Source organism: Camelus ferus, chromosome 5, assembly GCF_009834535.1.
Source record: "Camelus ferus isolate YT-003-E chromosome 5, BCGSAC_Cfer_1.0, whole genome shotgun sequence".
NCBI lineage: Eukaryota > Metazoa > Chordata > Mammalia > Artiodactyla > Camelidae > Camelus > Camelus ferus.
In genome coordinates this window covers 8,803,768-8,925,663 of record NC_045700.1, presented here as the reverse complement: position 1 = coordinate 8,925,663, position 121,896 = coordinate 8,803,768, and the positions used below count along the sequence as shown (strand labels likewise).

General features: G+C 52.3%; 1 protein-coding gene and 1 non-coding gene across 3 annotated transcripts; both read left to right on the top strand.

The window, feature by feature from the left end:
- The first annotated feature begins 20,068 nt into the window (after window positions 1-20,068).
- On the top strand, window positions 20,069-70,995 carry TFCP2L1 (transcription factor CP2 like 1). 2 transcript variants are annotated; one of them, XM_032479285.1, is made up of 15 exons: window positions 20,069-20,205; window positions 23,485-23,636; window positions 47,529-47,605; window positions 48,069-48,174; window positions 48,824-48,930; window positions 49,992-50,144; window positions 51,428-51,538; window positions 53,820-53,911; window positions 55,528-55,576; window positions 55,655-55,748; window positions 57,603-57,693; window positions 58,098-58,201; window positions 59,645-59,787; window positions 63,135-63,186; window positions 63,950-70,995. In XM_032479285.1, the coding sequence occupies exons 1-15, from the start codon at window positions 20,144-20,146 to the stop codon at window positions 63,994-63,996; spliced, it is 1,440 nt and encodes a 479-aa protein (XP_032335176.1). In that variant the 5' UTR covers window positions 20,069-20,143; the 3' UTR covers window positions 63,997-70,995. The 2 variants fall into 2 exon arrangements, with proteins under 2 accessions (XP_032335176.1, XP_032335175.1); XM_032479284.1 differs by having other exon boundaries at window positions 59,621-59,787.
- Window positions 70,996-108,985: 37,990 nt separating this feature from the next.
- On the top strand, window positions 108,986-109,057 carry TRNAV-GAC. Its single transcript has one exon. It is a non-coding gene; the product is annotated as a tRNA-Val (tRNA).
- Window positions 109,058-121,896: the final 12,839 nt, after the last annotated feature.

Genomic DNA, 121,896 nt, shown 5'->3' with positions numbered 1-121,896 from the left:
CCATGAATAAGTGTTTGGGTCACAAACCATTTGAACGTTTGGAACTGCTGCTCTTGCAGTCTTTCGCTGAGCTCCATCGTCTGACACAGGTTGTACAGGTTGGCACACAGTGTGTGCTTTATGTAGTTGTTTACGTTTATTCAACCATTCACCATTCACTTATTCGACCATGTTAATTGACATGCGCCTGACTGTTGAACAGATGACCCCATCTGAGTCCCACCTGATCCCCTGTGGTCCAGCTAGTGCAAAGACTGGTGCCCACCCCACCAAGGCAGTCTGGGGATACTGGAGACAAGGAGAAAGAAGCAAAGGACAATTAGGTAGGGGGACAGCTCTGGATCCCGGGTTGACAGAGAGGGTGACAAGCTATAAATGGGGTACAGAGAAAGGGCAGGCCCTGGGCCACTACCAAGCAGGTCTGGGGTCTGGGACTCCTTATGAGAGGGGTTTTGTACCTGGCAAATGGACAGCTAGCCTGCTACGAAGCAGGATGTGGAGGGGCCGCATGGGAAGCCCCTTGGGACACATAAGCCCCAACAAAAAACTTCAGCTGGAAAGTTATCAGGGATAAAGAAGGGCATCCCATAATCTTAAAGTTAAGACATAACTGTACTTATACGGTGTGTGCACCTAACCAAGAGCATCAAACTGTGCGGCAAAACCTAAGAGAAGTGCAAAGAGAAATAGTAAATTCACTGTCATAGCGGGAGACTGTAACACTCCTCTGTCAGAAGCGGGCAGATCCAGCAGCCAGAGAATCAGTAAGGACATCACTGAATTCGGCGGTACCGTCCATCACCTGGACACAGTTGACCTCTGTACACGGCTTCATTTAAAGACAGAAGAACACACATTCCTCTCAAGCGCTCGTGGAGCAATCACCAGGAGAGACCACATTCTGGGGCATAACACACACCTTAACAAATTAAAAAAAAATAGAAATCACACTCTGTCTGTTCTCTGACCACGATGGAATTAGACCAGAAATCAATAACAGAAAGATAAATGAAAAATATAAAATTACACGAAGGTTAAACAACACACTTCTAAATAACATATAGGTCCAAAAAAAAAAAAAAAAAGAAATTGCAAGAGAAATTTAAAAATATTTGCACCTAAATGAAGATGAAAACACAACTTATCAACACTTATGAGATGCAGCAAAAACAATGCTTAGAGGGAAATTTGCAGTATTGAATGCACATATTAGAACAGAAGAAAGGCTGAAGATAAGTGATCTGTATCCCCCTCAAGACACTAGATAAAGAAGAGCAAATTAAATCCAAAGAAAGAGGAAGAAAAGAGATAATAAGAATTAGAATGGAATAGAATAGAAACAAAGGAACAAAGGCAATATGGCAGAACAAGGTAGTCTTTTCAACAAATGGTGCTGGAACAACTGGTCACCCACTTGCAAAAGGGTGACTCTAGTCACAGACCTTATGCCCTTCACAAAAAGTAACTCAGAATGGATCACAGACTGAAACAGAAAATGCAAACCTAGAAAACACCTACACGATAACACAGAAGAAAACCTAGATGACCTTGCATATGGTAATGACTTTTTAAATACAACACCAAAGGCACAATCGATTAGCAAGCTAGACTCCATTAACATTTAAAACTCTGCCCTGGGAAAGACGATGTCAGGAGGGTGAGAAGACAAGCCACAGACCGGAGGAAATATTTTGCAAAAGACACATCTGGTAAAGGACCATTATCCAAAATGCACAAAGAACTCTTAAAACTTGACAATATGAAAGCAAACAAAAAATGGGCCAAAGGCTTTAACAGACATCTTGTCAAAGAGGATATACAGATGACAAATAAGCGTACCAAAAATGCTCCACACGTAGGTCATCAAAGAAATAAAAATTAACACAAGAAAGCACTACCCACCTGTCAGAATGGCCAAAATCCAGAACAGTGACAACACCAAATGCTGGTGAGTGTGTGGAGGTACAGGACCTCTCTCACTGCTGGTGGGAATGCAAAATGGTGCGGCCACCTTGGAAGACAGTTGGTGGTTTCAGACCTAGTGAGTTATTTGCTTGTGGTAATGCCCTGTAGCTTTATTGAAAATGTTGGTGCATTGTAAGTGTGGGATGAAAGTTCCCCGGTGAAACATATGTTTATGAATCTGTGATGCAATAAAAATACGTGGGGGGGAGGGTATAGCTCAGTGGTAGGGTGCGTGCTTCGCATGCATAAGGTCCTGGTGTTGCCGGTGGATCCAACCGGTGTTCCAGGTTCTTGTCCCGTCCCGGAAAGAATTCAGAGACAAGACGTAGAGGTTAAGAAAGTAAAGTGAGGATTTATTAAAGGATGGAAAGTACACTGTCAGGGGGAGAGGGGGCAGGTTCAGGTGAGCAGCTGCCCTGAGTTTCTTTGGCAAGTTAGTCACATAGGGTGTAAAAATGAATGGGCGGAATGTTCATTGGGGAGGGAAGGGCTTGGGGTTGTATTTCCTGATTATCATCCCAACTCCACCTTCCCCCAGGGGGGAGGGATTTTTGTCCTTATTTAGTCTGGATCAGAAGTGTCATGGCGTCGGTGCATGATGGGTGCTTCTGACCTACAAGGCTAATTTTATTGAAAGGAAGGCAAAAAGAACAGAAGGTTGCATTCTGACACTGGAAATTTCTGCCTTTTCTGACCTTTCTTTGTTGGTCTCCAGGCCAAAAGGTGTGGCCCTTTATCAGCCCAAAGATTCCTGCTTTTCTTTCTCTGCCCAGGGGCCGGCCCCTGGTGCTTATGTATGTTTCCTGCTTTTGGCCTGTGCCCCTCCTTTCTGCCCAATGTCTGCCATTTGCTCTGTGTCCCCCTTTCTCTGCTCATATCTAGCCATCTGCCTGCTCTAACACTGGATTCAATCCCCAGTACCGCTGCTAAAAAAAAAAATAAATAAACCTAATTACCTCCTCCCCCAGAATAATAATAAAATAAAATAAATCTATAATATATATATATGCATATATATCATATATATGTGTGCATATATATATATCATATATATGTATATGTATGTGTGTATGTGTGTGTATATATATATGTCAGGTCTTTTCTCCCAGTTCCAGGCACAGGGTTCAAAACACCTTGGAATTTCCTGAGTGATGGGAGTGTCTTTTGTTATTGATGTCAAGCCCCTTTTGACCACACCTAAGAGGTGTGCTCCCCCCCTGACCTGTCCCCATTTGGATCTGTTTCTACCAGGCTCCTGGCCTCTGATTCCAGGTAGCAGCTCCCTGCTGCTCTTTGGACGCAGTATCTGTGTTTGTTCTATGAGGGACTGGGGTTTGGTAGCATCAGAGAGCTGTGTGGCTGGAGTCTGCCTCCCAGGTGGGCAGCTCTGGCTGCTCCCTGGCCACATCATCGCCCCGCCAGGGCCCACCCCCGCCTCTGCCTCCATGGCTCCATCTTCAGCTGGCCCCTGAGCACTGAGCGGTGCTGGCCACCGGGCAGGCACCAGGTGTGAGACAGGTTGAAGCCCCCATCCCCGGAGGAGATGAGCGTGGACGTATCTGTGTCACGTGGCGCAGCACTAGGAGGGCAAGGCCAGGGGCTGTGGGACCTGCAGAGGGAACGCCTTCCAGCCTGGGGTGGGGCAGGGTAGGGAGGCAAGGATGGAAGTTTCCTCAGAAGTATGACTTGAACTGAATTTTGAGTATCTGCAGACCGTTTAAGGCAGAGGGAACAGCATGTGCTAAGGCCCAGTGGCGTGGGTGAGGAAGAAAGTTCCAGACGTTGGTGGAAGGTGGGTGTATGAAGTGGAGTGAGGCGTGATGACCTCCGTTCCTTCCCTCACATCTGACCCCAACGTGGACACCTGGCCTTTGACCCCAGATCTTATTCTGATTCTCACACCCAAAAGGCTTTTTACACAATGACGTGACCCAAACTTTATTCCTGAGGGATCTGAGCTCTTAGCCATCTTGTTTGTGCTGGGTTACTTTGTTATCCATTACTTTTACCTTTGGACGTAGCCGTACCTGGAAAACTTCCTAAGATTTCCCGCCCCATTGTGTAGCGGTAACTATATCTCCTCTTAAACATTAAGGTCCATCTCACTAGTCAACACTTTAACTCTCTTTTTCTTGCTTGTTCAGTAACATGAGGGTCCCCAGATGGCCAGGTGAGGGTTTCATCTTCTAACTAAATTTAGTTTAAATTAATTCTTCTAGTGGAAACATTCGTGACTTGAGTTACCACGACTACTAAAGTCACAGAGCCCAAAGTTGGGGGGCTGTAAAGACGAACAGCTTGCGAGTTAGTCATTAGAGGTATCATGAGAGAGGTGATCAGCTCCTCAGCTCCGGGACCCATGGATTCTGACTAAGGGGAGGAAACACGGCCCTGTATTGATATTGGATTCAGGACGTTGAAGAGAAACCAGTCTGCGAGGCGTTGTTTCTTACTTGCGCTGTAATGGCATCTTTAACCGGCCACTCTGTTCTGCCAGCTCCTTCGGAGTGACCAGGTACCCGGTAAAACCCACGAATCCCAGGGGTTTTATTAGCTCATAGTCTTTCTTTATGTTGTGAAATAAGATTTTACTTGATTGGTAGCAATGGTGAGTGACTGAGGCTGCTGGTAAGCCCAGCAGATACGAGGCAGACAGGGAAGGAAGTCCACTTGCAGAATTGTCTACCCACTGAGGAGGAGTCGCTGCCACCCCATGGTGGAAGGTGCCCAGTGCAGCCAACCTCCACCGGGTGGCAGACTGGTCCCCCATGCGTGGCGCCATACTGAGGGCACTTGGTCCGTTGCAGCCAAATGCCATGCTGGTGAGCCAGTACACAACCTCCATCCCTACCGCTGTGTCAGTAAGTGCCGGTCGGGGAATGAGGGGGGTGATGACAAACCTCCTCTGCGCTGGGTGGCCTTGCGGGGAGCGTTCGCACAGACACGGATATCCTCACACTCTTTCTCTAACCTGCTCATTACCTCTTTCAGTCCAGTTACTTCCAACTTCCCGAGCACTGACCCCGCTACCTCCCACAAATCGGGAGAGCCTCTCTTCGCATCACCCAGAGGGTCACAGGATGACGCACTGCTGGAGCTCTGTGCTTTGGCAGATTTCCCCTTTCCACGTCCTGTAGCGCAGCACCGAGTAGGGCAGCTGACCCGCCGGCTACGGTGTCTTGGTCAGAGAGCGGGCTCAGTGCATTCCTCCTCAGTCAGCTGGTCTTCGGGGAGGGCTGAGGGTGGATGTACTGGGGGAGTAAGCGTGCTGGTGGGCGAGCCCCCCGCTCCTGGACCTTACCTGTGCCTCCAGGGCTTGCATGAGCACAACCCCATCTGTTTGATGGTGCAGTGATCGGACAACCTCCGTTTCCTGCTGGGCAGCTCAGTTTCATGTCATGGTCATCTGGTACCCCACAGATACTCACTCTCAACCAGAGCAAAATTTGCCTCTTAAGGGAGTAGATGCTCACAGAAGACACTATGGCTTATTGAAAATCAAGTGACTGAGTGTGAGTCAAAGCAGGGATGCAGTTATATCTGGTCTATTTGTGATCTTGTACCTGTACCTCGCTGACCTGGTCACTAAAGCACACGGAGAGTCCTGAGGTCAGGGAGCGTAAAGTCTGTCTGCTGTGTTTGTCCTTCTCCAGACTGCTTTAGATACGCTGGATCCTTGAGAATCGCTGTGTCCGTTTCCAGAAAATAAAAATGAGATTATGACTGAGCCTACATTGGCTCAGTAGGCACTTGAACAATATTGAGTCTCTCCGTAAGGAAACTGATGTCTCTCCACTGGGCCGGGTCTTGCACACTTTTGGTTAAGCTTACTCCTAAGGATTGTGTACCTTTTGATGACATACTTGGAGTTTATTTTAATTCAAGTTTACAACTGTTGGCACACTGACACGTGTGATCTTGCTAAATTGACTTTCAAATTCTTGTAACTGTTTTGCAGAGTTCTAGGTAAGGATTTTCTGCGTAAACGCAATCATGTCACTTGAGAATAGAGACGGTTTTGATGCTTCCTTTCCAGTCTGTGTGCCTTTTCTTTCTTTCACTTGCCTTGTTGCCCTGGCTAATGCCTCCAGTACAAAGTTTAATACAAGTAGTGACAGTGGGCAGCCTTGCCTAGTTCCTGATACTAAGGGGAAAACAAGGTATTTACGCCAAGATAAACTAGATGCTGAACGTGAAAACAAATCTCAACAAATTTTTACAGAGGACTGAAATCAAGCAGCGCATGTCCTCTGACCACATTGGAAACAGATATCAGTAATATTACACCACTTCAAGTAAATTGCAGGAACCTTGAAACTATATAGATACATTTACAGGCGTACTTGGAATATAATGTGGGTTTGGTTCCAGACCTCTGCAATAAAGCAAATGTTGCAGTAAAGTGAGTCACAGGAATTTTTTGATTTCCTAGTACATATAAAAGTTATATTTACACTATATTGTCGTCTGTTTTGTGCAATAGCATTATGTCCAAAAAGCAATGTACATAATTTAAAAAATTGCTAAAAAATATTAACCATCATCTGAGCCTTCAGCAAGTCGTAATCTTTTTGTAAGAGTAACATCAAGCTCACTGATCACAGATCATCATAACAAATATAATAGTAACGAAAGAGTCTGAACCATCGCCAGAGTTGCCAAAATGAGACAAAGACACACGAAGTGAGCAAATGCTGTTGGGAAATGGCACAGATTCTTGCTTGACACAGGGTTGCCACAAACTTTCAATCTGTGAAAAAGGCAGCATCTGAGGAGCACAATATAGCGGAGCGCCGTAAAATGAGGTCTGCCTGAACTTTGCCCGTCCTCCGTGTCTGGTTTCATGTGTTACACCTACGTATGTTATAAACCCCAAAGAAACAATGCTATGATTTAAACAATCAAAAGCTCTTTAAAGACACTGAGCGAAACATTCTGTTATATTTAGCCACATTTAAATTTTTTTCCTGGTGTCCTTCATTCCTTCCTGAATATTCTATCTGGTATTATTTCCCTTCATCCTGAAGACCGTCTTTCCATTTCTAGTAGCGCAGGTCTGCTAGCAATGCTTTGTCTTCGTTTTCATTTATATGAAACTATTTTTGTTTTTCCATCATTGCTGAATAATATTTTCACCAAATAAAAAATTCTGGATATTTTTCCAGCACTTTAAACTTTTTCCTTCCACTGTGTTTGGCTCCCCTCTTTACTGATGAGGGAGTAACCTCACTTTTTGTCACTGATTTTCTGAATCGAATGCATCCTTTTTCTAAGGCTGCTCTCAAAGCTTTTGCTTTATCTTTGGCTATTTTTAAATCACATATAACATTATAAACTTCTCCAAACCAATCAAACAAACGAACAAAACCAAAATGCCTAACAGATTTTTCTCCAAAAAAATGAATGAATTACCTGGCGATCCATATGGGTGGTGGACTGCAGTTGTTCCAGACTAGCTCGCCTCTCTTTGGGTATTTTGGGGAAATGACAGCATAATAGTTAGCTCTTTACTATGTTACCTAAGCATCTGTGAATTCATTCCTCCTCGTACACATGACTGCCAGTCTTCCAAGTCCACGTTAGAATAAGAAAGATAATAACAGTAACAAAGCTGGTTATCAGTTAAAAGTCATTCCACTTTGAGTTGTTTGAGGAAAATATTAGTAGGTGGGACAGAAATTGTTGATTTTGTTTTCATTTTAAACTCTTGTATAACATTTCTTGGCTATGTGTTAAGTGTTTATATAACTATAATTTCTATGATTTAGTATACTTTGTATTTCCTTTCTTTTTGGGGGTGGGGAGGTAATTAGACTTATTTATTTTAATGGAGGTACAAGACCTTGTGCATGCTAAGCAGGCACTCTACGACTGAGCTCTACCCTCCCCCCTGTATTTCCTTTCTTGCATAGATTTTCTACCAACTCATCTTTAATTTTTTAAAAATATCTTTTTTCTTGCAGTGCTTTAATACACCCTTAAGTTATTTTTAAAACCTCCGAAAACTGTTTCTAACATACAGAATCTTCAGAACAAAGTTACTTGAGGAGCAAACTGATTTTTTGCATGTTAATTCCATATTTGGCAACTTTGCTGAGTTTGTTAGTTCTAGCAGGTCTTCGGCAGAATCTCTAGGATTCTTTACATATAAGGTCATGTCATCTGTGAACAGAGATAATTTTACTTATTCCTTTCCAGTTCAAATGCCTTTTACTTCTTTTCATTGCCCACTGGCTGTGGCTAGGACCTCCAGTGCTTCGTGGAGCAGAAGTGGTGAAAGCAGTCACCTTTGTCTTGTTCTGAATCTCGGGGAAAGTTTTCAGCCTTCTAGCATTGAGTATGAAGTTCGCTGTGGGTTTTCACATGTTGAGGTAGTTTCCTCTGTTCCTAGTTTGTTGAGTATTTTTTATCACGAAAGGGTGTTGAATTTTGTCAAAAGCATTTTCTGGGTCAACTGAGATGACTGTGCAGTTTTTATCCTTCATTCTGTTAATGGGGTTTATAACAACGATTGAGTTTCATGTGTTAAGCCATCCTTGCACTCCAGGAAGACATCCCACTTGGTCATGGTGAATAATCTCTTTAATACTCTTTTGAGTTTGGTTTGCCAATATGTTGTTGGAGATTTTTGCATCAATATTCCCAAGGCATATTGGTCTGCTTTTTCTTATAATGTCTTTGGCTTTGGCATCATGGTAATGCTGGCCTCATAGAGTGAGTTAGGAACTGTTCCCTCCTCTTTAGTTTTTTGGAAGAGTATGAGAAGGGTTAGTGTTAGTTCTTTTCTAAGTGTTTGGTAGTATCCAGCAGTGAAGCCATCTACTTCTGGGCTTTTCTTTGTTGGGAGGTGTTTGATTGCTGATTCAATCTTCTCACAAGTTATAGGTCTGTTCAGATTTTCTCCTTCTTCATGATTCAGCCTTGGTAAGTTGTGTGTTTCTAGGAATTTGTCCATTTCCTCTAGGTCATTTCAATTTTGGAGGACACACAATTGTTCATAGTAATGTAATCTCTTGTAATCCTTTTAATTTCTGTAAAGCTGGTAATAATGTCTCCTCTTTTCTGAGTTTAGTTATTTAGTCTTTCAAAACTGAGGCTTGTTTTATGGCCTAGGATGTGCTCCACCCTGGAGAATGTTTCATGTGTGCTTGTGAGAATGTGTATTCTGCTGTTGTTGGGTGCGGTGTTTGATAGATGTCTTGTTGGTCTACTTGATTTATAGTGTTGCTAGAATCTTCCATCCACCTAGTTCTATCCATTATTGCAAAAGGAGTTGAAGTTTCCAACTATTGTCATTGAATTAGCTATTTCTTACCTCCTCGATTCACCATAAAATTCTTCAATTTTTCAACCTTTTCTTGCAACCATCATTAGCATTTGGCTTCTGATTAGTCAGCTCGGGCTATAATAACAAAATACCATAAGCAAAATGGCTTAAAGCACAGAAATTTATTTTCGCACAGTTCTGGAGATTGAAAAGCCTAAATTCAAGGATCTGGCAGAGTTCAGTTCATAGTGAGAGTGCTCTTCCTGGCTGGTAGATGGCTGCTTTGTTCTTACATGGCCTTTCCTCTAAGTGTGTGCAGGAAAGAGGGGTTTCTTGTGTCTCTTCCTATAAGACACTAATCTCATAAGATCAAGGCCCAATTCCTGTGACCTCATTTAACCTTAATTACTTTCTTGTTCCAAATAGAGCCATGCTGGAAGTTAGGACTTCAAAGTGGACATTTTGAGGCAGCACAAACAGTTAGTGAGTAACAGTTCCTATCCTCAGGGGTGCCTCATGATCACAAGATATGTGCTGCTATGCCAGCATTCATGTCTATGATCCAGGCAACAGAAAGCAGCCAAAGACGAGAGAAGAAGGCAATTGCCAGCTGAATCAGATTTCTTTTTAAGAATCTTTCCCTCGAGTGCCACTTAAATTTCACTAATTTCATGGGCCAAAACCTTGCCACACGGTTAACCCATTTGTTTGGAAGCCTGCTAAATGAAATTTTTGTTGTTGAAATAAAGTGCATTGTTTCCACAATAAAATTAGTGTTTGTTGAATAAGGAAGAAAGAGATGTTCATATGGGCGGGCAACTAGCATCCCCACTCCAGTCTTCTCCTTGGCCACCTACTGCCCACCTCATGGCCTTCCCATCCATAGAACACATTTAGTGCTTCCTGTCTCAGCCAGTAATTGTATCCAGAGCACAGTCCAGGCCCCCTGCATAGAGCAGAGTCTTTTCCATGGCAGGCAGACGGAGCTTGTCAGGGACCTAAAAACTGAAAAGCAAGAACTCTGTCTCAAACACACCTAACATACGATGGTGGAGGGAAAATGGGGTATTCAGAAAAGACACAGCGGGAACACACTGCAATCGCTGACCCAGAACGTGACCAGACCCTGAAGTCGTGCTGCCGGCGCGGTGCAGCAAGCGCAAGTCCAGCGCGTCAGGCCATCCTGGTTCCGTCCTCCACCAGGCTCTTCGGGAGCCATCGTCCTCCAGCTGGGGTGGGTGTTGAGGGCGTGCCCCAGCCAGAAGCCGTAAGTCGGGCTTAGCAGCCTGCTTCCTGCTGGCATGAGCTCAGGGTCACGGCCCCGTGTCTAGCCTTTCATCCTAGTAGCGCAGTAACTTAGCTTCCTTGTGGGGCATATTTGAACAAAGGACTGTTCAAAACTATGTGCGAGTTATCACAGCCTGACAACTTACCTCCCACTGGCTTTTGCTTTGCTTTTATTATGACATATATCATACATAAAAGGGTGCATGTACCATATATGGACATTTAAAACTAAAACAAACCTCCTTTTCCCCCACTGGCCCTTACAATCCTAATTTTTCTACATAGTCAGGTGTCTCTTGACAATGTATGGCTTCGTTTGCCCGTTTTTGCACTTTCTATAAATAGAAAAAAATTCTTTGGCAACTTGACTTTTTCCTGTCAACATCCTGTTTCTGAGATTTAACCACGTTGATGCAGGTGACTGTTTTGATTTCATTTTCACTGCTTTGTGTATTTCTGTGTTACATTTTCTCACAAAAAATTGGTAATCCCAGGGGAAGGGTATAGCTCAGTGATAGAATGTGTGCCTAGGATGTGCGAGGTCCTGGGTTCAATCCCCAGTACCTCCATTATAAACAAACAACAAACAAATAAATAAAACTAATTACCTCCCCCTCCTCAAAACATAAAGAAAAAAATTGGTTAATCCAGTTTACAGTCTGCTCCAATTTTTTATGAGCACGGTTGCTCTGAAGATTTTTTTTGCAAGTGACCCTCAGAACACAAGTTCAAGAATTTCTCCCAGGAATATACTCAGGGGAATGGGGTGTGCACCTCTTTAACCCTTTCCTGCTAGACTATTTTCTCCAGGGTTTGTAAGCTTACACCACCCTCAGTGCTGTTGCAAAGTGCCCAACACTTGGTGTTTCTGACTGTAAAATTTTGGCCAGGCTGTGAAATTTCCTCTCATGGCCTAAATGTGTATTTCCCTGACTACTAATTAGGTTGAGCAATGTTTTATATGTTTATGGGCTATTTGTGTTTTCTCTTCTGAGCAATGCCTCTTCAGTGACTTGCCCATCATTCGACTGAATGGTTTGTCTTGTTCTCACTAATTTATGGGAGATCTTAATATAGTCTGGACACTAATCCCATGACAATTACACTTACTGGGATGAATTTTTTTTTTTTAGCTGGAACATTTTGGGTTTTGTAACTGTTGACCTCTATACTCCCTCTGGCATTCCCCCTCTGCCTACCCACCTCGGCCCACCCCCACCCCCCTCCTCTGTCATTGCCTTGAGGTCATTTGAAACAATAGGTTCAGACGGGGAAGGCAACACCCGGAATCACACCCTCAATCCATCTTCCTGGTGGCTTTGCCCCTTCCTCTGGCAGAAAACTCCCTGGAGGGAGACAAAAGGCTGGAAGAATGTTTTTTATTCCCAGCGAAGACTGCTTCTTGCCAGTGGTTACACAGCATGGGGAACACGGGGCATGGAGCGGCGGAATTCTTCAACTCCGCAAGGCTCCAGACAGGACCCTGCGTCTGTGTTAGGGTTCAAGGTGTGGGCAGCCTGGCCAGCTGGCTCTCCTCTGCACCTGTGTGTCCTCCCACAGGTGCCATGACAGTTCCAAGGAGGCTGACCATAAAAGGTCAAAAGGTGAGTGATGGCCCAGCTCCTGGGAAACCCCGCCCCTTCCCCCAAATAGTTGGAGTAATACTCCCACTTGTTAGCATGAGAAGTTACTGAGCTCATAAAACTAACCATCCCCACACCCCGTGGCCGCTCTCCCTTAGGAGTGAGACAGACTACACACTGTCTAAGGAGGGCGCATCTCTCGGAATAAATCTACTTTTACTTGACTGTGACTCTCTCTTGAATTCTTTCCTGCGCAAAGCCAAAGACCCTCACTGGTGGGGGGCATCCCAGGGACTAACCCAAGACCTGGGACACGGCCATCCTCCCGCCCCGTTTTCCTGTACCAGGTTCACTGCTATGTAACCCAGGGTAACAGCGTTCCAGCCTGTCCCAGCTTTATCTTTACAGCTGCAAACCCCACCCTCTCCATTCAGCCAGTTCAAAAACTTCGGATTCTGTAGCTTGCAGCCCCAGTACCAAATCAGCACCGATGAGTATCAGTTAAGATCTGATGGGCAACTCAGGGCTGAAACGATGTCTTCATGATGTCTCCAGGGATTCAGACTCCGTTGGTACTTTTGCCCAGGCAACGTCGTGACAGCATTGAGCCTCCCCAAGACGGCTGCTTCTGTCAAGGGTGCAGACGCGGTCTCCGCAGCTTGGAAGAAAGTGCTGGAGCAAACAGTGCTCGTCCCCACGTGCAGGATGCAGAAACCACAGCAGACAATCCTGAGTTAAAAGGCATTCGGAAGGGCTGACCCTGAAACAGAGAACTTCTGGAAGTAACTTAATTGATCTACTTTGCTGATCTTTTCCTCTTGTCTATGTGCACAGGAGAGATGGGAGCCTCGAAAAATGAAACGAGGTCTTTCAGTAAGAACAAATGCAAATTCTAAGTGACAAGAAATCATGGTGTCACAGTTTGATTGCCAGTTCTTTCCTCTTACTGGTCCACGAAATAACGGGGTGTCTCACCATGGACGGCATCCTAGCTTCACTGAGCTGGAGAGGGCAGCGAGGAGGCCACCCGGCGGAGCGGGGAGGGGCGGGTCGCCGGGGAGCCCTGCACCGGTGGGCGGTGTGCCCGGCCCCACGGGGACCCCAGGTCACACTGGGTGGGCGGGGAGCTGCTCAGGGGGCGGATCTGACTCCGGGGTCCCTGAGGGCCAGGATCAGCGACGCTCCTGCTGCGTCGGTCCTGCGCGTGGGGAGAGGGGGGCGGGCGGTGACCGGTGGGTGCAGGGTCCGCTCTTCCCTGGGGACCCGCGGGCTGTGCGGACTGCGTATGTGCCCGCACGTCTCTCTCCCCGTATCAAGCCCCCAGCTCTGCGGGGACGGGACCGTCTGTGTGGCCTGTAGGCCCCAGCATGTAGCCCAAGGCATGTGGCCGGAGCCGCAGCAGGTGTTCCCGGGCCGCACCGCCAACCTCCCGCGGAGCCGCCCGGCACCTCCCCTCCACCTTCCTCCCCGCTTCGGGCAGGCAGGTCTGCGCCGCCCTCCGCTGGCTCTCCCGGGCTCCCCATTCCCCACGCAGAGGCAGGTCCCTAATCAAACACTTAACGGGTAGCTCCACCTCACATCTGCTGCTTGGAAGACCTGCCAAACACCCTCAGCGCCCCCTCCCTGGGGCACAGCTCCCCTGATGTGCCCTGTGGGTGGAGAAGGAAGGCAAGGGGATGAAGCTTTAGCTGCTCTTCGTAGATTTCAACCGCAGCTCCTCACCACCCGTTCCCCTGGGATGGCGCCCAGACTCCCAGCCTCTGGGGGAGTCTGACACATAAGCAGGCTGCTCCGTGGTCTTGTCCATCCATCCCCAGCTGAGCTTCTCTGGCTGCAAAGCCTTCCACCCTCACCTGTCTGCTTTCCGTATTCCAAACCTTCGTCCTGAAAAAAGGAATCTGCTCGTCCACCGTGGTGAGCTTCAGGAAGAGGCAACGGTGCACGAGCGACAAGTGAACTCCAGACTTTATATGAATGTGCAGGCGCACCTTTGAGAACTCTCCTGTCTTGAGAAAGCGAAGTTCCTGACAGAGAAACTGGCATCGCAGGGACGGAGACCACAGTACCAGTAATTGGCAGGCGGGAATCAAGGGACAAAATGTAATTTAGCCGAGCTTGCAGGCAGCTGGTGTGAGCAGGAGACAACTGGAAGTCAGGGCCTCAGTTCATCCTGGAATCTGTCATTTTCTGTGTCTTGTCAGGGCCCCTCACCCACAGACCTCTGTTTTTTCCTCTGTAAAATGAGAAAAATGTTTCATGCCTGGCAAGGTAAGACAGATACTAGTCTAACCCTCAGATTCATTCTCCCATCTACCTCAGTAAGAAACCTTGACTGTTAGCTGGGCATGTGCCACACCATTAGGAACTATATTTCCCAGTTTCCCATATGGCAAAGTGAGGCCAGGTGACTCGTTCCTAACCACTGGTGAGTAAGCAGAAGTGGTGGGTACCTCTTCCTTGAAGATGTGCTCCCATTCTGCACTTCCTCTTTGTGGCTGGAGGGAGTGCTGTCAGAATGGCTGGAGCTCTAGCAGCCATTTTAGACTATGTTGTCTCCTTGCAAATGGAAGGTTCACATGGCAAAGAAACAAGGTATAAGAAGGCTGGGTTCCTGACATTGTAGAATGCCAGGCACGGATTACCTCTATTCTAGAGTTTCTCAACCTGAGCCCTACTGACATTTTGTGCCAGAAAATTCTCTGTTGTAGGGGTGCTCTGGGTACTGTAGGATGTTTAGCAGAGTTCTTGGCCTCTCCCCACTAGACGCATGCCACCCCCTGAGCTGTGACAGCCAGAAATGTGTCTGAAGTCTGCCATGTGTCCTCTGGTGGGGCAGAGCCATCTTGGGTTGAGAGCCACTGACCAGTCTGTCCAATGGGAGTGTAGTGCAGGCCACTTAAATTTATTTAAATATGTATTTAAATTTAAAATTTCTGCTAGTAGTCACATTACAAAATGTGAAAATAAATAGGTGAGATTAACTTTGATAGCGTCATGTATTTAACTCGGTACAGTCATCTCTCAGTATCTGAAGGACTTGGTTCCAGGATCCCTGCAGATACCAAAATCTATGGATGCTTAAGTCCCTTAGTGAAGAGCCCCATCCCCGTATCCCAGGTTCCGGATCTGCAGACAAGAAGGGCCGAGTGTATATTCAAAATATTACCATTTACCATGTGATCAGTATAAAAATTATAGCCAGGCTACAAACATTCTTTTGTTCATGTGAAATCTTTGAAATTGGTGTGTACTTTGCACTTCTAATACATTACATCTTGTTGTGACCAGCCACATTTCGAGTGCTCAGGGCCCATGTGTTGTTCTTGCATACTGTATTGGATGATGTCCGCTCTAGACTTTTAAAATTTGATGGAGAAATAAACCTCTATCTCCTGTAAGCTGGTTCTATTTGGGGTTTCTGTTGCCTGCACCCTAATGTAACGTGCACAGTTTTGAACATTTGAGAAGTTGCTGTCAGACCTGTGACACTGAGCTGAGAAGCCCGGAGTGCTAGGGGAACCGGGAAAGGGTGGTCCCCACGCTCCTGCATCGTGTCTCTTCATTCTCCCAGTGGTTCCAGGAGGCAGGTGTCCTCTTCATTCCACAATGAAGGCTCAGCTCGGAGAATGTGGCGATGTGCCATCATATCCAGCCAAGGCGTCCCCTCCCAGTCCGAGGTACTCTGAGAATAGCACCATGGGGTCCCGCTGCAGGACTGGCCCCCCCCCTCCCCAGTTACTTTGCCCAAGTCACCTCCCCTCCCACCCCCTAGGGGGGGCAGCCTGTGTCTGGCCATGACCGGTTAGGGTGAGTATAAAAGCCCTGACCTCCTTGCCCAAATTCGAGACGATTTTGAGGATCATTCTAGTTCCAGTGCACCCCTATAGGGCCCACGGAAGTCTCAGCTTTCCTGGCCCCTCTGCCTGCTTCTTCCCTCCCTCCCGCCCCACAGCTGCTGATCCCAAGAGCACACTGCAACCAAGAGGTTAAGTAACTTGCCCAGGGTGACACAGCCAGTCCACCCCCCAGAAGTCAGAGGTCACTGGCCCCTTCTCACTCCAGGGGTGCCCTGTGGCCCATCTTTACTGTCACCCTTGTGCTTGTGGGTACCACACAACTTGGGAAGAGCCCCTGGGAGTTGGATGGGGGGAAGTGGCCCTTTTGAGTTTTGTGTGTAATTCTGGTTCTCTGAGAAGACTAGTTTAAATCGAGTGATCGACTTTTCTAGTGATTTTCATATTTGAAGGGTCCCCCACAGTATGTCATGTTCGTTCATGTCAGTCAGATTACACGAGCAGCTCATAGGTAGCTTCTTGGTGACGACCCCGGGTGCGGGGACGCATTTCAGAGCAGGATGTAGCCCTTGCCTTGGAGATTGCAGGGCCTGGTGGGGGCACAGACTCACTGAAGACACTGCCTTCCCATAGGGCTGTCAGCTCCCAAGGGCCTCGGAGACCCCTCCTTACCCCAGCCGTCTGGTGCAGATTGCAGGTAGGACCAGGATGGGGGCAGAACACAGCAGCCCCTCCCATGCCCTGGCTAAGGCTGGGGGTCAAGGGGCTGAACAGAACAGGGAACTGAGTATAGGGCCCAGGGTCAGGGGGCCTGGGTTCAAATCTCGACTCCCAGGTGCCTCACCTGGGGCAGGTCACTTGGCGTTTGGAGCTTTGGTTTCCCCCCAGGGTCATCGCACTAAACCTTGCAGGACTGGGGTGACTGTATGCATTCTTTCAAGGGTAGAGCCAGTGTTCAGCAGGTGGGGGCTTCCTCCCCATCCCCTGCCTGGGCGCCTGTCCCCAGAGGGACTCAGGGTCCAGGGTGCTGCAAAGAGGCCCCACAGGCCGGAGACCAGACCTAGCAGGGCTCCCTCCTGCCACAGGGTCCCACCCTGTTTTCCTGCCTGGGCAGGTGCACAGCTGCGAGCGCCAGCCTGGCCTCCAGCTTGAGAACGCTGCACCCGCCGTCTCCCCAGCCGGTGGCTGTAACAGGGCCATGGGAGAGGCTTGCCCCAGGAGAACATCCCTGCCCATGAGCTTGGTGGGGCCCTGGGCTGCTCCTTGGGAGCCGACACACATCTAATCACAACACATTTGCCCAGCCTCCTGTGAAGGAACAGGACAGGAGTTGACTGTAGCCAAAGCACACGGGCCCCTAAGGCTTGGATCTGGCATCAAAACCCAGCTGCAGCATCCAGCTTCCTGAGCCTCAGTTTCCTCATCTGTTAAATGGGGCGACACCTACTTCTCAGCATTGGCCAATTCCAGGGTTATGACACTAGGCCTGGCACAGAGTAAATGTCAATATTCCACCGCAAAAGAGTTGTGGTCATTTAGAAAACAAGAGGAGGGACTGGGAGGCCGTCAGCTGAAGGTGCGTCTTCCCCTCACTGGACTGGAAGCCCTGGGGTCCAGGCGGCGCCTGACTGTGCCCTGCGACACGGAGGCATCACAGGCAGAGTGCACGGAGTGACTCAGATGCAGTCTCCGTGGGCACGGCCAGTCCTCCCCTCAAGAGAGCCACATCTAGGAAAGGAGTGAAGTACGCAGCTGTCCAAAAGGTACAGAGAGAGCTGGTTATTCCCGAGAGGTGACACTCACTGACCCTAAGTTGTATCACAGTCTTGAAATGGGGCCTTATTGCTCCTGCTCATCAGTGGCAAGACTGAGGCTCAGAGGGCCTGGTGCCTCATTTCTCCGTTGCTATGAGACAGATCACGCCACCTCTTCCTGGCTTAAAGCTGCATCCTTGTATTTGCTCCCAGGGCTACGTTTTGGACAGGGCTCGGGGGCAGTTCAGTTCTGGTCCATGTGGTGCCTGCTGGAGCAGGTTCACAGGCCCATCCAAAATATCCTTTGCTGATGGCCAGAGTGGCCGGCGCCTAGGCGGGCCCCGCTCTCCGATGGGCAATTAGATTCTCCACTCGGTGTTCAGAGCTCCAGGAGCTGCTTGGCCTCGTAGGGCTGGCTGGACCTGGGACACCATCATTTCCACTGTTTACGGTCAAAGAGAGTCACGGGACTGTTTGATATGAGAAGCAACATGCGGTGGTCAACTTACCCCACCCAGGGTCACACATCCTGACAGCCGGGTGGGAAACTCAGCTCTGAGCCATGGTGCGCTCTTTCCCACATGAGCTGCCCCTCCTCCAGGTGTCTGCACAAGCCTTGTGCTCAGCCAGAGACCCTCCTCCAGCCCCCACTTCGCAGCCTGGCCCTACGTCCGCGCACCCATCCACCAGGAGATACCACGTTACCTGGGAGACCTTCCAGAGCTCCAAAGTCCTCCCCGATATTCACAGGGCAGCAGCTACTTCCTTGACCACACTGCTCTGTAATCCTCTCCCGTCAGAAAGCAAGCTTGCACCCAGCCCCCAGGGCCACCACGTGTCAGGTGCCCTCGGAGTATTCGTTCAGCAGAGAAATGGGCAAGCTCTTTCCACACCCCCAGAGCACCTCCCATTTAAATGCTGGGCTTGTTGTGGGCCCTCAGACAGAGCTTAGTGTTCAGGATGCTTATTTGGAAGTTCCCTTGAGATTAACACCTGTGTGAGGGATGGGACGAGGCAGGAGTGGACTGAGGAGGCCTGGGTAAGCTCTGACTGGCCCCACGGAGAATCCTGAGGCTAGAATATCCCATCAGCATCGATGGCCAGACTTTGACACTTGTGTGTGGGTAGTCGTTGGGGCCACCCCCTCAGGGGTGTGACCTTGAGCAAGGCTGCTCTCAGCCGAGGGCTGCCTGCTTGTAGTGGGTGCCACAAATCCTTCCTTGAAGGGAGATCCAAGTGGCAGAAGAGCAGCGGGAGGTGGTTGTGCCTGACAGCTGCTGGGAGGAAGTGGCTGGCCAGCTGTGGCCTGTGGCTGGAGGGAGGGGGCTGAGAGAACAGTGACAGGGATTTACCGACCCCCATGCTGGGGGAAGCAGGGAGTTCTGGGCCCTGGTCTCCGTGGGACTTCATTTGACTGGATTAACACTCAGGGATGAGGGGTGTAGCTCTTTTGGCCCGGCGCTGTGCCAGGCAGGGGGTGCGGGTATCACCTGGGCGGGGGTCCTTGCTCTTGGACCTCCGTTCCCTCCTAACTGCCCCACCCCCACGACGCACAGTCCACACCCCTTCCAGACTGATCTTTTCAAAAGGCAAATCAGATAGGCAACTCCTCTGCTTAAAACACACTTAGAATAAAACCCTAGCTCCTTTACCAGGGCCTGCCACGCCCTCTTTGATCTGCCCCACCTACCTCTCCCACCTCACCTCCTGGCCGTGCCAAAGCAGGTCAGCCTCAGGGCCTTGGCAATAACTGTTGCCCTTTCCTGGCACCACTTTCCTTCCAGTGTTCACAGAGCTGCTTCTTCTGAACCTATAACATTGAGCCTCAGTTCAATGTCACTCCTCCAGGAAGCCTTCTCTGATTACTCATTTGATGCATTCCTTTTTCCATATTTGCTCAGCAAATACTTACCGAGCATTCACTCTGTCCCAAGCACTTTTCTAGGCAGTCGGGACAGCACGGTGAGTTTATATTCTATTGGGAAAGACAAGCAATACACACAAGTATAAATTCAGGAGAAAACAGAACAAGATTTCTCAGAGTGTAAAGTACTGTGAAAAAGCAAGAGTAAGGCAAGGGGGCAGAGCGTGCCTGGGCTGGGCTCCTAGACATCCACGCTCACAGCGGCGTCTCCCCAACCACTGTGCCGCTCTGGGGATCTCGCCCGGGCACAGAACCGAGAGCCCCGCGAAGGGAGGCGCGGAGGCAGTGGGGCTGCGGGGACGGAGACCAGAGCTCCACCCTCGGGGCCGGGGAAGAGGACGGCCCCCTGCCCCAGCCCGCGGCCGCGCGGCTCGCTCCCGGGAAGGGCGCGCCCCTGCGGGTCAGCCAGGTGAGGCACCTCCCCCCGCGGCCTGGGGGCGGGTCCGGCCGAGGCCCCGCCCCTGGGGCCCATAAATGCGCCGGGCGGGCGGGCATCGCGGTCGCGAGCGCTGCCTACAGGTGACCGTGCGAGGCCTTCGCGCCTGGGTCGGCCGGGCTCGGAGCCAGCCATGCTGTTCTGGCACACGCAGCCCGAGCACTACAACCAGCACAGCTCCGGCAGCTACCTGCGGTAAGGGCGCGCCGCCCGGCTCGACGGGCAGCCCCGGGGCTCAGGCCGGGGTCGTCGGACGTCCGGGGCCGGGAGGCCGCCGCCGGCCGCGGTCTGCGCTTGGGGACCGAGGGGAGATCCGTCCAGAGTCCCCCCGGGGGACCTGGCGCGGAGTTGAGGGCCCGCCCAGGAGGCAGGTTGTGGAGCCCGGTGCCCATGAGGGCCACGCCGCTGGGGACCCCCGGCGGGCGCCGCGCGCTCATCTGCCGGCCGCAGCCCCCCCATGTCCGTCCCCTCCCGGTCTCTCCGCGATCGCGTCGGAGAGGAGGAAGCTTCCTGCCGTCGGTCTGGAGCGCGTCCCGGGGAAGTCTGGTCCCCTGCTCTTTGCCCCTCTCCGCCCGGGTCCCGGCCGAGCCTCGCGCCCTCTCCGGTGTCCTTGGTTCGGCCGCGGCCGAGTGAGTGGCGCGCGCGGACCTGAGCTCAGCCGCGCGGGCCGGCGGCGGCGGGCAGGGGCTCGGGAGGGACCGGTCGCCCCCTCCCCGCGGGTGGTCTTGCGTATATTGGCCGAGGCCCGCGCTTTTATGGCCCTTGATGGAAATCTTTCTTCTTCTGCAGGGATTTGGCTAGTGCCCTTCCAAGGCAAAAGTAAGTCCTGCCTGTTTTCGAAGTTCTCTCTGCTGTCCCCTCGGAGGGGGCGGCACCCCGTTGGCTTCAGCTCCCGGAGGGTTGTTTTCTCCGGGCTGCAGCCGGCCGGTTTCTAATGGGCAGTCAGTTCACTTTACGAACTCGCCTGAACCAGCTTTAACCTGTCTTTATTTCCATCCTAGTCGCAGTTTATGAAATGTGCCCAATTTAACCCAAAGGGCATTTGGTATGAGCTCAGAGGAAGTGAACTGTGGGTCCGAGGGGGTCGCTGGCACTCCGCCCCCACCTTTTGGCCCCAAGAAGTTCCCGGCTCAGATTTAGCGGTACCGGCTATTTGAAAATCCTGGCTTTTGATAGGTATTTGTCCAATAGTCCTCCCTGAAGACATCCCTGTTCCAGAAGGCAAAGGAGTGACCGAGTTTAACTGATGTGTCTGCTGTTTTTTATTCATGGGCCAGAGTAGTAGCAGATGGCTTAAGTCCAGGGTCTTAATTAAGGACTGATGGGCTCCCTGCAGACCAAGGTGAAGTCACCAGAGGGAAGCTGCCTTGGGGGGTATCAGAAGCCCCCTGGGCAGATGTTAATCCTGGGCAGAAAAGTGTGTCCATTCACTTAGCTGAAGTGCTACAGTGAAATACATTTTTATTGTACTATATGATGTGGTTTTAGTTGTAATTTTGCCTCAATTTTAGTTCCTGGCCCTTAAGTCTGTTGACATACCTTAAAAATGAGTTTGAAGGTGACCCTGAGTGGAGGGTGTGTGTATTTAAAACTTCCTGGATACAGAAAATGTCATCCCTTTAGGGAATAATTCTCCTTTTGCATGGAGGTGGCCCTGCTGCTGAGATGAGAACTTGTCTGTGGAGTACCTCAGATCCCTTTTAGGATTTTAGTATTGCATTAAGTGGGGTGAGGTGGGGTGGGAGTTGGGGTGCAAGGTGCTATAAAGCCCTGCTGGTTTCTGGGGTCATTTTGGGACCGTGGGATAAAGAAGCCTTTGGTCCACACTTTTTTTTTCTTTAATTTCACTTCTTGAAAGCTGGGGTTTTCACCCTTGTAGAGGTTGACCTCGGTGAAGGCCAAGGTGGGAGGTCAGTGAACATGGCCCTTGTCCCCCCGGCTCTTGGGTGAAGGTCTTGTCGTTTTCTTTGGTTTTGCGTTTTATTTTCCGTCCTCTTCTCAAGTGAAGAGCCCTGAAGCTGGCTGACCTCACGGGGTAGTAGCCTTTACTTCCTGCTTCTCTCCTTCTGTTTGATGTTCTCGTGACTTTTATTCCTCAGTAAATAAGGATGCCAAGGCTAAAACAAGTTACTGTTGAGTGATGGTTCTTACCACCCCCTCCCATCCCCCCTCCTTTTTTATGTAAAGGCGGCAGCCTGCCGGTTATTAACTTAGCATGGTCTGGGTAAACACGAAGTTGTGCAGTCCCCAGGTGCGGCGCAGACCTGCCTGCTTCTCTGTCGGTCCTCGATGACCCTTTGGAGTGTGCCCCAGCCAGGTAAAAGGAAGGCGTGGTGCAGGGGGGTGGCCAAGGCAGCACTGTCCTCTCATTGTTGGGCAGCAGGTGGTGGCCCCCACACGGGACGTTTTCCAGGAGTGCCCCAAGCCAGCCTAGTCCTTCTGAGAACTGACCACTCCTGCGTGGGCTTGTGCCTGGTGTGTGTTTTAGAGATGCTTGGTTATTGTGTTGTCTGAGGAATGGGTTGTACCAGTGACTCTGCTGTTGGAGGAGTGAATAGGGTCAGCGGTTTGATTTGATCCTCCACCCGGGACGCACAGAGGGAGGCAGGTTATTGGAGAGGGCGCCAGCTTCCGTGCTGTTTCTGATCCTGAGCTTGACCGAGTGTCTCCTGCTCGCCGGTCATTCATGTTCTCAAGGGCTTCCCTTGTGAGGGCATCCAACACGTCATCTGGAAACAAGGTCTCCAGTCATAAGATGATGTGAGGCTCATTCTTGAGATGTGATGGGACTTTTGTCTAGAGGTGGAGGAAAAGAATCTTTGAGCATCTCAGGATTTTCCGTTTGGAAAAGAAAACTGAACCGAAACCAGGGTCCTTCGTTCTAGTTTTGCATTTAGGAGACATTAGTATGACCTTTAAAATAGAGGTCATGGGCCAACTGTCCTGTTTTTTGTTTTTTGTTTTTTTTTTGTCCTGTTTTTAGAAGATTGGAGGGATGTGTAAAGCAGTATCTGCCTTTGCAGAGTTTACAGAGCCCAGAGGACAGAGTCGTATTGGTCTAAGCAGTGACCAATAACTAACCAGAACAGTCTATTTAGAAAATTAAAAACTGTGTTCAGGTTCTTATTCTAAAAGCAAGATTTTTATACTGAGCAGTTTCTTGTGGATGGAAACCAGGTGGCATCTAAAGTTCATGGTATTACGGCTTGTCCCTTTGTCCCAGAGAAGATTTCTGTAATCTGGAGATATTTTTTTCTCACCTTAATGCATTTTTACCTCCCTGATTATTGGACTGATTGAAATCTCTCGAAGGTCATGGATGAAAGCAGACTCATCTGGGACTGGTTCACTCTGTTTGAGAGCGTTGCAGAGTCTCTGAGGAGGCGTGGGAGGCTGACCTTCGCCATGACCCCAAGGCCGGCCGCGGGCTCCGGGGCTGTGCTCCTGATCTTCGCCCCTCCCTGTGTGTTGCAGTGATGTGCTCGCTCTGCCCATCTTCAAGCAGGAGGAGCCCCAGCTGTCCCCTGAGAATGAGGCCCGCCTGCCGCCCCTGCAGTACGTGCTGTGTGCCGCCACGTCCCCTGCCGTGAAGCTGCACGAGGAGACCCTGACCTACCTCAACCAAGGTAGTGGCCGCAGCTCTGGGCCGGGGCGGGGGTTGGGTGGCCACCAGGAGGAGTGAGTGCGAGAGGTGGGGTGGGCTCTGGTGTCAGATAGATTCTCTTACTAGCTGTGAGAGACTTCCTGGGCCTTGGTATCTTCATCTGAAAAGTGGGCACATCAGCTGTTTCACTCAGGCCACGGGTGGGTGACGTGTGCCACGTTCCTTGTGTGGGCCGTCCAGGGAGCAGTTACTGCATCCTGTGCCACGGCTGATGTCCTTTCCTGGATGCAGGTTGAGCACCTGGGGGATGCGAGGTCAGCTGCCCTCTGTGGAGCTGCACCTGGCGGTGATGGTAGGCCAGTCCTGTCGCAGCCTGAGGGCTGGGTCCACACGCATGCGGCGGGAGCCCTCGGTGGCGATGGGGACACACTTGCACTCCGTGTCCTAGGAGACCGGCGTGGGCTTTGGACTTTGGACCCCTCCTCTAGCTCTGGGACTTGGAGCTGCTTTTTCTGTTTCTCTGAGCCTCAGTGTTCTCACGTGTGAAATGAAGAGTATAGTTGTGTGACGTTTAAAGGAATGAAGGTGTGTGAAGGGCCTGATTGGTTTCCGCTTTCCTCTATCAGAACGTGGATCAGTGTCCTACCCGACGGCACTTTTGTGGTTTCTGTAACATTATGTGTCTGTGTCTCATGTCCTCCCTGGGTAACTTCGGACATCCCGACATCCAGTGCATTGGTCCCCCTTCCGCCATTTTTTTAATTGTTCTTTTTTTTTTTAAATTGGAGTATAGTCAGTTTACAGTGTTACGTCAGTTTCTGGTGCACATCATACTGGAGGAATGGAGGGCAGGGACATGGGGTTCTGGAGGGTTGCACCGAATGCTGGGGGTTGGGGGAGCAGCAGTGTGGTCAGTATGTCCTGCATGGGGCTGGGGGGGGGGTGGCCTCCTCATGGAGAACCTCGACTCCGAGATTTGGGGACCCGACGGGGGTCCTCGACCTAATTGGCAGGCCTTCCAGCTCTGGGCCAGGACTGATCAGAATTAGCAGGTGGCTCTGTGTCGCCTGTGGATGGAAATCCCCCTCCCGTGGCTGACATGGCCCAGGGCAAGGGCAGGCTTGTCCCCGCGGGTGACTCTGGGCCTCAGTGGGTCCCCGGGCCAACCTCAGCCAGCTCCTGGCCCAGGCCTTGAGGTCTGTGCTCCGTCTGTTGAGCTGGTGCCGCTGATGGCTGACACCTGCCGTGTGCGAGAATGTCTCTGTGTCTGCGCTTTTTCCTGGGCGGCTTTGTCACGGAAGGTCAGAAGCTACCAACCTGTGTACCTTCCAGCAGTGGCTGTCCCCCTGGGCCTCTGCCTTCCTGAGTGCAGCACGAGGGAACGGGTGATGTTCACAGAGCACTGAGTTTGGGCTGGTTCTTGTTGCTGGACCAGGACACTGCCCGCTCCCCGCCTCTTCTGTGAGGCCTCTGCCCGCCCCAGCTTCCCTCCCCCTGCCCTTAATCAGTCAACTTTGCACAGTGTTTTCGCAGTTCACAGACTAGGTCTTTTTAAGAGTTTTCCTTTGCTCTGTGTCTGTATGTTAAAAGACGGAAAAGGGGTGCCCCAGGGTCTTAGCATCCTGGACTTAATTCGGTTTGTTTACTTTAGATATCTTTAAAGTTACATTTACCTGATTGTTGCCTGATGGCTATCATACCTGTTCATTAGAGAAAACTTGGGTGATTTAGAAAAGTTAGAAGAAAGAAAATTAAAAATAAAATTAAAATCTCTAATTTCATCTGAGAACCATAGCTAATCTTATTTCTACACGTTTGTATATTTACCTTTTAAAATTATGATCATGCTGCAGATAAATACTCAGTTTTCTGCATTTACTACATTTGTGAACTTTTCTCATGTCATTGAAAGTGCTCTGAAAATTCACATTTCCTAATGGCTGCGTAGTTCTCTTCACTCTGACCAGTCATCTCATAATATGGACACTTAGTATTCAGCTGTTGTCTTTGTGTGAAATGTTGGTAACTTCTTTAGATAAATAAATTAGAAGTAGAATTACTGGATTAAAGGGTTTGAATAAAGCTTTCAATAGATCTGACCAAACTGCTGGCTCCTCAGAATGTACCAGTTCACCTGGTAGCCAGCAGCGTGCATTATATTTCTTTCTCAATATTGGACGTTGTCATGTTTTTATCTGATTAGCGCAACATAGGATTTAGTCTTAAACTAGCATTTCTATCATTGCTAATGCAGTTGAATATTTAAAAATTTATTGATTGATCTTTTTAATTTTTCCGCCAGATATGGTCATGTTCTTTGAACATTTTTTTTTAAATTGAAGTATAGTCAGTTACAATGGGTCAATTTCTGGTGTACAGCGTAATGTTTCAGTCATACATATACGTACATATATTTGTTTTCATTTTCTTTTTCATGAAAGTGTTTGCACATTTTTTATTGGGATGGTTCTATCTTACTGATTTTAAGAACAGATACCAGAGGAAGAAAATCAACCTTTTTGCTGCCTCTCGTGGCGAACATTTTCCCCTGGTCATTTAACCATATTTATTGTGTGGTAACTATATTTACGGTGTGAGATAAATGTCACAACTTTTTTTCAGTGTAGTTATTTAGTTTAAATGTCTATTGTCAAATCTTTCAGGCTTCTGAAATGGTTTTTCTTTTATGTTTAGAATACTTGCATACCCCCAAATCAGTTTAGTAGTTTCCTAAATTTCATGTAAGTTTCTAAATTTTAACATTGCAGTGCATTTGGAATTTTTTTGAAAGGTAGATATTAGGTATTTAATGATATTTTTCAGTGTTACTAAAATATGTATTTCTTTTCCCCCCAGCTTTACCAGTGAGATTTATACTTTCATACGTTGCATTTGGAGTTTGTGACGGAAAGTCTAGGCTTACTTATTTTTCTAAATAATTGACCTAGTTTATTGTAGTCAATGCCTAGTTTATTGCTTACTCTCACTGGTTTAAATTCCTCTTTTGAAATATTTGAAAAACCATCTTCTAAGGTATTAGTTTAGAAACAGACCTTTGTATAGGTATTTGTCCTGTACACCTGATATTCATTGATTCATGCCCTATTTCTTTTTTTAAAATTTTGTCTTTTTATTTATTTATTTATTGTTGTTGGGGGAGGGTAATTAGATTTATTTATTTATTTCTTAATGGCGGTCCTGGGGATTGAACCCAGGGCCTCATGCATGCTAAGCACGCACCCTGCCACTGAGCTATACCCCCCACCCCCTGATTCTTGCGCTATTTCTAATTGAACTAATTGTAGCTCGGAACTAGGTTTCCCCCTTTGAGGAGTAGAAGTTCCTTTTATCATCCGTCATAGGCAATCTCAATCACTAATTCTTACAGATGAATTTTACAACCATTGAATTTTCCTTCTGTACTTTTTCTAAAAAAATTGATGAGATCATACACTTTATAAAATTGTTTCTCGCTTTTATTAAATACTAGTCTTTCAATATTTTCTATTATAATTAAAGCCTCTTAGACATTTGAAATGTCTGCATGTTATTTCACTATTTTCTCTTATTAGGACAGATTATTGTCATAACTGCTGGAGGAAAATACACAGTGTAATTATTTTAGTGTCCCATCTCCCATAATAAAATGGCAGTTGTGCAGGGCAGAGCTGTGGTTTTAACATTGTAACACCAGCATTAAGCTTGGTGGCGTGATAGCAGGTGCTCTGTGAGTATTCAGAAAATTTAAAAGTAGGCAGGATTTATTTTATTTTTGTTTTGTTTTTCTCTCTCTCCTACTTTCATTTTTTTTGTTTTTGTTTTTGTTGCTATTATCAGTAATGCTGTACTGGACATCTTTTCCAGTGTGCCTTGAAGTAGCTTATACGTCTGTGTCATAAGACAAATAGGCATCAGTTTAAAAAAAAAGTTTTTTGGCATATCAGCCAGCAATCAAAACCTTTTCGGTAAATTGAAGCTTGCTGTTAAGTGTTTAGTGTTTACTGCATTGGCGCTGTGACGTTTGTGGCACTGTTTCTTGGAGGCTGTCCCGTGACTTCTTTCTTGTAATGACATGTTTAAGCTTCTCTGGAAACATGGAAGGGATGCTGGGTCTGTAAACTAAAAAGCCATTTAAGCCACTGGATGTTCATGTCTCCGTGCAGTCAGACCACTGCCCTCACAGCATGGCTTGGGGACGGTGTGTTACTTATGGCGGTCCTGTCACCAAGCCCGATGGCTACTTTTGTACACAGTGAACATGGTTTGAGAAGCAGTCTGTCCTCTTCCTCAGAAATGGAGTCCTTAGGAAAAGAGGGGTCTACAAACTCCCAGGTCAACCCCTTTGTCAGCGGCCAAAGGTCAGTGTGGAGACAGATCTTTCCTGAAGGCTGGAGCCTGAGGGGAGGGATGAAGAGGGTGGTGGGGTGGAGACTGGGAGATCAGAAGAAAGAGAACCCCAGGCAATCTGTGTAGGGAATTCTGCCTTTGAGATAAGAGCAACTTTGCAAGAATGGCTTGTTATGGAGAAAGCCTTGGTATTTCCTATCAGAGCAACTCTTGAATCTTAAATATCAGGGTGGATTTTTATAGTAGTGTTACGTTCATTCATTCATGGAATAAATTCCCTGTCATTGGAGGGAGAGGATGGTTCAGTGAGAAGGGAGAAAAGCCTTGTGCACAAGCCAGACTGGGTGGGACAGGGGTGAAGTTAAGCACAGTGTTTACGAAGACTCCTAAGTGGTTCCATATGACTAGGGTTTGGAACACAGGAAGAGTGGGAATGATGTATGCCTGGAGGTAGACCAGATGGCCAAGGTCTCCAGCTGCCTTGCAGAGGCTGAGCTGTTGGGCAGCTCCCTGGGCAAATCATTTAACCTCTCAGTGCCTCCAGTTCCTCATCTGTAAAATGGAAAAAGTAAAATCCCTGCCAAGTAGGTGCTACTATGTAGATGCAATGCGTTAATGCCCGTAGAGTGCTGAAAACAGCATGAGCACTCACATGTTAGCCATTATTACTGGCAAGGTGGGTACACGTTTCCCCTGGTCGTATTTGGAAGTTAACATGGTCATCAAATTAGGACTTTGAATTAAAAAAATTTTTAAACTATTTTCATCCCCCTACCTCATTCAAAGATTAACACGGGGTTTGTTCTAGAACTAAGCATTGTACCTCTTAGACTTGACAGATGGTAACTCTTGGAGAGATAAGAGGCAGGAGGCCTTCTGGACTTTTCTGTTTGTTCCTCACTCACTGTGCAACCAGGTAGTAGGCGTAACGCACAGCCGACATTCCTCTGCAGGGCGTTAAAACTGTCATTACGGAAGCACTGGACCCTACTTGGTGTGGGCTGCTGGGTTCAGGATTACTTGAAGTGGGAGGTGGGGACCCTAGGCGTTAGTGTGACAGCTGGCTTAGTGCTTTAGAATTCACCAAGCACATTCTGCTGTTCCCTTTTGAGTAATTCTCCCCTAGTGGAGTAGTCCTGTTTTTAGAAGGCAGGCTGACAGAGGTGAAGTGGGGCAGGCCTGGGGAGTGGTGGAGCGCTGATGTGACCGTGGAGGGGGCTCTGGGAGGGGAGGCACCCTCTTTTCCAGGACCTGCTACAGGCAGGGTTCTAGGCTAGGCACCTCCAGGGGCCTTGCCTGCCACCTGGAACTCTTGATGCAGCTCTGAGGGAGGGCGGGGGAGAAAATGCCTCCTTGAACAACAACAAAAAAACCCATAATGGGTTTCTCCCACCCCACCCCCAGCCTCACGCTCTCCACCCACAGTGACCCGAGGGAATGGCCGGGGAGATAAGAACTCCCAGCGGGAAGTCCTGTCTTCCCGGATCCTAGAACCAAGTAGGATGGCAGCTTCTGCTCTAGGGAACTCCCAGAATCTCTAAGACCCTGGGTTTCCTCTTCTGTGGAGCTGAGCTGGTTTCATTTTGTGTTGCCTTGAGAATTAAGGGAATAATAAATGTCTGGCAAATAGTAAGCACACAGTTATATTATTTTCCCTTCTCCCCAATTATATCAGCGACTTTGAATTTAAGGAATGAGGCAAAGGATTAGTTCCTTTGTTTGTTATCCTTCCTCCGGAGGAGCTGAAGTTTTCTTTCCAGATTAATTTTTAGCCTGAAGTTTGGGAGTATAAACTGAGAAAACCAAATGACCCTTAGATACATTACTTTTCTTTTCTTTTTTTTTGTTTTCTCCCTTAATCTTTGCTGAGTGTAAAAATAGCCCACACTTACAAAACAGAGCAGCCGACAGTACAGAAATTTGCACTCTAGAAAGCTTCCCATGATCCACTTTCCAGGTTTTTCTTAGTCACACGTTATCCTATATGTGTCTACTTGTAGAGTGATGCACGAACCGCGAAGTGTCTGTAACTGTAGGCACGCATGCATGTGTATCTGTAGGAATGTGTGTGTCTCTTTTAAGAGAAATGAGATTGTATTATGTATAGTGTTTTAGCAACTTTTATTCTACCTCCCACCCCTACAACAATGTCTCTTCAAAGTCTTTCTGCTTGAGTACCGGAAAAAAAAAAAGAAGCAAAAGCTGGTCTTTACTGGTTACATTATGACCCATTGTATGCATGTTGCATAATTTGTTCTCTTGAGGAACGTTAGGCTTGTTTCCATTTTTTTTCATAATCGCACCTGGCACCCCAGTGAACATCCATGTCACATACCTTTGTGCTTAAGCAGGAGTGAGAACATCTGTAGAAGAAATATCTAGAAATGGGATTGGAGGCACAACATTTTGATAGATGCTGCCATATTGCTGTGGAGTGAAGTCAGTGACGTTGTACCAATCTGTCCTTGTATGAACGATAACTATCTGAATAATTGTGTATTCCTCCCTTATCCTCCCTCCATCTTTACCAGCTGGGACATAGACTCCCTGAGGGTGGAGACCTTGGGTATCTTGCTCACTGCTGGTCCTAGAACAGTGCCTGGCACACAGAGCTTCTTTGAATGAGTGAAGAATGTCTATTTTTCTATATTTTTGCCAACACTTTTTAACCTTTGATAATTAGTGGGAAAAGCAGAAGGTATTCTTGTTTTAATGTTCACTTCTTTAATGATGACTGTTTTTCCATATTTTATTTGATTGTTTCTTTTTCCTTTCATCTGATTTACCTGCTTTTCAAGTGGGACTTTTCATCCTTTTGTTATTTAATTGTAAGGGCTCTTTGCATATGTGGGATAGTGTGTTAGAAATATTTTCCGGAGTTTTCATTGATTTTATTCATTTTTCTTTCATTTGTCTGCTTGTTCTTTATTTTACATAATAAAATTTTAAATACATTTTTATGGGGTCGGATTTATTAGATTTTAATGTTTCATGTCCTGTTTGGGAAAGGCCTTCTCCACTTTAAATTTTTGATCATATTCATCTGTTTTTTAAAGTTTTTTTCCGTGTCTTTCATAATTTGGAACTTACTTTGGTATGTAAGGAATGAGGGAGGAATTCTGTATCTCACAGTAACCTACTGAATAGTGGAATACTACACAGCCAGGAAAAATGAGAGGTAAATCCTTACATATATCCGTGAATGCTACCCAGCATCTGCTGTTAAAAAAAAAACAAAACAAACCAGCTTTCTCCCTGTTGGTAATACCAGTTGGGTGGCACTATTAATTATCCTTTCTTAGAAACTTGGTGGCAGATTGAAAGCCAAGAAGTTGGGTACATCCATGTTCCAATTCAAGTTCTTTGTTCTTTCCCAGGTTCCCAAAGATGTCAACCGTGTTTTCTGTAAAACAGACGTAACACCCACTTCAGTGTTGTTTGAGAATTAACTGAGATACTGGTTTGTTTTGTTTTTGCTGTGTAAGGACACTTTATTTAGCCTCCATAAAATTTAGAAATGTTTACTCAGCCAAGAATTTTATAAACCACTTAACAAAGGTTAAAAAGAAAACCCAACAAAATAAGAACAGCTCCTCCATAATTAATCTATGAATTAATAAACTAATAAAAATATGAATAAGCTAGCTAGGGGTATGACTACTGCTAACTGGGTTTTTAATTTGTTTTTAAAACTTATCAACATTTATTGAAGTAAATATAAGATTCCTTGTCCAGATTGTTTTTCATAGCTCAGCATATAGAAATGATTTTTAATGCTTCAGAGGTCTCCTCCTGGCATGTCAAACATTATGCTTTAGGTAATAGTGGACCAGTTAATTGAGTTAATCTGTAATACTTACATCCTCTAATTCCAGAGGGTTCAATGAGCTAGGAATGGTATACTCTTTTTTTGGTGGGGGAAGTAATTAGGTTTATTTATTCATTAATGTTAATTAAAGTACTGGGGATTGAACCCAGGACCTTGTACACGCTAAGCACATGCTCTACCACTAAGCTATACCCTCCTCCCCAAGAATTCTTAAGAATTATGGTAAAGACCATCCAAAATCTGGAAACACTATATTAGAAATTATAATTATTAAAACTTCGATGAGAACATCAATTAGGCAGCATCAATTAGGTAACACATTAAATGAAAGAAGCCTCAATCAGAATTAATTTAAAGAAAGAAGACACATCATCTGTCCTGCCAGGCTGCAGATCTGAATCCAACCTGCTGTTCACCCTGCATCATGGAGCCCTCACAGCTCACCCTCCTGCTCCCCGGGGACCTGCTGACGCAGGGGTGTCTGATCCGTTTGGATTTTTCAGGGATCGTGAGGCCAGCAGATAAGGAGACCATTTGAGTTTGTTACTCACATTTCCCAACAGGAAGGGTGCAGGTCACACCAGGCGAGGCCAGATGAAGAAGCCAGGGAGTCACTCAGGAGGCGGGAAGGAGTGAGTGAGAAATGCGGGCAAGACCCTTTCTTGTGGTTTCTAGGGTACAGAGTCGGGGGGGGGGCAGAGTTGGCAGGTTTAGGGTTGGCTCTGGGGCAGAAGGGCTGTGCCTGGTGGTCTGGTGCCCCTTTCTGGGGTGATTAGGGCCGGGAACTGTGGCCGGGGCGAGGTTCTGGGAAAGCCTGATGGATCAAAGAGGGTGTGGGGCTTTGGACTTGGATTGGTTGGTCTGCATGAGAAAGGCCAGCCCGCTCATTCATTCTCCCGAAGAGTTGACTGGTCCTGGGAGGGGCAGCCCACATAGGGTTCACCAGCATCGGAAACACGCGGTGACTGTAAAATCCCCTGACCTTGGGCGCTGCCCTGGGCGGCAGCTGTAACGCACACAAAGGGGCCACTTGGGAAAAGCTGGGTTTCACGTCCTAATTCAGCCGTTTTTACTTTCTGTGGGCACTGCCCATGTAAGACGGTGAGCTTTCTCAGCCCCTGCCACCACCCACACTTTCTTGCGCTGTCTTCTCAGGGGAGCGCAGCCACCTGTGACTTCCCTGGGTCTTCGGCTGTCTTCCTGTAGGAGTCAAGGTTTTGATGTGTGGTAAGCCTGATGTTTTTGCTCACTTTGAGAAGCTTCTATTTCTAAGCAGCAAATTCCCTCCTCCACTGGTTTTCTGCAGAGTCGCATTTCAGGATTTTGGTGTAATTCGGACAGTGCTGAGTTTGAGCTGGAGAGTTTGATTCTCACTGTCCACCTGTGCATTTTCACCCTGTGGCGGTGCTGACTCTGGTTGGAGACTTTTGATTTGAACTGCATCTGATTTTCTTCACATAACTTTGAAAACACTCTGCTTTTCTCTCTCAAGATTTTTTAAGGAAATAGTAAATTGACAGCATCATTGAATGTCTTCAAAATGACCTCTGAATGATCACCCTGGTCTGTATTTTCTTTCTTTTTCTTAAAGGGGGGGCAAATTACTATTTTAGAATTTGATTACAATTGATTTTGTTGGTATTAAATCTTTAGATTTGAATGGCTATAAACCCCAAACCGGACATTAAATTCAGTAAAGAGGGGAATAAGAGTTTTCCAATAATTACGGATTAGAATGCAGAAATTAAAGAAACATAGACAAACCCCCCTGTTTACTATGATTATGCCACAGATTTAAACTTCAGTAGTGCATTAGTAAACAGTTCGCATATTAAATCTTTACCTTGTGATCAGACAGCTGTTGTTTAACAAAAATTTTTTTTTATGGGGAGTAGGTAATTCGGTTTATATATTACTTATTTAAGGGAGAGTACTGGGGATTGAATCCAGGACCTCCTGCATGCTAAGCATGCGCTCTATATCTCTGAGCTATAGCCTACCCTCTTGACAGCTGTTTCTTGGAAAAGAAATCTCTCAGTACCTTGTGCAAATAGGTCGGTCTTACACATGCCTTAGCACACTGTGTATATTCCAAACACCTGCCATTTGGGCAGGGCAAAATACATACTTTCAAAACAAAACTGTGATGTGCCTCTCAAGTATGGACCATATATACATAATACATGGTGTTCGGTAATTACAAAATATAAAATACAATACAAGCTGTTTGTAATTTTTATAGCTCACCTTCTGCACTTGTATGTTGCAACTAGGCAGCTTTCCATTTCGGTACCACTTTTCTTTTCCAAGAGTCCAGGGATTTGGGGAAAACTGTGTCTTACATACATCCTGAAATCTGAAATCTAAGTTTGCACTTTTAGGCGAGTTTGTCTGTAGTTTCTGACTGGCTCTTTCTGGTTGAGGTCAAGTTGCTGACATTCGTGTCAAGTCCAAGGAGAGCTGGTGAGCTGGTCCTCTCTGGAGAGTCTGGCTGGCTCTGTTTCTCACTGCCCACCTGCCCCCTTTGTGTGCCGAGGTTTTCCAGCACTTTCCTGTGTTCCATCCACTCCCCACCCTTCCCGTTCCTGGGTCAACATCTTGGCTGATCGTTGTCTCCATCTGATGTCCTATAGTCTCCTGAGACGTCTTGAAGATGTTTTGGGCCCCAGTCACTTGGAACTAGGACTTTTGACACCTCTGTGAGTGACTGTGCCTGGCCTTCCAGGTGCCATCCTCTCTCTGTGAAATGAAATTTTGGGGGACCTGCTTTTCTGTTCTCAGTCAAGGTGGTCCACTGTATCCCTCAGCGCAAAGGTGGACCTGTTCGCATCTTTACTAAGAGCTGTCTCGTGCCAGTGAGCATCCGTCAGAAGCTTCCACCCAGGTGATTAGGGGAACCTGTGAGTCCCGAATGGGAAGGAGAGACCACATGACCTCTGGGAATTCCTAGGTGGATGAAGGTAGATTCCTGAAGTATTCAGGCGGGAGGGAGCGTGAGATGCCACCTCTGACGTCTCTCTACTAAAAATGTCTGCGGACCAGCCTCCCCTGAAAGCTGGTTAGAAATGGAGAATCTGGGGTCTGCTGCAGGAGAGCCGAGTCAGAACCTGCACTGTCCTGAAGGTGACCAGGTGGTTCATGAAGCACTGATGGGGCCTGTCCACCCCGAATCCCACCCGCCGTGTTACAGGTGGTCAGTGGGGCCCAGGAGGCTGTGTGACCTGCTCCTGGAGACAGTGGCACTGGGGTCTACTCTCTGTCTCTTTTTTAAAGTTTCATTAGGATGTAGTTCACATTCCATACACACTCACATACCCATTTAAAGTGTCCAATTCATAGATTTTTTTAGTCCAGTCAGTTAAACATAGGAAGCCATCACTACAACTAATTTTAGAGCATTTTTTTTCCTCCTAAAACAAACTCTGCGCCTGTTAGCAGTTAGTCTTCATTCTCCTCCCCTGCCCCACTCCCCAAGCCCTCGGCGACCACTGATCTGCTTTCTGTACACACTTCATATAAATGATATACAAATGGGTGGTCTGTGTGACTGACGTTCCTCCACGTGATGTTCTCAAGGGCTGTCGACGATGCCGCGTGTATGAGAACGTCATTCCCTTTTGCTGTTGAATAATTCCATTGTGTGGATGTCCCTCATTTTACTTATTCTTGAGGTGATGGACGTCTGGGTTGTGTCCACTTCGTGGCTGTTAGAGGAGTGTGCTGCTGTGAGAACTCGTGTGGGTTTGTGTGTGTGTACCTAGGAGTGGAATGTCTGGGTCACGTGGTAGCTCTGTTTCACTCTGAGGCGCTGCGGGCTCTTTTCCAAAGCAGCTGCGCTAATTACATTGCACCAGTGAGAGTGGAGGGTTCCAGTGTCACACTTCCTGTTTTCGACCGTTCTGATGGAGTCAGGACGGGTGATGGAGGCCTCTGTGGCGCCGACATCACACCAAGCAGGTGGTCAGGCAGGGCCGCCGCTGGGTCTCAGGAGCCCCCTGCAGCCAGGGGCTCAGGCACCGTGAAGATGCTCCAACTCCCTCTGTTCTTCTCTGAGGGGCTGTGCCCACCAGCCTCCCTGCCTCTATGGCCGGAGGGCTGTCACAGTGAAGCCACCAGATGCTCCTGAGATTGCAGGTCCTCAGCCCAGCCACCCAGAGGGGCTGCCACTCTCCTTCTCTGCCTCCAGGAGGGCAGGTCGTGGGAGCCGGCCTCCCCTCCCCCGGCAGAGGCTGAGGGCGCATGGTTCCCAGGATGGCCTCCAGGGGCCTGCTCTCCTTGGAGACCTTGGGGCGAGGCTTTGGTTGCCTCAGGGAGGATCTAACACCCCCGTGTGCCCCAGAAAGTCCTGCAGGGACGGGAGGACAGACCGAGAACGAGGCTGCCTGGAGCCAGGCGGTGGTGGTGAGAGTGTGAGTGACCAGGAAGCCTGGCTCCCACCTTTGAGAACTTGGTGCTCACCTGTGTGAACAGGGGTAGCTCCCAGCCTGGGACCCTGTTCCTGTGGGCAGAGCTGGGCGGGAGGTGCCCCGGTGAGTGAGTCACAGTGCGGCCTTATCTTCGGGATTTGGGTTTCACCTTTTTTCTGTCCTTTGACCTACTGACTTGCCTGTTAGCATGTGACATGTGACCTGGGATGATTGTGCTCCCCTGACGGCTCATCCACTGCTGTCCTCTTCTGTCCGGGGTCCTCTCCAGGACCCCATTCGGCCTTTCCTTGCATGTCCTCAGTCCCCTCGGATCTGTGACCATCCCCCAGTCTTTCCTTTTCCTGCGTAACCTGCAGACTTAGAGTGCTTGCTGCCTGGTGACTTTGTAGAACGTGGGCCCATCTGCCCTTTTTAATGATGGCGTTGAGGTTGCAGTGACAGCACGCCCTGGGGGCCCGAGACACTGATGCTGCCGGGTCTTGTGTCCACCCTGATGGTTTAGTGCTGTCTGCAAAGTTACAAGTTTCCCCTTGGTAATTAATAAATACCTTGGGGTGGAGGAGATATTTCTTTCCACATTTAGTAATCGGAACGCTATGTAAGAGAGAGCTCTGTCATTAATGTTTTTATCCACTTATTTATTATGTCAGTATAGACTGGCGGACATTTACTTTGTTCTCTGCGTTACGTTCAGCTCTGTTGTCTGTTTCGTTTTTAAGTGGTTCCAGCTGTGGCTATTGAGAGCGCCTGCACATGGGGTCCCGGGGTGCTCTGACGCGCCTCCATCCTTTTTTGAGCATTTCCTCACTTTTGGCATCACAGGATGCTTTATTTTTTTCCTTTTTTGGGGGGGAGGGGTAATTAGGTTTATTTACTTATTATAATTAGGTTTATATTACTTATCCTTCAGTGGAGGCACCAGGGATTGAACCCAGGACCCTGAGCATGGTGAGCCCACGTTCTCCTGACCCTCCCCCACACTTCAGGATGCTTAATGCCCGCAGAGCGTCTTCTGTTCTCCCTACTCCGTCCGGGAAACCATCCCTTCCCTAAGGTGTCTCCAGGATGCGACTTACTCTGCTTTTTCTCACACACACACACACACACACACACACACACTCACACTCACTCACTCACTCACTCACTCACTCACTCACTCACTGTCTTCCAGGTGCTTGTTGAGGACCCACTGTGTGTGGGCTGGGAGCTGGGTCCCTGGCACTCAATGGCCGCGAGGAGGTGCTGTGCGGTGCTCAAGGTCACGGAGGTGATGGGCCATCAATGGGGACCGGGTCTAGAGGGCCCGAAGCTGCCACTGAGCGTGCCCTGCGTGCGAGCCCTGTGTCGTCGCCACACTTGCCCGAGCAGGGACCAGACAGACCGCACATGCTGGACGCGCTCTGCGCCGTTGTGCTTTCTCCGCTGTGGCTGCGGGACCTCTGGTGTGCAGCCCTACTTTCTGGGGTGACCACGGCCTCCGTCATGTTTTATGTGGCATGAATTACACAGAGCAGTGACTGCTGGGGAGTAAACAACCTGTAACTCTTGGCTGGCCCGGGCAATTGCCTCCTGCTCCCGGGAACACGGTGATCCGGGCAGGAGGCCCTGCACTGGCTCCACTCAGAGCCGCCCTGCAGGGCGCAGGGTGTGCCTGCGGGGGAGAGTGAGGTAGCCCGGGGCCTGTTCCAGCTGCCTCGGGCTGGGTGACCTTGAACGGCCTTGGGCGGCCAGGTGACTGCGGAGCTGTGGCAGGGCTGGAGGAAGTTCCTCTGCGGCGCGCACGGGTGGGGGTCGGTACACAGGCAGCATTCAAGGCTGTTGGTTGGAAGTGGTGGTCGAGATGGCACCGGTCAAGGGCTTAGCACACGCTGGGCTGAAAGTGTGCAAGGGTGTTATCTCATTTCTGAAGGACTTCTGCAGATGCAGAGGTTCAAGAACCCGCCCCGGGGCGTGGGAGGGTCTGACTCAACCCGAGGGTATCCACTGATCCCTTTGCCCCTCCCCTCTCCTCCTAGGCCCGGCCACTGGGCACACTTGGGTAGCTCCCTGGGTCCCAGTGTCCCTACCTCCCAGGTGGGCACCTGCTCAGCAGGTTCTCAGGGTGGTCGCGCTGAGACCCTGGGCTGGGAGGACCTCCAGTGTCTGACCTCGTCTGCTTGTGTCTGGTGTTCTGTTTGTCGGACAGGATCTCTTCCCCAAGTGCCCACCTGTCTGATTGGCTTTTGGGTACCAGCCTGACACTGGTAGAAGGACATGCCAACCATTGTCACCGTGGGTACCTAGTACGTGCCTGGGACAGTAGGAGACATTACCCACCTCTTTGTATTGTTTTCAAATTCACCTGTAATAGATTCCTGGTTTTTAAAAATGTGAATGTTGGAGATGTGTATAGTCTAAGAGGGAAGGGTCTGTCTCTAAGCACTGTTACTTGCATCTGTTAAAGGTACACGTTTCACATTTAAAAATAAAAGTACAATCACATTGTGCACGTATTGTTCAGCAGTTAGTTTTTCCCACTCGTGTGTGTGTGTGTGTGTGTGTGTGTGTGTGAGTGAGTGTGTGGCGGATTTTTTTTCTATTGTAAATCTAGATCTCCTTATTTTTTTAAAATCGTGTCTTTTGGTTCCCATTGTCTTGTTTTAGAAGTTGACGTGCGGTATTACATAAGGCACAGGTGTACGATATAGCAATTCACAATTTTAAAAGGTTATAGTCCATTTATAGTTATTATAAAATGTTGGCTATATTTTCTGCATTGTACAATATATCCTTGTAGCTTATTTTATACATCTTTAATCTTAATTAAAAATTTTTTTTGAATTTAATTTTTCATAAAGGTACTGGGAATTCATCTCTGGTTTCAGATTTTTTTTTTTGTTGGGGAGGAAGGTAATTAGGTTTAGCTTTTTATGTATTTTATTTACTTCTGATTAACGGAGGCACTGGGGATTGAACCCAGGACCTCGTGCATGCTAAGCATTTGCTCTACCACTGAGCTATACCCCCACCCTCTAAAATTGTTTTTTAACTTTCAGTTCAAAGTAATGTTAAATTTTGGACTGGAAGGGTAGAAAGGTTAGTGTGATGAGCTCCTGTGCAGCCTTCACTAGACTGGTCAGTTTTTCACATTTTCATCTCTGTTATATACGTTTTCCTCCCTGAATCATTTGAGAGCTAGTTGGAGACGTCAGACTACTTTAGCGGGTGTTTCCTTAAAGCAAGGACATTCCCCTGCACCACCGTATTTCCAGGATCCAATTCAGGAAATGCGTCGCCCTCCGCCCAGCCCTCTGTGCCGCGGCCCGTGTCCCGGGCTGTCCTCTGCTGCAGTTTTTGCCCTGATCCCAGGTCCTGTCCAAACGATGAACTGCGTTTCCTTGTCTCTCTCTTTCCCCTCCATTAATCTGCACTGCCCTCAGCCCTGCCTTGTCTCCAGGCCAAGTGACTGTCAGGGTTTCTCAGTTTGGCTTTGCCTGATGCTTCCTGCCGGTCAGACCCAGGCTGGGTCCCGTGAGCTCATCAGCTCCTCTGAGGCACCGGCGCTCCGACCACCTGGTTCAGGTGTGCGCCTCGTTCTCCGTAACCGCATGCTGTTCCATTGCTTGGTCATTAACAGCGCTGTTGACAATTTGGCTTATTTTGTTTGTAGCTGGAACAGCCCGGCTACCCTGAGTAGCCTCCTGCTGATAGTTCACACTGAATGTTTGCCGGCAGTTCTGTAGAGGGGGGTCCTGGTGGTGCTGCGTCACAGGCTGTGTGCGTTTTCATATTGATGGGTGTTGTCGGAATGCCCAGGAGGCACCTCCAGCCCGTGTGAGTGCTCACTTCCCCACCTTTTGTCCTTGAGGGATGTCAGCGAGCTCTGAACCTTCTGCTGATCTGATCGATGAGCCTGGCATTACGTTGTTTTCATTTGGTGTGTCTTTGACCGCTAGCGAGGTTGGACGTCTTTTCACACTCTTGGTTTGGCTGGCTAGTTCCAGCTCTGTGAGTTGCTTTAGGGAATTTAATGGCAAGTTCTGCCACCATTAGTTAGAAACCTGAACGTGCCAGTGCTGTGCAAGGGGCTGGTGTGTGCGTGTGTGCATGCATGTGTGTTCAGGTGAGCTGGTCGCTGGCCTCTGAGAGCTGTGACAGCCAAGGGCAAGGTTGCAAAGTGCCAAAAGAATTTAGGAGGAAGAGGCCAGCAGGAAGAGGGAAAATGATGTGAAAATCCCAGTTTCACTTTGATTGGCGCACCCTGGTCTTACTCATTCATGTGTTGTCCGTGGCTGCTTCCTGGTCACAAAGGCAGGGCCTGGTGGTGGTGACAGATCTTGGGGCTCACTTGGCCGCGCATAGTGACCGCTTGGCCCTTTCTGGAAAGGGTTTGCTGCTACCTTGGCTGAAGGACCCTGGGTATTGTGGGTGACACCAGGGACGGGAGGACGCTCAGGTTTGCTGAGCACCTGCTGGGTGGGGCCCGGCATGGACTACGGTGCGTGTGTGTTTGGTTCCCCGGAAAAGCTTTCTCTATTCCCGCTGCTCCTTGTCCTCCTTCTCCCATTGCTGCTACTCCCTGTGTGGGGCGTAGGCCGGAAAGGCAAAGGGACGGAGGCTGGGCTGCAGAGACGCTTTCCTTCCCTTCTGAGTGGCTGCAGGGCCCTGGGACGAAGTCTGAGCCACTCTTCCGGATGATGCCCCAGGCTCTTCCCTGAGCCTCGGTCCAGCCGAGGTGCCCCACCCTCCCCGAAGGCCGAAGCCCTGATGTGGGTGGGGGTCACGGAGCCCCACCAGCCCTGCCGGTGGGGGTGGAGCCTGTGACCTCCCCTCCTCCGGCCCCTGCCACTCCCTGTCACCTGGGTTCTCTTGGGCTGGGCTGGCGGCCACCTGCTGGCCCTGGGGCTCCTTCCCTGCTGGCCTTTAAAAGGCTTTAACAGCTCCAGAGTAGAGGGTGGGGCAGGGTCCGTGGAGGAAATGGCCTTGAAGCCCTGGGCAAGGCTGCTGCAGAAAGGCCACCACCAGCAGGAGGGGCCCCTCCCCCGAGTTCTCCTCAGTGATGTCACTGCAGGGGAGCTTTTGAGCCACTCTGTGCTGGCTGTGCCTTCAGTCCTGCAACGGCCAGTGCCATTCACACTTTGGAGATGTGGAAACTCAGCCTTGTAAAAGGGGTCATTTAACCACTAGTAAGTGGCGAGCCCGGAGGTGAGTTTGGGCGCCAAATCTGGGTGCTGGCCAGGTCCCCAAGGCAGTTGTGGGGGCGTGCGGAGAACCCCTGGCAGCTGCACGCTGTGATGTTCACAACTGCGGTTTGTTTATTGACTGTATCTGATGACTTTCTATATGGAGGCATGGTACACTTCACCCTGCAGGTGGTTTTTATTTGTATTAAAAAATTTTTAACATCATTGTTGTGATACGATTCCTGTACAGCAAACTGCATATATTTCAAATGTACAATTGGATGAATTTTGGTAGGTGTAAGCAGGTGGTTTTTAATTTCAGGGGCAGAGTCCGGGTGGTGTGTGAGCGAGTGTGCGTAACTGCTGCCCTTGCCGGTGTCTGGGACCCCCTGCACCCAGCATGTCGCTGGCACCAAGGGGCTGGCGCTGGGGGTGCGTGACAGTTGCTGAGCAGTGGGCCCAAGGCCCTTGGTCTCCGGGAGGGCTGTGGGTCAGGACACACAGCTGTAGCACTGCAGATGGGCCCCCGGCCCAGGAGATCCTCCTCCACTCGGTTATTTTGTGTGTGAGAGAAATACCAGTTGACCCTTGAGAGGCACAGGTTTGAACTGCGCGGCTCCACTTACACTTGGGTTTTTTTCCACAGGAAGGCCTGCAGCGCTACACAGTCCGAGGATGCAGAGGACCTCGGACACGGAGGGCGGGCTGTGGGTCCCACTTGGTTCTCAGCTGCCCTGAGGGTCTTTAATTTCAGGTGGGCTGACTGCTCCAGAGAAGAAGAGAACAAATGCTCGTGTGCCCAACACACTTGTTTCAGCTTTGCCAAACTGGCTTCTGGTTTTACTTTGTGATCCATGGCTTCTCCTCCCAGAATCGAAACCACTCTTGTGAAATCAGTGTTGGTTGTCCCTTCGTGCATTTAAAATTTTTTTACTCCTTGCACATTTCAGCCATAAAAACGAACAGCATGGGTTTTGCATGTCTTTAGGCTTTGTAAGTAGTTTCACATGCATTGTGTGCACTTTTTTTGGATAAAATAATGTTTCTGAGGTTTCTCCATGTTGATGTGTGTCTCTGGAGGGCTCTTTTTTTTTTTAATTTTACTTTTTATTGAAGTGTAGTTGATTCACAATGTTAGTTTCAGGTGTACAGCAAGGTGACTCAGTTATACACATACATACATGTATGTTTTCTTTTCAGATTCTTTCCCATTATATGTTATTACCAGATACTGAACGTAGTTCCACGTTACATGTTGTAACGTGTGTCTGTTCGTCCCACTCAGGAGTCTGGAGGCTCATTTAAGCGCTGTGTGCTACTCCGTTCGGTCACATCATAGAATTCGCGTCTGTCTTCCTGCGGCTGGATGTGGGCGGCTGGCAGTTTCTCGCGGCAGCCAGCTGCGCCGCAGTGAGGGCCTCTCGCCTGAGCCCGGTGCTCGTCCAGCGCTTGTCCCGGACACGCCTCTCGACTTGGACGTGCTGGGCAGAGGCCTCGTGCGTCCTCGGCCTCACCCTTGTTCTCACGCTTCTCCCAGGGGTTTTGTCAGCAGAGCGCTTCCATCAGCAGTGCCCCCGCGGCCAGTCTCACGCTCGGACCAGCTCGTGATTCTGTCAGGCTGCAGTTTGCTCCTCCGACAGGTGTAAGATGGTGTCGTAGTTTACTCGGCACTGTCCTGTTTCCTTGTGCCGTCCGGCATCTTTCCGTGTGTTAGTTGACCTTGTCCTGTTTCCACAGGGTGACCATAAGCCCCAGCTTGCCAGGTCGTTCCCCACTCCTAGGGCTGTGGAAAGATTAACAGCACCCCTCGCATTTTGAAGAGTGTCTGGACAAATTTTAACACAGTTTTTCCCGTAGTATATGGAGGACATAATTTTTCCTTTGTGTTTTTGTTTCTAGTCTAGGAGTCTCTTTCCCACCCCAGTGGTCATAAAGTAGTGTCATAAAGCCTTAGAAATGTTAAGGCTTTGCTTTTATTTTGTGGCTTCCATTCACCTAGAATTAATTAGTTATGTAAGGTGTGAAATAGGGGTTTATTTTCCCATATGGATAACCAGCTAACCTACATCCGTGGAAAGTCTTTTTTTCTCACTGTGACAGATCAGGTTTCCAAGTACCTGAAAGTCTCCTTCTTGGCCCTTTATTCTTTCCCATTGTTCTCCTTGTCCTCATACCAAAAATGTCATGAATTTAGCCGCCGTCACCTTCTAATATGGTCAGGGCACGTTGAAATGGGGTAGGAACGTGTGTCTCAGGGAGACTAGATTTTCGTGAGGAAATCTGCCGCAGAATGGTTACAGTGTCCACCAGGCTCTACGTCCCAGGCTGGTTCAGAGAACTGAGGTCCTGGCCTTAGGGATTTGAGCCTTACAAGAAGGGGAGGGTTTAGGTGGATGGAAGAGGGTCTTGAAATAAAAAGAGTGTCAGGAAATTCAGAGGACAGCTGAAGGACGGGTATCTATTATCCTGTTCCCTGGATTCTTGAGTCCAACTTTTTCTCATTTTCCACATTTCACAGTTCTAAAATTAGGCTTCATTGCCATCTTCTGCAGTGATTTGTTTTTCCTTCTGGATCACAGCTGAGAATGTAGGAAACAGCATTTTTCAGCCGAGGAAACGGAGTCAATGTGCTTTATCCAGGGTCCCGAATGAGGCAAGTCAGCCGAGTCCCATGTACTGCCCGTCCTGAAGGGGGAAGGAAAGAGCGAGAAAGTGAGTGTCCTAACCTGGGGCGGGGACGGGGGCTTAGGCAGGCTCTCCCAGCGTGCAGCCTGGCCCCAGATGCCTTCCAGAAAGGTGAAGCAGAGAGAGGACCAGGTAGAATGCAGAGCCCGCCCAGCAAACACCCCCAGGGTGCACGTGGCAGCGTTCCTGCTCCTGGCTCTGCCATGGAGTTGCTGTGCAAGCTTGCTCGGGTCCAGACACCTCTCTGAGCCACTGCCTCCTCTGTCGGGTGGGGCTAAACTTTGCTGCTGATTCAGGTCAGTTAATACCTGGGTAGACTTTGCTGCTGGGTGAGCGCCCAGGAGGCTGTTAGGTTGTCCCCCAAAGGCATGCCTGGCCTGTCCCTCCTCCTCCTCCTCGCTGCAGTTCTGCTGGTGATCACTTTCGTATCCACGCCTCGCCTCCTGCCCACTCATCAGAGTCCATGCAGATGTTACCTCCTTGTTCAGACACCCGCCCCCCATTCTAAATGAGTGTCCCCACCCCAGACCTCTGTCGTTTCTTAGGAGGATTTTTTTTCCAGTTCTGCCTGATATTAGTGCTTTTCCGGTGCTGTTTGAGGTACCCCAGAAGGTTGCCAACCCTTTGAGGGCGGGAGTGTCTCACTTTTGCAAACCCTGTAGTCTAGCATGGACCAGCATTGCAAAGAACACTGCTGAGACCCTCCTGCCCTGATGAATAGGACAGACCCAGAGCCCCCTTCCAAGGCCCCCACCCACGCCCTGAAGTGAGCCGGCCAAGGAGCAATGCCTGTGTGCCCCCTGGTCAGTTCAGCTGTCCTGCCCTCGCTCACCAGTGCATGTGTGACTGGGGGAGAGCAGGGCTGGGGGCCGCCCCCTGTATTGGGGTGGAGGCAGAGGGCTGGGGAGGGAGGCCGGAGCCCGGGACGTGCGGGGTGGCCGGAGTGTGTGTGTGTAAGAGCACGGAGGGAGCTGCGGTGGGGGAGCTGTGGGTAGGTCCCTGCTGCCGGTGAGGGAGGCAGGCCCGTGACCTGGGCCTACAGCCCACCCAGTAACTCTGGTCTCTGAGTCGCTGCCGTTGTGTTCAGGCTCCGGAACTGCTCTGTGGGACGGGAGATCCGCCTGGGCCTGAGCTGAGGTTGCCCTGCAGAGCCTGGGGTCAGTGTTCATTGGGCCCTGGGGCGCCCTGAACCAGTGGTAATGACCACTGGGGCCTTGGGCCTCCTGCCAGAGTGGCTGCATTCTCCGCGGGGGAGGCGGAGGACACTGGAAAAACCAGTTCGGGTAGGAGGCTCCCTTTCATGCTGTCCAGGGAGTGTTTGCTTAGGAGCCCAGAAATAAATGTGTGTTCGAAACCTGGCTTTTTCAGGAAGGTAGCTGTGTCGCTCAGATCAGCGAGACCCTTCCCTGAGCCGCATTTTCTGAGCTAGCAAGTGGGCGGGACCAGGGTCTGGGGTGGGAGCCTCTTCCTTCCCACGGGATGTGCCCGGCACGGAGGTTTTCACTGGTCCTGGAGGAAGGCTGGTGACGGCCGGGTGGAGGAGGGTCCACCTTCCTGAGCAAGGGTCTCGGGCTGGCATTTCTGAGCTCAGCCAGCGTCGTCTGCAGGCCCCACGGAGCGAGGGTGACAGGCTCTGTGTCCCCAGGGTCTGCTCCGTGTTGGCCCACGGCCGTTACTGCTCAGCCAGCACTTGCATGAAGGAGTGAATTTCATCTTCTGGGTGGGAATATGTTAGTTTCCTGTGGCTACTTTGGCAAATTACTACAAGGCACGTTGGCTTCAAACAGCATAAGTTTATTCTCTGACAGTCCTGGAGGCTAGAAATTGGAAATCTGGGCTCCCTTTGGGGGCTTTAGGGGAGAATCTGATCTCGGCCTCTTCCAGCGCTGGGTGGCCTCAGCACTCCTTGGCTTGATGGCCGCCTCAGTCCCATCTCTGCTCCCGTGGTCACATTGCCGCCTCTTTTCCCTGTGTCCTCTGTGTGTCTCTCCTAAGGACACTTGTAGGGACCTCCAGGGCCAACCAGGATGACCTCCTCATCTTGAGATACTTAACCACACCTGCAAAAACTTTTTTTCCAAATAAAAGGTAACTCTCAAAGGTTCTGGAGATGAGAGCATGGGGGCTACAACGGAGCCCCCTCCAGAGAGTCTTACTGTTTCTCTAATCATTGCTTTTGAGATACATCAAGACTGTTGAGCACTGGGTTTGTGCAGTTCTGGTTTGCTGCGTACATTTATATAGATACCTTTCTTGATCTCTCTCTACATTAGATTTCCCTTCCCCCACTGATCCTAGGTTCAGAAAGTCCTTCCCTATAGTGTCGGAGAAGTAGCCATTCATGTTAAAATAAAACCTTGGGAAATGAACTTCTCAATGCAATGGTAACTTGAATGGATTAGCCTGCAGAACCCAGGGAAATCCACCTAAGTCTGGAGGTTAGTCAAGTGTACTGAGCCCTGGTGCACTTCAGTAACGTACCCTAGCTACATCAGATGCCAACGTGGGGGGAGACTGGAGGGTGGGTACTCAGGACCTTTCTGTACTATTTTTGTAATTTCCTGTGAGTCTGTCATTATTTAAAAAATTTTTTTAATGAATTCTAATCAGATGTACCAATGCTGGTTATTACATACTTTCTTATTTGTAGGACATCCTTTATTAAGCTGTGATGTGCGCTAGGGGGTTTGAGAGCTGCGGCTGAGCCTCTTTGGTTAAGAAGTTGGATCATTTGCCATGTGGTCTTTCCAAGGAGGGGATGTGGCACATCCTGCTTACTCAAGCTATGTTGTGTCTTTGAATAAACGTATCTAGTTTTCTTCAGGTTATTCGTAGACACTTCTGAGTTGGGGGTTGTTATGGATTTTCCCCCCCATTTACATTCTTTAACCGGCTTGTGCTGGTTTTGTCACCAAATAGAACCCTACACACACCCTTGCGAATACATGAAATTCTTTTAACTGAAGAAAATGCTTTTCATTCTGCAATTAGAGACAATGTTTAACAGGCTTTCATTTGTTCCTGTAAACCTGCTCCCAGTAAGGTATGGTTGGTTACTTCACATGGATTTAAGCATCTTGTGTTCCCCAGCCAAGTGCATGGGGGCTGTGGGGTGTGTTCTTTACCAAGAAATAGGAAGCTGTGTCCGTAAGTTTGATGCAAACTGTATTGTTTTGGATTCCGTTTCTCTGAAGATGGTAGAGGTGCTGTCTCTCTGTCTCTCTCTCTCTCTCTCTCTCTGTGTCATGTGGAGCATTACCTGGGGAGCCCCAGGCCCCACCAGGCCAGATGGGCAAACCAGGGTGTCCAGTCCAGAGCACGACTGAGCCGTCCTGGGACTTCTTTGCGTTGCTCCCCGGGGCCGGGAGGCCTGGGTCGGCATGGAGAATGTTGAGATGGTCTTTAGCTGGTGAGCCCCGAATCTGAAAACAGAATTCAAAAATGTACTGTTGACCCCCCTCCAGGTCAATCTTATGAAATCCGACTGCTGGAGAACAGGAAGCTGGGAGACTTTCAAGATCTGAACACAAAATATGTGAAGGTGAGGCTGGAGGCTGCCCTTGACCCCACCCTGGGCACCGAGCGGCTGGGGCTTGGTCCTGAGAGGTCTGGAGGGGAGCTCTGGGTAGAGGGGTGGGTTCCTGGCCCCGGGGGCGGGGTGTGGTCAGAGGGGCTCGGGCAGCCGGCTGCTGGAGCGGCGCTGGGCACACAGACCCGGCTGCAGCCTGGCTCTGCCCCGTGCTGACCTTCAGTCTGCTCATCTGCACGGAGGGTTGCTAAGTTACCCTGGATGTAGAGGACTTGGTAACCTCGGGGAAGGGCCGTCCTTCGTCCTGTCCTCGGTGTGGCTGGGGCTCTGAGGACAGAGTACCTGTGGAACTGAGAGCAGGGGAGGTGGCGCCAGGAGGGGGCTTCAAGGGCGGGACTTTCTGGCTCAGGGAGGGCGGAAGGTGGGTTCCTCTTGGGTCCATGCTCAGCTGTTCCCTACCGGCCTCCCTCCCCAGAGCACCATCCGCGTGGTCTTCCACGACCGCCGGCTGCAGTACACGGAGCACCAGCAGCTGGAAGGCTGGCGGTGGAGCCGGCCGGGGGACCGGATCCTGGACATCGGTGAGTCTCCGGGCACGTGGGGGTTCTTCCTGGTCGCCATCTGGACCCACGCCTGTCCAGGGCATCTTAGCATCATAGCATACTCCTGTCTTGTGTAAAACTGTGGGGGAGCTGGGAGAGGCGACTGTGCCAGCAGGCCTGGCCTGGGGAGTTCCCCTTTCGGGGGTGGGGGGGGCATGTGGAATTCAGGGACCCTCATGAAGGGAGCTTGCCTTCGAGCATTGTGACCAGTGGCGAAGGGAAGGGTGGGCATTGCCGAGAGGGCAGCGGGATTGGAATGGGGGCCCAGGCAGTGGTCCACCGTCTTTATTTACAACCCTTGGGGCCAGGTGGGGTTTGGAATCCAGAAGCTGGAATGATAGTAGGGTGTGTAGACCTGCAGCGCTGGGTAACCCGCCAACAGGCAACCCAGCACAGTAATATTTCTGTGGCAGGACAGAATGGCCGTTCACACAAAATAGGATGAAGTCTAATAGCCTTGTGGCAGTTCAAGTCAGGCGTTCTGCCAACTGAGTTATGCAGAACATAGTTTTCAGAACTTCTGGCATTTCCGATTGTGTAAAGAATTTGGACCTGTAATGAGAGCCCATCCCTGAGTATTTGGGAGTGGCTGACAATTGCACTTTTGTGTGTGTGTATGTATGTGCAGATATTCCACTGTCTGTTGGTATCTTGGACCCCAGGGCCAGCCCGACCCAGCTGAACGCAGTCGAGTTTTTGTGGGACCCTTCCAAGAGAGCCTCTGCGTTCATTCAGGTGAGCGGGAGGGAGAGAGAAGCCAGACCTCCGGGGTCCTCTGTCTAGTTCCTCAGAACCATCCGTCCTCAGGGCCCTGCTGCCGGGAAGGAGACTAGAAGGGTGAGGACGTGTGAGTGTGGCTCAGAGTCACAGAGCTACCTGGTCCCTGGGGCTGGAAAAGGACTTGAAATGCTCTAGAATCCTGTGTGCGTCTTGCTTATCGGTACACAAGCTTTTTACAAAATAAAAATATCCTAGCATACATAGTTTGAAGTAAAATTTTTTGGTAATTGTTTCTAAATTACTCAATTATCAAGTGCCATTGTTGACCCAGCCTTGTGTGGACGTCGTGGAAGGTCGAGCTGCCTGGGGGGACGGCAGGGCACCGAGATTCTGGGCTGGCCTCTGGTTCTCACCCACTGTGTCCCCATTTGAGCCTCTTGGTTTTCCCACCTGTCTTATACATTAGACATTGAACATAAAGCCATCACTGCAACGCTCGGCCACAGTAACTGCTCAGTAAAAGTTAGCCATCTTTTTTCCTTTCATAATTACAATATTTTCATTCTATTTTAAAGATATAATGTTACTGCTCATTATTACAACACTATATATTGTATTGCTATAATATTATTACAGCACCCTAACAAATATACACGAAGTGCCTTCTGGGTAGCAGGTACTTAGCAGAAATAGAGCGATGGTCCAGCTTCTGGCCCGGCCTGAGTAACCTGGACACTAGGCGTCAGGGACTGAGCTGTGGTCCCTGCTCTGCAAGTGGGACTTGCCAAGGGAGAGGGGCGAGGGTGAGGGTCAGTGAGCTGGAGCGATGGCTGGCAAGGACATGGCTGGTCAGGCAGGGCCTCCCAGGGCAAGGGACCAGGGCCAGAGCGGGTGGTGTCCTGTGTGTGGAGGGGAGAGGGAGGGCAGGGAGGGGGAGGCAGGTCTGCACCTGTCCACGCGGGACAGAGCCCTCCATCTGCCCATGCGGGATGGAGCCCTCCACCTGGGGGGACCCTGTGGGGTCCCGAGCCCGCCCTCAGCCCACCCCTCACCACCAGCCCTGGGTTCCCGTCCAGGTGCACTGCATCAGCACGGAGTTCACCCCGCGGAAGCACGGGGGTGAGAAGGGGGTGCCTTTCCGTGTGCAGATCGACACCTTTAAGCAGAACGAGAATGGGGAGTACACGGAGCACCTGCACTCGGCCAGCTGCCAGATCAAGGTGTTCAAGGTAGGACACCCGCTGACCCCCGAGCCCAGGCTTCTGCTGGACTCCGGACTGCCCGCCTGCCCCTCACCACCGGGCCCGTGCTCCTCTGGCTTCCCTCACTGATGGGATTTGCACGTCTTTAGACTGTTTTCCTCCCAGCACTTTGGCCTAGACTGCAGTTGTGCGTTAGATTCTCTGTCGAAGTCAGGTCAGGAGACCCCCTGTAAGACTCGCTGGGCCTGAGTGCACCCACATGCAGTCTTGCAGGGTCCGGCAGTAACACTGCCCTGCCCTGAGGCTTCTGGGCCGAGACTGGAGGGCGGAGGTGGAGCAGGGAGACCAGATGATGGGTGTGGCTGCCACTTGTTTGGCTCTTCCCCTGGACACTGGGCCTGTCACTTGTGTCCCCAGAGGACCCCCTATAACTTCCCTCCTTGGGCATCACCCCATGAGCCATTTCCTAAACCCCCCAGCTGGGAGCCTGTGGCCCGAGGAAGGCACCCAGGATGAGCTGTCCAGCTTGAGAACAGATCCTCTTCCCTGACTGCCCACGAGTGGTCAGTGTGCACAGAGAAGACACTGAGATCCGAACCCGCCAGCCAGGCCCTGAACGGGGTGGGTGGTGACGGTCCCAGTGAAGTCAAGACTGTCCCCATCAGCCCGGCCTGCTGGGTCAGGGTCAGGGCCAGGCCCCCCCTGCCCGGCACCAGGATCTTACCTGGTGGGCACGTGGTCCCTCTGCGTCTCGGTGAATCGCTGGAGGCCCGGTTTCCTCGTCTGTCCAGGAGGGGAGGAGCAGCACCTGTGAGGCCTGGGCACCTGGAGGTCCCTCAGGTCTGTGGGCGCCCAGGACAGGCCATGTCAGGACGGGTGTGGCCCCATATTTGAGTGTAAGCTGGGAGTCGGGGGCAAGGAGGCCCCCACAACATGTGTAGGATTTCATGGCCTGCGAGTGTAGACTGAGTCCCAACCCGCAGCCCCGGCCCTGCACTCACTGTCACTCTCCCGGGGTGGCCCAAGGAAGGCTCCTGGGGGTCCTTTCGGTCAGCAGGGGCCTTGGTAAAGGTCTTGTCTGAGCTCTTCTGTGTGGCCCCGGTGCAGGCTCTGAGTGCCCGCAGGGCAGGAGGACCAGGTGTTTGATGCCAGCGAGGTCAGAGGGTGCTTTCAGGTCCCTGAGCTCCTGCTTGGGTCCTGGGTCCGGGAGAGGCGGGAACAGACAGCCCCCCCCCTGCTCAGCCCGGAACCCCCGAGGGCCGCCTCCGCTGGCTCTGAACTAACCGGACCCCCATGCTCTGCATGTACAGCCCAAGGGCGCCGACCGGAAACAGAAGACCGACCGGGAGAAGATGGAGAAACGAACGGCCCAGGAGAAGGAAAAGTACCAGCCGTCCTACGAGACCACCATCCTCGCGGAGGTGAGGGCGCCGTGGCTCAGCCTCTTGGAAGGGGCCCACTTTGGGTGAATGTCCCTTACGCCGTGGTGCACTCCCGTGTCCGGAGGGGCCTTCAGCTGACATCGCCTGTTGTCCATCCAGGGTGTTTCCAAGTAACTTCTAACTCTGTTGCCATTTGCACGTTTCAGAATTAGATTATTTTTATTTTTTTGAATAGATGTTATATCATGTGGTCCAAATTCAAGAGATATAACAGCATCTGTGTCAGAAAGTCTCCCTCCAACACTGTCCGGCCTTGAGGTTTCTTTCCCAGGGCGGCCGGCATCTCTGGCTCCTTTTTTCTCTGGCTCGATGTTCTCTGCGGGAGAAACCGTTTTATTCATGGCCCGACGCCTGCTTTTGTCACTTAACCGCACGTGCGTGCACACACCAGAGCACACGCACAGTCCTGCGATTTGCTGTCTTTATTTCATGGCACGTCTTGGAGTCTGTTTCCTGTCTGTTTGTAAGGGCTTTCTGGTTCTTTGTCCAGCTGTGTAGCCTTCGTTGTGTGGACGCCGGGCTGTTCCAGGCTCTCACCATCTCAGACAGGCGCTGGGCACGCTTGTGCAGGTGAAGTTCTGCATGTGGGGAGTGACTCTGTCCTCGGCGTGGACGGCTGGGTCAGAGGGAGCGGCGCCACGTGTCACTGCTGGGTGGACGTGCGGCCGTGCTCCCTCCTGACCTCACTTGGCTGGAGCCCGCGCCAGCGCCCCTCCGTCCAGGCTGCTCCTCAGACGCCCCTGTTCCTCCCGAGGGGCCACTGCTGCGGCCGCCTTTTACTGGGCTCTGCTCTTGTTTTCATTTTTCACTTTCTTAACAGCTCTTCGCCACTGTGTTACGCAGTCAGGGCAGCGGTGAGGTGTTGGGGTTTGTTCAATGAACCCTTTGACTTTCTCAGAAGGTCCTCGGTGGGTGCCGACGGGCAAGCTGCCCCGGTGGGGTCAGGCTGTGGGAAGGGTGAGGCCCTGGCACGGGTGCTGGGAGGACAGTGGCCCAGTTCTGGGTGTGTGTGTGTGTGTGTGTGTGTGTGTGTGTGTGTGTGTGATAAGCTGTGTGCAAACAGTACTTGGAACGAGACAGTATGAAGCTAATTTTCTGGTGCAGACAGGTGTCTCCTGGCCTTTCCTCTGAGTGGGGCCACCGTGACCTTTGACCCCTGGTGCAGGAAGAGCCCTGCCCCCCTCACAGGCGCAGAGCCGGCCCGCACTGGACAGGGGAGCACTCCCGGGCCTGGTCCCGTCTTGGGCTGGTGATGTGGTCGCCCTGATCACCCTCCTGCACCCACTGTTCTCTGCCTGAGAACCCCCCTCCTTCCCGTCCCACCTCGGCTCTGCTCTGGATGCCCCTGCTGGAGGGGAGGGCCTGCTGTGCCCCAGGCGTTGTCCGTCCAGGTCCCTGTCACTGGCCAGGTGTTGAAATCCCCACCAGGCTGGTGACCCTGTGAACTGCCGGCTCCCTTGTGTCAGCTCATTGGCTTCCTCCCCAGGCTCTAGGATTTAGCACCAGCAAATTCCAGCCCACACTCAGAACAGAGTTAAATATTTACCCACCCTGTGGTCTGTCAGTCGTCAGGAATGCTTCAGGCTGGTCCTCTCCAAAGAGGTGTCATCGCGGGAAGGGAAGAAGTGAATTCTTGTCCCCTGGCCTCCCCTGAACAGACAAAAGCTTTTGCTTCTCTGGGAGAGTCTCTTGTGTTCATTTTGGCTTCTGCACAAGAAGTTCCTTGTGTTCAGGGACCACGTCTTTCGTGTTTCTGTGTCTCCCTGGCTCTGAGAGGATTCCTGAGGAATGCCTCCGGTTGGCCGAGGCCCGTCCGCAGACTCTGACACTGAACCTTACTGATGATCGTCTGTTGGATGTGGCCTCTGGCCCAGGGCCCCGATTTCATGCACTTAACGTCCACTGTCTGCACCGGGAAGACCTGGTGGGCAACTGGCCTCTTTAGTTCCCGGGGATCACGTGACTGGTGTGGTTTCCGCCTTTGGTTTGATTCCTCAGAAGCTCAGAGACACGTGTCATGCTTTGCTCGCTTTGGGGATGACGTGCTGACCATTAGGTCTCTTCTCTGCCCTCTTTGATTTCTTTGGTGTGGCCCCGGCAACCCGCACGTCCCTGGCTGGCGTGGATAACTGGGTACCTGCGGTTGGGTGTGGGAGGACTGGAGATTCACAGTGGGCCCCAGTGGACGCCGGCGTGGGGCTCAGCGTCGCTGCTGGCCCAGCTCCTCCGGTACCACTGCCGCCCTCTGCTCTCCCTGCAGTGCTCCCCGTGGCCCGACGTGGCCTACCAGGTGACCAGCGCCTCCCCGCCAAGCTACAGCGGCTCTCCAAGCAGCTTCGGCCTTGGCGAAGGGTACGTGTGGTCTCCCTCCCTCCCGTGTCCCCGAGGTGATGTGGGTGGCCCCTCCTGCATCCTCCTTTGTAGCAGGGCATCCATTTGGGCTTCAGAGGGGCCACGGGTGTTGCGTGCACAACCGTTTTACGTGTGTGCAGATGTGTGTGGGCGCCTTCCAGAAAGCCTGTCTGCTGGGGCAGCAGCCCAGCAACCACTGCCCCCTCCCTCCCCAGGTTAAGTGGGCTGGCCTGCGGGGGCGTCGGGTCAGCCTCCTGAGGTGCCTGCGGACGACCCCCTACCCGGGCCGAGCCCACCTCTTAGTCCCTGCGGGCCTCTGGAGGTGTGCGTTTGGATTCCCTCAAGGCTGGAAGGCCCTTCTCAGCTCTTTGGCAGGCCCTGTGCGTGTGGGGGTCAGCTCAGGGTCCTCCCTGCCCCAGGCGTCAGGGCTTGCCACACAGAAGTGGCTTCACTGCTGGTCACCCAGCTCTGCAAAGGCATGCCACTCCAAGGTGCCAGGGTGCAGGGGCCACAGCATCACTGTGGTGGCTCTGTCCGTCCTGGTCCTGGGGCAGGGGTGAGGCAGGAGGAATGCCAGGCGGGTTTAACAGGTGAGTGCAGAGCACACGGTTCCTGGGAGCCCGTGCTTGGCAGACAGAACTTTCCTAATGGGCAAGCAAGACATGAACTTGAGTATAACTGAATCACTGTGCTTACACCAGAAATTAACACAACGTTGTAAACTGACTATACTTCAATTAAAAAAAAAATGAAGGAAAAGACATGAACTTCATTTGCAAAGTGAGGGGAGGCCTCCCTCCCTGAGAGGGGCAGGTGGGACAGCCGTGACACTCAGGCTCGGCACGCCTAGTCCTCAACCTGCACCTTTGGGGATAAGTCCCTCGAGCCCCGCAGCCTCCATGTCCCCAGCACCCAGGGAGTGTGGGTTCCACGCAGGGTTGGGGGACGGGAGTGAAGTACCCAGCACCCCGTGGTCACTGATGGCGGGTCTAAAGGTCACTGCTGCAAGGGTCTTATTTCCCCTCATTGTGGTAAAATATACATGATGTAAACCTTACCGCTTTTAAGAAGGTAGTTCAATGACGTGAGGGACTTTCACAACGTGCCGTCACCACCGTCCATCTGGGAAGTCTGGCTAAACATAATGCTCTCGACTTAAAAACCCAGGTGTTCCGGTCTGTGCCCCCCAGCGGGGAAACATGAGCATGGTTTCCTCGTGGACAGTGCCAGGCTGGGGGCTCACTGCAGAGTAGCTCCCTGGGGGGTTCCGCTGCCCTCTGCTGTGTTCAGGTGGCCCTTTGCCATCCAGGCCCTGAGTCCCTGTGGGGCGCGGGCCCAGTCTTCTCCGTCAGCCTTTGTTTAGCCCAGCTCCCGGAGGGGACTCAGGATGGGAGGAAATTCTGGCCAAAGCCACCCCAGAGCCTGGGGGCTGAGGAAGGGGCAGCGTAGCTAATCAGAACCCTCATCCACACCAAGGGCTTTGTGAGGGTTCTCGGGGTGAAGCAGGACTCCTGCCTGCATTTTGTCCCACACGAGCCCTGGAGCCCAGGCCGGCGGGGAGTGCTTCCGGCGGGGACCAGAGCATCCTGGCCGCTCACGCCCCTCTTCCCTTGCAGCAACAGCTCTCCGACTCACCCCGTGGAGGCCCCGCCCGTGGGCAGTGATGTAAGTGTCTGCGGCGGGGCCCCGGGCGCCTGTCACCCCGCAGGCCGGGCGCCCCTCACGGCCTCCCTCTGCCCGCAGCACCTGCTCCCCTCGGCCTCCACGCAGGACGCCCAGCAGTGGCTCCACCGCAACAGGTTCTCCCAGTTCTGCCGGCTCTTTGCCAGCTTCTCGGGTGAGTGTCTCCCCACGTGTCTGGGGCCGCAGGGATCAAACGGTCCCTCGGCAAGCAGGTCCCTCCCAGGATGTGTCCTGGGGACCCAGAGGCATGTGGCTACTCGTGGGTGCTGACCTGTGGTGAGGGCTGGGTGGGCGGCCCTGCCCCTGGGGTTTCCAGTGCGGCTTGGAGGGAGGGCCGCCCGGGGGCCTTTTTGGGATGCCCGTTGCTGGCTGGGCGGGCCCCGGTCCGCCCGGAAGGGCCCTTGGCCAAGCCGGTCTCCCTGGTCCCAGTGCTGCTTCACGCAGTCCCCAGAGCCGTGACCCGGGAGATGCGGTGAAGCCGCAGGCGGGCAGGGAAAGCTGGCCCTTTCTCCTTGAAAGGATTTTCAAGCACTTGCTGATGGCCCGTTGGACAGAAGCCCTGAGTGGGAGTGGTGGGGTCCAGGCCCTGGGCCGTGAGCCCTGCTCCCCAGCAGGCAGAGTGATGGGGAGTAAAGCTGGCTCAAACCAGAGGAGTGGCCCCAGGACATCTGTGGCCATGGAAGCAGAACAGCACCCATCTGCCCTCTTTGAGCTCCGCTGTTCTGAGAACAACTGTTGTGTTTAGAAGGGCGGGTACCAGGGGGTCGGACAGGTACCTTGCAGCTTTGAGGCAGCGTGGGGTGTAAATCACCTGTTTCAACACACTGTGGCCCTTGTGTGAGGGGCATGCCCTGAGGTGGGACCGGAGGGACCTGCCCCTGCTCGGGCCTGGAGGAGGTACCCGCCACCTTAGAGTGGGGAGGCCTTCCTGGGAAGGTGTCCCAGAGCAAAGCCTTGAAGGAGGGAGCGAGCCAAGTGCGTCCGGGGGCACGAGCTTTCCTGGCAGACGGCAAGTGCAGAGGCCGCAAGGTGGGGGCCTGCCTGGTGTAGATGGAGCAGGGGGCCCAGGTGAGGCCAGAGAGACACCAGGGCCCTGGTGGGACAGCACGTGGACTCCGGCCTTTACTCCCTGCGGAGGGAGTGCCACGGTGCCTGCAGAATTGTAACCAAAACTGTATCTCAACAGTGCGGGATTAGGGTGGACACTGGCCGGAGGCCACCTGGCTATGGGCAGGTTTTCGGCAGAAAGCTGATCATCTTTGTACCTTGGAGAGTCCACGTGGGCGGAAGGCTCCAGGGGTCTCCTTGGGCTTTGAGGAGGGGGCCCCACGTGCTAGGATGTTCACAAGACGCTTAACAGCCCCAGACGGCGAGCACCCTGGACACCCCTCAGCAGAGCAGGGGGCGCAGGAATCGTGCTTTCCTCACGCAGAGTGTAGTACTCGCTGACGGGCACGCATGGTTTTGACCTACACACAACACGGATGAGCCCCTTTACAGAACTTGGGGGGAGGGAGCCAGACTCAGAGAGGTGCATGCTGTGCAGCTGCATTTACATAAGTTCCAAAAGCGAGCCGAGCTCCCCTGCGTGGTGGAGGTCAGGACAGTGGTTCCCTGGGGCAGAGGAGGGGCTGACACGAGGGGCTGTGGGTGCTGGGTGCTCTCCACACCACAGCATCATGAGCTGTGAGCTCCCACCTGCAGACAGTGCCATGTGCTGGGAAGATCTGCGCAGGCATCACGGTGTGGGGAGGGCCGGGCGGGGAGGGCCCTGGCTTCTGTAAGTGCCTTCGATTCTGCCGGGTTTGTGAGCACCACTGTTCAGCGCCTGACGTCTCCTGGGCTGTGATGTTCTGATGCTGTTTAGCTCTTGCTGTTTCTGTCTGTGGTTCGTCTGGTGCTCCTAGTGGGTGAGGCTGGCTCTCCCCTGCCCCGGGGCTGTAGGTGTTTGTGGGTGCAGCCTTTTTCTCATGCCCCTGGTCACAGGTGGCCCCATTTACTTGCCCAGGTGCCGACCTGCTGAAGATGTCTCGCGAGGATTTGGTGCAGATCTGTGGCCCTGCGGACGGAATCCGGCTTTTCAATGCCATCAAAGGCAGGTGGGTGTCAGTTTCCGCTGGAGGCAGGTGGCCTGCATCTCGGCCTCTTGGACACCCTACGGGCTGGCCGGTGGGGACAGGGCTCCTGGGGGCAAGTGCAGGAGGGGGCAGGCTTATTCCCACTCTGAGAAATGCCTCCTTCCCTGAGCGGGTGCCCTGAGCTGAGCCCACACTGGGCGGGTTGTGGGGCTCGGAAGTCGTGCATCTCTGCCTTCAGCTAGCCCTCACGAGGCCGTAGAGGTCGGCCTGGATGGGGCTTTTCCCCCTGTGAGAGGCGGTCTGTGTCCCTGCGGCCTCTTTTCTTTCCCCTTGAGGCCCTGCTGCTGTTTCCACCCTGTGCTACGAGACATTGCAGACCCCTGGAGCTCTGTCCCCACACCTGCTGTCTGTTTCCTCCCCACCAGGAGCGTGAGGCCGAAGATGACCCTTTACGTCTGCCAGGAGCTGGAGCAGAGCCGGGCGTCCCTGCAGCAGAAGCGGGACGGCAGTGGGGACCCCAGTCTGTGTGGTGGGTGGCGGGGACTCCTCCCCACCAGGGCCTCCTGTTTCCCCACACTGCCCCCCCATGGGGCCCCAGTGAGAGGAGATCTGGGCTGGGCCGACCGAGTGGCCCTGGTGGCCCCACATTCAGCTGGGACAGGAGGGTCACAACAGAGGGCCAGCCGGGGATCCTGCTCTGTGGCCCACAGTCTGATCTGTCTGAGGAGCAAAATGAGAATTAGGACTGGCTCTGAAAAGTGGGGTTGCGGAGGGTGTACACTTAGAATTCTGTTGTAGGGGGAGGGTGTAGCTCGGGGGTAGAGCACGTGCTTAGCATGCACGAGGTCCTGGGTTCATCCCCAGTACCTCCATTAAAAAAAAACAAACAAATCTAATTACACCCCCCCAGCAAAAAAAAGAATTTTGTTGTAAAAAGGAATCTTGGGGAAGAGGCCTGGGAGTCTTACCTGGTGTTAACACTGGAAGGAACGTGACCCAGCAGCCGACGTTCTCTGAGCCAATTCGGGCATGGGTCAGCCTCTGCTAAGTCCCGGGAAGGCGAGGCTGTGTGGCTGGAGCCCTGTGGCCTCTGCCACCCCCTTTCAGAGGGAGCCACTGCGTGTGTGTGCATGTATGTGCACGTGTGTGGGCGCGCGTATAAAAACGTGAGCCGCTGATCAGATTTGTTTGAACCAAAGTTCCTCCCTTAGTTGAGGGGGAAGTTTGGGGTCTTTAGGTGAATCCATTTGTGTTTTACTCCTGAGGAACTAGAGGCCCCAGAGCACTGTGGCGTCCCCCAGGTGGCCCCCCACCTCCGGCTGGTTTGGTTTTGTATAAGGAAGCCTCTCCAGCCCTGGCTCACTGGTATCTTCAGACTGGCTGCAGACGCTCCTGGCGCACCCCCTTCCCCCTGGGGGTCGAATGCTCCAGCTGAGCCCTGTCTGTACTGTGGGGGAGGGGCCCCCACCCCTGCTGTCAGGTGGAATTGTCTGTAAGTCTGACTCTTGGCCACCCGGAGCCATCCAGTGACCCCTATAAATGATGGAAGGAAAGGAATGGAGCCCCAGGGTTCTTATTCTCCCGCCTGCAGTGGGGTTCATGGTGGGGAGCACATCGGGGTCCCTGAAAGCTTGTACGAAGGCAGATTTCTGCCAGCTGGTCCCCCTCCAGCCTCTACCCCAGCAAGGTGTCATCAGGTCCGTGTGGACCCAGGGATTCTGCACTTTGCATGAGTCCCCCAAAAGACAGAAGCGAGAGTAGGGGCGTGACCTGACATCTTTTCCCAACGATAGCTGCTCGGGGACCCTGGGGCTTCTGGACGTGTGCCCGGCATAGCTCTGTCCCACGAGTCAGTCTGGGCGTGGACAGCCTTGCGCGCGAGTTACTGATTTTGAGGCGTGGGGGGTGGAGGGCAGGCAGGCCTGTAGAGCTAACACCTGTTCTATAGATGGACCTGTCCCCCGTCCTCCAGTGTACCACGCCATCTTCCTGGAGGAGCTGACCGCCTTGGAGCTGGTTGAGAAGATTGCCAACCTGTACAGTATCTCCCCGCAGCACATCCACCGAGTCTACCGGCAGGGACCCACCGGCATCCACGTGGTGGTCAGCAACGAGGTGAGCCTGGCGCCACCCGCGCCAAGGAGGAGCCGCAGACAGGCACCAGAAGTGCGCCTGCCCTGCGGGGCTTGGGGTGACTCGGGCCCAGAGATGACAAACAGGTTGCGTCTGCCTGCCACCTGCCCTTGACTGCAGGGGCTACATGGACAGCCAGGATGGAGAGGGTCTGAGGCCACCACTGGGCTCCCCACTAGGTGCCCCAGGAACCAGGATTGCCCCGTCCTCAGGGTGCTCACATTTGGGGCTGTGAGAAGTCAGGAGTAGGGTGCCTGCCCGGGGTCAGGGTCAGGGTGGTGGGTGGGCTAGGCTGGCAATGGAGAGGACGGGGCTTCCCACACTGAATGGTGCAGGTGCCGTGGCTGTCCTGGCTCACAGCTGTGCCGGATGCAGGCAGCTGCTGACAGAGACCGCGGGCCTTGGACCCCATTGCAGCTGTGTGCTGCGTGATCTGATCCCCGCGTGGCTGGGGAGAGGTTAACAGCGGGTTTGCTGGCATGTTTCATGCTTCTGTTTGGAGAACAGAAGCTTTCAGGCCCTGCTGTTCAGAGTCACAATGGCAGTGCCAGCGCTTATCTGGCACCTGCTGTAGCCCAGCGCATAGTGACTCAGTTAATCCTGACAGCCTCCCAGTGAGGAGGGATGTGCCGGCATCGTCCCATTCCACAGACAGGAAGCAGGCACAGAGAGGCTGAGGAACTGCCTCAGGCCGCACAGCTGGTGAGAGGTGGGGCTGAGGTGGGAACCCCGGTGGACTGTGAGCCATCAGGCTGCCTGGCCACTCCTGAAATGAGGCCTTCAAGAAGGCAGAGCTGTATTGGTGGGAGAAGGGGTGGAACCCTGAGCTCAGCGCTCTGGAGGAACTCTGTGCAGAGGATTATGGAGGAAATGGTACGAGAGTGGTGGCTGAGAAAGTAGAAAAAATCTGCCTGGGGGGTTGGACTGGCGTCCCCACCAGGAGTGGGGCCCCTGGAGCTGAGTAATCTTGGACAAATCTACTGAATGTCTTTGAGCCTCAGTTTCCACGTCTGCAAAATGAAGGTCATTACACCCATTGAGCAGGTTGTAGTAAGGATGAAAAAACAGTGCCAGTTGCCAGGAGATAATAAATTCAGCTAGGCCTGTGTTCTGGGGAGCAGGCAACGGAGAGAGCTTTAAATCTGACAGCGCATCATGTGTAAGGCTTTAATTGTCTGCATAGTCCATAAATTGTCATTCTTAGTGACAGCCCTGTTGCCACTTGTCATCACAACTGTGGAGCCCCTCACGTGGGAGGCTCCAGCTTCATGGCAGTGTCCTCCTGGAGGTCGGCAAGGTGGTGTTTTCCTTCCTTTTTAATTAAAAAGTAATTCGCAATTAATATCGGAAGTCAGGCAGCCGGGAGCAGCAGAAGGCAGACGTGACAGGCCCTAATCTTGCCCGCTCTTTTCCCAGTGGAGTTTAGAAGGGGCTTGAAGTGATCCTGCCAGATAATTTTTGGTGTGAGTATCCACTGTGCGCCCAAGTGTGTGCAGGTGTGGGTTTTTAAAACACAACCAGGATCCGTTGGGACAAAGGTACGTTTATCTGCAAGTTGCTGTTGCTGCCAGCAGTTCAGAATTCCTTCCATAGCAGTACCGGCACATTAACGCGGCTGTGTTCTTAGAAACCCCCCCCGAGCAGCAGGCAGTGGTGGCTCCGAAAACTCGTCCCTCTGCATCTCACGGGGAATTTCTGTCTTGAAGACGAAAGCCAGGAATGTGTGGAACCCTCGCTATTTCTCGGGTCCCTGGAGGAAGTTTCCTCCCCGCCGGCCCTGTGCCCCAGAGCCGGCAGTTAAGCAAGTGAAGCAGAGAACAGAACTCAAAGGCCACCTCCGCTAAGCAGGCCCTGCTTATTCCTGAAGTCTTCTTGCCTGTTGACCCTGCGTCAATTGGAAACCTTTGCTTCTTAATGGCCCGGGGCGCTGGGGGCAGCCGGGCCAGGCGCGCAGCCGCCCGGGTGCGAGGGCACTCCATTCAACGAGGGAGTTACTGATTAAGCCGTGTGGACCCTGCTTCGGGTCTTGGCTGCCCAAGTGGTGGGGCTGCAAGCGTCCCCGAGGGGAGGGGGCGGCCAGCAGTACAGTCAGTGCACTTCACGCATCATTAGGCCCAGGGCTGGGGTGGGGGGGGGTGCCGACGCGCAGGATTTGGGGCAATAACCCAGAGCAGGCAATAAAATGTGGGTGGCAGTTTTTGATTTGGAAGGGGGTTGGCTGGCGTGTGTGTGCGTGTATCTTTTTCATGCTTTCTGAGTGTGTATTGCGAAATGCAGCGCATCCGGGCAGAGCGCACACAGGCTCGCCTGGACGGTGTGAAGAGGAGCGGAAGTGCTCAGTGTCTGCATCTCAGGGGCGGGGCCCCTTTGTGGGCTGTCTCGTCCGTGCCCCCCACTGGTCTGAGGATTGTGTTGCATTGATGCTGTTTATGTTGCCTGTGTTAAGACTTCCTGTAAGTGGAACACGAGTGTGTCCTTCTGTGACAGGCTTTGCAGGTCAGGCGTGTTGGGCTGCGCTGGAGGCCGGGCCTCGCTGGGCTGGAGGGGGAGGGCCGTCAGCTGGTTCGTGCTGCCTCTCCCGGGGCTGTCCAGAGTTCGGACAGGCAGTGCTGCTCTCAGCATCCTCAGGTGTGCGTGCGTGCGTGTAGTTTATCTGGGGCACCGGCCTGGGGAGTGTGCATGTTCCTAAGTGGAGGCCCCCTGGACAGTTTTATGAAGCAGTGATACGGATGAATACCTGTCCTGATGGCCTCCCTCTTGATTCTATGTACCTGGTTGGATGTATTTTATCATCCAAACAGCCCCACTGGACAGATAGGGCCTGGACAGGAAGTGACTTGTCTAAGGTCGGGGGCAGTTCATGGAAACGTGGTTGCTTGATTCCGGCCGCGGCTGTAGACACGGGGAGTGTGCTCTGCTCACAGCTGGTGCTCCCAGGACTCTGACACACAGAGCGCACGAGCACTGAGGATTCCTTCAAAGCGCTTTAGTTTTTTCTCTGCTTTACACGGACACGCTCCTACAGGAAGAAGCCAAACGGGAGCAAGTACATCAAAGTTAAGTCTCTTGTTAAACGTTTCCATCTCAGCTCCCTTCCAGGCTTCTGTCTGTCCCTTATGTCCAGTTCCTGTTACTCGAGGTTGTAACTGTTTTGTCCATTTACTGTGCATCCCGTTTTTGCCATGAAAGGGGGACACAACCATCTTCCTGCGATTGTGTGAACGTGTGACTGGCATTTCTGGTGGCGGCGACTGGCTGAGCCCCGTGTCACTGAGGCTTCTCGTGCCCGGAACTCAGTGGCGAAGGAAACGGTCTCTCTTGTCTTTCAGATGGTGCAGAACTTCCAAGATGAATCCTGTTTCATCCTCAGTACCTTGAAAGGTAACCCCCTCCTTTCTTGTTTAATGAAAGTCTGTTGTCTGTGTCCCCTGGGCTGACGGAGTCGGGGGAGAGGCAGACCAGGAAGTGGGCCCCTGGAGAATGTTACCTGCAGACATTCTCTGGGAAAAAGAAATGCAAGCCTCCTGTAAAACCTAACCTTGAACATGGGAGAACTGGTGAGCCTGGCCCCAAGGTCGCTTGGAAAGGGAATTCCTGGCCAGGCCATGAGCTCTCCGTGAACCCAGGGTGGGGAAGTTGGATGCATTTGAATTTTTCTAAGTGTGGGTGTCCAGGGAGAGCAAGGTGGAGTCCAGCATCTGAGCCTGCAGGTGGCGTGGGTCGGGGACTCCGGGCAGGGGGACCCACGGCAGCGAGAGGGCCCCCTGAGGAAGGGGTCTGAGCTGAGAAGAGTTCATGTGCCAGGAGACAGGAAGGGCCAGCTGCGAGCTGCCGTGGGGCTGGGCCAGGGGAGTGTGGGCAGTGCATCCAAATGGAAGTCCTCTGCCGCCTTGGACCAGGTCCCTTAGTCCTAGGGCCTCGGGCTGTGGTGGAGAGGCTGGCTGTTGGAGAGACCCCACGAGGCATAGCGTGCGTTGAAACCTCTGCATTCGTCAGCACGCTTTGCTCTGCGTCTTGTTTTGGCATCTCTGCCAACGATCACGGCCGGCTTCGGCTGGTACCCTGGTCCTGTGCCTCCCGAGATGCCCGGGTGCTGCAGCCCGTGCCTTCCTGCTGGAGGAGAACCCCGTGTTTCTTCTTGCAGCCGAGAGCAATGACGGCTACCACGTCATCCTGAAATGTGGCCTTTGAGTCGAAGCAGCGCGAGCCGCCTCCACTCCCAGCCCCAAGGACCCCCGGACCCCCGATGTAGACGCCGCAGCCCTGAGCCGCGCCGGAGGGACCGCTCCCAGCCTGTGCCCGCGAGGCCGAGTCTCTCTCCCTCCCTCCTCGCTCCGGCTTTGGGGCAGCTCCTCGTTCTTCCCGCCCCACCATCCTGAAGAGCAGACAGTGGGGGCAGCTTCTCTGATCCCCTCACTCCCTTGGCGGGAGGCTAGTTAGTCCACTGGGCATCCGGTTCCTCCTGTGTCCTCCTTCCGGCCGCTCTCCTGCCTCTAGCCGCCGCCGTCCCCTCCGGTAACCAGCCCGTGACCAGGACAGCTGGGACAGGGTGCTTTGAGTCTGTCTCAGTGACCCTGGTGCTGTCCATCTGTCCTGCTCCCGGGTGGGTGGGTAGGAGGTGGGTTAATTCTGTGCCTGCTTCTTCCACCTCTGAAGACCCCGAGGTGGGCCCACATCTCTGCACGGGGTGGGGGACACACCCCAGGGCCACACAGAGCTAGTTCTAAGGCCCTTGGCGGTCGGAGTGGGTGCGTAGAAAGACGATTCTTAGGCACAGTCTCGTGAGTATAAGAGGGAGAAGAACCAAAGGCTTGCTCCTGAGCACCGTGGGTAGAATTTTATTTCCTAAGCAGTCACGGGTAAGGAGGGCTGGGAGCTGAGCCTTTGCTGTGTGATCAGGTGACCTTGCCTTGTCCGATTCCAGGCCCTCTTGGATGGACTCACCAAGTCCCATTTAGAGAGGACCTTGGTGGACCACCGCCTGACTTGCCAGGCTTCCTGGGGATGCTGTATTTTCTGCCTCTGTAGAGGGTGTGTTCGGAGCATTTGGCCTGCGTTGGCATCACCTTTCTTAGTGGCCTGACCTTGGGGAATATCAGTGACTGGCAGGCTAGGAGTTAGTCCTTGCCTTGTCTTTCTTTCCTGGGACCCAGGGCTTCAGCTCTTTGCTAACTTAGGGTTTATCTTCCAAAGCATGGTGAGCACTGTGTCCAGCGGAGCAGGGTCTTACAGCTTTTCCATGGGAGCTTGTGTGGAATGTGGAGGTGGTCAGAACTGGGTAGACCTTGCCTTTACAAAGGGAGGAACTGAAGGCCAGAGGGGCAGAGCCACCTGCCTGACCTCACATAGTGATGAAGTAATGACATGCGTCTGACATGCAACGCGGGGCATTTCTGGGAGTGAAATGGGCCCTGGTCACAACTGTGTTGGGTGTGGTGCCTGCAGAGTAAGGACAGCTCCCTGATTCTTTTTCCTTCCGGGGCAGGGGGGAGGGTAGTGTATAATGGGTTTATTGAGTTGTAACTCACATACCGTACAGTTTACCATGTAGAGCGTACAAGCCTACAGTTTTTAGTAAATTCACAGAATCACCACAATCAGCTTTAGAACATTTTCATCACCCACACCTAAAGAAACCCTGTGCCCTTACCAAGGCTCTCCGACTTTCCTTCCAATTGCTCTCCACCTGGGCACCCATGGCCCTTCTCTCTCTTTAGAGCTGACTGTTCTGGACGTTTCTTGCGTGTGGGACCAGACAGTACGTGGTCTTTTGTGACTGGCTTTTTCCCACTTAGCATGCATTTTCTAGGGCCATCCACGCTGAGAGCGTATCAGTACTGCAATCTTTTTTATAGCTGAGTAATATTTCATTCTTTGAATAGACCACATTGTTTATCCATCCATCACTGGTGGATGTTTGAGTTGTTTCTACTCTGGGGCCATTATGAATAAGGCTGCTATGAATATGTTTGTACCAGCGTTGGTGTACACGTATGTTTCCATTTCTTTTAGGAAAATACGTAGGAGTGGAGTTGCTGGGTCATAGAGTCACTCTATGTCTAACTTTTTGAGGACCTGCCAGACAGAACAGTCTAAAGCAGCTGCATCACTGTGCACCCCCATCCGTGTATGAGGGTTGCAGTTTCTCCACATCCTCGCCAGCACTTGCTGTTGTCTGTCCCCTTGATTGCAGCCATCCCAGTGGGCGTGAAGTAGGCACCTCACTGTGGTTTGGATCTGCACCTCCCTGATGGCTGGTGACGCTGAGCATCCCTCTTCATGTGTCACTGGCCATTGGTACGTCTTCTTTGGAGCGATGTCCATTCATGTCCTGTGCCCGTTCTTAGTTTGTCTTTTTATTACTGAGTTGTCTGAGTTCCTTGTATAATCCAGATGTAGGTCCCTTATGAGATGTGTGGTTTGTCAAAACGTTCCCCACTTCTGTGGGTTCTCTTCACTTTCTTCTGATGTCCTTTGAGGCACAAAGGTTTTAATTTTGATGATGTCTTTAAGCTCCCTATTTTTATTTGTTGTACTTTGGGTGTCATATCTAAGAAACCATTGTCTAACCCAACATCAAGATTTCTGCTTATGTTTTCTTCCAGGAGTTCTTACAGCTTTAGTTCTCCAGCAGTCTTTGATTAATTTTGAGTTCGTTTTTCTATATGGTGTGAGGTTGCGGTCTGACTTCGTTCTTTCAAGTAGAGATGTCCAGATGTTCCACACCACTTGCTGAAAAGGCTGTTGGAATCCCCATGGAATTGCCTGCACACATTTGCTAGGGACCCCGATTCTTACTGGGTCTTTTTTTCCATGACACAGGGCTGTCATTAAGAAGCTTGTGCCCCCCTCCCTCCTGCCTTTTTTTTTAAGCTCAGCCAAGTTTGGGTCCACCATTTTTACAGCTGGCTTTGTGTTCTCTTCCTGCTGTCTCCCCGTTCCTGTCACTGCATGCCTGGGCAGTGTCCCTCTCTGATGCTCTGCAGTCTTTCTTGGTGCGTGGTCTAGCTCCACGCACTAGTCCTGGGGCCCGAGGAGAAGGGCAAGACCAGTCGTTTCCTTTCTTGAGAAAACTGAGCCACAGAGAAGTGGACGAACTTTCCCAAGGTCCAGCCTTTCAAGGTGCCTGTCCTTCACGAGACCTCAGAGATGCCATTACCCAGGCCAGGTGATGACAGGCTAAAATTTCAATTCTAAAATAGTGGTCAGCTAATGTTTTTATTTCTTCATTCCAAATCTCATTCTCATAAAGGTCTGTTACCTTAAGTTTGCTGTCAGTAGGGTTTTCCGTTCTCAGGAATGCCCTCTGCGTCTGCTGCTTACTGTCTCCTGATGGTTGTAGTTCAATCTTGTTGCTTACAAGGAAGTGGGAAATAGTAAATACCGAAAAAGAATACGCATGGTAATTTGGTACCAAAATGCTTTAGCTGCCTAATTCAACAGTTTGTACCTGCCACTGGGGTCAGAGGAGCTGGCTGCAGGTTTTTGTTTCAGCTTTTTCATCTTATTAAAGTACAGAGCCGCTCCTGTCCACTGCTTCCTGAGTCCAGAGTCTGGGTCTGCTGGACCAGGCGCCCCTCCTGGAGCCGCCCCCTCCACCCCCATCTTTCTCGGCACAGCTTCTCCCTGACAGCAGCAGTTTTTAGAAGGACCCCCCCCCCCGCCCCGCCCCGCGCACCCTGCCCTGGGAGGGGACATGCTGTGTGCTCAGGCTGCTGTCAGGAACCAGCAGCCGAGGCTGGGTTCCTCACCCAGGGCCCTCACATTGCTTTGCTGGGCAGGTGTCTGTTTGCAAGGTTGTGATAAACCTGGTTACCGCATTGCACCTTGACAGTAAAGACAGAGGCTTTTGAATTGGGGGTGGGGGCCAGTAGAATCTGCTGGGGGAAGGGATGCTGTGCCTTTGGAAAGAGCAGGAGGGCGTGGGGTTTGAAGTCTGGGTGTGGGGTCCTAAACTAGGTCAGATGTTGCCCTGGTGACCTCCTGCCGGGGCCTCTTGGAAGAGCTGTTGACCTAGAGGGGGCTTTCCTGGGAGCAGTTTGGAGCTGGAAGGGCAGTGTGTCCCAAGTTTCCAAGTCCAGAGTGGCTTCGGGGGCTGGCCTGAGTAGCTCAGGTTCTGAAAATCATTAACGAGTTGATGGGAAAAATGGAAAAGCCCTTTGCTGTCGTCAGTGGAGTGGAGGGAGGCAGCCTGCAGGCTGGCAGAGAAGATGGAAAGGTGGGGTTGGGGTGGGGCGAGTTGGAAAGGACAGGGGACCAAGAGGCGGGGGTCCCGGGACCCCAGACCCTCACTTGTCATGTGTCTCTGGGCTTCTCTCTCTCAAGTCAGGGGCTGGGAGACGGGGGTTGCGCTGACTCAGCCACTTGCGGAGCATGAGGGCCACCGGGCTTTCTCGTTTTCCCTCCGTCAGCCCCACAGCCGGCAGGGCGTCGCGTGTGCTTCCCGGAGGTGCGCAGCACCACTGGCACTCCCGCAGGGATACGCGCTCTTGGACAGCTGTCTCAGTCATGTCTGCAAGAATCCAGTCCAGCTCACAACTGGGCTGACTTCAACCCCTCTGCACACCATCCTCCAGCTGTTCCCTGGAGCCTGAGCTGGATTCAGCAGTTGGCCGGCTCTGTGCCCACGTCGTGGACACATGTGTGTGTGCACGTGTGTGCGCACATGGACCCCTTTCCCCGCCCCGTGCCTGGCATCTGGCGTCAGCGCCACCCTGAGTGTCCTCAGCGTAGCTCGATGGGGTGATCACTGCTGTGCTGCTCTGGGTTCAGACTATGTGGGTGAAGCTGGTCGGGCACAGCCGCCCTGACTGGTGGGAAACGTGCACCCTGAGTCCAGCTCTTCTCGGAGGGGAGAAGTGCTGGCAGTTGACCTCTGACCACCAGGACCCCCACAGCAAGGCCCGTGGACTCGGCCTTCCACCCAACCGCCCCACTTAACACTGTCCCCTGGGGTTACATCCTCTGCACCTGACATCAGCAATCAGGCTGGCCAGGAGGAATGTTCGTACACCCTCTCTGATCGCCTCCAGCCCCCCCCCCCACTCCCCGCCCCGTATCCTGGGGACCGGGAAGTGGGGGTCTTCGGGTGGCCCTGGCCTAGAGATGTGGAGGTTGCAGCGAAGCCCTGGGTGTGGCCTGTGGGCAGTGAGGTGCTGACCAGGCCACTCCGGGCCTCCTTCCTGGGGCCCACCCAGAGGCTTTCTGCGAAGGTTGCTGGGCTCTCTGCAAAGCTCCTCCTGGGCTTCCTTCCCTCCGCCTCTGTTCCTTGGGGGACAGCTGACATTTCTGAGTAGTGGCTCCCTTGCCAGTGGCCCCTGTCTGGATCCGCTGTCCCCCTGACCCTTTTTACCATGTAGGGGACTTCTAGCTGCCAGGTCCCCAAGAAGTAGCTCTGAGAGGTGGATTTGCTGCTTGGCGTGGGGCAGCCGATGGGGTTGGGTGGGGAGGGGTGGTCACTGCTTCGTCGTGGGCTGAGCAGCCCTGCCATCCCGGCAGCCAAACTGGACCCCTTCAGAGGGGCAGCGTCCTGCCCTCACCCCGAGGAGCCTGGGGGTGGGCCGCAGGGAGCAGGGAAGACTTTTACTGTGAGAAGTTTTCAGTCCTTCCTCAAGGACAGAACCACATTAGCAACCCCGTTCCCGGCACCTAATCTCCACGGTGATTAATGTCCACTGCGGCAAACTGCGGGGTCCTGTGGTCTGTCTGGTGACAAGGGAGCCCTGTCTTTGAACCCAATGAAGTGAAACGTCACCCTTCCCCCAATTCCAGTCTTTGTCAGCACCCCCGTGTCACCAGAAGCGTACCCCGCCATTACATTCTGAACGTCATCATCAGAACGCTGCTGTCGTCCGTGTCCTCTTAGGCTGACATGATATTGATCTGCCTCCTCTTGGCCCTTGAAGCCAGAAGCACGTACTGTGGAGCCCTTTACAGGAAAACTTGGCTAACCCTGAGCTAGACCTCTGGTGCACTCGGTTCCCCGGTTATCTTGAAGAAAATCCTAGAGATTACGGACTGTTTAAAATAATAAAAAGTATTTGTTTTGAGCTTTGAAGAGAATCATGCAGCTGAGTGGCCTTTGACTCTTCCCTGCCGCTTGGCTGGTGACGTGGCCGGGCCCTGTTGCCCCGGTGGGCCCCCAGCCCCTCAGGAATCAGTCCTGTCCTCCCCGCTTTCCCCTGCTGGCTGGTTCCCAGAGACCTGAGGGTGCAAGGGTATCGCGCTGGTGCCCCGGGGTGGGTGGCGGCTTCCTGAGTTAGGTCACTGGAGCGCTCCTGTCCCGGGAGGTGACTGTCACCTCCATCTGGTCTCCGGGCCCCCCAGTCTCTCTGTGTTTTGCTGCCCCTCCTCCTGCAGAGGGGACCGTGTGTGGTGGCCTCGCGTGGTGACAGAGAGGGGCCTCCCTGGCCGCCCGTGAGGGTTTCCATGGCCCAGTTTCCGGCTCTGCCCTGGGAAGAAGCTGGCCCACAGGCTGCGACCCAGCTGGGGCGGCCTGTCCTCCTGTGTGTGCCTTGGCCCGTCTCTCTGGCCCCTGTGCAGCTCGCCGGATGCTGCAGTGGGTCCTCTGGAAGGACCAACAGTTGCTGGTGCCCACCGGCCTCTCCTGGGCTGGGATCGGGGCTCGGTGTTTTGCTCTTAACCCTATTTGATCCTCCTTGCAGCCCGGTTTCCAAGAAAGTCAAGACTGAGAAATCAGATGTGGGTGTCAGGGTCCGGGACACGCGGGCGGCTCCTCCATCTGCAGCGTTCACTTTTGTGCTGGCTTGTCACCGGCTCCGTGCAGCCTGGATGGGAAATGTCGGTGGGGCTTGGTTGTTAAAGGACGGAAGAAAGCGGGGATTGTTCTGTGTGCCTCCCTCAAGCTCCTGGGCAGAAACTCGGTAACTGAGTTCTCCAATGTTTTGTGTATGTGAAGTGATTTCTTTCTTAAAGTGTGACTTTCTCACCTTTCTCCAGATTGGGTGGCCCTTCTCTGCAGGTGGTGGGAGTCCCTGCTGGGGTGGTGTGGCCCTTGGGTGGGTCATGGGGAGGTGAGCATCAGGGCAGGAGTTGTCACGCTGCCACATTGTTTTTGTACCTGAAATAAAGCATATTTTGCACTTGTTACTGTATCATCGTGCGGACGAGAAATCTGCATGTGGGATCTGGGCATGGGTCAGAATGCAAATAAAAGTCGTTTGTAAGAAACCCTGGTGGCTGAGCCCTCTGGCCTTTTAATGTTTTAAAACTGTAGTGAAATACATACAACGTGAGATTTACCATTTACTGAGGGGCCAGGTCTGAGGTTGGGCTCCCAGAACCACATGATTCAGAACAAGCTACTCAGTGTCCCCATACCTCAGTCTTCTCGCCAGTGAGACAGGACCAAGCTGGGTGGGACGGGGCTCCCGAGGGTGTGGAGCAGCTTGGGGTGGGAGCTCTGAGTGGGGAGGCAGCTGGGTATTTTCCAGAGTCCACAGCAGAGTGATGTTGTGGGGATCACAGTAGACAGGTGGCCATCGGAGGATCAGGGCAGATCATGCAGCAGTTCTTTGAGGTTACAGTGTTACTCAGGACGCACATTGGCAAGAGTTTCCCAAGACAATACTGGAACTTTTCTATTTCACGTTTTCTTTACAAATGTGGGTCAAATGTGGGTCCTGACCTGCCAGGTCGACTTCCCCGCCCAGGATGTGCCCACCATCCTGACACAGGGTCGCACACATCATGGCAGGGACGGCGTCTGCTTTGTTCACTATGTGCCCCAGAAATGCCATGGAGTTCTAACTAAGAAGGGGCAGGTGGCATTGGGTTGAAAAGCTTGCCAAGGCCACAGAGCCATCGGGGGCCAGAGCCTGGGAGTCACCCCCCTTCACCCCGTCTTTCTGGCTTGGCTACTGGCTACCCATCTGCCCCTGTGGCCTCTGCCCCAACAGGGACCTCAGATGTGAGCAAAAGGACGCACTCCCGATGGTGGGTGCCCAGGGCACACCGAGTACCCCAGTCAGGCCCTCCCAGCGGCCAGCTGCCTTCCCCTGGCAGGAGCAGAGCCTCACGGCCAGATAGTCTACATGAAGCAGACGTTACCTTAGCCGTGACCGGGGCAAGAAGCTTCCAGGATGAATTCCACATGAATTTTTTTTCAGGCAGCAGGGTGGGGAGCTGTGGTCCTCAGACAGCACCAGAATCATTCAACAGACTGTAGGGCCTGGGCCCAGTCTCTGACTCAGTGGATCTGAGCTACAGCCTAAGTGTTCGTTACTTCTAGAAAGCCACAGTCAGTGCTGGTGCCGAGGGTCCAGGGACCACACTCTGAGAACTCCTGATGTGCTGGAGAACAGCCTGGGGTCACATTCAGCATCCAGCTTTGCAGCCTTGTGCGAGGCTACTTAACTTTTCTGTGTCTTGATTTTCTCATCCGAAAAATGGGACTAATTACGCCAGCTTCACAGCATTGTTATGTGGATGAAATGGGTTTGGTTTCTGTAAAGAGTTTTAAAAGGTCCTGAGAGGCTTCACTCTTGGTTTGTGATTCAGGGGGGTGGTCCCTTTGTAGCCCCTGCTGAGAACCAGTGTCTCCAGCTCCAGAATCACTGGGAGGGTCCACCCACAGAGCTTCTGGGTCAGCAGGAAGGCCAGGAATTTGCATTTTTATTGGGGGGTTGCTGGGGGGACCCCACTTTGAGAATCGCCGGCCCGGAGGAACCTGCTCTCTTGAAGCAGTAGTGTTGGAGGGGAGAGCAAGTCACTCAGATGCAGACTCGGGTGTGAGCTACAGGTAGGCAGGGGTCTGCGGGGTGTTGGGTCAGCAGACACGAAGGCCACCTAAAGCTGAGGACTGGGATCCCAGCTGGGGGGTGGTCCGTCCTCCCTTTAGGGGAAGCTGATTTTGCTTGTGAAACCTGATGCAGGGGAGGCCGAGGCCTCCTTGCTGCAGGCGTGGAGGCTGCCAGCTCTTCACTCCCCGTCTGCTCTGCACCAGGGGCAGCAGCCACTTGGCCCCTCTCCTGGGCTGCAGTGGCTCACACATCACAGACGGGACCAGGGAACATCACCAGTAGGGGAGCAGGGCGCCCACTCTCTGGGCCTCTGTCCCGTGGGCTGGAGATTGATTCCATCAGGAGCATGTTAGACAGGATGAGCCCTTGGGGGCCAACTCACAGGAACAAAACTCCCAGGAGACTGAAGTAACCAGCTGAGGGCCAGCCAAGCAGCGTCCTTAAGGAGCAATGTGGGGGCCTGTTCTCCCGGCCAAGTGCAGTGACCAGAGCAGAAGTGCTTCTCCCTCTGCGCCCTCCTGCCCAGACTGTTTTCAGTTCCCAAAGGGACCCTGTCCTCTGCCCTCGCCTGGTCCTTGCATGTGAAAGCTGGACTGCAGGCTCAGCTTGGAGACAATCCTTGGACCCACCAGGGGGACCAGCCTGTTGAGGGCAGAGCCAGGGCTGGACAGCCTCCAGTCCGAGGCCCCCCACAAACATACTGTCCAAGGAAAGCGATGCCCCCAGGTTGTCCCCTTCTCACCCCTGTCAGTTCTGCAGGGAAGGGGGCCTGGCAGCTGGGAGCTCAGCTGGTTGGATATTAACCTGCCTTGATTGGGTGGATCAATATTTAAACTCAATTACGAGAGAAAGGGGTTATCTGGAGACAGTTTATCGGGCAGGAACAGCTATTGGAATATCTGATCATCTGGGAAGCCTGCCACGGAGTGGGGAAGGGCGTGGAGAAGGTGGATGGAGGGAAACCCACCCGCAGCTTCCTCCCTTTCCTCCCCACCCCATCCAGTATCTCTGTGGGCCCAGCTCCCTCCCGGCACCAGTGAGCTACGGGCGTGCCAGACTCACTCTTCCTCTGAGCTACCCTGGGCTCCCGTGCACAGGCTGAACTGTCCGTTTGTCTGTCGGCTCTGTCACTGGGCAGAGCCCCTCGGGGACGGAATTGGTCTGCCCGATCACTGCCACACTGGAGTCCAGCCTGGGGTTTGTTGAGTGAGTAAATGACAGCAATGTGGTGGTTGGCGGGTGAGGGCGCAAGGCCTGAAGGAGGGCCTGTGTGGGGCCCAGACCAGCAGGACCTCCGTTTCGCTTCTGAGCTTACAGCACAGAGAGGGCTGTGGTGGGAGGGGTGGGGGACAGGATAGGAGAATGAAGGATGGGGAAGGCCCAGGCACTGGGGGAGGGGGCCCGGGAAGGGCCCCGCAGCAGGTACCTCCCGTGTGCCGAGGGCCATGCTGACTCCTGAAGGGGCCAGAAAACACCACCGCGGAGAGTTCTGTTTTTTTTATTGAAATAAATCAGTTCACAGTGCTGCGTCAATTTCTTGTGTGCAGCATAATGTTTCAGTCACATATATGCATACATGGAAAACATTTTCATATTCTTTTTCATTACAGGTTCCTACAAGATAGTGAATATAGTTCCCTGAGCTGTTCAGTATAGACTTGTTGTTTGTCTGAGTTTTTTGGGTTTTTGATTTTTATTTTGAACTCTCCTTATGTGCCTAAAAGCAGAGCCTTCCAAAGGAATTCAGCTGTCATAAATCCTCTCCCCAGGAGTCTCACAACCAGGGAAGACTGACTCCTATCACTGGAGAGAAGAAGTTGTTTCCACTGGGATAAGAAGTCACTTAGCAAACACTGTCAGAAAACTATCATCTCTCTTCTCTGTTCTCCTGGGGGCCCCCTTGTCATTCCTAAGAGCCATATGTTTTCCCAAAGTACCCTTCTCCCGCCCCACCCCAGTTAGGATGGTGTATGAGTCCCCAGTTCCACCTGTCTCCTGCAGTCACGTTTTTCAGTGAACTCCTATATGAGAGAATAAAAATCTGTCTTTTTTCTTGCTGACTTGTCTGCTGTCCATTTAATTCTCTGGCCCCAGGCACTGAACAGCAGAGGGTGGAGGAAGAGTTTTGCTCTGACATTTTGTGATCTCACCCAGTGCTCCCCGCACCTTTTGAGGCGGGGTTAAAGTCTACACGTTGCCCATGAGGAGGCCAGAGCTCAGAGAGGCTGGACAGTCTACTCAAGGACACATAGCTGGCCATGGAGCAGAGCTGGGCTTCTGACAGTGGGTGTCTGTCAGCTGGAGGGCTCTGGGAAGAAGGCAGTGGGGCTGGAGAGGGGGAAGGAGCACTGCTCCGGGCTGGGAAGGAGGGTCCAGGATGTCTGGGTGGTTGTGGGGTGCCCTTTGCCCCATGTCTCCTTCCACTCCCCGTCATGGCCCTGTCTCAACCATGCCTTGGGCTGCATTGAGGGATGAGCCAGGACCTCCTCCTCCCTCAGGCAGTGCTTCAGAGGCCCCAGGGACAGGGAAGGTAGGGGTAAGGAAGGGGGCACACAGCCAGGGGGCTAGCCTGGTAAGTCTGTAACTCAGAGCCTGGCCTCTGCCAGGGCCCCTGGGTCCCCAGACCTGTTCATGGTCACCGAGCGGGCATCTTCCCCAATGACCCTTTGCTGCCTCTGTCCTCTGGAAGCCCATCCCCAGGGCCCTCCCTGTGCAGCTCTGCCTCTGGGTCCCCCTGGGTTCCTGACCCCCAGGCCCTAGCACCCTGTCCCGAGTGCCTTCTGCTCAGCCCTGGTTTCAGAGACGGCTCCTTCCACTGACCTTTGGGACCCTGCCTTGTATGGTCAGCTCAGTGTTCTCTTAAACTGATAGGTGTTGAAAGCTGGCTTAATCAGCTGTCTGGAAGTCTCCTGTTTCAGGAACCTTGGGCCTGGTGTGCCCTGTTATGCAACTGTCACCCCCAAACCCCTGCGGCTGGTCGGCTGGAGAGGATCTGCAGGGAGAATTTTGCTTTTACCTTTGGGCAGTCAGAGCATCCCAGCTGTGAGGGAGAGGAGCTCCCAAATTCCCAGCTGGTGGTCTGGCTCTGAGAGGGCTTCTGAAGTCTCCATCCTGACTCCTTGGGCAGTCCAGCTGTGTCTGAATGTCCATCTGGAAGCTGGCCGCCCTGGTGTCCCTGCTGCCCCTGATGGGCGTTAATCTGACTCTAGGAAAAGGGTCACAAGAGTCCTGGATGGAACCACGTGTTCTTAGTAACATTTTGGATGCCTTTTTTTTTGTTTTTTATTGTTAGTGATTTAAGAATTAGAAGAACGGATATGTAGACCAACTAAACTGTCTGTGAAGTATCCAAAAGATAACACTAAAAAGACCAAGAATATAGGGCAATACCACCACGATAATTATTAGAAAAAATAATTATTAAAAAAAAGATTTAAGTTAGAGCTATCCTGATGAGGCAGGAGGGAAGGGGGAGGACACAGCCATTAGAAGAACGACAAAGAAATTAACACCAAGAAGGTGGGAAATTCGACTCCCAGTCAGCCTTGAGGCCCAAGGTGGGGGAGATTCGACCTCCAGGAGACCCTGAGCCTCATTACATGCTCATTGTAATACAGCAGCTGCTACATGGCACTCCCACAGCTGCCAGGACAGCTCCGAGGCTGACCATAAAAGGCCAGAAAGTGGGCAGTGGCCCAGTTCCTGGGAATCCCAGCCCCTTCCCCCAAGTAGTCGGAATAATCTTCCCACAAACTAACCACCCCCACACCTCCTGGCGGCTTTCCCTTCTGAGTGGATGGTCCCCACTCTGTCTATGGAATGTGCATCTCTCTGAATAAATGCACTTTTACTCAACTGTGATTTGCTCTTGAATTCTTTTCTGTGTGAAGCCTAGGACCCGCACCTGATGGGGAGCGTCCCAGGGACTCGCCTGGGACCTGGGACGTGGGACCTGGCCCTCCTCTCGCCCCATATTTTTTCCTGTATCACTGGGAGGAATCCAGTCCAACAGTCTCCCATTTGCCCACATTAGGTAAGAATGGACCCTGGACCAGGCCCTGCCTGGAGTCGCGACAGCGAGGCTCCCTCAGTGGCCCTGTTTTAGGAAAGAGTCTGGAGAAGGGAGGCTCGTGAACTTGCTCAAGAAACACCCTGAGCGCCAAACCACTGCTCGATTCTGCCTTAGTGGAGACACCATCTCAAAAAGAGAAGGGAAGTACGAAGTGGGCTGGGCCATAGGGGCTCTGAGTCCATATTCATTCTTTGTTTTCTTTGCCATGTTGCTCGGAGCCGCCTCTGCCACGAGCCCGGCGCTCCCTGGCCGCTGGCCGGGACGGTGCAGGGGACCCGGCCCCGTGGAGGAGCAGGCGCTGCAGAGTGAGAGCCAGCTGCCAGCGCCTCCGCCTCCTGCTGCCTCCTGCTGCCTCCTCTCTTGGCCTCTACTTGCCTCCCCAGCCCGAGTGGGCAGAGGCGCCTTTAAGAAAAAAAGGACATTGTTTTGGGGAAGACAAAACTAGCCCTCGGGTTTCTGAGGCTGCAGTCCTGGGTGTTTGTGTACAAAACAGAGGCCCCAGCCTGGGGCGCAGGGCTGGGGGCACCCGGGCCCCTGTGAGGCAGGAGGGAGGCTGTGAGGCAGGAGGGAGATGTCTCTGTCCCGACATCTCTGGCACAGACGTCGGGGGCGGGGGGACACGGTGTAGGCACCATGGGGCCCCTCCAGCCAGGCCTGGGTCACACAGCCCCAGAGAGCTGGGACTGCCAGGAACCCTCAACATGGCCCAGGCTGCTGGTCCTCAAAGCTGTCGCTCAGAGTACAGAGAACAATGTGTGGCCCAGCATCCCCAACTCAGGGCTGCTCTGAGGCACCAGACTTAGGGGGTGAGATGGATTCCTGAGGAGGTTCCGAGGATGCCCAGGAGGCATGGGGCAAGGGGTGAACAACCTTGAGGTTGTCTAAACTCTTCTGTCACTGCTGCCGGGGAAACAAGAGGCCCACAGAAAGGAGCCACATGCCCAGGCGCCCTGCTGACTCGGGTGCCCACCCAGGCTGAGAAGGAACCTAGGTGCCTATGTCCTTGGGCACGGGCTCTGTCCTCAGACTCAGGCCCTTCCCGCAGCAGAGGAGTCAGGAACGTGCCCTGGAGTAGGTGGTTCCGGGGACCGAGTGGCCACGGAGGGAGCTATGCTGGGCTGGACCCAGAGAGCAGCGAGAGGCTGCCTTCAGGAGACAGAAAGGATGCTGGAGGAGGAGATGGGAGATGCTGGCAGTTGAACACCATGGGGAAGCCCCAAAGGACTGGCGCACCTGCCCAAAGGATGGCTGCTGAGGCCAGTGGAGGGCGGCTTCTGGCCTGGAGAAGCCAGGCTCCCGGCTCCCCTCTGCCAGGGCACCTCTTTGTGAGGGGCGACGGGAGTGCTGGGGTTGGGAGGGTCACTGTCCCAGATACCTGTCACCACCACTTACAGGACGCGCGCACCATGGATGGCAGACGGAGTTAAATGGCCACTTTTACCCTTGTAATAACCTGTGAGTCAGGGCTACTGTCCTTGTTCTCCAAGGAAAAGCCTCAGGCTTAAAACGTTGACTCGTGTGTGGTAAACACTAGGCCAGAAAGTGTGGGCCGACTCCCAGAATAGGGAGTTCTGGCTGCTCAGCTAGGGTACCCCCCCCAACCTTTTCACACCATCTTTCCCACTGGGGACACCACCTGCGCTCGAGACCAGTGTCCTGATGGGCTGCGTGGTGACCAATGAGGGATCGGGGCAGAAAATGCTGCCATGGGTATCAGTTTTCTTGGTCTGGGGCCGTGTTATTTGTCTCCAGTTTAAGGAAAATAACCCAAGCTTGCCCTCTCCAGCCTGTTCTCATTGGGGTCCAGCAAGGACACAGGATACCCAGGAGATCCTGGAGTTGGGGCAGGACACCCGGGTGTGGGGAGGCTGGGAGCTCACCCCATGACCTGAAGTGGGGACCAGCCAGCTTGGCTCTTGAGATGAAGCTCAGCCTCTAGATGTGCGCTCAGTGCCGTCCACAGTTGCCGTGGTCACAACTGCCGTGGTCACAGCCGCTGAGACAGGGAGGCAGCCTGAGTGTCCATCGACAGACGGCTGGATAAAGATGATGTGGTATATAAATACAGTGGAATACTACTCAGCCATGAAAAAGAATAAAATAATGCCATTTGCAACAACATGGATGGACCTGGAGATCATCATACTAAGTGAAGTAAGTCAGACAAAGACAAACACCATATGATATCACATATGTGGAATCTTAAAAAATGATGCAAATGAACTCAGACATAGAAAACAAACCATGGTTACCAAAGTGGAAGGGCGAGGAGGGATAAATTGGGAGTTTGGGATTAAAAGATACAAGATACTATATATAAAATAGACAACAAGGACCTATTGTATAGCATAGAGTACTGTATTCAATACCTTGTAATAACTTATAATGGAAAAGAACCCGATAAAGGATATTCACATATGTATAAATGAATCACTGTGCTGTACACCTGAAACAAACACCATAATGTAAATTAAAAAACCAAGAAGACCTCTCAGTAACCAGTCAGTGATGGCGAGTGAAGGAAAGTGGGAGGAAGGCCTGCTTGGAGGAGGGGGCACACTGAGGAGCACTGAGGGACACTTCCGTGGTGCAGTTCAGCAGAAAGACAGGAGAGTGATGGCTGAGAATGTCAGGCTGGAGGTTAACTTTGGGGGAGGGCGGGTGGTACTTTCCAGAGTCTCCGTGTCCCATTTCCTCCCCTGAGGTGACTTCATGAGTGTTGGCTTTGTGATAAGTCACCGAGCTGTGTGTCTGTTTTGTGCCCTTTTCTGGATACACAGTGAGTTTCACAACAAAATGGGTTTAAGAAAGAGAGAGAAATGCTCAGTTGGCGAACCATGTCATTCTGCAGAAGTGAAGGCCCCGCCCTTGGTGTGCTCCCAGCAGGGTGGGCGGTTCCTGTGGACCCCAAAATCTTCTGCCTCCTCCTCCTAACGCCCAGTTTTTCTCCCAGCCTCTCCCGCAAACCTGTGTTGGGTCCGTGTCCCTAGCGCAGGAGGGGCCGAGCTCCACCCGCGGGGTCCCCCGGGGACAAGCTGTCTCCACCCAGCCACCAGCAGTAGTCGTGCAGGGGAGGCCCCTGGGGTTGCCCATTGTCCTTCGTGCTGGGTGACGGCTCTGAAGGAGGAGGCCTCCAGATGGTGGGGACAGAAGTGGCCCTGTGACACCCGCGGCCACCTGGCTCTCTGCCCGGGGCCTGCGTTGGGACACTGACTCTGAGGAGCCAGAGCCCAGCTGCCCCTCACTAGGCATCTCCGCCCCCAGCTTAAGGGAAGCACAGTTTAAATGCACTGGGAGCTCACCTTTCCAGGAAGGCAGTGGTGTGTTAGTTCTTTGGGAGAGTAAAGGATTCTTTTGTAAAGCCACAAAGCCCATCTAACGTTTTTCTTATATCAATTCTGATTTTGGACTATAGGAGGCTGGGCACCCCGGGGAGTCGACTCTGGGACAGAGAGCAGAGTGCAGGACATTGAACGGGGATGCTCTGGCAGTCAGCCCTGAAAGAGGGTGAGGGTAGCGGGAGGGGCAGGAGGAGAGGCTGAGTTGCCAGCAGTCTCAGCGGGGACCTCCATGGGCCCGGCAGGGAGCTCGAAGCTGGACCACCCTTCAGAGTTGCCCTCGCATTAGGGTGACAGAGCATCCTGTCCACGCCAGGCCAGTCAGTCACTGGTCACCGGCCACCGGCCACCGGGAGGGGCGTGGCCTGAAGGCGGCAGTCCTTGCAGGGACGGCAGAGGGCTGGCGCTTGGCACCCCAACCCAGCCGCCCTGAAGGGGAATTGCCTGCTCACACCTCACCAAGTGAAACTTTTGTAAAGAAAAATCAGGGAACTGCTATCTCCTGAAGGTCTGTTATGAGCCAGATTCTGTGCTTCATTCTCTTGGAAAATCCTCACAATGGGCTTTACTGCACCCATTTTCCGGAAGAGAGAACAGAGGGAAAGCAGGGATGCTGTCAGGAGAGTGTCAGAGCCTCACTCCTGCCCTGCTGCCTGACTCCTCGCCCAACCTCTCCGCCACAAGTCCACTTCCTTGTCTGCTGTGGGCTTTGTCCCAGACGGCGCCCTCACCCTCCCCGGGCCAGGCCCCAGCCAGCCCTCAAGAGCACTCCTGCTGACCAAGAAGTCCAGCCTGGAGTGAGGCCACCCACCAGGGTCAGGGCCCAGCCTGGGGTCTAGGGCAGACCCCACGCCGAGGAAAGGCTGTGTTACTGCAGAATCAGAGGCAGGTGGCAGAGTCAGGCCCCCCTGGAAACCATCCCAGGCAAGGGCCAGCTTGCCAACCTGAGGGGTAGCCACCAGTCCCACAGGGTCAGAGGAGGAACAGAGGTCTCTCTGACCCACATCTTTCTTCCCTGCTTGGACCCTGACCTCCGCATGCTGAGCCCCTGAAGTGACTTCTGCCAAGGCTGGCAGGTTGGGAGCCCAAGTACGTGGAAGAAAGCGCCTTGCCCAAGGCTGACCTTGGTGTGACCTTGGGGAAGACCGGAGACCTTGGGTTGTGGGGGAAGAAGACGGTTCTCGCAAGGCAGGGCATTGTAATGGGGACTTCTCCATCTTGGGGTGTGAAATCAGACGGGGCGGAAGGCCAGCATGACTTCCCTCTAGACCAAGGCTTGTGCACCTTGGAAAGGAGGTGGGGAGGGTCCCCTAGTACCCTGCCCTGGGAGCAAATGAGAACAGAGTCTGGCTCAGGACCCCTGCCTTGCTTCTGCAGTCCGCTCAGCGCCTGGGAGCTGGACTTCCACTGCTCCCTGGAGCCCCCCAATCAGTCATTCTCTCTCTGCCGCTAGGGTGCGCTGTAGCCCCCCGGCTTTGTAGGGCAGATGGTCTCCGGCAACAGGATGTCCGCTCCAGGGACGGTGGGCTTGCTTCATTCGTTCTTGCGTCACCTGTACCAGGTGCTCCATGGAGAGCAAGGCCCTCGGTCTCCACCCAGCCTCCTGCGACTTTATCTGACAGAGACCCGATGCCCCCCTGCCCCTTCCACCAGTCCTGGCTCTCGGCTGCCGGGCCCCTCCCATGCACGCGGACTTTCACATCCCCGCTGGGACATCGGGCTCTCGGAGGTCCTGGTCCCAGGCTCACGGGCGTCGGCTGCCGTGGCTGCGATGTGGGGGAGGGCGGCTGTGTGGCTCAGGATGGTGGCCCTGGCCAGGGCTTGCACTGCAGCCACCTGTGTGTGTGCACTGCGCGGGGGCTCCTTTCCCTCGGAGACTGTGAGCTCCCGAAGGTGCGTTTCTGCTCATCGTGCTGGAGCATTTCGGAGCACGGAGCCCAGGGTTGGAGACACGCATTCGTCATTTGGGTCCTGGATCTGAATTCAACACAACACGAAGACACGGGGGGGCGTCTGGTGGTTGGGCCTCGATGGTTGGGGGACTTTCTGGAGATGAGGCTCAAGGTTAGCGGCTTTTTCAACTGATCTGCATTTTTAACTAATTTCAAACTTAGGGAAAAATTACAAGAATTACACAAAGAGTTTCCAATATCTTTCACTCAGATTCCTTAAAATGTTAATATTTTGCCACATTTGCTTTTTCTCTTCTCTTCTCCATCTCTATCTATTATATATCAATCACTTATCTACCTATTTATCCGCTATCATCTTCTGCATCCTTTATCTACCTCTACCTCCAGCGATACATTTTTCCCAACATTTTTCCCAGTAAGTTGCAGACACCATGTCCTTTCACCTCATCCTCCTTGGCTGAGTGTTTCCGAGATGTAAAGGCACCCTTTGGCACAGCCACAGTGCAATGAGCAACATCAGGAGGCTGCAGGGAGCAGCGGGGGTGCCCGGGATGTGGAGGCGGATGGCGTGCATGCAAGTCTGTGTGGCACTTCTATGCGGAGGGCCCGGAGGTGGGGGAAGAGGGGAGGCCAGACTGCACAGAGCAGCCCCAATCGTTGAATAGGCCTGGGGCTGAGTTGAGTGTTGAACTTGACCTGGAAAGCTGGGGGATCCCCACAGATTTGGGGGCTGGCACACACCCTGGCCCTGTAGGAGGCCTGGGCCTGGAATGATGACCCTCTGTCCATGGGAGAACCAGCCGCCCTGCTCAGTAGGAAGCTCAGTAGGAACAGAATGTACCCAAGGAGCCCCAGGAACAGGGAGTGGAAGGGGAGGGAGGGAATAGAAAAAAAGTGAGTGAGAGTAACTGTCTGGCATGGGCCAGGCCTGTTCTGTAACCGGCGCTGACGTCCCCAGTGGGTCACACTCTCCTCAGATCGCCTGCTGCTTCCTCGTCCATCTCACCACTGATCCTGCTGTAGCCGCCTGGCGCTGTCCCTGGCCATGGTCCCCAGGGCTGAACATGCGAACTCGGACTTGTTCAGAACCGAGTTCATATCCTACCATGGCTGCTGTGTGAGTTGCAGCAAGTTGCTTGATGTCTCTGAGCCTCAGTTTCACTACTCTGAAGCCTGAGTGGCAGCCCCCACCTCGTAGGTTGTGGTGGGAATTAGCTGGGATGTGTTGCACAAAACAGGCTCCTGGGTGAGCCTGGTTTTATCACTTGTAGTTATTTAAGTCTCTCTTGGGGGAAGGCACGTTCTTCCTGAGCTGTAAGTGAGAACCTTGAGAACGGGCCAGGTATGGCCCCCCCGGACACTTGCCGGGGTGCCTGGCCCTAGGTAGGACTCGGTAGGTACCTGTGGAAGCCATGAACGGGGAGCCCACAAGATAGTGCCTGCAGGCAGTGGGTCCTGGGGAAGCGTCAGTGTCTATTGTGAGGCCTTTAAACGATCCACGGTTACGACCTTTCCTGGTGGGTCACGCAGCCTGCACCTGATGGACAGCATCCCTGCCCGCGTGTGCTCCATCCTCGGAGCCCCCAGCACAGGCAACCCCTGAGGCTGAGGAGGCGGAGGCAGGGACCTGCAGCCGGGGAACCAGGCTGTGGTGCTGAAGGGGCTCGTGGACAGGACGGAGTACTGGCTGTGGGGGCCCCAGGCACGCTGGTGGGAGGGGCGGGCTACCTGGGCCCTTCCTCTGCCCCCCAGGGAAACCTGACACCTGGCCATCCTCCTGCAGGCCTGAACCACACCTGCGTCCCTTGGCTGCTCTGGGAGGTTGGAAGCTGTTGCAAATTGCTCTATGGTGTTCTGGAGCCAAACCATGTCCCTGGCCCACAGCCCATCCCTCGGGGCTTGGTGTCAGCTGTGTTGTCCCTGAAAGATGAGCTGCTTTTGAGGGTTTGGCGCTCTGAGAGCTTTGGCTGGAGCAGCGTCCCCACCTGGTGGGCAGCGTGGACATGCCTCCCTGAGGGTCAAGCAGAACCAAAGTGGTCAGAGGACACAGCCCCGCGTGGCTCCCATCCCACGCCCCAGCCACCAAAGGCACTTCTGTGCTGAGCGGTGCAGATGTGCCAGAGCCAGACAGCCTGGGTTCTGCTCACTGGCAGTGTGAACTCGGACAACTGCCTTGGCCTCTCTGTCAGTCCTCTCACCTGCGAGTGGAGGTGATGGAAGTCCTCACCTCTGAGCAGTGCTGTGAAAGTTAAATGATTAATGCACGTAAACTGTTCAGAGCTGTGCAAACTCAAGTCATCACCATGGGGATGCAGAAACAGCCACGAGCCCACGGCCCGAGCTGAGTAGTGTCGGGGATCCCTAGGGAGGTGCCCCAACAAGGGCCGACCTCTGAGCCCTTGGATGTAAGGTACACATCACTGCTCAAGGAGGCTCTGCTGCACCCTGACTGAGAGTCACAACTCATCTGTGGCAGACACTGCTGGGTGTCTGCCCAGCCTCTATCCACTAACACTTCCCCCTCTACTACAGAGTTCAGAGAATGAAATTAATTGTTCAGTCTCGCACACCTAGGATTGTACACGTGACATGATTCTGGATACTAGCACATAAGGAAAAGTCCTGAGGGACTGAAGGAAAAAATCTTTTGGCCCCTTTGCCCCTTTGCCTTCTCTTTTCTTTCAAGCTGGAATGTTGCTGTGATGGTTGAAAGGGGAGCAGCCATCTTGTCACCAGGAGTTGATAAGCATAAAGGAAAAGGCACTCAAGGCATTGGAAGCCAGGTGTATTCTTATCTTTGACAACATCTAAAGGAGTGTTTCTGTCACAGCCAGTCAGAAGGGAGTGTCACCGAAGCAAACACTGGCGGTGCCAGCAATGCCCATGAGAGGGAGGCATCTTAGGCAATGCCCTTTCAGAATTCTGGACCCAGCGGCTTATCCAGCTCTCTCTGTGCCACACCCATGCTCTCTGAACAATCAAGGAGCAGTGGTTGGTTTTCTGATGAAGGTCTGCTCTCGGGGAGAAGGCATCAATCACAGGCCAGGGGTGGCTTCCACCCTGTCCCAGGACCTCCCATTGTGAACAAATGCGTCAGCCTGAAGGTTTGCACATGTGCATCCGTCCCTAAAGCTGGAGCTGCACCTGCAGTTCCCCCTAAATCAGATTTCCCAGCCCTGGACTGTGGGACACATACCTGTTAGCCTGGGAACTACGGAAGCCAGGCAGTGACTGCTGAGTGAACGAGGGGATAAATCTTGCCCCGACCCTGCCCTTGGAGCTGGGCTCCTAAGAACAAGCCCTGCACGTCTTCTTCCCGAGCGCCCGGCCCAGGCCCAGCCACACGGGGGTCTCGAGTGCATGCTGGGCATCAGTGGCCTGTGGAGGGGTGGACATGAGGCTTCCAAGGTGGGAGGCACTCAGAGGACAGTTGTTCCTATCTTCTGCTCCCGGACACCTTAACTGACCCCAGGTGCCCAGAGGACCCTCAGCCCACTTCCTGAGGTGCTAAGGGACGCTCTCTCAGACACCTGAGTCCTGGGCACCGTCTGGGGCCGTGGTCCAGGGTTGCAAGTGGGCTTCCTGCAGTGGAGCTGCTCTTTGAATCTGCTTTGCCTTTTCCAGAGTCCTCCTCTCAGAGGGTTTCTGAGTTCAGCTTGGTTACTTGTCATACAAGAATTTCCTGAACCCTCCATGTGGTAAAAATTGAGGTCTGGCGGTAGATCTGACCCCATTAGGGTTCAAGCCCAGTGTCAGGTCAGGACCAGACTTGGCCTCCTGGATAAGGTTAAGATTTAGAGTCAGGTTAATATGGAGCCAGGCCAAGTTGGGGTCATGTTTTTGTCCGTCTCATGGGATGTGGAAGTGGGAGTCGGAGTTTTATAGGACCCGGTACTTCAGACACCCTCTGACCTGCCCCCTCCCTTCAGCATCCACTGCCCCTCCCAGGAAGTGGTTGATGGGCACTTGTGAGCTACACCCAGGTGTGTCTGGCTGTTTGGTGATCACACTAACTGCCTGCTGGCAGGGCCCTGGCCTCCATGTATGGGATTCTCTTTCTCCTTTGGGTACCCAGGGGGCTGGTCCGAACTGCTGACTGTGTGAATAGGAGTAAAAGCAACATCCCAAGGGCAAAACTCCTTCTGGTGGGGACTTTTCAGTTCAGTGTAGTCTGATTATTTTCCAAATTGTTATTGCTTGTGGAGGATGGTAGGGAATTCAGGATCTTTTGAATGCTTCCGTCCTTTGTCCATCTGGCTTGTAAACATTTTTTGAGGTCTACCCTCTTGTGGGATTTGCTGGGCCTGCAGGAGATGAAGGAGACATTGAGACTGCCTTTGAAGAACTCAGCCAACAGGCAGAATCAGAAAAGTGAACAGGTGATGGGGAGAGAAGGGTCCAGGTTCTGTGGGTCCCAAAGGAAGATGCCCCCACCATGCTGGGAGCAGAGGAGAGGTGCTGGGTGAGCAGACAGCATCTCTGGCTCACGTCACCCTGTGGCGGGGCTGCTGAGGGGAAACCGAGGGCAGGGGTGGGAGGGTCCTGGTAGTGAGGAGCGGAAGGCTGGCTCTGGGGTTGCCAGTCTGGAGACAGGGACGCCTGCTACGTGCAGGACCTCAAGCAGGAAGCCTGATGCTTGTTGATCTTGAGTGCCTGCCGGAGTCGTGGCCCCAGTTCTGGGCTCGCTCCCGCGGGCATCGTCTGGCCTGCGGCCTGGATCTGGGGCTGGTGAGGGAGGGAAGTGGGGCTGGAGAGCGTGGGTGGATGGGTCCCTCTGCCATCAGGGCAGCTGGAGATGCCGTGCGGGCTGTGTTTCCAGTCACCGCCTCCCTCTGTGCTCTGGTCAAGCCCAGGGAGCTTGTTTGTTGTTTGTTGAGCTTGTTTGTTGAGCTTCTGTTTGTTTTTTAATCTTCGAGGACCCGCTGGACACGAGGCCTGGCACAGAATGTGTTCCACGCACCGCCTCATTTCATGGTTGGGGCATTTCTGCAGGGGTGCAGCCTCACTTTGCTACCGAGTCCAAACTCGTTCTGCTTGCCACACGACAGGGTAGTAAATCAGGAGACGAGGTGTTGGGGCAAGGGAAAGCGACTTTATTTGTTAAACCAGCAGACCAAGAAGATGGCAAGCTAATGTCTTGGAGAACCTTCCTGCTCCAGTAAGAATACAGGCTCCTTTTATACAAAAAACGGGGAAGAAGGTGTGGTTGGTTGTTGCAAGCTTCTTGCTGTAGGCATTCTTTGTTACTGCAGTTTTTCAGGGGGGTGGTCAGACCATGGTGTCCCTGTAAACCTCCAACAAAACAAAGGTTATTCTCTATTTTGCAACTTGCCATCTCTGCGTAAGTGCAGAAACACTGGCATCCTTAAAGGTCAGAGCCCCCGAGAATAGGCTTTCCTGTGTATTTCAGGCTAAAGGCAACATTGTTTTACAAAAGGTGCAGAGCTAGCCTAGACAACAGGGCACAGTGGTTAAAACTAAAGGGACAGATCCAATATGGAGTCAGATTTGTTCTCCTCTATTACAGCTTCACAGAGGAGGGACAAAAGGGTCAGCCCGAGTCAGTCACCCAGCGAGTCAAGGAGGCAGGGGTACAGCCCAGCTGTGACAGGACTAAGACCCAGGTGTGGGCCTCTTTTCTTAAAAGAACACCCTTCCTGCTTCACAGAATAGAGGCCTGACACGTTCTCCAGCTCACTGTCTCGACCTGGGTTCCCCCTAGCAGAGCCTGAGGCTTCTGGGCTTTGAGACTGTTTTTAGGGAGGGTGACCCCAGGGAGACAGAGCGATGGACAGACTGCGGGCAGCCTGGGGGGGAAGGGAGGAGATTTACCCCAGGCCCCTCATCCCAGTCCTTCCTGTTTTGACTGTGCGGCCACAGGACAAAGAATGCTCCATGGAAGAGAATGGAGCTGTCCACACAGAGGTTCTAAGGTACCAGGAGCAGGGGCAGCTGAGGTCCAGACTCCTCACCCTACAGCAGGGGACACTGAGAGGGGACATGAAAGGCTCTGCATCGATGGCTGAGCCAGGACTTGCTTGAGATCACTGGATGCTCAGACCGCTGAGGCGCCTGTGATGGGGGAGGCAGGGAGGCTGGGCCCCGGTGTACATGTGAAGTCTGTGTGTGAGCATGTGAGTTAGACAGTCTTTGGAGCAACATCCAGGTGGCCAGGAAATGCAGCGTGGTCTAGCTCACTCCAGAAAGTTCTCAGGGGTGTGTGCCCAGGAGGAAGCAGGATGGCCCCCTTCAGGGCTGCGGGTCTGAGTCCCGAGTGTCCAGGCCCCCGTCCCTGTCTCTGGAGGGGTGGCAGACTGCCCAGGCCCAGCCAGTGCAGGGACATCGGTCACTCCCAGGGGGAGAGGGGACATACCCTGGGCGGTGGAGCTGTTCCCACTGGATCTCAGGCAGCCCCGGGGCCCAGGCCGGGCAAGAATGATGAGTAACTGGGCTTCAGCGTCCAAGTAAAACCCACCCCAAACCCCAGACCAAACCACCTCCGGAGCCTGCCAGCTGCGGTCGCCAGAGTCATCAAGGCCCATTGTTCTCCGAGACAAGAGAGCATTCCCACTGCACTTTCGACCACTGTGTTCCGGGGAACGGCTGGGTGTGTGCGTACGCGGTGTGGACTGACACAGCTTAATAGGATCTGTGCCCCCTCGGCTCCACCCCACAGCCTCCAGCCGCCGGGTCACAGGGACGAAGGCAGCTCTGGGGCTGGATCGGGGCGGAGGGCTGGCACCAGGCCTGGGCGACTCCAGTCCTTGAAAGCTACCTGACCTTGGCCTTGGGCTCCTCAACTACTCGAACTGGGTAATCGCGTGGCCCCACTCTTACAGGGTTGCCGCGAAGGAGACACAATTCCTGGGAGAAGCATCGTGCCAGCGGGAGTGACACGCACCAGTGTTCCTGCCCTTCTCCAGCCGAGCTGGGAGGCAGCGGGCTTCGGGCAAAGGCTGTGGGTGTCCCTGTCGGACGGGCCTGGGTTCTCACCCGAGCCTCCCCGACATGATGCATGTTGTCCTTCTAAGCTCAGTTTCCTCATCTGTAAAAGGGAGCCAGTGAAGCCAGCTGGGAGGTAGTTGGGAGAGCCGGAGGACGGGGGGCTCTCAGCACCGTGCGGGCGGCTGTGGGACTCGGGACAACAGCACAGCAGCATGCGCACTGCTTGCTCTCTGGGGACCGAGTGTGACTCTGGTGACTGGCGACTGCGTGGCAACTCTGCAGATGAGGCTAAGCGACAGAGTGGACAGAGTGGGGGCTATGTCCTCTCTGTGAGGTCAATGTCGACACACCTCCTCCATGAAGTCCTCCTGAGTTCCTCTGGCTTCCGTTTCCCTTTCTGTGATATGGGCTGGAGATAAGCCACCCACTGTGAAAGCTGGAGTGGGGCAGACGTACGCTCACCCAGTTCCTGGGCAATAAACCCAGGCTTGGCCAAAAGGGAACCCCCATCCAGGGCTCCGAATCGTGAGCAGTGGCATTACTCAGAGGGAGAGCTGGACGCCACTATGTCCAAGGGCAGCAGCCGTGGTCCGGGAGCCCGGCCGTGGCGGGGCAGACCTCGCTCACAGTCACATAGGGGGCCTGACTTAGCTTTTCTCTGGGCCTCCTGTAGCTCCTGCCTGTTTCCTGAGCCTCATTCTCCTACCTTCCAGTCAGTCCCGAGTTCCCTGGCAGCCAGAGTTGGGTTTCTGTTGTTTACACTCGACATACATGTTTGCATTTGAGACCAACTGCTCCAGGCAGGCAAATCCTCTTCCCCTCAAATGAACTACTCCCCAGGGACAGAAATGCTGCCTTACACTCAGGCGTATCTCCCACAGAATGCCTCCTTGTGGGGCAGACCAGGTTGGGCGGGAGATGCTCAGACTGTCAAACAGACATGGGATGGGGTCCAACTTCTGCCACTTATGGAATTTGGGAGCTCTGAGGAGTTATTTCATCTCCATGAGCCTTAGTTTTCTCATCTGTAAAATGGGCACAGGGATACCGACCTCCCAGGGTCTGGGGGTGGGCTTGAGTATCATGGTGTGGGGAGAATGGGCCTTACAGGGCTCATAAGCCAGTGCCTCATGGTGGACTGGTCAGGGGGTGGGGATGGGGGGCAGAGGTGAGGCTGCAGGTTGAGGTGGGATCCCAACCCTGAGGAGCTGTGGTGGACAGAGGCAAGGCCCCTGTAAGTAACTCTGGTTTTATTGTTGTTAGATTTTCACTTTACTATCTTTGTTATTTAAATTTTATTTCCTTCAACATCCACTTATAATAAGAACTCTCAACAAAGTGGGTAAAGAGGGAATATACCTCAACATAATAAAAGTCATACAAGACAAGCCCACAGCTAACATCAGACTCAGTGGTGAAAAGCTCAAAGCACTTCTTCTAAGAACAAGAACAAGACAGATGCCCACTCTTGCCACTTTTATTCAACACGGAATTAGAATTCTTAGCCACAGCAATCAGGAAAGAAAAAGAAATAAAAAGGAATCCAAATTGGAAAGGAAGAAGTGAAACGGTCACTGTTTGCAGAAGACATGAAACTATACATGCCAAATCCTAAAGATGCCACTAAAAATCCACTAGAGCTCATCAACACATTTGGTAACGTTGCAGGCCGGTAAAGGGTTAATACCCAAAATATGCAAACAACACCTTCAACTCACCATCAAAAACAGCAACAAACAAACCCCCAAACCTAACAACCCAATTAAAAAAATGGGCAGAAGATCTGAATAGACAGTCTTCCAGAGAAGACATACAGATGCCAACAGGCACATGAAAAGTTGCTCAACATGACACATCATCAGGGAAATGCAAATGAAAACCACAGTGAGATGTCACCTCACACCTGTCAGGGTGGGTATTATCAAAAAGACAATAAATAACAAGTGTTGGTGAGGATGTGGAGAAAAGGGAACCCTCGTGCACTGTTGGTGGGAATGTAAATTGGCGCAGCTTCTGTGGAAAACACTATGAAGATTCCTCAAAAAGTTAAAAATAGAACTACCACACGATCTAGAAATTCCACTCCAGGGGATTCGTTTATCTGAAGAAAACATAACCACTAATTAGAAAAGATACATGCACGCCTGTGTTCATTGCAGCGTTACTTACAGTAGCCGAGATATGTAAGCAACCTAAATGCCCATGAATAGATTCATGGATAAAGAAGATGTCTCCCTCTCTCTCTCTCTCTCTCTCTCACACCCACACACACACCCACACACACCCACACACACACACTGGAATATTACTTAGTCATAAAAAAGAACGGAACCTTTCTGTTTGTGACAACATGGGTGGACCTAGAAGATATAATGCCAAGTGTAATAAGAGAAAGACAAATACTATATGTGAAAACTGAAAACCAAAGCAAGCATAACAAAACAGAAAACAGAGGACAAAAAGGAGGAGAAGGGAGTCGGGGGAAGAAAGAAATAGTTGAAGGAGATTAAGAGGTAAAAACTTCCAGTTTCGAAATCAATGAGTCACAACTCTGAAATGCCCAGTGTGGGGAATACAGTCAATAATTATGTAACACTTTGTGTGGTGACAGATGATAATTAGGCTTATCGTGGTGATCATTTTGAAGTGTATAGAAATATCAAATCACTGTGTTGTGTAACAGGAACTAGCATAGTGTTGTAGGTCAATTACACTTGAAAAGCAAGCAAACTCATAGAAAAAGAGATCAGATGTGTGGTGACCAGAGGCAGGGGGCAGGGGGAGGGGGAACTGGATAAAGGTGGTCAAAAGGTACAAATTTCCATTTATAAGGTAAGTAAGTGCTAGGGATGTAATGTACAACATGATAAATATAATTAACATGGCTGTATGTTACATGGGAGAGAGTAAATCCTAAGAGTTCTCATCACGAGGAAAATATTTTTCCTGCTTCCTTATTTTTGTATCTAGGTGAGATAACGATGTTCAGTACATTCAGTGGTAATTATTTCACGATGTGTGTAAACTGAATCATTATGCTGCGCACCTTAAACTTACACTGTTCTGTATGTCAATTCTATCTCAACGAAAGTGAAAGACAAAAATTTTTTTAGATCTTGATTTTTGGCTGAAGTTTCCAAAGGTTTACATTCCTTCTCCCAAACAAAGCATAACTTTCTAGAGGAACAAGACTTCATATTTTTCATCTTCTTATTGCTCACAGCATCCAGTGCCCAGCACAGGCAGACTTTGTTTTGCTGCATTTTGCTTTATTGTGATTTGCAGATATTGCTTTTTTTTTTTTTTTTTTTTTAAACAGATTGAAGGTTTGTGGCAACCCCGTGTTGTCAAGTCTATTGGTGCCATTTTTCCAACACTATTTGGTCACTCCACGTCTCTGTCACGTTTTGGTAATTTTTGCAATATTTCAAACTTATTCATTATTATTATATTCGTCATGGTTCTGTGATCTGTGACCTCTGATGCTACTGTTGTGATTGGTCAGGGTGTCCTGACGTGTGCCCATCTAAGACGGCAAACTTAATCCACAAATGTTGTGTGTGTTCTGACTGTTCTACCGACTCCCTATTCCCTGGGACACAACAATATGGAAATTAGGCCAATTAGCAACCATACAATGGCCTCTAAGTGAAAGGAAGAGTTAAATAAAACACTAGAAATAATTAAGCTTAGTGAGCAAGGCGTGTTGAAAGGCCAGGTAGGCAGAAATCTAGGTCTCTTGTGCCGAGCAGTTAGCCAAGTTGCAAATGCAAAGACAAAGTTCTTGAAGGAACTTAAAAGTGCTCCTCCAGTGAGCACATGAATGATAGGAAAGTGAAACAGCCTTATCGCTGATGTGGAGAAGGTCTTAGTGGTCTGGAGAAAAGATCATACCGGCCACCACGTTCCCTTAAACCAAAGCCTCCTCCAGAGCAAGGTGTTAACTCTCTGCAACTCTAGGAAGGCTGACAGAGATGAGGAAACTGCAGAGGAAAAGTTTGACGCTAACAGAGGTTTAAGGAAAGAAACCATCTCCATGATGTCAAAGTGCAAAGTGAAGCAACTGGTGCTGATGGTGGAGCTGAGGCAGGTTCTCCAGAAGATCAGCTGAGCTCATTGATGAAGGTGGCTGCGCTGGACAGTGATCTTCTATGTAGACAAAACAGCCTTCTGTTGGAAGAAGATGCCATCTGGGGCTTTCATAGCCAGAGAGAAATTGGTGCCTGGCTTCAAAGCTTCAAAGGACAGGCTGGCTCTCTTGTTAGGGGCTCGTGCAGGCGGTGACTGTAAGTTGAAGCCGGGGTCATTGGCCATGCCCCAGACTCTTAAGGATGGTGCTAAATCTACTCTGCCTGTGTGCCAACAGGCACGTGAGAAGATGCTCAACATGACTCATGCAAATCAAAACCGCAGTGAGATACCACCTCACACCTGTCAGGATGGGTATCACACATCTGTATGACATGGTTTACAGAATATTTTCAGCCCGCAATTGAGACCTACTGCTGAGAAAAAAGATTCCTTTCAAAATATGACTGCTCACTGATCATGCACCTGGTCACGCAGGAACCCTGATGTGGGTGGACCACACGTTGTTTTCAAACTGCTAACACGGCATCCATTCTACAGTCCAGGGATCCAGGAGTCATTTTGGCTTTCGAGTCTTATGTAAGAAATACACTTTGTAAGGCTGTTGCTGCAGAGGATGGGGATTCTTCTGACGGATCTGGGCAAAGCCAACTGAAAACCTTTTGGAAAGGAATCACTGTTCGGGATGTCTGAACCCTCCACTCTTTCTCTCAGTTCACGTAGCAAACTCACTTTCTTGCTTTCATTCTCTTGGGGATCATGGTCCTGTGTTGTCTGTTGCCCAACGTCTGCAAATCTGTTTCCTATACTTTGTTTCATATTTGGAGTGTTTAAGGTGGAAGGGTACGTGTGTTCCCCTCACTCCGTCAGGCCCTTCCAGTGTTTCTGGAAAGCTTATTCTTAGATGGCCCCTCAGGTAGGACTTGTGGAATGGTAGTCCCTGAATTATCATGTTCCTAACAATTTGTCTGTGGTCTTTTTTACATAGAGGTCTCTTTTGTTCGAAGTAAAATCTGTGGCTCACATTTTTTGGACTATGTTAAATGTATGGTTGCATTGTCTCCTGGCACAAAGTGTTGCTATCAAAAAGTCTAATGATAATGTGGTTGCGTTTCCCTTTTAAGTCCCTTGGTTTTTTTTTTTTTTTTTTTTTTTTTTTACCAGGATGCTGAAAATAAGTTTTTCATGAAGTCCAACCATTTTACTAGAATGTGTCTTGATATTGGCCATGTAGGTTCTTTTCTCTAAAATAGATGCTCTTCCATCTGCATAGTCACAGATTCTTCAGGAACTTTTATTTCAGGAACTTTTTCTTGAATTATATATTTTGGTCTTTGATCTTTTCCTTTGTTTTCATGCACTTTTGGGAAAGTCCCTTATTATACATATGTTGACTCTTCTTCGATTATCTTTTATAGCTATCTTTCCCCCTTTTCATTTCTTTTAAAATACTTTAAAAGCATGCCTTCCTTACACTTTCTATTTATCTTAAGGTGTAAGGGTTGTGTTTGTTCTTTCTTGTGTCTCTTTCAAGTTTAGTCTTCATTTTAAAAATAATTTTTTTCTAGTTATATTCTGAGCTCTATCACTCTGTTTTCAAAGCTTTCTATTCTCCAATCACCTCAGTTATAAGATTTTCTATTTTAATTTATATTTTTCTTTAATTACTTTTATCATTTTGTAATATATTTTAGCTTATTTTTAAATATTAGATTATAATTTCTATCTCTTATACACATGTCTTTCTGGTGTATTTTATTGCCTGTGGGGGGACATTAATTCTTATATATTTTATAAATATATATATTTATTTTATATATATATAAATAAAATACTCATTTACTTTTTCCTCAGAATTATCTTTCCATGGGATTTGACTGATTTTTTTCTATTGCTCACTTTCTATATGCAATGTATTTTTCTTGTTTTTAATATGTAAATATGTGTTAGAATAACTTTTTTGGTTTCACCCTGTAGAGCGCCTTCTCTCTCTCTCTCTCTTTCTTTCTTAGAATAACAAAAAATATTTTATTACAGCCTCAGATTCACAGAATCTTCCAGACAAGCCATACAAAATGGTCATAAGCTGTTTCTTGAAGGGAGACTTCTACACTTGACAGCTAAGTCACAATGTTATTATGAGGGCTGTGATGTCTGTTTAATGTCCCCATTTTGGTCCAAGCTATCAAGCTTGTTCATCTGCAATGTCTAAATAAAGTTAGATGTGGCTGGAGAGCAAATTCTGAAGGACTGGTTAGCTGCTTTTAACCAGTGCAGTTAGATCATCATAAAAAGAGGGAAAGGAGCCCACAAAATTAAAATAAAACTGACTGCCTCCTCAAGAAAAATAAAGAAAAACACCCACACCCCCGTAAGTGAATTCTAACAACTACCTTCATCCGCAGTGCTTTTACTGAAACCATGACGGGGGAAACGGACAAAAGCAGAGAGGGGCCACTGCTTTTAAACGTTTCACACAATGAAGTTAATATTTCTAGCCTCTGCTCACGCTTTCCAACAGTGAATCTGGACAAGACAGATTTGATCATCTAATTACCAAAGGACTAAAGACGGCTGGGCTTTTATTCTGTAACGTAGTTCTAAGACTGTGCCCATTACACGCAAACAACAAAGGAAGAAGCCTGGGCAGAACGGAGAAGGGTGGGCCTCTTGGGTTTCACTGGTGGTCCGCTGCTCCGCTGCACCATTTGCTCACGGACCACCTGGCTTGGGGGCCCTTAACCAAGCTGGACCGACAGCAGACCTGTGTGCGTCTGCCCTGCTGGGGACCACTTATCTTTCAAAATATCTAAACATCTTCTTCCCAACTTGTCTACGTCAGGAGGATGAAGTTTGGTCTTGAAACGTACGTGAGGGGCTGCCATCGGGAAGGAACAGTTCAAGTTTAAGAGTCTCTCCCTCAAAGGGGAAATCCTGGGGGCCAGCAAGAACCTGACCACATGAAAAGAATGGGTGTTGCTCTCATCTGGTTCTGCTTTCATGCCCAGCACTGGTTCTGCCCGCAAAAGCTGGGGTTCTTTGGTGACCCAGGGGGCAGCTCAATGTCTCATCAGATCCGAGCTCGCCCTCTGGTCTCCCCCCACCCTCTTCTGTGTTTTTCATCGAGTGATTAGAAACATTGCCTCTTGCTTTTTTGAGATCTGCCTGCTCTGTTCTCTCCTCTACTTCTATCTGGCCGTTTTTTCCCCTTTGTTTCTACTGTCTTTATCCTGTTCAATTCGGGTTCTGCTTCTGTGTGTTTCTTCTTAGTGTGGAGCTTTGCTTTGGAAAAGGGCTTGGATCGGTTACATTTCACAAGGTTAACGGCCCAAGCGGCTCCAGCACCATCTCTCTCACATCACGGCCCCAGGGCATTTGCCCACACATCTGATCCTTCACACCTTCCTAGTTCGGATTGTTCTTCGAGTGGCCCATAGAGCTTTACAGCCAGTTCAACCGTGACTTTGGGTTTCCCCTCTCTGTGGCATCTCTGTGCTTCCTTCTGCTCAGATGCAGACCCCACACAGCTCTTGTAGCTGCCAGTGGGGTGTGCCACCCACTCACTCAGGAGATTCCTGGGGAGACATCATCCCTTCAATTTTGCTGTCTTAGCTGCTCTGTGGGACAGTGTGGGACAATGTGTGAAGATTTAAAAATGCCACCACCATCTTCAAAGAATTCCCATGTGCGTTTTCTATTTTTTTGGTTTGCATAATTCAGCTCTAAATATTTTCTGTTGCTCACAAATAAGAACCTAGACCGGAACAAAAGTATTACTATAGTGGAGGTGCCACAGAAGTGGGGCGTGGCTCCCAAATAAAGTGGTCACAAGACCTGATTTCAGAACATTTGGACCGTAGGAAGTGATGACCTGCCCCCCTCCATGCTGGCCAGCCCTTGGGTGCAGCCCGGCATTCTGCCCTGGGGCATCAGGGTTTTAACAGACACACATCTGGGAAGAGTGTTTAGGAAGGAGAGGCCGTTTGAAATTATCCCTGACAAGTAATGGTCGAGGGAACTACTAGGAACATTTGGCCGGGAGACAGAAGATTCAGGTGTAGTATCACCATCCCCTTCAGATATTTGGTCATGAATAAAGGGGACAGACTTTTTGTGTGACCCCCAAAGGCAGAGCTTCGGTCAGTGTAAGTACATAGATACTCAGTTCAACTTAAAGAAGAACATTTTTCCAGTAAGAGGCTGTACGTGCATTTGGCGAGCACATCGTGAGGATGGGACAACAGTTACGGGAGTTGAATTAAATCACCTCTGAAATAAAATCCCTTTGCAACTACAGGATGTGCTTTTTCACCTCTCAGTGCCTGCAATACTGCGCATGAAGCTTGAAAGTTGTGGCCAGCGCGGTGGTACGTGTTGTCGTGGCTGGAGGTTGGTTGTGGGATTACAGAAAACCAAGTGACGGACCTTATTCTCAAATAAGTCATCATAAGATGTGACTGACGTAGCGTGCAATAATTGACAGATCAAGGCGTTAACAGCTGCAGTTGGCTGAGTGCTGGCTGCTATATGCCGGACCCAGTCTACAATCCTTACAGCAACTGTAAGTGCTGCAACTGTCATTTCCACTCGATAGAGGAGGCTTCAAGACGTGAAGAATGTTGTCTGATTCTCCAAAGTAATGCAGTGAGCAAGCAGCAAAGCTGGGATTCAAGCGCAGCTCTGTTTGTCTCCAAACCTATGGTTTTAGACATTTCTGTAGGGAAAAGAAGATTTTTTTTATAAACAGGTTGACACCATATGACTCTAGGAGTGTCCCAGAGGGGACGGAAAGGATTAACATGAATTGAAGGCTTCTTACATGCCTGGCACCGTGCGAAAGCTGTCTAACTTCATCCTCAAAAAACGAATAGTATTGGGGAGGGTAGAGCTCAGTGGTCGAGTGCATGCTTAGCATGTGTAAGGTCCTGGGTTGGGTCCCCAGTACCTCCATCAGAAAAATAAAAATAAAACCTAACTACCTCCCCATCCTCCCTCTCCTGGCCTTAAGGAAACGTATTTCATTACCTTAAGGCTTCAGTCAGGACGCCCTCAAGAGACAAAAACCACACTCCTTATTTTGACAAAGAGAAAGTCATGTGAAAAGAGTTAAGCAGGTATAAGGTTGTTGATTAGGTAACTAGAAAAGTAAGACAAAAACCAAGTTATTGTTGGAAGCATCTGCAGCCCTGGGGCTGGGCGAGTGCGGGAAGAGGGAGAATTACTCAAGTTCAGGAACTTGGAGGAGAGGCCGGGTGGAGTGACCTCAGAACCCTGGGTGCGGGCAGAGGAGAGGTGTGGGTCTGGGGCCGGGGCCCCTGTGATAGGCGGCAAGAAGCCAGGGCTCTGTGGGCGGGGAGACTGCAAGCTGGGCCTCGCGCTGCTCCGGGAGGGGACGGGACGAGAGCGGGCCGGGAAGAGCTCGTCCCGTCCCCTCTGAAGCCCGCAGCCTCCCTCGCCAGAGCCCCCATCGGCTACCCGGGAGCGCAGAGCCGGCTGGCGACGCGGACAGGGTTTCAGAGCCCCGCCTGGGCGTCACCCGTAGGGGCGGGAGGGTGGCGATGGGCAGCGAGGACACGGACTCGCAAGCAGAGTCTCGGAGCGGGTGGACCATGCAGCCCGCGCACGGCCGGCTGCCCTGACGACCACGCGCATCTCCGGGCCCCCCACGGGCCAGGCGCCTCTCCCGACAGCTCCCCTGGCGGGGTCCCGGCCCCCTGCTCCGGCAGGCCCGCCCGGGCCGGGGACGAGGAGATGGGCTGCAGGCCAGGCCGTTCCCCTGCTCTCGGGAGCCTCAGGCACCGCGAGCCCCGGGACGGCCTCCCAGAAACAGGCCTGGAGCGGGGCTCGGACACCCCTGGCCCGGGTTCTGAGGGAGGGGATGCTCATCCCGGGGCGGGGCGGCTGGTGGGGGCGGAGGCCGCGCATCCATCCGGCCACTGACTGCCCGCGACATGCCAGGCAGTTGCTCACTCCGGAAACAGCCCCTCGGCCGCCCCGGAGTCCCAAGCCCACGGTTGGACCGTAACCCGGTGAGGAAACGAGACGGGCCTGAATGTCAGACTCTGTCCTGGCTGTGCAAACCATGTAACGTTCCTTGTCTGTAATTCACCTGAATTTCTATTTCGAGACTTCCTGTCGTTAGGGAGTAAGTCCCTGATGGATAGCGGTTACTTCCCTCTCTTCTTCCAGGGTCCTGTCTCGGGTCTGGGGCGCTTGCAGAGCTCCACCCACACCTCATGCTGGGGTCCTGGGTGCCGCCCTCTGCCTGCAGGCCCCGTCCCGCCCCGGGGGGCCGCCCATTATCCTTCCTTCTGCTCTACATCTCCTCAAGGTCCATCCTCACAGCCAGGCAGCAGGTCCTCTCCCTGAGCCCTGCCCTTCACTGGGCCTCGGTGAATGTTCCAGAAGCACAAGCATCCCACGAGCAAACAAATCTACCTTCAAAGTATGTCAGAGAAGGAGAGGAGAGGGCACTCTGAGGGGAGAGGGAGATCGTGTCTGATGGCCTGGGTGCGGGGTGGGGGGGACACCAGGAAAGTCTTTCTGAGGAGGTGACATTTGAGCTAAGGTCTAAAGAAGTCCAGGAAAGATCCAGAAAGACCACGTGGGCAGAGGACACCAACCCGTGAAGGCTCTGAGGTGGGAATGGGTGACTTGGTCTGAAGGGCCTGCAGCCAGCCCCCCACTGGCCCTGGAGGCCCCTCCCCACTGGAGGCAACGGGTCTGAGTGGCCCCAGGTCCCCAGGACACATCCTGGTGTGCTCTGCACAGGAAGACCTTGGGGGTGAGCATCAGAGAGCAGACCTGGGGCCAGGCCCTGGGCAGGTTTCTCTTTGCTCTTTGCTCCTCACCCAGGACCATTAAGGTAGGTGTACTATTTATTATTCCCATTTTACAGATGGGGACATGTGGGTTCAGAGATGTTAAGGGATTCATCCATCTCAGTGCAGCGAGGACTATGTCAGACCCCACACCCTTGTCCCAACGGCCACACCCCACTGCCTTGCCATGTGTCTGGGTGCCCCAGAGGGCCCAGATCTGGGAAGGGTGTGACAGCATGTTGTTCTGGAGACAATCTGAGAATGGTTTGCAGGGCTTGGGCTCAGTCCATCCTTGGCCCTTCACCTCCTGGACCAGGGGCCAGGAATTTGCGGAAAGAGTCCAGGTCTTAAGTGAGATGCATTCTGACAGTCGCCCAGGGGTTCAGAGACAGTCTGATTGAACCAAGCGAGCTGGTGAGTAGGTCCTTGGCCAAGCACCCGAACCACCACAGAATGGAAAGGATTCAAGTGTGTGGTTTTCCTAATGCGTGAACGGGCAGGGCTGGGGAGCAACTGAGCCACCTGGGGGTAGCGGGGGCTGGATGGCACCTGGACAGAGCCGTCTTGGCCCTCAGGGGAGGAGACAGCTCTCCCTCCTCCTCACCCACCTGTGCCCTTGGGAAGTATTTCTTCCCCACCATGGAGGACAAAGATAGGCGTGGCTAATCCCTGGCTCAGTTCCAGCAAACTTCTTGCAGGCGTGACTGAAAAAAACCAGACTTCAGCCCCCAGGGCACAATCCCTCTCTGGTCCAGAGGCTGGGAGATTGCAGTTTTGTGAAGTAGGGGAAACCCCATTAAGAAGCAGGAGGGGTGTGAGCAACACGGTGGAGGAGGAAGACCCCAAGCTTGCCCCTCCCAAGGGCACAACGAAACTACAGTTATTTACAAGGCAACTATTGACGAGAAAGACCTGAAGACCAGCAAGAAAGATCTCCGACAACTAAAGATGCAAAGAAGGAACCAGAATAAGATGAGTAGGAGGGGCAGAGACGAGGCATAGTCAAGACCTACCCCCGGTGGGCGTCCCACGAACAGGAGAATAATTACAATTACAGAAGTCACCCAAGGAGCAAGGGGTCCAAGTCCCACCCGGGCTCCGCTGCTTTCGGTCCTGCACTGGGAGGAAGAGGGAACATTTGGCCTTGAAGGCTGGCACCTGGAGGGCTGTGGGAAACAGAGATTCCATTTTAAAAGGCTCCATGCCGAATCTCACGTACTCCGGCACCCAGGGCAGAAGCAGCGACTTGAAAGGAGTCTGGATCAGACCCACCTGCTGATCTTGGAGAGCCCCCCTGAGAGGCAGGAGGCAGCTGGAGTTCACCTGGGGACACAGACACCGGGGGCAGTGATTCGAGAGCTCATCCCACCACGTGGACAGGGGTGCTGGCAACCAAGCGCTGTTGTGGCATCTTTTCTCCAGCCTACCAGCTCTGGGACCCTGCCCCACCCACCAAGCCCGGTAACTCTGTGCAGGGATGCCTCAGGCCAAGCAGTTAGCTGGGTGGTTCACAGCTCCACCCACCAATAGGCTGCCTGCCTTTGGTAACCCTGAGCCTTCAGTCACCCTGGGCCCTGGCCCCACCCATCAGGGGCCCAGGACCTGACTCTGCCCACCAGTGCCACAGCACTAGCTCCAGGAATGACGGGGCCATGCAGCCAGCTGTCAGGAACCAGGCCTGCCCACCAGCAGCCTGACACCAACTCCAGGAAGCCTGGGCCCAACAGTCAGAGAACCCAGGACCTGGCTCTGCACGCCAGCAAGCCAACAGTAGCCAGACCTCCTGGACCGTGGCCCCGCCCACCAGCAGGCCGATCCCAGATCCAGGAGCCCTGGTTGCACAACCATCCACTCCAGGACATGGCCCGCCTCACAGGGGCCAGCGCTTCCCTAGGGTCCCTTGGGGCTCCACAGCCAGCTGCCTTGAGACCCTACCCTGCCCACCAGGGACCGAAAGGCTTTGAATAAGGCAGGGCCTGGCAATCAACTGGACCAGGGGCCAGCCACTCCTACCAGACTGCCCACAGTCGTCAGCCTCTCACGACGGAAGGACCAATGCAGCCCACACGGGGAGATGCCTACAGCATAGGGCTCTGGTGACCAGAGGGGAGTGCACTTCTGGGATGATAGGAAGTCTCCTACAAAAGGCCACTTCTCCAAGATCAGGAAGTGGGGAGGGTGTGGCTCATGGGTAGAGCATGTGACTAGCATGCATGAGGTCCTGGGTTCAATCCCTGGTATCTCTGTTAAAAAAATATTAAATAAATAAATAAACTTAATACCCCCCCCCCAAAGACAAAACGAACACAAAAGGAATGTAACCAAATACATAAAAGTAAAAGCAACAATTTTGGCAAAATGAGGCAACAGAGAAGTATGTTTCAAACCACAGAACAAGATAAAACCCCAGAAGAGAAACTCAGTGAAGTGGAGATAAGCAATCTACCCACAAAGAGTTCAAGGTAATGATCATAAAGTTGCTGAAAGAACTTGGGAGAAGAATGAAGGAGACAGTGAGAACTTGAACAAAGAGTTGGAAAATACAAAGAAGAACAGAGCAGAGCTAAAGACACAATAACTGAAATTAAAAAAGCACTGCAAGGTATCCCCAACAGATTAGATGACACAGAGGAGTGGGTCAGCAAACTGGAAGGCAGAGTAGAGGAAATCCCTCAAGCTGGACAGAAAAGAGAGAAAAGGGAAAAAGAAGACAGTTTAAGAGGCCTCTGAGAAAACATTCTGTATCAATATTCACACTACAGGGGTCCCAGAAGGAGAAGAGAGACAGAAAGAGCCAGAGAACTTATTTGCAGACATAATAGCTGAAAACTTCCCTAATCTGGAAAAGGAAACAGACATCCAGGTCCAGGAAGCACAAAGAGTCCCAAATGGGATCAACCCAAAGAGGACAAAATCAAGATGCATTGTAATTGAAGTGGGGAACATTAGAGAGAAAGAAAGCAGCAAGGGAAAAGCAACAAGTTTTGCACAAGGGAGCCCCCATGAAGCTGTCAGCTGTTTTCAGCAGAATCCCTGTACGCCCGAAGGGAGTGTATTTAAAATAATGAAGGTGAAAAATGAAGATCATTGATCCCTGATAAGTGGAAAGCAAAGAAGGCAAGCCCCACAACTGCACCTGCTTCTTCCCTTAAAAGCGTTCCCACCCTGGGCCCTACCGGTGGCCACAGCAGTGACAGCAGAGTGTCCCCTGGGCCCTAGATCCGGCTGGGGATCCAGCCCCACTCACAGGGACAGTCTGGGTCCCCTCCACGGAGCCCCACCCATCCCGTGCCACCCCCAGAGAACCGGCTGCCCCAAGAGGGTGTTTGTTCCTGCCCAGAATAGCATGTTCAAGGCTCATTTCTCCCCAGCTCACCTGGCCAGAGATTGACAGCTCGGATAGCAGTGCGGGCCGGGGCAGGCTGGACCAGACCAGCCTGGGTAAAGCCGGCCGCCCGCGCTGCTCCCTCCCCTCCCTCCCCTTGTCTCAAGTCTGTCCAGCCCTCCCTCTGCCTCCAGGTCTCCGTCGTGGTCTCTCCTGTTCCTGGGCTTCCCCGCTGCCTCTCTGCACCCTTCCCCTGCGTCTTCCCGCCCCTCTGCTCTCCTCCCTCCCGGACTTTTCCTGTCTCTGCAGCCACTTCTCTGTCACTTTCTCTGCCACCTGCCCCTCCCTTCTGTCTCCCCACCAAACCCAGAAGGTTTATTTAAACAACAAAGGGCACTCTTTCCATTAGAAAACAAGCTACTTTATTCACAAACAAGATTCTTAGAGTTAGCTCTCCCGACCCTATCTTTGCAAAAAATTACCAGGGGCCCCAGCCAGCTGGGGAGGGGCTCTGTGGGGTGGTGGGGGCCCAGCGCTAGAGGTGGATTTGGGGGGAAAATGTTCATGAGAGTTTTCAGTTTCTGCCTTTGACCTTAGTCACTCGCCACCTGCAATACTGAGAATACATAAGTAATAATAATAAATAATCATTACTGTGAGGTCCATACAATCTAAAAATTATTACCCTGTCTGTCGGGCACGGTGCTTGCTGTTTCTCATACACTGCTGTGTTCAGTCATCACATGGTCCTACAAAGTGGGTCTCTGTGCCCCTTGTAGCAGACAAGGAAACAGGCTCAGAGAGGTCACACAGCCCCCGTGTCGCAGCACAGCACCTATCTGACTGACCCCTCTCAGGCGCGTCCTCTGCGTTAGGAGGGCTGTGCTGTGCTGGTTGTTTTTGCTTTAGAATTTGAGGGATGGGGTTGGGGGAGAGCTGCTGCCACTCTGTCCTTAGCCGGGGAGGGTGAGATGCAGGCAGGGTGGAGCCCGGCCTGTGGTCACTCGGCAGTGATGGGGCTCAGGCATCTGATCTCCCGGAGACAAGGGGAGCTGGGGGCTCAGGACCAGGCCTGTGGCTCCAGGAGGCCACTTTCTGTGCTGTGTGGCCCTGCCAGGCCCCTGGCATCTCTGAGCCCCACCTTCCCGACCTGAAAGCGGGAACCCCAGAATCCCCTTGTGGGAGAGGGGCTTGGCCCTGGGCTGGGGGCTCTGGGAAGAAGTCCAAGGTCTTTCTTTTTCAAACTTAAATGTCACCATCCAGTTGACTTCTATGTGAGATTTTCCTGGCCAACCCTGTGAATTTAGACAAATTAAGCAAAACGACACTTTGAAAAAGAAGCTCCCTGGATGTGACTGTAACGAAGTTGGGTTCACAGGATGTCTCCCCACAGCACAGCCTGCCTAACCCCCCCCCGACAAAGGGGACGGTTCTACCCCTGCAGGTGCCCCTGCTTCCCAGGCCGCCATGCACTTACGCTCCACGCAGCTGCGGGGGCGAGATTTCTTGCACTTTTCCCCCATGCGCTTATTTAACAAGTGTTTGCGGTCACGCCGCTGTGTGCAGCTACCGTTTTAAGCCCAGGGACACAGCAGAGGACAAGGCCGACCCAGATCCCTGCCCGCGTGGGTCCCAGATTGTTGGGGTGCAGACGAAGGCTAGAAAAGATAACCAGCTGGGGTGTCCCTGCAGGTGGGGTGGTTGGAAGGGACTGGGGCGCAACAGGGGAGGGAAAGGCAGGGCTTTGCAGGAGGGGTGGCGATTTAGATAGGGCGGCGACACCCCGGGGCCAGCGCTCTAGGGGGCCCCCCGCTGGGCCCGAGAGCTGTCCAGGCTCCTCTGGCCTGCCCCGTCCGGTCCTGCTGCTGCTGTGGGGCCCCACTCCACCCGAGCAGACAACTTCTCCCTTTACGGCTCCCGGGTTGCACAAGCCCTTCCACTGCTGGAAATGCCCCGCTCTCTCCCATGTCCATGGCTTCAGGACATGCTCAGGGTTCTGTTTCCACCAGGAAACAACAGGGCATGGCTTGGGCTGACATGGACACCAGCACTGGCTCCTTCATAGGACCACTGTGTGACCTTGGCCAGGCTACCTAGCCTCTCTGATTCCCAGTTTCTTCATCTCTAAACGGCAATGATGGTGCCTGCTTCTTTAAGACTATTTGGCGGGTTAAATAAGCGAATTCATTTTCAGCTCCTAGAGTTACATAGAAGCCCAATGATGGTAAAGCTTATTTTATTGTTTGAGGCCCTTGGGTCTCTCCCAGGACACTTGAGTGCACCTCTGAAAGTCTCGTGTTTCCCCCGATTTGCCAGGTCAGTCACTGGGCCCAACTACGGCAGATTGGAGCCTCCGTTTCCCACGTACTGGCTTAGGCTGCTGGGCCTCTGAGCCCCTGAGCCTCTGAGCCCCTGAGCCTCAGTTTCCTCATCTGTGAAATGAGATCACACACCGTGTCAGCCTCCTTAGACTCACTGTCTTTGTTGGAGGTGAGGGGTCCTTTGGTTGTGTTAGAAATCCAATCTCATTTAAATCAAAGGGCGCATTTACAGGTTAATGCAGTCAGAAAATCTGAAGGGCCTCTGGCTTCAGCTGTGACAGGAACCATCTCTCTCTCCACCTCAGAACTGTCCAGGCTTCTCTGTCCTGCCCCACCTTCCTGTTGGTTCCTCTGCTCTGCACCTGCCCAGGTGGCGAGGGGCCAGCAGCCGCCCTGGGTCGGCAGAAATTCCACAGAGGGCTCACCGGCCCAGCTTGGTAGATGCCCACCCCGAACCTGTCCATCACTGGGACCTGAGTGCCTGGGCTCTGCCTGGCCAGGCTCGGTCACGTGCCCACCCAGGGAGCCACCCACCCACCCAGTAAGAGTGAAGTTGCGGGTCCACCCCAGCGTGAGAGGCTTTGAGCATCCTCGGCACACCCTCTGGAGATGCCGTCCTAGTTTGGTTCTGCGTGTAACTGGCTCAGGTTCCCAATAAATTAAGATCACTGACCCCTTGATTCTACCTGTGCTCACTGGTGAAATACTTTGGGGTACTTGAGCATTTCAGCACCTGTTTAGGGAGGTCCTTCTTTAGTAACGGGGTGCTGAGGCCGCACCCTGTCCCCCTCCAGCCGGACACAGGCCCCTGGCCTGGCAGGGTTGGGGAGGGGGGAGTGTGTTCTGCAGATTCTCAGTCAGGGAGGCTGCAAATGGCTCTGCCCTGGAGATGAGACCCTCAGCATCACAGCCTGCGGGGATAGGGGTGGCTTGCTCTGCCCCCACCGCTCCTGGCCCCGGGCCAGACTCTGAGCTCAAGCCCCAACTGAGCAGTCGGCTGAAAGGCTTTGTTAGAGATGGGAAGGCCAGGAAATCGCACACCCAATCCTCCAGGACTGGCGGGGCCCACGGGGGAGAGGAGCCAGGCCCTGGGCCGATGTGCTGAGCTGGGTGCACGCAGCCTGAGCAGGGCCCCGGGAGGCATCACCCCTCTGCACCCAGTGTGGAACCCCAGGTGTGGCCAGAGCCTCCCCCTGAGGGAACTGCTCTTCTTTTAGCTCAGGCTCCGTGGTGGGGACCCTAACCCTCCGCTCCTGGGTTTCCTGGGGCGGGGAGGGCAGAGCTGCCAGGGTTTCCGGACCTGCTTCCTCCTGTCTTATCCTGGGGGCTGGAGGAGGTCCTACTGGACCAGATGGCTTTGGGAAACAATCACGAAGGAAACCACCCCTCTGGCCCCACTTCCATCTGGGGAGACTGAAGCTCAGAAAGGGCAAGAGAGACTCGGTCAAGGTCACGCAGGAGGTGCCAGGCATGGAGTCGCAAAGACCACCTTCCAGAGACGGGGCTGCCGGGGTGCCTGTAGTGGGGCCTTGGCCACGGGGGACCCCAAGCCTGCAGGCTCCAGGACGCCTGCCTCCCTGTCTGATCTAGTGCAGAGTTAGGATTTGCCTTTCTGGAAACTTCCCCACTGCAGCTGGGTGTTGTGCTCTGAGCACTGGCTTTGGAAGCTGACCTGGGTTCAGATCCTACTTTGCAGCTCCCACACTGTGTGACTTTAGGTAAATTACTTTGCCTCTCTGAGCTTCTGTTTCCCCTTCTAAAGAGGATAGTATGCCATCTGGGCTCCCACGTAGAGGATGGAGAAAGGCCTCAGGTGTCTGGTTGTCCAAAGTCCCCATGGGGACAAAAGGCACAGAATTAAAGAAGACTTTGTTAAAGAAATTTTCAGTGAACAGTGGTAGGAAATATGTATTTTTAATGAGGGGGTAGGATAGGAAGAAATTTTGTTATTTTTTGAAGGTGAAGTTTGCTGTGTTTTCTCTAGTTTTGTATATGTTTGAAAAACTTTTATTCTCTATTTCTGAAACAAACATTACACATCGTTATCACTTCACTTGTAAATATTTCAATATGTTTCCATAAAAAGGACTCTCACAAAAAATAATAAACACAGTACTATTATCACCTTAAAACCACCAAAAGCCATTCTTTAATATTGTTGAATTTTCAACGCGTGTTTCCACTTCCCTGCTTGTCGTGTGGCATTTTTAACAGGGTGTTTTTGAATCAGGACCTAAATAGGGGCTTTATATTAACATCCATCAATTTTTCACGTAAGTTATCTTTTGATTTCTAAGTTTTTTCATCTTTTATTTTCTTGTAATATTTTGTTGAAGAAACGGGGTTTTTATTAGAGATTTTTCTACAATCCACTCATTATTATTTTTTTAATCTGGAGGGAAACCTAATTTGAAAAGACACATGCACCCCAGTGTTCACACAGCACTGTTTACAATAGCCAAGACGTGGAAGCACCTAACTGCCCATCGCTCATTCTATCTCACCCTGTGGTGTCACTGGATGTGTTTCTCCGTCTCCTCCATACGCTCTACATTGGATGCGAGAGCGAGAGTCTTGACTCGGTTTGCTTGGTTGGGATGTTTGCCAAGCCTGCGTCACAGTAATTGTGTTCTCCCATCAGGAGGCACGTGACACCTTGGGTAGGTTTCTTTGTGCCACGCTGGTAGTTGTTGGTAATTACTACCTAGACCCATTAATTCATCAGATTGCAAAAGAGTGGCATTGAAATGCTCTCACTACTTCTCTCCTTTTCAGCTGGGCTACTGCTGTAAGGGGAGGACCCTTATAGGTCACGTGATTACTTTAAGGTCCCAGTTATAAAATTAAGAAGAATGCTTCAAGTTTCCCCACTATTTATCAGTGATTATGGTTTGGTTCCGTAGCGTCTTCTGAAAATAACTGATGAGTTTGCGTGTGAGTGTAATATTATTATGATCCCACTGCTTTAAACATATTTAAAAATTTTTTTCCTTTGAGGGGAGAGGCAATTAGGTTCATTTATTTATTTGTTTACTCTAATGGAGGAACTGGGGATTGAACCCAGGACCTCGTGTATACTAAGCCCACATTCTACCACTGGGCTATACCCTCCCCCCTTAAATATATTTGATTCATTTCAATTCATGGTAATTATCGTCTTTACTGAAGCCCGAATTATACCATCTTTGGCCAGTTGTAGTTATCAAAATGAGTTCCTGGGTCCCTTTGATAAACTATTAATCTTTGGTAGCTTAATTATTGTATCTGCATGAGAGGATGTCCCAGGTTCACTTTATAGGTCTCTTGATTTAGACATAGAACCATCCAATTTTATAAGGAATCTGTTCTTTTTAGTGAGGGGTGGTATTTAGACACCACAGCCTGAATCCAGGAGGGTGTGCACTATATTGGACTATTCACATTTCTAGGTCTTTTCTGTGGACAAAGGTAAGAAATACCTTTTTAAAAAGATAATACTCTGTAAGTTCATTTTAAAAAAGATAATATTGCCATAAATTCATACTGATATTTCCAGCTCAAATTCTTTAGATTATTTCATACTCGAACCTGAAGACAAGAATGTCTGAAGGGAGGGGAGGGTATAGCTCAGTGGTAGAGCGCATGCCTGACATGCACAAGGTCCTGGGTTCAATCCCCAGTACCTCCATTAAAAAATAAAAGTGTCCGAAGGCCACCTTCTGCCTCTGTCTCTTCCACCTTGTTGCCTCCCTCCCCCAGGGGTAACTGTCTCTAAAAGCATGCTTTTCCATTTGATTACCTTTTTGTACAGGCAAACACTTACATAGGCATTCATTCTGCTTTCTTCTTCGCTAAATGATAGCACAATATACACGCTTCCTCCTGCTTTGCTTTTTTCACTGACCAAACTGTCTTGGAGCTCCCTCCAAAGTGGTCTTTTCTTTCTTTCTAAAAAATACTTTATTTAATTTATTTTTCTTTGTTTTGGAGGAGGTAATTAGATTCATTTGTTTACTTATTTATTTTAACGGATGTGCTGGGGGTTGAACCCGGGACCTCGTGCCTGCTAAGCACACATTCTACCACTGGGCTATGCCCTTCCACCGAAGTGAACTTCTTAAACTCTCCAGTGTACGAGTGTCCTGGGGCACTGATTAAAATGTGGGTTCTTGGCCTCCCACCCCCAGAGAGCCTGACTTCGCAGGTCTGGGCTAGGGCCCAGGAGTCTGCCTTTCAGTGCCCCTCTACCTCTGAAGGGATTCTGATGTAGACTGTCCATGGACCACAGTTTGGGAAACAGCTCTGAAGAGCTCAGAGTGGTGAGGGAAGGACTCAGGGTGGTGGGCTTTAGGGGGCTGTGCTTAAGTAAAGGACCTGCTACAGGCAATGATGAACACCAAGGGGGTGGGGTGGTGGGTGGTCTGTCCCAGTGGGGAGGAGTATTTTATTGCCAATTTGTTGGGGGTCTCTGGCACGTGGTGACAACACCAGGTGTACATCTGCACCTGCCGAGAGACTCTCTCAGGGAAGCCAGACAGGAGAAACAATGCCAGGCTAACTTATCTCTCTTAATCAGGTAACTGGGAGCCATGGCTGGTTCTTGAGCAGTAGGAGAGAGTGTGGGAAGGTTGACCTTTCCCCCTGGATCTCTCCTTCCCCTTCCTATTTTCCCAGACTAGGAGAACAGATGTGGTCCAGGTTTCCTTGTTCCAAAGGGGCTTTCTAGGGTCTTGTCTTGGACTCTAAAACCACCGACACTTTGTTCCCTGTCTCTTTGGTCTTTAAAAAAAATCCTCTGTGGCTTTCCTGGCACAGCCAAGTCAGGGCTGTTAATTAACCCGAGAGTCCTTGTGAAAAAAAGATTAAGAAACAAGCAGAGCAGGTGGGGAGCTGGACTCCATGCCTGGAGGGAAAGAAAACATGTTTATGAGGAGGAGAGAAGCGACTGGGGTGGTCAGCCGTCGAGGGTGTGGCTGCGTCTTCTCGGCTGGAGGGATGGCGGGACGGTCTGCCCCAGCTCTGCCCCCGGCTGCCTCACAGCCTGGGGGACACCATCTGTAAAAGGGCGAAAATCCGGCTCCCGGAGGTTCAAGGGGCTCATCGGGATATTTGGCTGAGTCGGTGCCTGTTACATGACGCAGTGAGAGCTGACGGCTGCGTGAGGCTGGGGAGCTGAAGACAGAGAGGCTGGCGGGTTTCCGTTGTCTGGTTAGGGTTCTGGGCTGTTCTGAGGGCTGGCCGAAGCCATTTTAAGATGTTACTCAGTTGGGAGTTTTTTCAAGGCAGGGCTGAGCTTTATACGTTTTTCCCCTCCCCTCCCACCGGGGCCGTCAGAACACCTGGAAGGCTGCGCGTCCCTGGGGGCAGTCACCCCGGGATCAGGCAGGCAGGGCGCCACCCCGAATCTGGGCTCCGCGGGAAGGGCCTGGCCCTGTTCCGTTCTGGGTCCCCGCGCCTCCTGGGGCTCGGGGCAGGTGCTCCGTGAAGTCGCCTGCATTTCTTAGGGAAGCACTTGTTTGCTTCAAAGGCTACATTGCTCTAAAATTTTTTTTTAATGCTGCTTCATTTTTTCCCCAGAACATCAAAATAATATTTTTGGTTTAGTAATTTAGAAAAGACAGAGAAGTACGAAGAAACCACACATAATCCCACATAAGATTTCTAAGGTGATAACTGCTTTCTTGTTAATACACAGTGTATCATAAATATCTACCCATCTGTCTGTCTATCCGTTTATCTATCTATCTATCTATCTATCTATCTATCTATCTATCTATCTATCATGAAGCCTAATGCCTGGCATTTATTGAGCCCTCCCTCTGCCGGGCGCTGAGCTTGGCTATGTCAGATGCGATCCAATTTGCAGTCAGGCAGTCTGGCTCCAGGGGCAGCCCTTACTGCCATCCCGTCCTGCCTCTCTGAGGTGGGGATAAGGCATTAGGCGAGGGGCCAGACGAGCAGCGTTCTGGAGGCACTGAGAGAAGGGAGAGGTCACCTGAGCTAGAACAGTCAGGGAAGGCTTCCTGGAGGAGGTGGGATGGAGTCTGACCTGGAAGGATGGGAAGGGCCTCCTTCCATATGAGCATGGGGGCAGCCACTCCCAGCACAGGCGCGGAGTGACCGTGGTCTGGAGGTACAGACATGAGCTTCTGGTGTTGTCCCAGTCCCCTCAGGACCAGACTGGGCAGGGGAAGGAGGGCACTGGGACCAGACAGGCCTGTGCTGGAGTCCCAGCCTCGTCTCAGGGCCATGGGAAGATCACATAGTGGCCTCATGTGTACCTGCTTCACCAGACACTGTGAGGATCAGTGACAGCCTGCTGTCCTGATCCCTTTGCAGCGCGACACAGGGTCAGTGTTCAAAAATCACTGGGGGTTCTGGTGACATTTCCACAGGCCAGGGAGGAAATGGGCTCACAGAGCCACTGGGGCCCCCGCTCCGGGTCCCACCCTGTGTGTAGACCCTGGGCACACACTGGAGACGTGGCAGAGCCCACATGGAGCTGGCCTTGGTGGCCACTGGCTCAGGAGGGGAGGCAGCCTTGGGTGAGGCCATCCTGGGACAGTGGTCACTGCAGCTCTCTCCATGGCCGGGGGGCACTTTGTTTATGCTTGAGGGCACTGAAAAGTCCAGCCTCCCTTTTGGGACAGGAGGACTCAGAGACGCTGTTACTGGCTTGGCTGTGGCCCAAGGTGGCCAACTGCCCAGTGTGCTGTCTTCCCCACTGTGTGGCTGACAATGGTGCTTTTCCCTTTCAAGGGAGCTGAGGGCCTGTCTGCACCCCAAAGTGTGGCCTGCTCCTTACTCCACCCTCCTGCTCTTGGGGTGACACACCCTCCTTCCCGCTGTCCTCCCTGGCTCCCAGCTTCCTGGCCACCTTGAGGGAGGTTACACTTAGCCCAGCCCCGAGGGGTCGGCCATGGTCACCCCGACTCCTGGCCCCACTTCTGTGACTCAGCACTGGCTCACTGAACTTTCCTTCCCAAGTCTGGGGGGAGCACCCTGGCGGTGCCCACCTCCATGAGCCCCTCATGCTCACTGTCTGGGGTCCCAGCTGCCCGGCTCTTGCCCCCGCTGTAGGGACACACTGGTCATCATCGATTGGCTTCCCAGCCCATTGTCCTCGTCCAGGGTGTGGACATGTTAGTGAGCAAAGCACAGGAGACACTGTTGTAATGGGGAGAGTGAGTCCATGAAAAAAAAACAAAACAAATAAATGTCAACTGGAGATGGATGCTGTAGGGGACAGGGGTGGGAGAGTGACCCAGGAGGTGGTGTTTCATGCAGGTGGTCAGCGGTGCCACTGGCATCCAGTGGGTAGAGTTCTGGGATGCTTCTAAATCTCACGCAGTGTGCAGGGGAACCCCCACTCCATGGATCCTCTGGCTCAAGCTGTCACGGTGCTGGTTTGAGAAGCCCTGACTAGTATCCAATCTCCATGCAGTGGCCGGAGGGTCACTCCTCTGCTCAAACCCCTCAGTGTCCTCCCAGCTCTCTTGGCATAAAATCCATGACCTTCGCACGACCTATAAGGTGCATCACCACCTCTGACCTTCTGTCTCCCACCTCGCGGTCCCAGCTCCATCATCCCGTCTGCCGATCCTTGGACACACCGAGCACACCCCAAACTCTGTGCATGGAGAGTTGTGTGCCTGGCTTCTCTGCTGCATTCACAGCCCTGATCTGCGGTGCTGTCATCTTCTCAGGACCGCCTTCCCTGACCACCTGTCTAAAACACCACCTCCCTGGTCACTCTCTCGCCCCTAGAGTGTCCATCTCCAGGTGACATTTATTTGTTTTTTTTTTTTTCATGAACTCACTCTCCCCATTACGTGTCTCCTGTGTGCTTTGCTCACTAACGTGTCCACACCCTGGACAAGTCCCTGGCACATAGTGGACTCTCAGGAAATACCTGCTAATAAAGAAATCTCTACTGAGCGCCTCGCGGGGGCCCCTCGCCCACTCTGCGCTGCCTGGGGACTGGCTGAGAACTGTGCTGGAAAACCACCAGATCTGCGGTCCCCAAGCCTAGGCCAGCATCCCCCAGCACACGCGGGGCTTGAGGAGCACAGACAGCAGCTCCCTAAAGCATGTACTTACACTTGCAGCAGCTCCCAACAGTTTGTGCTGCCAACTTTTCAGACAGCAGCTGTGTTTGGTTTTGGACCTGATCTCCTCCTGTTTCTGGGCCTGACCTCGGAGGCCCTCCTCTCCGGGGGTCGGGGAGGAATGCGGAATTTGCTTCGCTTGTGCTGGTCCCCTGTTGCCCCTAAATAAAATATTTAAAGGAGCTGCCCCTTCCCGGGCTCTGGAATGCTGCTTTTAGGGCACAAAAGAAGCCTGTCCTAGAGTCCAGAGGCCAGGAGGACAGACCCCTGAAGGGGTGATGCCGTCCCACCAAGCACAGAGGACAGCCGTGCCTGGGGGTCCCCAGCCCCCGCACCGGCGCTCCAGTGGGGTCGCCAGCACGTCTTCTGGACCAGGTCTGAATGGCAGGTCAGACCGCCTGGGCGTGGGCAGGCTCTGCTCTGCAGTCCTGCGCATCTTCCGCGACCGTGGTGGCACCCTGCCTCACGACAGGGCTGTTCCCACTTCCTGAGACCCAGAGAGGGGCAGAATAGGCCGGGGTCCACTGGGGGCTGAGTAACCAGAGCCTCGGTCTCTCTGGGCTTCTGTTCTCTTACAGAACAGCAGCTGAAACAGCACATGGCACCTAGGGTAGTTGAGTGACACAATACGTGTGAAGTTTTAATTTTTTTAATTGAGGCATCATTTATGTACAGTAAAAATTGCCTTTTCACGTGCAGTTTTATAAGTTCTAGGTAACACTTCAGTCGAGATGGAGAATATTTCCATCACCCCCAGAATTTCCCTTGTGCCTCTCTGCGGTCAGACCCTCCCCACCCCAGCCCCTAACAGCCCGTCTGATTTCTGACCCTACCGTTTTGCCTTTTCCAGAAAGTCCTGTAAAGAGAGTCATCCAGTAGGCAGTCTTTTGAGCCTAGCTTCTTTCATCTTTCTAGCAACATACATTTAAGTTTCTTTTGCAAAGGGAGGGGAGGGTATAGCTCGGGGGAAGACCGTGTGCTTAGCATGCACAAGGTCCTGGGTTCAATCCCCAGTACCTCCATTAAATACATAAATAAAAGTTAATTACCTCCCCCCACAAAAAATTAAAAAATTAAAATAAAAAAATGTGAAATTAAAGAAAAAGATTCATTCACGACTCTGTGTTCATCGGGAGTTTGTTCCTTTTTCTTGCTGAGTAGTAAGTGTTTCCACCATAGTTTGTCATCCATCTGTTAAGGGACATTTGGTTGTTCCCAGAACTTGGTGATTATAAATGGAGCAGCCATAAACGTTCATGTGCAGGTTTGCGGGTGAATGTAGTCTTCATTTCTCTCGGGTAAACGTCCAGGAGTGTGACTACTGGGTCATGTGTTGAACGTGTGTCTAACTTCTTAAAAAACTGCCAAACTGTTTCCACGGTGGGTGAACTGCTTTGCATTCTCACTGAGCATCCCAGTTTCTCTGCATCTTTGCCAGAACATGATTTTGCTAATTTTTTTTTATTTTTAACTAAAAAAATTTCTCCATTGTTTTAATTGAAGTACAGTTTACAATGTTGTGTCAATTTCTGGTGTGCAGCACAATGCTTCAGTCATACATGTACATACATATATTCGTTTCCATATTCCTTTTCATTTATAAGTTACTACAAGATATTGAACATAGTTCCCTGTGCTATACAGTAGGACCCTTTTTTTTTTTAACTTTAGCCATTCTATTAGGTGTATATCGTGAATTGCCTTTTATTTGTCAAATACACATAGTTCCCAGTTTTTGCAGGTGATATTGAAATGTAGGTGGGAAACAGGGTTCTGGAGTCAAACCACCTGGGTTCAAATCCTACCTGGATCATTTACTAACTCTTTAGTTTTCAGTGTTCTTATAGAAAACAATGGAGTTGAATGGGGTTGGTGAAGGAATTCCTATAACACATGACAGGTGCTCCGTGCTCCCAGTGGTAAGCCACTGTCATGACTGGACTACTGTGCACCTGTCTCCCGTGACCCTATTCCCCAGTCTCCCCAGCAGGTAGACGTAGACGTGGAGTGAGTTCTGGCCAATGAAGTGCAAGCCCAAATGTCACATGGGCCTTCTGCACCGTCTTCCTTAACAGGAACAGGGCGTTTTCTCCTCCTTCTTCTGTCTGGAATGCAGGCTTGTTGGCTGTACCTCCAGCAGCCTTTTAGGACTGCAGAGTGCTCTTAAGCACATAGGTTCTGAGGACAACACAGAGATGCTTGGGTCCCTGATGGTACTGTGAAACCATCATCGTAGCCCTGGACTGCCCATCCCTGGATTTCTTTTCTTTTCAAGAAAGCAAAGCGAGGACTTATTAAGCAATATTATGCTCTCAAGGGGCGAGCAGGCAGACTCAGGTGAGCAGCCACCTTAGACCTCTTTCTTGAGAAAAATAAACTTCTGTCTTGTTTAAGCCAAAACAACCTCAAAACGCAGGGGCTTACAACAAGAAGTGTTTTTTCTTATGGTCACAGTTCTGCAGTCAGATGGGGCCGGGGGGACTGAGGCTGAGTGTGGCTGGGGCTCTGCCCTGGGTGGTAGGCTGGCTGGACTCGGCTCGGCCTGAGGGTGAGGGTTGAATTTAGGTCTTCTCCTAAACTACTCCTCATTACTCTTGGTGGGTGGTGGTGGGGAACATACCCTTTCTGGAGTGGGAGCAACTGCAAGTCTCACGCCAAGGAGGATGGCTACAGGAATGTGGAAAAGTGGGAGCAACGGTACAGTTCCAGAGCTGCGCTGGGATATTACCATCATCTCTGCCATTTTCCAAGATGGCAGCCATGTGACGTGGAATACGGGACAGAGTTCGTGGATAGCATGTGTGGACAGCTTTTTTGAAGAAAAATGTTGGTGCTTCCTCATCCAAAAAGCAAAACACCCCTTTCCCCAGCAGGACAGAAAGCTGATGGAGAAGTGGGAAGATCTGACTTCAGAGCTCTGGCCAGAGAGGGAGTTGATGAACTTTTCAAGCATAAGACTTGTGTGCTTTTTTTTTTTTTTTTTTTTGGCGTATCTTTTCCAACACCTGGCACATTTCCTGGCCCAGAGCCAGGGTCAAACAAATGTTCACGCATTCATTCATGAATATGTCTGAGTCAGTCCTTTATCACCAAAGATTCAGGAAGGCTGTCATGAGTTTATGCAGAGCAGCGTCTCTTCACTGCTGTGCTGTTGACATTTGGAGCTGGAGCATTCTTTGCTGTGCCCTGTGGGAAGCTCGGCAGCGTCCCTGGCCTCCACCTGCTGGATGCCAGGTGTACCCTTCCCCAGTGTGACAATCCAAACTGTCTCTACACCGTGTGGAGTCACCCCAGCTGTGGAGAGAACAGCCTACAGGCCCATCTTCTCACAATTCTCGGAAGAATGTCCAGAGTGCAGACATTTAATTAAAAATGATGGAAAGAGGGGGAGGGTATGGCTCAGTGGTACAGCACATGCTTAGCATGCACAGGGTCCTGGTTTCAATCGCCAGCATCTCCTCTAAAAATAAATAAATAAATAGACTTAATTACAACCCCCCCCCCAAATTTCTTTTAAAAAACTGATGGAAAGAATAAATTATATCAAAACAGTTGAACTGCACCTCTATATTTGCAGCTAAGTATCTTGGAAGTTAATTTTGCAAGTTTGGAGGTAATTTTATGCAGTTTCTCACAGCTTTAGAAACAATGGCTGGAATGGGGAAATGCACTGAACCGCAGACATCTCTGTGTCGGTCACCAGGATTTTATTCTGGTAAAGCCATAGGATTTTCAATAGGTTGATAGAATTCAATAGGTTGACAAAATGACAACAGAACATCCTAATGTGAGAAAAAACGATAAACTCAAAAACATATAACTAAGCGGCAGAACGTTTTTGTTACCGGTGGTAGGAAGGAAGACCCAGAGAATGACTGGGGACGGGTGGTCCTTTGAACAGTGGCTGCAGACACGAAGTAGTGAGTGTGTGAAATTTTGGGAGAAGAACAATCTGGGCAGAAGAAAAGCAGCTTTTTCTTTTCATGTAAGTTCCAGAATTTACCTCCTCACCCCTTCCTTCTTCCTCGCCTTTCTTTTAAAAAATCAGCTGAGGTCATTCAAGTCAAGAGACCTCTGTCACACTCTGAGTGCCTCAGTTTCCCCATCAGTCCAATGTGAGGGTTGATCCAGATGCCCCAGAGTCCAACCTGGTTACGAATCTGGCTCCAGCATCCTCTCACAAAATAGTCGTGGAAAAAACGTTCACCTCTAGGAGCCTGAGTGTCTTCAAAACAGCCCTCTTGACAGACGAGGGAACGGAGGACTGAGAGGCTTTCCTCCCCCCAGCAGTCCTGCAGGTTGTAGGTGACAGCGCTGGGCTCTGCGCTCCAGAGTCGTCTGATCCCCAATGCATGTGCTCCACCTCGCACGGCTCTCCCGCAGGGAACAGCAGTCAGGGTCGCGTGACTGCCTGTGGGTCTCAATCCTGGCTGGCCACTTGCTGGCTGTGTGACCTGGCGAAGTTATTTAGTGCATCGGAGCCTCAGTTCCCTCCTCCAGACCTGGGGCCCCCAGCAGCACCTGGCTTGCAGGGAGAGGGGCGCTCACTGCATAGTAACCCCTGACTGCCTCCAGCTTTGTGGGCAGTCCCTGGGGGCTAAGTGCATTTTATTTTACTTTATTTTATTTTATTTTTTAAATGAAGGTACTGAGGATTGAACCCAGGACCTCGTGCGTGCTAAGCACAAGCCTTACCACTGGGCTAACCCTCCCCACTAAGAGCATTTGAAAGTGCTGTGGGATTTTCCTAGACTCTCACATTAGCTCCTCTGAGGAGGTATCGCGTCCTTTCCTTCCGGGTGTGGAAACTGAGACTTGGAGAGGGTGAGTACCACTCTGAACCTCAGTCTCTTCATCTGTAAAGCAGGGGTGAGAAGAGTAGCTGCCTCGTAAGGTTACTATTGGCTTAATGAGATAAGATGTGGGCAGAACTCAGGCCAGCGCCTGACACAGTCAGCCCTTATCACTGTACCTGGTGCTCTAACTTGTCATTATGGTCACAAAGCTCCACGCTGGCCAGGCCAGTAATCTGTGTCATCCTGCAGGGAATTCCATTGTGGACATGCAGCCCTTTGCAGGCTGAGGCAGGCTTCCACCCTGCGGCTGGCCTCTGCATGGCTTTGCTGAGACTGAGTACATGATGGTAGAGGCTGGCTAGGGGCCAGGATCAAGCCCATCGTGGCCCACCACCCATGGGGACCAGCTGTGCCTCCCCACCCTGGACCTTAGTTCTGGGAGGCTGAAGATTGTCCACTCACAGAGAAGCCTTCCTCACAGATCCTGGGGACAGATAACGAACCGGCTCTGTCCAGGCCCCACTGCCCAGGGTACTTCTGATTTATGGAGAAATTCCACTGCCTCGTTCCCTGCAGGCGTCAGCCGGACAGGCCAATGGCAGGGCCCCTGGCTGACAGGTCACCTTTCTGCCGGGCAGTTGGGAGGGGGCCAAGAGACACACAGATGCGCACACACTGACCCACACTCACTCATCCTCACTGTGAGTGGTCCAGGGTGCAGGGGCTGCCTCCTCTGTGGGTTCCCAGCACCCAGCACAGTGCTTGGCACGCGGCGGGTCATTTCAGGTGTGCGCTCTGGGTGGGCGGGTGGATGGTGGGACCAGGATATTTGGGTGTGTGTCATGCGTTGGCTCGGCCTAAGTCTCTTGAGCCCCTGCCACGTGCAGGCCCTGCTCCAGGCTCCGCCGATCACACAGCACCTGCTCCCAAAGCACACCCAGTCCAGCTGCTGGAGAGAGGAGCAGAGGGAGAAAGGGGCTCTGGCACCCCTGTTCCCTGGGGACCCCTATTCCTCAGGGACCCCTGTTCCTTATGGCTGGTGGCTGCACTTCCTTGTTCTGGTCCCCAGTGTGGCACTGGGACTCAGCTGAGACAAGGGAGGCTGGCCCTGCATGTGCCTCCCGGGGGTGGGCACCTCCTTACATGTTGGGCCCCGGCGCCCAGCTGACCCCTCTCCGAGGCCTCGTCGCTGGGCCTCGTCGCGGTTTCTCCCTGATCCAGGGCTGCGGGGAGACGTGGTTGCTGCCCCAGAAGTTTCCAGCTGAGAGTGGCTGTGAGCGGCAGATGGGGGACGGCGCTCCCGGGAGCTGAGGTTTACATGTTGGTGGCATCCCAGGGCCGATGGTGTCATGGTGCCGACAACTCCCTGTCCCTCAGGTGAAGGACAGGTGCTGAGAGAGGGAAGATGACTTGCCTGGCAGCTACGCCAGGGAGGAGCCGGGGCTGGAGCCCTCCCCTCCACTGGTTGCACAAGGTGGAGCCAGGCCACAGGGATGGATGTGCAGAGCAGCCAGAGGGTCCAGGCCGGCTCCCTGGGGAGCGAGGACTGAAAGAAATGTGTTCACCTGCATCGGAGGTGCGGAGGAGGAAGAGAGAGTGAGTGGTGCGGAGGTGGGCTGAGCCTGGGCAGGCATATCCCACCAGGATCCCAGGACCCTGTAGGGACCGGCTGCAGACATGCGGTCCTGCCCTCGAGGCTCACCTGCTGTGAGACCGAGAGGCCAGTTCGACGCCTGAGGCCACACTGCCCAGTGACGGCAGGGCCAGGGCTAGAGGCAGTGTTCTGACACCAGGAACCACAGCGAACTACACAAAACCAAAACAAAGAAAAGGCCCGAAGCAGTGTTTCAGTCCACCAGGTACCGCAGGTCAAAAAAACCAGTCCCCCGCCAGTCACTGGGTTTTGTAGGCAAAACAAGTGGCTGTGTGATGTCACCTTCCCTTGTGCCCAGTCCCACCTGGCCCTGTGCCCCGCCCCGCTGCACCCACGACTCAGAATAACAAAGAAACTCTGGGGAAAACCCTAGGCCACGACTTTCCTGAAGCTGAACGTCAAGTTGCCAAAACAAACTTCTTTTGTCTTTCCTTGTTTTTTCCATGTTTAAATAATAATAATCTGAAAATGAAGTCATTGTGCTCACCTGTAGGCCTGCCAGCTTTCCCTGCTGGGTCCTGAGTGTGTCTGGCGGGGCCGCCGTCTGGCCGGGCACTGTGGCCCATGTTAGGGGGGTTCCACCTTGGGCAGCCCCCCGCTCTGGCACTGCCACCATTTTCTCTCCTGGGTCTCATCAGAACTCACCACCAGGTCCCGTTCTCCCAGGGGCCGCTTCTCGACTAACAGGACCGGCCAGCCCTCCCCAGGGCTTTGCCCGTTACTGGTGGTTCCAGCCCCTAAGACGGTTTGCCTTCGAGAGACACAATTTTCTGACCTGGTGCTGCGGATGCACCTTGAGTGGTGGGATTGGGGGAGCAGCTGGGTGGGGAAGGTTTTACAGAGGAAGGGTGCCTGAAGCCATCGCACCATGTGAGTGCCCCGCTCTGCCGGCCCATCTTCCTGGGCCTCGTCCCTTTCCTACGACAGAAGAGGCACCACCCTGACCCCTGCCTCCATGGCGGGCAGAGAGAAGCCCTCATCTGGGGGATGGTCCTGCCGCCCCTCTGCCTTCCCTGCTCTGCAGCGACCTTCCCGGGCAGTCTCCAGTACTCTCTCCTTCGCCCCTGCAGGCGGCCCAGGGAGGAGCCTGGGACACACCAGGTGCCCTGTGAGGGTCACGGGACTGAGGCAACAACACCTAAGCACCCTTCCCAGGTCCGCCTCCCACATCACCTGTCATCCTTCTTCACTCTCGGGCTTCTTGCTTCCCACCTGGCCTCGGATGCTCCCGGGGCAACGGGGGGAGATGGTGCTGAGGGTGGGAGACCCAACAGCCCCGTGGCCGCGGGCCCCCTGGTCAACCTCCCTGCGCTCCTGCTCATCAACAGCCTGAGGTCACCTGACAGAGAAGTCAAGGGGGCGATGTCATCGGGTGCTCTGCAGATTCACCAACGGAAGGTGTTCTAGCAGATTTATTATCGTAAAAGGCAGTGGTAGCGTAGTCACCAGGCACGCGGCATGTGCCGGGCACCGAGCTGAGAGCTTCACGCCTGACCCCTGGGGGGTTGTGCGGGGCACCTTTGCTGTCCCCATTCACAGAGGAGACCAAGCTCAGCTGGACGGAGGCTCAGGAGTCTTGTTTTTCACACGCTGGAGGTTATTCCGTGGACTCTTTGATGTCCCAGAACCAGCCCTTGCCTGCTGGGCGGGAAAGGGAGGCAAATGCTCCCCCAGCCAGCAATGTCTGCTAGGGAGGAAGAGGAGGTGTCCTTGGTCTCAGTAACCCCAGTCCAGGTGACACAGGCGCAGACACACGCACACGGATGCACACACGCTCAGCTCTCACACAGGCAAACGCTGATGCCGTCCGGGTGGGTGGGGTGCTGCTGTCCTGGTTTTCAGCTGCTCATCTCCAGCTGGGGAGTGGGGGGAGGGTCCCGGATGGGCAGTTGGAGTCTGGGCGATGGGCTGTGGTGTCCGGCTGCTTCTGGAGGGTGGAGGCCGGCTGGCCACGGGGCCGCAGGGGCTG

Bases quoted from the DNA above. Each gene is read 5' to 3' on its own strand.
- TFCP2L1 (XM_032479284.1), top strand. From the start codon at position 20,144: ATGCTGTTCTGGCACACGCAGCCCGAGCACTACAACCAGCACAGCTCC. The intron at 48,175-48,823 runs GTGAGTCTCCGG...ATGTATGTGCAG, and splicing joins GGACCGGATCCTGGACATCG to ATATTCCACTGTCTGTTGGT. The intron at 55,749-57,602 runs GTGAGTGTCTCC...TTACTTGCCCAG, and splicing joins GCTCTTTGCCAGCTTCTCGG to GTGCCGACCTGCTGAAGATG.